The sequence below is a fragment of the Dendrobates tinctorius genome, unplaced genomic scaffold (assembly GCF_039654945.1).
Source record: "Dendrobates tinctorius isolate UK_male_01 unplaced genomic scaffold, ASM3965494v1 ptg000455l, whole genome shotgun sequence".
Classification (NCBI taxonomy): Eukaryota; Metazoa; Chordata; class Amphibia; order Anura; family Dendrobatidae; genus Dendrobates; species Dendrobates tinctorius.
The window spans coordinates 1,184,939-1,317,349 of record NW_027362117.1 but is presented as its reverse complement, the minus strand read 5'-3'; the positions used below and the strand labels follow the sequence as shown (position 1 = coordinate 1,317,349).

The 132,411-nt window shown below is 46.4% G+C and overlaps 2 protein-coding genes and 1 long non-coding RNA gene across 5 annotated transcripts; 1 reads left to right on the top strand and 2 right to left on the bottom strand.

Annotated features, from left to right (window-relative positions):
* Nucleotides 1–19,222: 19,222 nt before the first annotated feature.
* Nucleotides 19,223–47,886, bottom strand: LOC141077513 (uncharacterized). Its single transcript, XR_012227581.1, has 2 exons — nucleotides 47,531–47,886; nucleotides 19,223–20,065 (listed from the first exon to the last, which is right to left on the bottom strand). It is a non-coding gene; the product is annotated as an uncharacterized lncRNA (long non-coding RNA).
* On the top strand, nucleotides 36,848–68,453 carry LOC141077512 (uncharacterized). 2 transcript variants are annotated; one of them, XM_073564498.1, is made up of 7 exons: nucleotides 36,848–37,001; nucleotides 37,607–37,754; nucleotides 37,867–38,046; nucleotides 39,663–39,786; nucleotides 40,660–40,920; nucleotides 42,716–43,780; nucleotides 68,002–68,453. In XM_073564498.1, exons 2-6 carry the CDS (start codon nucleotides 37,677–37,679, stop codon nucleotides 43,396–43,398), a joined length of 1,326 nt encoding a protein of 441 aa, XP_073420599.1. In that variant the 5' UTR covers nucleotides 36,848–37,001; nucleotides 37,607–37,676; the 3' UTR covers nucleotides 43,399–43,780; nucleotides 68,002–68,453. The 2 variants fall into 2 exon arrangements, with proteins under 2 accessions (XP_073420599.1, XP_073420598.1); XM_073564497.1 differs by having other exon boundaries at nucleotides 36,849–37,001; nucleotides 42,659–43,780.
* Nucleotides 68,454–100,696: 32,243 nt separating this feature from the next.
* Nucleotides 100,697–131,048, bottom strand: LOC141077497 (uncharacterized). 2 transcript variants are annotated; one of them, XM_073564474.1, is made up of 26 exons: nucleotides 130,930–131,048; nucleotides 129,402–129,431; nucleotides 129,190–129,231; nucleotides 129,042–129,083; nucleotides 128,910–128,951; nucleotides 127,889–128,177; nucleotides 127,184–127,338; nucleotides 127,064–127,102; nucleotides 122,884–123,169; nucleotides 122,501–122,676; nucleotides 122,000–122,020; nucleotides 119,096–119,131; nucleotides 112,090–112,131; nucleotides 111,950–111,982; nucleotides 111,503–111,788; nucleotides 111,266–111,423; nucleotides 110,857–110,898; nucleotides 110,743–110,784; nucleotides 110,407–110,665; nucleotides 109,712–109,866; nucleotides 109,413–109,460; nucleotides 107,739–108,024; nucleotides 105,881–106,041; nucleotides 103,084–103,122; nucleotides 101,796–101,834; nucleotides 100,697–101,391 (listed from the first exon to the last, which is right to left on the bottom strand). In XM_073564474.1, exons 1-26 carry the CDS (start codon nucleotides 130,997–130,999, stop codon nucleotides 100,793–100,795), a joined length of 3,417 nt encoding a protein of 1,138 aa, XP_073420575.1. In that variant the 5' UTR covers nucleotides 131,000–131,048; the 3' UTR covers nucleotides 100,697–100,792. The 2 variants fall into 2 exon arrangements, with proteins under 2 accessions (XP_073420575.1, XP_073420576.1); XM_073564475.1 differs by lacking the exon at nucleotides 122,000–122,020.
* Nucleotides 131,049–132,411: the final 1,363 nt, after the last annotated feature.

The window sequence follows — 132,411 nt, the reverse complement described above, 5'->3', positions numbered from 1 at the left end:
AAAACATTACTCCACCTCCTCCTTGTTGGTGCCTTAGCCGTGTTTTCATGGGGTGTCCATCAACCAGCCATCCTCCACTCCATCCATCTGGACCATCGAGCGTTGCACGGCACTCATCAGTCTTCATGTCTCGTTTGGCCCACTGGAGCCGTTTCTGCTTGTGTGCAGTGGATAGAGGTGGTCGACAGGACGGCTTACGCACAGCTGCAAACCTCTGAAGGACCCTGCATCTTGTTGTTCGGGGGACGTTGGAGGCACCAGCAGCTTCAAAAACTTGTCTGCTGCTATGACAAGGCATTTCTGCAGCTGCTCTTTTAACCTGACGTAATTGCCTGTTGGAAAGAGTCCTCAATGTTTCCTTATCAGCACGCACACATGTGTGCTGGGAATCAGCGACATACTTCTTGATTGTGCGATGATCACGATGAAGTGTCTTGGCAATGTTGGTTGTAGTCATGCCTTGACCTAAATACTCCACAATTTGTTGCTTCTCAGCAGCCGACACATCCTTTTTCTTTCCCATTTTGGCAAAAAATGTCGGCTGCTTAATAATGTGGAACAGCCTTCTTAAGTAGTCTTGCCTTTATTTGGACACACCGGCCAAACTAATCTGCACAGGTATCTGCAATTGCTTTCAGTGATAAAAAGAGCCCTGACACCCATCACCAGCAATGAGTTTAAATGCAAACAAAAAAATTCTAACCTTATCACTCCGAAACTCTTTTTGCATAATTATTTGGAACACAGTTTAATCAGCTTTAAGGCTATGTGCACACGGTGTGGATCCTCCCGTGGATTTTTCCGCGCGGATTTTACTAAATCCGCAGGTCAAATGACCTGCATTTTTCCTGCGGATTTCTTCCTTTTTTTTGCGGTTTTACTGCCGCTTTTGTGTGGTTTTCCACTGCGGTTTTCCACCTGCGGATTTGTAGAATGGAGCAAGTGGAAAACTGCAGCAAAACCGCACAAAAGAAGTCACACGCTGCTTTTTTTTTTCCGCGGAAAAATCCGCAGCATGTGCACAGCGGTTTTTTTTTTTCCATAGGCTATAATGGTACTGTACATCACCTGCAGTTCTGCTGCAGATCCGGAGCGGCAAATCCACTGCGGATCCGTAGTAGAAACCGCACCGTGTGCACAGAGCCTAAGGATACAAAGGCCAGATTAATCTTTTAAAAAAAAACATCTAAAGAAGCCATTTAGTTCTGAAAAAGCAAAACTAAAATCAGCCTGTACCAGAAAGGTGGGAAGAAGAAAGTCTGGAGAAGGCTTGGAGCGGCTCCCGATCCTCGGCACAGCACATCGTCTGACACATCGTGGAGGTAGTGTGATGGCGCAGGCACGCATATGTTTTAATGGAGCTGGGTCATTAGTGTTTATTGATGATGTGACTAAAGGCAGAGGTAGCCGAAAGAATTCTGTGTGTACAGGGTGATACTTTCTGCTCAGATTCAAACAAATGCAGCAGGGTTGATTGGACAGAGCTTCACAGTACAGAAAGACAATGACCCAAAACATCCTGGAAAAGCAAAGTGGGATAATCTGCAATGCCCGAGTCATTGCAAGATCTAAGCTCCATCAAGCCGCATTTCACAGGCTCAAGACAAAACTTAAGGCACAAAGATCCACAAACAAGCAACAACTGAAGTCACTGCAGTAAAGGAGCCAAAGACACACAGAGGGATCCCAGCATTTATTGATGTCCAATGGCTTCAAGACTTCATTGCCAGCAAAGGATTCTCTACAAAGGGTTAAACATGGACATTATAATTATGGTAAAGTTAATTTGTTCAATTACTTTTGAGCCACTGAAATGAGGAAGATTTGTAGAAAAATGTTTGCAATTCCTAAATGCTTCAGTCAGCTTCAAACGCTCAAACCCTTTAATTAAATCAAAAAGTCTCCACTTCAATTGTATCTCAATTGTTTCATTACACATCCAAAATAGTGACTGTAGAGCTGAAATCATGAAGATTCGCTCACTGGCCAAATATTTCTGGACCTAACTGTATATACACCCTCATGTATACATACAGATAGGATAAAGCTGGGTCTGCAGGAAGAGCTGGCAGCATTCACAGAAACAGAGTGTGCTCTGCTGAATACAGCCACTCCCAACATTGCAGCAAGTCACGCCCAACATTGCAGCAAGCCACGCCCAACATTGCAGCAAGCCACGCCCACCCATCAGTTTCTAGAGTGGGGACATGAGGGAAAATCTGAGGTGACTTCACAGAGAGCTGCAGATTTTCAGCCACGGATCATATGACTAGGAGAGCAGCTTAGGATACGTCAGGATGTGAAAAAGCGAGGGATTTAGTGAAATGCTTATCTATGGGAGTTAGTTCACATGAAAGTGACATGTAAAGTAGTGACAAATCCTTTAATGGTTAACTGAGCCCAAGTCCCCCACTGTAGCAGATAGAAGCTCCATCATTTGTGTTCTGCAGATTTGTCCTATGTTCCTTTTTAAACCAGATACAGAAGCTCTTGCACTGCAGGAATCTACTAGAGGATGTTCACACGTGGAAATTTAGTTAGGTTATATTTTCAGGTGAGACCACCATATGCCTACCTTCTATTCCCAGCAATATTCAATGGGATCTACACCTTCGTTAGGATGGGATCCTTGTCCCAGCCCAAAGAGAAGCAAAAAATTGTGACGGAGTCCCTTTTTTAATTTAAAAAAAAAGGCAAAATGGTTGCAGGCGTTAGGTTATAAACGACGGCCATTTGGCACATGCTTGCCCTTCAACGAGTTGACCTTTATGTAGTTTTTGCAGAGAAATGCATTTTTGACTACATGACAAAGTCAATAAGGTTAACTTAACCAACATGGGACACCTGCAGATTTTCCAGCTAGATTTCCAAGAGAAACCTCCAAGTCCTCACCAAACTGAAGGAGCAGCAATTAGAGCAGAACCTGACACATGGTACGGGAGGCTTTTCTATCCAACAACATATCACTTTCTGTTGGGGGTTGATTGCATATTTTTCACACCGAGTTCTATGGAGAGGTCAAAATCTGCAGCAAATTCCATGTAGGGAAAATTTGAATAAAAGAAAACAAACACTTTTTGTCAGGTGTACTTTTTTATATTTTGGCCTTGTTGCTGCAGTAAATCCATAACATCAAAATCTGCTGCAAACGTCCCGTCCTTTTCTGGTGAAATAGTTGCAGAAAATTTCTGCCCCTTGAAAACATCCCCCTAATTTTTTAGGAGACAAATAAGATCAAACCTTATATTCATTTAGATAACAGGTACAGGATGCACCAAAATACATAAAACAAACACAAAAAAAAATGCGGGGCCGAAAAATAAATGTTATCATCCTCATTTTTTCATACAAAAAAAATAAACCCATGAAAAGATGAATAACAGCTGCTTATGAGTGAAAAATAAATAACTGGTATCATTTACACTGGCATTATCAGCATGCATGCCTATATAATCGCACACTGGATCATGGGTACGAATGTCATGACCAACAATATGCCGGACTAAGCTGGCAGGGCCAAAAAAGTTTATGTTTTTTGCAAATTGATGAATGTTTAGCTGTATCTGACCAATCATACCATACAGCAAAAAAATAAAAAAGGCAACCAGCTCAACTCCTACATATAGAAGCCATGACCCTTGGTGCACAGACTACATCTTGACAAGACATTCAACACGGTAATGTTAATCCATAAAGATTGTTCCAGAGGAATTAAATAATGCTTTTTATTTATATAATTAAAACTTCATAACCAAAGTGAAAAAATAATAATAAACTAGTTTTGGATTAAAGAAAACATTCTTAATTGTGGCAATCATATACCATCCATACTTGGCTTCAGACGACGTTGGTTCAATAAAGCATGAGACAATTTCTGTTGCAAATTGACAATTAGAATCTCACCCCAAATAATTAAACATAATATAAAGCAATAGGTGAAAAAATAAAACATAACCTTTAATCCGTCAATTAAGAAACTACTAACATATATCACCCAAATGTGAAATCAAACGCATACAAAATGCCAATCTGATGGGTGGGCCCTAAAATTAAGGGAGAAAAACCACACCTAGATGCATTGAGGATGTAGATTGTCACCTAAAAATCAATTAAATAGACAAAAATCTAGAAGGTAAAGCAGTAGAAACATATTCCACTCATAAATGCTATAACCTAATTGTACATATATATATACATACACATCATTCAGAAATTGCCAAAAGGGTCTTTCAGGACCGGATAAAACAGACAATCAAGTGAGATTGTAATGTAAAAGGAACAATCTCACCAGGTAAAATGATGGGTCGGGAGTCTCGAAGGATCCGCTGTTCAGTCCAAACGGAGGATAGATAGGGGAAGACAATACTCTGTCACATCCCTACGGGGCTAACAATCAGCTAATGCCCAAACTCCCGCCCTAACAAGGGCAGTCCAAAGCTAGCCCTAAACTGCACATGCCCTGCACTTGGTCTGTTTTATGCGGTCCTGAAAGACCCTTTTGGCAATTTCTGCATGATGTGTATGTATATATGTGCAATTAGGTTATAGCATTTATGAGTGGAATATGTTTCTACTGCTGCACCTTCTAGATTTTTGTCTGCCTATTTAATTGATTTTTAGGTGACAATCTACATCCTCAATGCATCTAAGTGTGGTTTTTCTCCCTTATTTTTAGGGCCCAACCATCAGATTGGCATTTTGTATGCGTTTGATTTCACATTTGGGTGATGAATGTTAGTAGTTTCTTAATTGACGGATTAAAGGTTATGTTTTATTTTTTCACCTATTACTTTATATTATGTTTAGACGACGTTGGGAAAAACTATAAAATTAATACATCTAATGTAACAAGATATACAAGATGTTTGTCCCATGACTAATATCAAATATTGATAAGAATAAAGAGTAGGAGAGCATGGCTGCAGTAAGAGAAAGGAGCCGTGCTGGACACAGCGTATTGTTATGTTACCACCAGATCGGTTCTCACAATACAATTTAGTGAAAACGGCACAAACTGTATGAAATTTATGACAGTCCTTCTGACACTTCCAGAAACCAACTCTTTGCTTTAGAACATGTTCACCAGTAAATGCATGAAAAATAGGTAAGTCTCATAAGTAAAGTACAGTCGTGGCCAAAAGTTTTCAGACTGACCAACAATTTGGTTTCCACATTTTGCCTCTTCGGTGTTTTTTCTCTTTCGGTCGAGGTTTCTATGGTTACTGACAGACAATTATAAACATTCCGAACCTTGTTACATTTTATTGATAAATCTATGAAGCTCCTGTAATGCCTCAAAATTCCCAGCGCTGCCCCTTATTCTCCACGCTCCTGTCCCTTATTCCCCACACTCCGGCCCCTTAGGCTATGTGCACACGCTGCGGATTCGCCTGCGGTTTATCACCTCTACAATGGAGGAGATGGTAAACCGCAGCAGAATCCGCAGAAAAGAAGTGGCATGTCATTTCTTTCTGTGGATAAACCGCAGCTTTTCTGCAGTTAAAAATCTGCAGCATGTGCACAGCAGATAGTGTAAATCTATGTGATTTACACTGTCTGCAGAACTGCTGCAGCCAAAACCGCAGCAGATCCGCAGCAAAAACCGCAGCGTGTGCACATAGCCTTATCCTCCACACTCCGGCCCCTTATCCCCCACACTCCGGCCCCTTAGGCTATGTGCACACGCTGCGGATTGGTCTGCGGATTTGTATCTGCGTAACCGCAGGTAAAATGACCTGCGGTTTTACCTGCGGATTTCCCCTGTGGTTTATCACCTCTACAATGGAGGAGATGGTAAATCGCAGCAGAATCCGCAGAAAAGAAGTGACATGTCATTTCTTTCTGTGGATTCAAAACCGCAGCTTTTCCGCAGTTAAAAATCCGCAGCATGTGCACAGCAGATTGTAAATCACATAGATTTACATGCTACTGCACACTGTCTGCAGAATTCCTGCACCTCCCCTGCGGCCAAAACCGCAGCGGATCCGCAGCAAAAACCATAGCGTGTGCATATAGCCTTATCCTCCACACTCCTGCCCCTTATCCTCCACACTCCTGCCCCTTATCCTCCACACTCCTGCCCCCTCTTCTGCCCCTCCCCCGGAAGCTGAATATCGGCTTCTGGGCAGATCCTGACTAATGGCCGCCCGTTCTTGTCTCAGTCTTATCACAATTTCAATGTCAATAGGATGAGATCTGGGGAATATCTGGCCGTGGACACAAAATGGCAATATTTTGTTCCCTCACCACTTAGTTCTCATTTTTCTTTGTGACCTGGTCATCATGGGGGAAAAGCATCATCCCCACATTTTTCTGGATGATGAGAGAAGTTGTTCTTGGAGGAGGTTTAAATCATGTTCTCTATTCACAGCAATGTTCTTAGGTATAACAGTTAGTGACCTCCTTCATGAAGGAGAAGCCCCCACACATTGTGAGTGATCCCCTCCATGGATGAGAACCCCGGACACATTGTGAATGAGCACTTCCATTGATGAGAAGCCCCCACACATTGTGAGTGATCCCCTCCATGGAAGAGAAGCCCCCACACATTGTGAGTGATCCCCTCCATGGATGAGAACCCCGGACACATTGTGAGTGAGCCCCCTCCATGGAAGAGAAGCCCCCACACATTGTGAGTGATCCCCTCCATGGATGAGAACCCCGGACACATTGTGAGTGAGCCCCCTCCATGGATGAGAAGCCTCGGCACATTGTGAGTGACCCCTCCATGGATGAGAAGCCTCGGCACATTGTGAGTGAGCCCCCTCCATGGATGAGAAGCCCCCACACATTGTGAGTGAGCCCCCTCCATGGATGAGAAGCCTCCGCACATTGTGAATGATCCCCTCCATGGATGACAAGCCTACACACATTGTGAGTGAGACCCTCCATGGATGAGAAGCCCCCACACATTGTGAGTGAGCCCCCTCCATGAAGGAGAAGCCCCCACACATTGTGAGTGACCCCCTCCATGGATGAGAAGCCCCCACACATTGTGAGTGACCCCCTCCATGGATGAGAAGCCTATACACATTGTGAGTGAGACCCTCCATGGATGAGAAGCCCCCACACATTGTGAGTGATCTCCTCCATGGATGAGAAGCCTACGCACATTGTGAGTGATGAGAAGCTGTTTAAACTGTACACGTCACTTTCAATTTGTATTTTAATTTTTAATGTTTCACCCTACAAATCAATTATAAGAAAACACAAAGGAAATAATGAAGGAGCCACAGTTCTACTGGGTGAAACCGTGTTACCTATACAGTGACATGTAAAAGTTTGGGCACCCTTGGTTAAAATTACGGTTATTCAGAGCATTTAAGCAAGTTGAAGATGAAATGATCTCTAAAAGGCCTAAAGTTAAAGATGACACATTTCCTTTGCATTTTAGGCAAAAAAATATATACCGTATTTTTCGGACTATAGGACACACTTTTTTCCTCCAAAAATGTGGAGGAAAATGAGGGGGCCTCCTATAGTCCGGATGTACCAGCTCTGGCAGTGGTGGGGAGGTGGGGGAGCGGTATCGGCGGAACAGCGGGTCACAGAGGCAGGAGCCGGCTGCTGCGGCTAACTCCTGTGCCCGCTGCTAAAGAGAAATGAATACTCATTACATTCCACGCCATGCAATATTCATTTCTCTTTAATAGTATCTTGCTATGTATAGCCCCCAACGCCGGTTCTGGTATAAATGGCTCCATCAGAAAACATTAAAAATACAAAAAATTACACTTACCTTCCCGGCAATCCCTCGCAGCATCTTGTTCTGATGCCAGCAGCTGCTTTATGCATGTAAGCAGCGCATGGCAGGGACATCACGAGCTGCTTGCAAGCCGAAGGGCAGCTGCCGGAATACTCACTGCTCTGCACGCCGGGACTGTGTGCGCAGAGAGCAGTGAGTATTTATTGCTCTTCAGTAGCGCGCACAGTGTCAGCCAGAGCCTTCCTGCAGCTGCCGGGCAGTCACGTGTGCTGCTCATTAAGAGAAATAAATATTCACATCTTTCCACGCCCAGATAGGTGAATATTCATTTCTCTTAAATAGCAGCACACGTGACAGCTACTTTTTTCTCATATCTTTGCAAAATCCCTGCAAAGTCAAACCTTCGTCCTTCAACATCATAACATCCTGAGGACATCATTCTTGGTGCTGTTGTTGCTCGTGCTGGAAAAATTAATGAACCGGCACTTGTCATCACCTATCCCACACCACCTCCTCATCCCACCCTCTCTCTGTTGGAGTCCCCCAAGGCTCTGTTTTAGGACCCCTACTCTTCTCAATCTATACACTTGGTCTGGGGCAACTCAAAGTCCCACGGATTCCACTACCACCTTTATGCTGATGACACTCAGATCTACCTCTCTGGCCCAGACGTCACCTCTCTGCTGTCCAGAATCCCAGAGTGTCTATCAGCCATATCCTCCTTCGTCTCCTCTCGCTTCCTCAAACTCAATGTAGACAAATCTGAACTCATCATCTTTCCACCATCTCACAGATCTTCTTTACCTGACCTAGCTATAACAATTAATGACATCACACTTTCCCCAGTGCCAAAAGTCCACTGCCTCGGAGTAACCTTTGACTCTGCCCTGTCCTTCAAACCACACATCCAAGCTCTTTCAACCTCCTGTCGCCTCCAGCTCAAAAATATTTCCAGAATCCGTCCTTTCCTCAACCCTCAATCTACTAAAATGCTTGTGCATGCCCTCATCATCTCCCGCCTCGACTACTGCAACATCCTTTTCTGTGGTCTCCCTGCTAACACCCTCGCACCTCTCCAGTCCATCCTTAACTCTGCCGCCTGACTAATTCATCTCTCTCCTCACTACTCCTCCGCTTCTCCCCTCTGCAAATCTCTTCACTGGCTCCCATTCCCTCAGCACATCCAGTTCAAATTACTAATTCTGACCTACAAGGCCATCTATAACCTGTCTCCCCCATGTTTCTGAAGTAATCTCCCGATACCTTCCCTCAAGAAATCTCCGGTCCTCCCAAGACCTCCTTCTCTCCTCCACACTTATTCACTCCTCACCCAATCGCCTCCAAGACTTCTCCCGAATAGCCCCTATTCTCTGGAATTCCTTGCCCCAACAAGTCCGACTATCAACCACATTTGGATCCTTCAGACGGAACCTGAAAACCCACCTCTTCAAGAAAGCCTACAGCCTGCAATGACCCCGCTACCTCCTTCTCTCTCACCACTACCGGTGATATCACCTGAACCAACACCGGAACTGCTGCAACCCACCAACCTACTGTCTCCTTCCCCACCATCCTGTAGCATGTAAGCCCGAAAGGGCAGGGTCCTCTCTCCACTCTGTATCAGTCTGTCGTTGTTAGTTTGTTTACTGTAAGTGATATCTGTAATTTGAATGTTTGAATGTAACCCCTTCTCATGTACAGCACCATGGAATCAATGGTGCTATATTAATAATAATAATAATAATAATAATAATAATAATAATAATAATAATAATGTGATATTTTATGGGATACCTATATCGGTCTTTTTGGTTCTGGGCTGTAAGATTTCTGGTGAATGTTATTGTAAAACAACAAAAAGCAGAGGAGACAGACTGCAGACAATACTCTATATGCTCCCATGCGGTGGTTCCTAATTTTATCAGCCAATATGCTTGCTCTGTGACATTTTTTTTACGAAAGGAAAAAGAATAATTTGTTGGGACAATAACTCAGGTAAGTCTGATTAAGTCCTTAAATCAATGAATAGAATTAGATGTAAATGAGAAGTGTCTGTCTACAGCCACCACTAGGGGGAGCTCACTTTATACAGAGATATATGATAAGATTCTGTCTGCAGCCACTACTAGGGGGAGCTCCCTGTATACAGAGATACATGATAAGATCCTGTCTGCAGCCACCACTAGGGGGAGCTCCCTGTACACAGAGATACATGATAAGATCCTGTCTACAGCTACCACTAGGGGGAGCTCCCTGTATACAGAGATACATGATAAGATCCTGTCTGCAGCCACCACTAGGGGGAGCTCCCTGTATACAGAGATACATGATAAGATCCTGTGGAGGAAAGACGGGTTCCTCCTACGTCACCAATGTGACGTAACTACACAGGCACAGCTCTCCGGAGCCCCCTTTGTCTCTCAGGTCAGTAAGGGAACTGCACCTAGAGCAAATGGCCGCTGGGGAGGATGTCCTGTTACCCGCTGGGTATTCTAAGATTCGTAATCAGAGTAAAAGCATCAGCCCAAGATTAATTTTATGGTTTAATTGCCTTAAGGGCGCACTAGATAATTACAGAAATATACAGTAAGCTATACAATGGAATTACAGTGGATTTGCAGTCACAGTAAAATATAACAGTAAGGGTACAAAACTTAGAGATATTAAGCTGGAGGTCAATTTACGAGGTTGTAGGTTGCATGTGGATGCCGGGGGCTCTGCAGTCCACAGGTATAAGAATCTTAGTTGCCGGACAGACCCCAAAGCGTGGGCCACTGCTCCCCTTGGCAGATCTGTCCCCAGTTCCTTCTTAGATCATCATCGTCTGGTTCTTCTGTGAGAGTGTGTGTCTCTGCCCTGTGCCCCCAGTTCTTAAGCATGCTGGGTTCCTCCCCTGTTATGATTGAGTCACCGTAGGAGGCAAAAATAGAAATGCTAGCTAAGTCCAGAAAACCAGAGAAGTTGGCAGCTATCGGATTGCAGACCCCTGAACCTATCAACACAACTAGCAGTAGCCGTGGGGGGCTCCTACAATGCCCTAGGCCCCTCGATCACAGCCGGAGGACTACATAGCCTAAAGACAGAAAGGGAAATCTAAACTGCCCCAGAGCAGACCCCAAAGCAAAAGGCAGCCCCCCACAAATAATGAAGGTGAAGCAAGAAGAAAGAACAAAACACAGACAGAAAGATAGACTGAGCAAAGATGGGGCCCACGCTAGCTTCGATAGGAAAGGACAGGAAGGCTGCTGTCTGCAATCCGTGAAAAACCCTATGAAAATAAGAGCCAACAAACTGACAGTAAAAAAGGCCCTGAAGACGCTAGGCTTCAAAAAAGCTATGTCAGTACTCAGGAATATTCTGAAGACAGAGCAACAGGCAAAAGGAGATTCAGCTCACCCCAGCAGGGAATGGCAGAATCCAGAAAAGCAAGGAAAACAAAACACTAATGCAAAAAGGCAAAGCACAAATCTTAGCTTTAGATGAGCAGGAATCAGACTGGTTTCCTAGAAGTCCACAGAGAAATCACCCGCAGGCCAGAAGGGCGTCGGCAGCCTTATATCCAGTCATTAACTCCACTCAGCCAGTCATCATCATCAGCCCCAGGTGTTTGACAATCAGGCTCACTACCTTTCTTCACCAGAAGAGGGAGTTCCTCGGGCCTCAGTAGTGAAGGGGAAAATGAACTCACAACACTCCCCCGTGTGTCAGAGGGTGGGCTAATAATCTCCACCCTTTAGCTCTCTGCAGAACTTATTCCCAATATCTAAGAAAGGGGGTAACTTTCTACAGCATGATCGGATCAGGACACGAGAAGTACCAGTGAATGCGGTTTGTTTTGCCTGTTGTGTGGAGAGCAAACATGGCCCCATGGGTCGCTGTGGAGGGCCAATCTCTATATCTCAGGTCCCAGAGCCCTCACCGACTCAGGAGTCGCACTGCCAGATGCGCGATTTCCTCAGGGTCACACGGATATTTTATATGAGTCTAACTCGAAAGGTGTGTTTATAATCCATGATCCTAGGATGGAGTCGAAGAGGCTGGGAGAGACAATGGATGAGTATTTCTGTGTCCAGCTGACAGGTATATTCTAATCGAAGCCCCCAGGCACCTTCCTGCCCCATGCTGGCATGGCTCCTACTCCAGCTTTGAAGTTCTGCTTTGGCTTTATCTCATTACCATATTAAAAGACCTTGCTATTCAACATTGGAGCACTAAATCCTGTTTTCTTCGTTATGCTTACAGGCCCTGGGGGGGGGGGGGGTAGGAGCAGTTACCTGCCTGTAATTCTTGTGAACTCAGACCAAAATGGACAGGCTAAGCTCAGACATGAGGCGAGCATTAGGCCCCATATCCAAGATGGCGGCTGCTCCTTCATCACAGATCCTGTCTGCAGTCACCACGAGGGGGAGCACCATGTGTACAGAGATATATGATAAGATACTGTCTGAAGCCACCACTAGGGGGAGCTCCCTGTATACAGAGATACATGATCTTGTCTACAGCGAACATGACATGGTGGTAAATGGTCAAAATTCAATTTAAAGGATCCTGGTTAATTATTATGCATTGCTCATTACCCCTTTTTATGGATATTTACGTGGCTGCATTTCCTTTCTACAGATGTGTGGGATTGGTCTCATTTCATTGATGATTCTGCTGTCTTTCTGCCTGGAAGACTGTTGTTGCAGCATCTCAACTTTTTTACTTTTGTAAGAAATATTAGGCAAAAATTCTGGAAGATGTTGAGGGAGCGTTAATATCCAAAGCACAAACAAAGCAGAAAATTATTGTACAAGACTGTGCAAATGATCACAGATGATCAATTCATTCCAGAACAAGTAACATGGTTCGAAAAGATGAAAAATATTATACAGGAAACCAGATACAGTAAAAATTCAAATACAATTTAATAATCACAGAGGCAGAAGGGAAGAAGGCCGGGGTCACACTGCGTTTTAGGCAGTCCGTTGACTGACTGTGTTACACCGCGATATAACGCGGTGTAACGCAGTCCGTTAACGCTGCCATTGACCCCCTTTGTGTGGCGCATTGCGACGCATGCCATAAAGCGTCACGCGGTCGCGATGTGCCGTCATTCACTGACGGAGCCTGGGACGCGGGCTGCAGCGTCTGAGGATCCGTCACCGCTAATGCAGATGAATGATCAGCTCTAGCGGTATAGCATAACACGTATTGCGTTATGCTATGCATTGAACGGGCTGTGTTAACGCTATGTGAACCTGGCCGAAGAACAAGCAAAAGAGCAAGCAAAGGGACATGGATAAGAAGGATTTAATATTACACCAGAGGTGGTGGAAAATATCAGCAACAGAGTGCAAACAAAACTACAGATCATTAGACGATTCCAAATCCCATAATGTAGCAGATAGAAGCCTCGTCATTTTTGCTCTGCAGGTTTAACCGAGTTCAACAAGTGTCAATTTCTTGTCCTGACGGACTCTATGATAGCGCGTTCACAGACGGTAAATACATTGGGGTTATTGATGCTGCAGAGATGACGAATTGACAGATTTCTGAAATACAGATGAACAGGTCAATTGCAGGAATTTCTACAACAAACTTGGCATGTGTAAATTCACGCTAAGGCTACGTGCACATGATGGTTTTTTTCCGGGTGGAACCTGCCTGAAAAAGCATTGCAAAATTGCTCAATAACATTAACATAAGGCATGTCATTGTCAAGTCAACATTACTGTGCACACGTTTCATCTTATGTCGCTTCAGGGTTTAGAAATTGTGAATTCATTGAAAGAAGTGACGTGCCCATTGTTCTCCTAATGGAAGCCGCCCGCTCTCTCTATATTTACAGGATAGAGTAAAAGACGCTGGAGGCAGAGCAGCCACAAGAATGGCGGAAAAAAGAACCACCAGTGATTCCTGAAGCAGCTTTGCCTTGGAAAAACTCAGCAGCTGCAATGCTAAAAGACACCATGTGCACACATCGTAAGGGTATGCTTGCAGAGTTTATTTGAGGAGGAAAAATCAGAGGAGTTTTTACAGAGCATTCAACTTCAGGAAACAATGCTTCTTTTTTGTTGTTGTTTTAGGAGGCTTTCTTTTAAGATGCTTTTGAGGAGTTTTTTTTTTTCCACATGATGTTTAAAGCCTTTTGGTTATGTTCCTGCGATGAGCTTTTGGCGAATTGCTGTGGCAAAAACGCAGTGTTGTTACAGTTTCATCAAAGTTAATGGGATTTATTTAAATCCCATGCACTCTCCCAGCGTAAAGTAATCTGCAGTGCTTGTTTCAAATCTGCAACATGTCAATTTTTCTTGTGGAGTTTTCTGTACAAATTTTTCCCATAGACTTCCATTAGATGCGGAAAATGCACAGGTAAAAGATGCACATGCATGTTTAGTGTGTTTTTTGGCTGCGGAAAACGCAGCAAAAACGCATGTAATCTGCATTGAAGTATGTCAATAAAGTTTTGACAAAGCCAAATATGAGAAAGTGTCAGAAACAAAACAGCTTTATTTAAAGCTGTTATACCATGTATAAGTATATAAGGGGACAATACAAATATCTCTCTGAGGATCTGTTTATACCAAGGAAGGTGACGGTCACAAGGGGGCATTCTCTGCGTCTGGAGGAGAGAAGGTTTCTCCACCAACATAGAAGAGGATTCTTTACTGTTAGGGCAGTGAGAATCTGGAATTCCCTGCCTGAGGAGGTGGTGATAGCGAACTCAGTCGAGGGGTTCAACAGAGGCCTGCATGTCTTCCTGGAGCGTAACAATATTGTATCTTACAGTTATTACCGTATATACTCGTGCATAAGCCGACCCGTGTATAAGCCGACCCCCCTAATTTTGTCACAAAAAACTGGGAAAACTTATTGACTCACGTATAAGCCGAGGGTGCACAGCGAGTGGCCCCAGATAATGCTGCACAGCGAGTGGCCCCAGATAATGCTGCACAGCGAGTGGCCCCAGATAATGCTGCACAGCGAATGGCCCCAGATAATGCTGCACAGCGAGTGGCCCCAGATAATGCTGCACAGCGAGTGGCCCCAGATAATGCTGCACAGCGAGTGGCCCCAGATAATGCTGCACAGCGAAGTGGCCCCAGATAATGCTGCACAGCGAGTGGCCCCACATAATGCTGCACAGTGTGTGGCCCCAGATAATGCTGCACAGTGAGTGGCCCCAGTTATGCTGCACAGTGAGTGGCCCCAGTTATGCTACACAGTGAGTGGCTCCAGATAATGAGGACAGTGAGTGGCCCCAGTTATCTGCACAGTGAGTGGCCCCAGTTATCTGCACAGTGAGTGGCCCCAGTTATCTGCACAGTGAGTGGCCCCATCATATTGCTGCTGCCTCCGTTACAAAAAAAAACACTGTATACTCACCTCCGTCGCTGCCCCCTGCTCATCAGCGTTGCGGACTCTGCAGTGACTGTGCAGGCAGAGGGCACGATCGCACCCTCTGACCTGAATGTCACTGCAGAGGACGCAAGACAGCAGAGCGCAGGGACAGGTGAATATGCCTCCCCCCAGTCATACTCACCCGATCCTGGCGCTTGTCTCTGCAGCTCCCCTACTTGTTCCATGTTGTCGGCGCTGCTCTCTTCCTGCTTCAGCGGTCACGTGGTACCGCTCATTAAATATGCGCATATTTAATGAGCGGGTACCATTTGACCGCTGAAGCAGGAAGAGAGCAGCGCCGACAACATGGAACAAGCAGGGGAGCTGCAGAGAAGGGCGAGTATGATCTGACACCCCCCGCTCCCCCTGCCCCGCCGATTCGCCCCGGTATATTACTCATGTATAAGCAGAGAGGGGGACTTTCAGCCCAAAAAATGGGCTAAAAATCTCGGCTTATACACAAGTATATACGGTAGGTTCTTTAGAAGGATGTACAGTTAGGTCCATATATATTTTGGACAGAGACAACATTTTTCTAATTTTGGTTCTAGACATTACCACAATGAAATTTAAACAAAACAATTCAGATGCAGTTGAAGTTCAGACTTTCAGCTTTCATTTGAGGGTATCCACATTAAAATTGGATGAAGGGTTTAGGAGTTTCGGCTCCTTAACATGTGCCACCCTGTTTTTAAAGGGACCAAAAGTAATTGGACAGGTTAAATAATTGCAAATAAAATGTTCATTTCTAGTACTTGGTTGAAAACCCTTTGTTGGCAATGACTGCCTGAAGTCTTGAACTCATGGACATCACCAGACACTGTGTTTCCTCCTTTTTGATGCTCTGCCAGGCCTTCACTGAGGTGGTTTTCAGTTGCTGTTTGTTTGTGGGCCTTTCTGTCTGAAGTTTAGTCTTTAACAAGTGAAATGCATGCTCAATTGGGTTGAGATCAGGTGACTGACTTGGCCATTCAAGAATATTCCACTTCTTTGCTTTAATAAACCCCTGGGTTCCTTTGGCTTTATGTTTTGGGTCATTGTCCATCTGTAGTATGAAACGACGACCAATCACTTTGGCCGCATTTGGCTGGATCTGAGCACCCAGTATGGCTCTGAATACCTCAGAATTCAGTCGGCTGCTTCTGTCCTGTGTCATCAATAAACACTAGTGACCCAGTGCCACTGGCAGCCATGCATGCCCAAGCCATCACACTGCCTCCGCCGTGTCTTACAGATGATGTGGTATGCTTTGGATCATGAGTTGTACCACGCCTTCGCCATATTTTTCTCTTTCCATCATTCTGGTAGAGGTTGATCTTGGGTTCATCTGTCCAAAGAATGTTCTTCCAGAACTGTGCTGGCTTTTTTGGATGTTTTTTTAGCAGAGTCCAGTCTAGCCTTTAGATTCTTGATGCTTATCAGTGGCTTGCACCGTGCAGTGAACCCTCTGTATTCACTTTCATGCAGTCTTCTCTTTAAGGTAGATTTGGATATTGATACGCCGACCTCCTGGAGAGTGTTGGTCACTTGGTTTGCTGTTGTAAAGGGGTTTCTCTTCACCATGGAGATTATTCTGCGATCATCCACCACTGTTGTCTTCCGTGGGCGCCCAGGTCTTTTTGCATTGATGAGTTCACCAGTGCTTGCTTTCTTTCTCAGGATGTACCAAACTGTAGATTTTGCCACTCCTAATGTTGTAGCAATTTCTCGGATGGGTTTTTTCTGTTTTTGCAGCTTAAGGTTGGCTTGTTTCCCCTGCATGGAGAGCTCCTTTGACCGAATGTTTCCTTCACAGCAAAACCTTCCAAATGCAGCACCACACCTCAAATCAACTCCAGGCCTTTTATCTGCTTAATTGAGAATGACATAACGAAGGGATTGCCCACACCTGTCCATGAAATAGCCTTGGAGTCAATTGTCCAATTACTTTTGGTCCTTTTAAAAACAGGGTGGCCCATGTTAAGGAGATGAAACTCTTAAACCCTTCATCCAATTTTAATGTGGATACTCTCAAATAAAAGCTGAAAGTCTGAACTTGAACTGCATCTGAACTGTTTTGTTTAAAATTCATTGTGGTAATGTCTAGAACCAAAATTAGAAAAAAGTTGTCTCTGTCCAAATATATATGGACCTAACTGTAGATCTGGGAATTTATACAGACGGAATATAGGCTGAACTGTATGGACAATGGCTTTTTTCGGCCTTGCTAACTATGTTATTATGTTAAGCATGAAATACCAAAAAAACTAAAATGCAACACCAAAAACGCAATAAAAACACACTAAAAAAAATGCAAGTAGCATAATTTACAAAATAGGTGCAGTAATGGTGCATCATCAAAAAAAATCAACTGAATCTCATAGTGGGAATGTAGCTTACGGCTATGTGCACACGATGCAGATTTCCTGCGTTTTCCGCGCAGAAACGCTGCAGAGCCGCACTGTGATTTACAGTACAATGTAAATCAATGAAAAAAAAAAAAAACGCTGTGCACACGCTGCGTTTTTTTCCGCGCGGTTTTTGTGCGGTCCAAAAAAAGCAACATGTCACTTCGTTTGTGCGGTTTTCCACCTGCTCCATTCTCCAAATCTGCAGAGGGAAAACAGCACAAAAACCGCTGGAAAATCGCAATAAAAAAAGAAGAAATCCGCAGGAAAAATGCAGGTCATTTGACCTGCGGATTTCTTAAAATTTGCGCGGAAAAATCCGCAGGACGAAAATCTACGTGTGCACATAGCCTTAGACTTAACAGTGTGACTTATTACGCAACTTCAAGTTCTGCAACATCTGAGTTACATTTCAAGGTGTTTTATGCCAGAATTCTGGAGCAAACACGTTGTTGAATTGGGCCCTCAGGGCTCGATCACATGTCTGATTTTCTATCTATTTTTTCACAAATACCAATTGTACCTATGATATCTTAAGTGACTGTTCACACATACCAAATTTTCCGTGATCCACAGAAAATATTGGACACATGTCCAATTTTGATCCGGCAATTCAAGTGGGTCCATGAAAAAATTGGACCGCACTCAGATGACATCCGGTTTTGAACTGAATTTTACAGATTGTCATAAAGGAGAAGGTGGAGAAACTATTTTTTTCTCTCCACAAACAAGAAAAATTGATGACACTCTGACCACACTCTGCTCATAGACTGTTCAGAATAATCGGTCGGATTTCTCGTGGAAAATATTGATGACTGAATGAGCCCTCAATGTCTGTGGCCTGACTAACCCCAAAAAAGGAAATTGGAAACACTGGTAAATGTATCATAATGCTAAGAGTTTTGCAAACTTTGGAAACAAAGAAATATCCAGAGTACTTTACATCTTGGTCTTCTCCATGTTTTGGGTGTTGGGGCTTTATAAAAAGGGTACAACTTAGTTTTGATTAGTGTAAGACCACACAGTGCAGATTCAGTGCAGTTTTCTTGCATTTGTGTGTTTAGTATTGCATAGGCGAGCATGGTTTTAACAATGTGTTATTTTATTGCATGCTGTTTAGCAGAGTTAAGGTACCGTTACACAAAGCGATGCACCAGCGATCCTGACGATATAACCTGGTCAGGATCGCTAGTGCGTCGCTACATGGTCGCTACATGGCCGACAAACAGCCAGATTTACCCAACGACGCAGCAACAATCCAGCGATCCGTATAACGACCTCGGCGGTTGTTGGGACCTTGTCACACAGCAGCGATTCTGACGACTCCCGCCTGCGTCCATGATTTCTGGAGTCGCTAACGAGGTCGCTCGTCGGTGTCATACACAGGGATGCGCGCTGGCCAGAGGAACACCAGCGATCAAAAAATGGCCCAGGACATTCCAGCACGATCAGCGACATCGCAGCGGGGGCCTGGTCGCCGCTACGTGTCACACGTAGCGAGATCGATGTTGCGTCACAAAATCGGTGACAATTCAGCGATCTCACTGTGAGACGGGGTCTTTATTACTGCAAGTGTGCAAAGAAAATTTCATTGGCCTATTAAGTAAACGAAGAGAACAAAGCACACACATTGTGCCATACATGATTGTCATATGAAAAAAACACACATGCTCGATCGACCTTTCGTTCGTTGCACAAAAGTCATTCACTTGCCGCCTTGAAAAAAAAACAAATGACAAACGATCAATGTGGTTGAAATTGTCTATTTTGTACAACTTTGGTCTATAGTGTATGGGGGCCTTAAGGCAGGGGTATTGTAATGCTTATATTTTACTGTAAAGCAATTTCTGCAAATTAACCCAATAGCTGCTGGAAAATATTGTTTTCCGACGATACAGGTTCCCTTTAACATGTGTACAAGTGATAGATCTACACGTATCGTGTAATAAGTAAAATCAAGGTCAGAACAGAGAACAAAATGCATAATGAAGTGACAGAGCAGGTTATAATCACTGTCAATTCCAAAGTTTATACGATATAAAATCATCATATTATAATAATTAAGCCGATAATGACCAACGCAGAAACTCTTTGAAGAGCATTATAATATTGCATGATCCTGGACTGACCCACATTCCCAGAGTCAGATCTAGAGTAACATGTCTATGGCCAATTTTTGCTAATTTTCACTACTTTGCATTGTGTAAAATATTGTTATCCAATTCTTAAGAAATGTTATAAAGGCGTTAGGTACAGTCCTGGGAGATCTTGGGGTCACTCACATTATTTCAGGGAAGTTAGACTTTGAATGACTTTTGAATCTTTGTAAATCTTATTTCCTGGTCAAATTCAGTGAAGCAGAAAAATTTATCATGGCGAGATAGAAACACTACCTGAGTAGAGAAGAACATGACTATGATGGTGACATTTCCCTGTGACACTTTCCTCGGTCTCTCCTGCACATAGAATGTTCCTCGCAGCTTTCAAAGTTTTTTTTTCTGTCAAAATTGGACATTTATTTGGAGCCTTGCACTTTGTGAAAGTCTCAGAGGTCCGTTCAGTGAACTGTTCGTAACCGGTACCGATAATTCTGCAAAAGAGACACGAAAATTCATAAGAACTAAAGTTTTTGATCATATAAAACAAAGGATTAGTCAAATAGTATTTGACAAGATTTAGCCATTTTGTTCACCAACAATGGAACCAAAATTGTTCTCTCATAATGACGAATCTCATTGTGAAACAATGTCACCGGCTGCTAATGAACGTGACAACAGAAGTTCTTGCAACGGGAAAACAAAGGAATGCTCTCGCCATTGGTGGCTGCAGACAATTCACCTCTACTTATCCTTCTGACTATTCTCTAGTTTTGCTCTGGAGTTTGTCAGTACCGGTAGCATGAAGCGGTACCTGCAGACTTCTCTGGTGGCAAAGATAATCAAGCTCCTCTAATATGGCACATTCATATTTTCTGTCACAAGAACATTTACTGCATCTCCTAGTAGTCTCCAGAGCATGGCGCAGATACTAGACCACAGGCTGTTACACGAGAAGAGCTGGGCAAGGCTGTCCAAAGGCATCAAACCAGCAGCAAGACCAGTATCTGTTCCTCTGAGCAAGGTTGAACAGAAGGCGCACTGCCAGAGCCATACCAAATCACCTCTAGTGAATACTGGGGTGCAAGGATTTGATCAAATTTTTGGAATCATACGTCATGAGGGCTGAATGTCCTATTGTGTGACCGGTGCTCACAGCCAGCAATTGTCAGCGAACAACAGAGCTGGAAAGGCTGCTATTGGCGCCCCATTCTTTTCCCAGAAGACAGCAGAATCACACCGAGAATGTGACAGATGTGGAAAAGATTGGAGATGCTGTGGTGAAAATGATGCTGCCTTAAATACTGATGGTCCAGCATGCCCAGGGTGGTGGTAGTCAGTGGCAGTCTGGGAAGGTATATCCTTGAATGGTCACACATACAGTGAAGAAAATAAGTATTTGATCCCTTGCTGATTTTGTAAGTTTGCCCACTGACATAGACATGAACAGTCTATAATTTTAAGGAAAGGTAAATTTTAATATTGAGAGATAAAATATCAAAAATAAAATCCAGAGAATCACATTGTATAAATTATATAAAATTTGCATTTGCATGTCTCCACCGAGCACATCGGGGACGTCATTGGTCTGTGATTACACAGGAGCTGTCGGCAGCGGATCCTGATGATTTTTACATTCAGTAGCATTACCTTCCTCAGACGACCATTAATAACCTCAGTGACAATGAGGTGCTAGGATTTCGGCATGTGACGCTCATCCACCAGACTGAATACCGTATTTTTCGGATTATAAGATGCTCCAGATTATAAGTCGCACCCCAAACTTTGAGGAGAAAAATAGGAAAAAAATTTTTTTTTAATAAAATAGTGGTGCTTCTTAGGCTAAGTGCACACGTAGCAGAAAAATTCTGCTCAAAAACCTGACTCCCTTCCCAGAAACCGCGCCTTTTTTGTCTGTGCGTTTTCGTTGCGGTTTTGCGTTCACATACAGCGTTTTTTTAGCGGTATTTTTAGCGGTTTTGCCAATAAAACCGCTAAAAATAAGCTTCCCATTAATTTCTATGCATTTTGCACTTTTTGTGCATATTGATGCGCTTTTTACCGCGAAAAAACGCAGCATGCTCATTAATTTCGCGGATTTTTCCGCGTTTCTGGCTAGTGCTATGCGTTTTGAAAATGCGCTGGAAAAAAACGCATCAAAACCGCGACGAAAACGCGCGGAAAACGCACAGACAAAAAAGGCGCGGTTTCTGGGAAGGGAGTCAGGTTTTTGTTAATTCCTCTGCTGGTTTTTTTTTAAAGTTGATTTCTATGCTTGGTTATTTTTTTTTTTTGGAACTGTATTGAAATAATTTTATTTGGGTTTTTTTTGTTTTTTTTATGTTTTTTGGTAATTTTTTATTAGTATTTTTTGGTAATTTTCCTGCTGTTATTTTTTGGTTCTTTTTTTGGTACAGTTTTTTTATTTTTATGTTAATTTCTATGCTGGTTTATTTTCTCTGTTTTTTGGCAATCATTTCTTAATGTATTTTTTTTAAAATTTTCATGCTGGGTTTTTTTCTGTGTTTTTTATTCATGCTTATATTTTCATTCTAAAAAAATTTTTTTCATGGCTGGTTTATTTTCTAGATTTTTCATTTTAAAATTGTCTTTCTTTTCTAGGCTCCACAACGGGAGGAGGACCTCGCCCTGGACAATGACGAGCTCATCCGTCTAGTCCAGGAGCGAGTCCCACTGTGGGACACCCGTCACCAACTGCACTCGGACAACGTGGTGATCCGGCGGCTCTGGAACGAGGTGGCCGCATCGCTGATGGATGGCTGGGACAACGCCTCTCCCCGGGTCCACAAGGATTTTCGTAAGTATATAAATGCAGTGTTATGCAGCAGTGATCTTGGCCGGGATCACCCAACTGTGTGTGATGCTAGTAACTCCATGGAGTTTCTTATTTTTTTTTTTGTTTTTACCCACAGTGAACAAAGTCAGAACCCGTTGGCGCTCGATGAAGGACCGCTTCAACAGGGATATCCGTCAGGAGAAGCAGGTTCACAGTGGTGCTGCGGCAAGGACCGGCACGAAATACAGATATCATCGTGCCTTGGCATTTTTAAGACCGGTCCTTGCCTCCCGAACGTAAGTATTTTCTAGTTGTATTGTGTTTTATTCTGTGCTTTTCTATTCCACAGGAGTTGGCGATTGATAATTTATGGCAGTAATTTCTTTTTCTTTTCACAGCACCTGGAGCAGCACCCTGCAACCTGGGCCCGAAGCGGTCCTTCATCAAGCTGCATCGGAACCCGTCCCAGCCATCCATCAGCGAGGAAGCACCTTGCAGGTCTGCACCACAGTCATCTGGAGACCAGGAAGCTGGTCGCTCAGGTGTTCCCCTGTCCCAGGTCTCTGCCACTGGTTTTGCGGGCACTTCCCGCCAGCAGCGGCAGAGGACCTCGGACAGGCCTGTCATGCCCGAGTTCGTTGAATTGAGCTCGGTCTTTCAGAGTAGCCTCAAGGCACTCTCCGATAGACTTGAGAGTGGTTTCCTCCTTTTGGACCAACGCTACAAGTCTATCGAGGGTCGCCTTGAGCGCCTGGAAGTCGACCTCGCCAGACCAGCGCATCATTTCTATACACAAATAGCTCGGGACACGGCGGAAAACCTTACCCCTGAACTCCAGTTGACTGTCATGCAGGCCTGCAACAATGCTTTTATGCAGGCTATGCAGCAGAGTAGGTATATGCAGCAGTCAGCGGTGGCATTTCCACCGGGGCCACCGCTGACTCGATTCACAGCATTACCTACTTCTGCTGCATATCACTGCACGGACACCACACTTCCAAGCCACGCCGGACACCAATATACCGCCCCAAGTCCGAGTGCAGCTGGAGACTACCATGCCAAGCGCTGCGCTGCTCCTGCCTGGCCCACCACTGCTGCCACCACCACCACCACCACTGGATGGCACATTGTCACCACCCCTGCCTGGAGCGCCACACCACCCGGAGCACCACCCCCGCCACCACCATCACCACCACCGGGAGGACCACCCCGGTATGGACCGCCAACACGCCTGCATAGACCGCCACCACCACCACCACCTCTGAGCAGCATCAGCTGGGGGACCCGCATTCACTATTTACGGCCCCTGCCAGGACATCCACCACCACAACCAGCATGCCACAGCAGCTACAGGATCCTGGCAGCCGGTCCACAAGCTCCAGGCGGTCCCCCAGCTCCAGCCGGTCCACAGGCTCAAGGCGGTCCCCGGGGTCGAGCCAGTCCTCAGGCTCCAGGCGCTCCAGGCAGGACAGCAGCACGCCGACGGGACACCATCATAAAAAAAAAAAAAAAAAAAAAAAAAAAAAGAGGACTAACCCTCCCTACTCCCTCACCTCCCACTTCCCAACTTTCCTTGCCTCCGCTGCCTTCCCCCACAACCCCTTTCTCCACCCTAAGCCGTTCCTCATCCCTCCACACCCCCCAGTTTCCACCAACTGACCTCAAGTAAAAAAAATTTTTTTTAAATCTTAAATTATTTTATTTGAACGTTTGATTTGAAAATAATGTTTGGCTATTGTGTCTTTTGCCACCTGCACACACTGCGCCGTACACTTTGTGTTTTTGACACCTCATAGCTCCAGTACTGACACATGTTTCTTGTGTCAGTCTTGGAGCTATGTGATGTCAAAAACACAAATATATGACTTGTATTTTCATCCACCAGGCTCTTCAGTCTGCTAATATTGGTCAGACTGATGGTGGAGGGTGCAAGGCATATCTATTCTCACCTTGCCAGGTGTCATAAAGAGTGAATTGAGGATGGTGTTTTGCCCATCCTCATTTCACTCTTTGTGACACAAGGCCAGGGGATTCTAGATACCTTGTCATGAACCACATCATCTATACAGTCTGTGGCAAATAGACTGAATAGATGATGGAGAAATTACAGGCCATATCTACAAATACCCTGGCCTGGTGTCATAACTATTTAGCACACCTGGCCAGGTGAGTATACCTATGAGTTGTAATCTGCAGCGTCGCTTCAGTCTTCATTATCTATTGCACACAGACTGTAGAGATGCTGGAGGTTAACTCCTATGTGTATTCACCTGGCCAGGTGTCCAAAATTTCTGAAGTCAGGATGCGTTTTTTGGGGGCATCATCAATTCATCATGACACCAGGCCAGGGGATTGTAAAAGTTGTATAAACCTTTATCATCTCTCCAGTCTGCGTTCGACAGTGGAGATACTAAAACTAATATTTTTAATCACATGGTCAGTTATCAGACAGAGTGAAGGATGTTACTGCATCCCAAAATCAATATACTTAGGCCAGGTGATATAAATATTAGTTGTATTATCTACACCTTCTCGACAATATGCCTTATGAACACGGACTGGAGAAATGAGGAAGGTCATACAACTTTTATATGTAGGGTCACCTGGTCAGGAGTCCTAGTAAAGTCAGGAAGCACAGCATCCTGATTTCACTGGACACCTGGGCAGGCGAGTAGTGGAGTGTATTAAGACACAGTACACTGGGTACAGGTATTAAAAAAAGGTATTTTATTATTAACAAACAACAAAGCTATTACACCAGTTGATCCTGCCATGCTACACGACCCACATCGGATAAGAAGTCCGCAAATTGGTCCCTCATTTGGGCAACTTCGACTGATGACCGACGAGGATGCTGAGTAAAATCTGGCAAAGGGTTGGCAGCAGGTTCATCCATGTCAAAATTCGGCCGCTCCTTTGCCATAACAAAATTGTGCAGAACCACGCACGCCTTCACCACCTCATCCACTGTTTCAAGTTTGAGATTGATGGCGGTGCTGAGAATTCGCCATCTGGACACTAGAATGCCAAAGGCGCACTCTACAGTCCTGCGTGCCCTCGTAAGCCTGTAGTTGAATACTTTCTTGGAGTGGTCCAAGTCACGGCTGGAGTACGGCTTGAGCAGGTTTTGGCACATCTGAAATGCCTCATCCCCAACCACTACAAACGGCAGTGGTGGAGCTTGGGTTTGGGGAAGAGGCCGTGCCAGTGGAAAATTGAACTGGTTGCCGTACAACCTCCGGCCCATGAGTTTTTAAAAGTCTGGGAATCGTTGCCCCGTCCGAATGCCCCTATGTCCACCGCCACAAACCGTCAGTCTGCATCCGCAATGGCCATGAGTACTGTAGAAAAGTACTTCTTGTAGTTGTAGCACTCAGAGCCACTTCTTGCGGGTTTTGTGATGCGGATGTGCTTCCCGTCCACCGCTCCTAGGCAGTTCGGGAAATTGCAGACTGCCCAGAATTTGTCCGCTATTTGAAGCCACTTTCGGCAGTGGGCAAGGGCAGAAACTCCGGACACAGAACATCCCACAGAGCCCTGCAGGTGTCGGCAACAATCCCGGATAAAGTGGAGATTCCCAGCCGGTACTGGAAATGCAGGGATGAAAGACTCTCTCCAGTTGCCAGGAACCTGCAAAACTTAAAAAGAAAAACAATTTATATTTCTGTCTAGGGTATTAATAAAAACACTGAAAATAAAAAGTACATGGCATAACTTTTTTGCATGGTTTTTTAATACAACATAGCAGAAAAACATTTTATAAAGGCTTGTGGTTAGTACATGACAGAAGAAAAACCATTATGCAAAAAAGCAATTTCCCAAAAATAATGTTAAAATTCATTACCAAAAAACACAGAATTTTTTAGCCAAAAAAAAAAAAAAAAAAAATTATGCAAACATAAAAACATTACATACCGTAAGGTGACGAGGAGCCTTTCTTCGGGAGGAATGGCACGCCGGAGCTGAGTGTCCCGTCTGCGGATGATTCCTTCAACCATACTTAGCAAGTCCAGGAAGCTTTGCTAGGACATCCGGGTATAGTCTGCAAATTTCTCCTGGTTTTCCTGGAGCTCGCTGTACAGCGTGTGATACGCTCCACGGCTTTCCCGGAGTTCGATTATTGGATGCCTCCAAAACCGACGCCGCTGCCGTCTATGCTGTCTCTCCCTTTGTTGCTGGCAAGAAAAGGCATACGCCTGAGACAGCGCAATGTCAAGATCCAACTTGAATCGGAAATTATCCAGACGCAGGTCCATCTTGACACCGGAAACAGCAGCAAAATCTGAGGAATTCATATAACAGGGTCTATATAAAACATTCCAATAACAAACGACCACTGGTGTCCCATTGGTGTACTCTATTTCTATTGTTTTTAAAGGAATGTGAACTGTCACACCTAGAAATGCATGCGCAAAAAAAACGCAAACGCATGCAAAAACGCATGTAAAATGCAAGAAACGCTGCTTTTTTTGACGCATCAGCGAACGCATGACAATTAAAAAACGCGCGTTTGTATTGTGTTTGCATGCGTTTTTCATTGCGTTTTTTATGTGCACGATGCGCTGCACAAAAAACCGCTAATGTGAAACTAGCCTTATTGCTCACCGGGGGTGGTGGCTGCGGTGAAGCGGGGTCCCAGGGTCGCTGCTGGAGGAGGCAGGAGTAGAGCATTGCTGCCTGCAGGCTAAGATGAAAGGGTGTGCGGGTGTCCTGTGCTGTGGAGGGATCCTGTGCTGCGGAGGGGCTCTGCCGACATTTGGCAAAAGGTCAGAGCCCCCGCAGTTCCGTGGTTTTCCGTGGCGGCTATTCTCCCGGAGTCCACAGCACAGGAAACCACGGAACTGCGGAGGCTCTGGCCTTTCACAAAATGTCGGCAGAGCCCCTCGCAGCACCGGAGCCCCCCTCGACGCCAGAGACGCCAGCAGCACCACCCGACACCCACTTATCGCAGCCTGCGGCCTACAGCAATGGTACCAGTAATGTATATCCGCATTATAAGTCGCACCCCCAATTTCAGGGGGAAAAAAAGTACGTCTTATAATCCGAAAAATACGGTAAATCAAGATAGTTGGAAAATTGTTTCCATTTTTTCATCATTTGCAGATCAGTAATATTTATATTCATCCTGTGATCTATACGACTTTTCCTTGGTGCAGTTCTTTAAATGTTCTATTTATATTTGCTATGGTCATAATCATACTGAGATAAAGAATCATGTTGCTGGGCCATTTTTACCATATAATGAATGCTGTTAAAAAAAATAAAAAAAAAGTAGAATTCTGATTTTTTTTTTATTCACTATTCCACCTCTTGGAATTTCTTTTGCATCTTTCAATACACTGGTAAAGTGTACAGTGCCATTCAAAACTACCACTTCTTCCACAAAAAAACAACCCTGATATAGCAAAGTTGATGGAAAAATAAAAAAGCTATGTCTCTCGGAAGAAAGTGAGGATGATCACTATGTGGCCATGTCATGATTTGTAGTTTTGCCCTGTCCTGTATTTTGTATATGTCATTTAACTTTACCTGGTTGTATTTGCTGTAAATTAACCATGTCTCCTTCCCCCAATACTTTGCAATGTCTTGTGATGTACCTGGACCATAATCTAATTTAGGCTTGTGTCAACAGCTAGTAGAACTTTGGCTATTGTTTTCCTAAGCAGAAGATAACCTACAAATACACATCCTGTAGACTCAGTGGAGCCCTTACATTTCTAGAATCTTCTGATGGACCAAACCATTGAATAGTAGGTGTGACCCCTACCCCCCTTCAGATGGGCTGATCCCAGGAGCCCTGACAATACATTCTTGTTTTAAGATCAGTTGTGATTTTGAGTGGAGACGTGAAGGAGTCACGAACTGAGCTGAGGCCAGCTCGTGACGTCCGTGGGATTGTGTGGAATCCTGTGGATTATTGCAAGGATTATTGTTATCGCATCTGGCACAAGGACTATCGTGAGGTGCCCGGATTTGTTTCCATTGTGTGGACTTATTGTGGACTTCTCATGTACTCCAAGGACATTATGGATATTTGATGTTGTATGCTCCCTGCCTTAATAAATCTCGTTGGATCGTCCCTCGGCCTGTTGTCCCTTCTTGCTCTGTCGTATACCCCGTCACAGGCCATATTTGTGCATCTGCTCTATAGGATCATCATAAACCAGCGCACTTGTATCGGCTTATTCTCTGTCCCTTGGCTTGTGGGACTTTCGAATGCGCTGTTTCATGCTGTATTAATCCCAAACTTATCCTTCTATTCCTAAAAGAATAATAATTTCAATTGTGACCTGAAGACCATGATATCACTCTCCAGGGATGACATCACCAGAATTGAAATATTAGTGCTTGTCCAGTGTCTAATTATGGAGCTATGCCTTTCATTATGACATTATTGTCATATCTTTATAATTACTTCCATTACAGTGATCCATACCTCGGCCAAAAGAGTCAACGTGTTCTCCAGCTCTGCTTCCCGTATCACTATAGTGACATATTTTTGTAGTGTGTCAATCCTTTCCTACATGATCTCAGAGTCTCTGCATTCTCAGGAACAAGATGAGGCCATGTCTCTTAGGCTAGGTTCACATTGCGTTTTGCAGCCCGTTCAACGCATAGTGTTGACGGGCTGCGTTAACGGTATAGCATAACGCGATCGCGTTATGCTATACCCGCTAGCTCATCTGTGCTAGCATAGATGATTCACCTGCGCTAGCGGTGACGGAGTCTCAGACGCTGCAGCCCACGTCCGAGGCTCCGTCAGTGAATGATGGCATATCTCGAACGCACGACACTTTACAGCATGCGCCACGATGCGCCTGACAATGGGGCTGAATGGCAGTGTTAACGGACTGCGCTACACATTATACCGCGGTGTAACGCAGTCCGTTTAACAGACTGCCTAACGTAATGTGAACCCAGCATTTACACGTGTCACAACGCCTCTGCATACTCACCCGGCCTCCGCTCCCACGCCGCAGCCCCCCGCCATCCGGCAGCCACGGCGGTCCCTTCTGACAGGCTCGCGGCCGACGGGGTCTCTGCATGCAATGCGCATGCGCCATAGGCCGCGGCCACGCCTCCCTCCTGTTACTTGTGCTCCGGCAATGCCCTGACCCGGAAGCACCTAAAGACCAATGGCAGACCAGACAGGGCCATATCAGGCCGTCCCCCCTTGAGGGATGCGCCTGATCGTTGTGTTTGCTAGCACACTGGGCCCTGCTTCCTCGTGTGCTCTCTGCTGTCTCGCAGTCCTGTCTTCCGTGATTCCTGCAACAGTCCTACTCCAGTCCTGCCTCCTGTGTTCTGCTCCGTCCTGCTATCTACGCTCCAGTCCTACTCCAGTCCTGCCTCCTGTGTTCCTGCTCCATCCTGCTGTCCACGCTCCAGTCCTACAGTCCTACTCCAGTCCTGCCTCCCGTGTTCCTGCTCCATCCTGCTGTTTACGCTCCAGTCCCGCAGTCCTACTCTGGTCCTGCCTCCAGTGATCCTGCTCTGTCCTGTTGTCTATGCTCCAGTCCTGTAGTCCAACTCCGGTCCAGTCTCCTGTGATCCTGCTCTGTCCTGTTTATGCTCCAGTCCTGCAGTCCTACTCCGGTCAAGTCTCCAGTGATCCTGCTCTGTCCTGTTGTCTACGCTTCAGTCCCGCACTCCTACTCCAGTCCGTTCTGAGCCGCCCCTCTCGGTACCGGCTATCGTGGTACCCGAACCCCTGGGCCTGCTCCTAACGATCCCTGTCTAGGGGTCGGCTCCACCTGGCAACTCGCCCAGGGCCCCTTGGGGTCACGGTCCAGAGGGTCCACTCCTGGAGATTTGCCTCCTGACCAGCCGTGGTAACACCACCACTGTGGTCTAGGAGCTATGGACACTACAGTAAAGTAGTAGATAAAATGTGACAGTGGGTTGATGGAATAAAAAATACATCCAAATGTGAACGGATATTTTATTATATGATTGGAATTACAATCTGTAGAGATTAGCGAGAAAATAGGAGAAACAAGTTGGCTAACCCATATATGGAAGATCCGTGCAACAGAAACCTGCGGTGCCACAGGAAAAAGTAGAGAGAAAATTTCCAGCATCCGGATACCGGACTTGTCACCCTTTCATATTTATTCAGTAAAGAGTGTTTTTACAAAGACTTGGATGATGGAAGTTTTCTCCCAATCTTTAGGGATGGAATAGAAAACCTTGACACTTGCTTGTGCTAAATGACCAGAGTATTTTAATACTTTTCACAAACACCCCTTGAATTTAGTTGAGTTACGTCCTTGCACAACAGCAAGAGATTATTTAAAAGCAATGAGATTTGCAGATCGCAACTATAACTCTGAGAATGTAAAACCCAGTGGCTGATCAGACTAAAGGAGTCGAGACAATTACTGAGGATCAGGACACATCATGTCAAAGTACCACTGGAGAGCCAAGTTACTGAACTGCACCATGTATGACATAAGGTAGTGTTCATTAAGGACATTATTCTCACTCAGTATCATGTGATCTTTGCCCTCACTTAAGGGGGTTTTACACTAAGCGATATCGCTAGCAATATCGCTAAAACGTCACTGGTTTTGTGACGTTATAGCGATATTGCTGCTAGCGATATCGCTATGTGTGATACTTACCAGCGACCGGCTCCCCCGCTGTCCATCGCTGATCGCGCGAGAATGTCCAGCTCCATTTCTCGTCGGGCGCTTCCTGCTGAGACTTCCTGCTGTGACGACGAGCGACGCGTGGAGGCGGGCGGGAGGACGTCAGGATCGCTGTGTGTGAATGGTAAGTATCGTGCGCTGCGTCGCTGCTGCATCGCTGTGAGGTCTTTCTGTATGAAAGCTCACTAGCGATCATTTAGCGATGCACCAGCGATCCTGACCGGGTCGGATCGCTGGTGCATCGCTAAATGTAAAAGGGCCTTTACTCTTATGAGATGAAGTCATGTACAGGAAAGTAAAAGTACAAATGCTAACCAGATAATACAGAGTAATCCCGTGTATACTCTGCGGGCCCAGGAGAGGTCAACTTCTGTGGCCACTGCTTTAGAACTATAGGCATATGATATTTGAAAACGGTCACGTCTTCTGAAAAACTAATCTGTCATGGTGGTAATGCCTAAAACTTGGCGAGTATTGTATGATCAGTCAATTTCAACAGATCAATCACATATTTGGACAAGGTCACTTTGTTTTATACATATTTGTTGGTGCAACTCATGCAAACAACCCGATTTTCAAATGATGTATAAATTAAACATATTTTGATAATAGAGTTGTGAAGTACAATTGTGCAAAACTTTTATGAAAAAAATGGCGAATGACGAATTAGTCTAAAACATCTGGATAATAAAAAACATGAACATTGTAAAAAAATAACAAAAAATATCGAACATTCAAAACACAGCAAATTTAAAAAAGGGGGAAGTTGAATAATGAATAAGTCATTGAGTGCTCAGAAATCATTGGTCTGCACTTGTATGACATCGAGCATTTCTGACACAATGGAGAAAAAGTTAGGCTAAGTGCACACGGACTTTTTGGCCCTGTGGATTTTACCGCGCAGGATTGAAGAAAACCGTAGGTCAAATGACCTGCATTTTTCCTGCGGATTTCTTCCATTTTTAGCGCGGTTTTCTTGCGGTTTTTGTGCGGTTTTCCACTGCGGTTTTCCCCCTGCGGTTTTGGAGACAAGGGAGGTGGAAAACCACACAAAAGTAGTAACATGCTGCAGATTTTGTACCGCAGGAAAACCACGCGGAAAAATCCGCAGCGTCTGCACAGTGGGGTTTTTTTTTCATTGATTTTAATGCTACTGTACATCACAATGCGGATATGCAGCGTTTCTGTGCTGTAAAATCCGCTGCGGATCCGCTAGATATCCGCATCGTGTGCACACAGCCTTAGGCTCTGTGCACATGGTGCGGTTTCTACTGCGGATCTGCAGCAGAACTGCAGGTGATGTACAGTACCATTGTAGCCTATGAAAAAAAAAAACGCTGTGCACACGCTGCGGATTTTTCCGCACGGTTTTTGTGCGGTAAAAAAAAAAAGCACCATGTCACTTCTTTTGTGCGGTTTTGCTACAGTTTTCCACCTGCTCCATTCTACAAATCCGCAGGTGGAAAACCGCCCAAAAACAGCAGTAAAACCGCAAAAAAAAAAGGAAGAAATCCGCAGGAAAAATGCAGGTCATTTGACCTGCGGATTTCGTAAAATCCGCGGGAGGATCCGCACCGTGTGCACATAGCCTAAAACACTAGTCTGAAAGTAGCCAAAGAAGTACATAACCTTAAAAAATTATTTTATTTTTGTAACACGTTAAAAAATACAAAAATTGAAATAGGAACAAAGAAACTACTGGATAGTCAATAGTGGGGACGCTATAGGAACAGGTAAGGCATGTTTAGAAAGCTTGTCATATCTTATAAATCAACATAGGCAACGGTACTAGGTGGGGGACATCCCCAGCAGTTCAAGCCAAATAGATTAAAGCATGAAAGCAATACTTACATAAATATTCTACTTGTTAAAGCGTCCCCACCTCCCAAAGTTTCACCTCTTGTACCGTTGCCTAGCAGGGGACAGTGATGTGAGCTGTCTTCAGCTCCCGGCATCGGGGAACAGCACGAACAGTAACACTGATTCCCAGGCCCACTTATGTGTCATACCGATGCGGCACAAGGTGGCCACACGTATGCCACAAGTATGACATACACATACACTGATATCTCTGGTAGGCCGGGGTCACACTAACCGACGCAAAATACGGTCAGTATTTTACATGCGTAATACGGATGAATGGCCCCTAAACAGTGCTCCGTATGTCATCCGTAATCAAGGTGTGGTCGCGTATTTTGCGCATGTCAGCATCCGTATGTAATCCGTATGGCATCCGTATAGCGAGATTTTCTCGCAGGCTGGCAAAATGGACATATAATGGAGCCCTGTGACAGGGTTTCTAACAGAAACCAAAGAATAGATATAGACACATAGAATGCATATATATATATATATATATATATATATATATATATATATATATATATATATATATATATATATATATGTATTCTATGTGTCTATCTATTCTTTCTTTCTTTATTAAACCTGTCAGTGTGAATTTACTGTATAGCGCACTGAATTGCCGGCTTTGCTAAAAGACACCGGGTGCGTATTTCTCGCAAGTCACATGTGTGGTCCGTGTGTAATCCATATTTTTTGCGCACCCATAGACTTGCATTGGCGTACTACGGCCGTAGTACGCTGACAATCGCAGCATGCTGCGATTGGCACGGAGCGTAGAATACGGATGAGAAATATACGCCTGGTGCGAGGGACCCCATAGAGAATCATTTGTCCGTGTCTAATGCGTGCTTTTAGCGCCTCTCACTCGGCCGTATTCCTCGCCAGTGTGACCCCGGCCGTACTGTTTTTTCCAGTTCACTGAAGAGGTAAGTTCAATGGATGCAAGAATTGATGCAAGGTGATAATCAAAGAAGGGTTCCTATGTTAGCATGTAACTTGGCCTGTTAGGATGTTTTGGAGTTAAATAGCTTTTTTGTTCAGCGAATGTGACCTCCTAATGCTGCAAATTCCACAAATGAGCATTTTCAGTTCTTTAAAACATATCAAATGTTTAGAAATTCTACTGTGCCTAATAATTTGGAACAGTGCATTTTGAGTTTTTATTCATTTTGGAGATTATACTGTTATCATTGGGAGGTTTCTTCAATAATATTCGATGTATACTCTAACGGGTGATGACTTTTATTAGACTGACCATTTAGGAAAATCAGAGAAAACTATAATTTGCATAATAATTTGGAACATGGTGTAGAATATAGAGTTTCACTTTTTGTATTGAAGAACTGAAATTAATTAACCTTTTGATGATATTCTAATTTTGTGAGATGCACTGTATATATGTGCAGTGAAGATAATGCAGTGCTGTGCTTTATTTGGTGATGTCTGGATACCTGCTGGGCAGTAATTACCGGAGGTGGTTGAGAAATTGTTCGTACTTATCGTACTTTATAAGCACACCATCAGTTTCTCACACTATAACATTTAGGCTGGAGTCACACACAACAAATAAAAAAATCGGTCCCATTTTAACAGTCCAAAATCGCACAAAAGTATCTTAACCAGTGATCCGTTTTTGATGCGATTTTTCTTCATTGATGCGATTTTAATCGCATGTAAGGATCCGTTTGACATCCGTCTGGCGAGATTTTCTCGCAGGATAGCTAAATGGACATATAATGGAGCCCAATGACAGGTTTCCCCACACAAAGAATGAATAGATATAGACACATTAAATACATATATATTAATTTATATATATATATATATATATATATATATATATATATATATATATATATATATATATATATTTTATACATGTCATAGAGACACATTTATACATATATTTCAAATTCATACAGTTCTTCATAGCAGAATAGCCGCAGAAACATTTGCCGGCTTTTGTATAATCATTCTCCTGCCCACATGGAATGACACATGGTTTACATATAGTTAACCATTTCATTTCATGCTTTTTTTATGTCTATCACTATTAATTAGATGAGGGTTTGTGGGTAAAATTATGGACTTGTAGGGGTTAATTTAAGGGGTTAATTCGCTGTATTAAATTGCAGGGACTCCTGCTGAAGTCATTAAGGCTGCAGGGAGTCCCCGTAATTTAATACAACGAATTAACCCCTTAAATTAACCCCTACAACTCCAAAATTTTAACCACAAACCCTCATCTAATTAATAGTGATAGACATAAAAAAAAACATGAAATGAAATGGTTAACTATATGCAAACCATGTGTCATTTCATGTCGGGCAGGAGAATGATTATACAAAAGCCGGCAAATGTTTCTGCGGCTATTCTGCTATGATGAACTGTATGAATTTGAAATATATGTATAAATGTGTCTCTATGACATGTATAAAATATATATGTGTGTGTCTAGATCTAATCATTCATTCTTTATTTAACCGGTCTCTGTGATTTTACTGTATTGGAAGAATTGCCGGCTTTTGCTAAAGGACACCGGGTGCGATTTTATCGCAACTCACACATCTAGTCCGTTTTTAGTCCCATTTTTTCTCGCCCCCATAGACTTGCATTGTCGAATCCGATCCGAAAATCGGTGACAATCGCAGCATGCTGCGATTGTCTCGATCCGAGGATCGGATCCGATCAAAAATCGCATGATGGGAGCTGCCCCATAGAATAACATTGGGACGAATGCAATGCGATTTCTTATCGCTTTGCATTCGTCCGATTTAATCGCTAGTGTGACCCCGGCCTTATCTTGGTTTCGTTTCTGAAATTCCTGCCTCTTCACCACTAATTCTCCATATAATTGTATTGGGGATATTTCGTAGAGATTGCTCTAATGAAATTGTCCCCAATCTCTAGTGTGAAATAATTGCAGATTAATCACGTGTATCTGTCTCTTTTTTTTTTTTTTTTTTGGTCTTTTATTCATAAATCTGCATTTTTCTTTTTGAAATAAAAAAAAAAATTCTGAGATTTTTCTTTCCTCCCGTTTGTATGATACATCAAGTGAAAAGCAGTTCAGGTAACGATGGACAAGGCCCTGTGCACACGGTGCGGATTCTGCTGCGGATCACCGCTGCGGATCTGCAGGTGATGTACTGTACCATTAAAGACTATGAAAAAAAAACCCCGCTGTGCACATGCTGCGGTTTTTTCCCAAAAATCACAAGATAACCGCAAAAAAACAGGAAGAAATCCGCAGGAAAAATGCAGGTCATTTGACCTGCGGATTTCGTGAATTCTGCACAGAAAATGCAAGCACAGAATACGCACCATGTGTACATAGCCTTATGGGCGAGTTATTAGATCTGCTTTCATCCGCACACAGAGATGAACTCGTGGACCACAGACGTAAGATTCGGACAAAGTGCAGATAGAGTGAGGTAACCTGAGGCGAAGCCATTAGGCTGCATTACAAGCCGCAGTGACACAACACATGCTGAGATTTATGGTTCCACAACAGTCTGGTAAAATGACTGCACAAATTACATGACTTAAGGAATGAAAGAGCAGAAAAAGTCGCTATAATCTCTGCTGGCTGTCCAGTCATGAGACCACAGAAGAGGCCAATCCATCATTTGTAGTTCTTTCCTCTCACTTCACCTATACAATAAAATAATAATAATAATCTTTATTTTTATATAGCGCTAACATATTCCGCAGCGCTTCACAGTTTGCACACATTATCATCACTGTCCCCGATGAGGCTCACAATCTAAATTCCCTATCAGTATGTCTTTAAAGTGTGGGAGGAAACCGGAGTACCCGGAGGAAACCCACGCAAACACGGGGAGAACATACAAACTCCTTGCAGATGTTGTCCTTGGTGGGATTCGAACCCAGGCTAACCACTGAGCCACCGTGCGGACTACAGCTCCCATGATCCTTCATAACTCAACGCCCCCTACACGTCATGTCCTGTTACTCATTGTTTAAGAAGCCCCTGACTGCATCTGCTGTGTGCAGTCCTGCAGTAAGTAATGTGAGCAATTCCTTTATTACATGGCAATGTGCAGGAGGAGCAGAACTATACAGTCTACAGAGTGAGAGTAATGAGGAAACGAGGTAAGAGTGATAGCCACTGTTCCCTTGGATTTCAGTGCAGTTCACCATAGGGTAAGTTCACACAGGACTTTTTTGCTGTTTTTTTTTCTGCAATAAAACCTGATCTTCTTGGCAGGAAAGAAGCTGCGGAAAAAAGGCAGGTGTAGGTGGTTTTTTTAATGTGTTTTTGTTGCAGTTTTTTTTTATTCGTTTTTTTTTTTTTTGTCTCTTTGTCCATGCTAATGTCCATGACTTTTCTACAGCAAAAACGCTGTAAATGACACCTGCATTTTTAGTGCTTTATTGCAGCGTTTTTTCCAACACCCATTGAAGTCAATGGGTGAATGCTCTATGTCCAAAAAACACAGCAAAGCACAAAATCCTGATCACACAAAAAAACCAATGCGTGTGCATGAGATCTCTGAAATTTCATAGGCTTTGCTTGTAATGGAAAAAGCAGCTGAAAATTAGCATTAAAAAAAGAAAAAAAACGCAGCAAAAAAGTCCTGTGTGAACTTTCCCTTAAATGGCCATATTCTAATTTTATAGCAAAATCTTTATCTTATACACAGGCTCCAAGAGTTTATTTTTCGATTATTTTTTTTTTTTTTTTAATCTATTTCTAGGTTGAATTGTGAGGACTTGTGACGTTGAAATTGCCCTACAGGGGAGAGCCCATCACCTGAGCTACACACAATGGACATGTACAGGAGTGGGGTGACACAGAGGGTGCTCAGCCTCACCCTAGAGATCATCTGTCTGCTGACTGGAGAGGTGAGGCATTCCAGGAAATATATCATAGGACCTCTCCACTACTAGGGGAATTGCTCTGGGGTGAACTATTCCAGCACTGAATACTAATATATTAGGGTCTCTCCCCAAACAGGATTACACAATAGTAAAAAAGACATCTGGGAAGTGGAGTGGCCCTCATATGTCAGACGCATGGAGCAGGACCCCCATCTGCGTACAAGACCCTACATATCACTCACTGATACTGGAGGCAAGCACAGAACAGAAAATCCTAGAATACACCAGCAAGATCATCGAGCTGCTGACAGGAGAGGTGAGCACTGATGGGAATGTTGTGATATACAGGAGCACTCGGGGGGGGGGGGGGGTCTCTGGATCATTTGACCCTTTCGTGCCTTTGACTGCAAAAACTCTTCCTGTTGCTCTTATTCATTCTTGTCTGGACTATTGCAACTCCTACTGATCAGTCTCCCTCTTACTAAATTCTCCCCTTTCCAATCCGTCTGTCACGACACAGCTGATGAGTGACCAGTGACCAGGGGCTCCTTTTCTTGCCCTATCACTAGGGGGCGCCCTAGCTCGCCCTGTTCCCCAAGATACTTCAGATGACGAAGACGCCAGGGCCTCCGCCCTTGCCTTATCTCCTAAGTTAGCCCTCCGTCTGCTCTCTTCCACCACCCAGGGAAAAGGGGGCGCTACTGTGCACCGCAGTACACCAACCAGACAAACAGGGCATCAAAGACAAGGGAAAACTGAAAACTCCAAGCACAAAAATTAAAACAGAGGAATCCTCCGGGGTGTGTAGAAAAAGGGAAGAAACCAAAACGGGGAAGGATAAGGAATAACCAAGCGTACAGAACAAACAGTCGCTTATAATTCCTCCAGCACTCTCTCATACCAACTTCTCTCCCTCCTTTAACCATGCAGCAAAAAGCTAACTCTGCCGAGGATTAGTAATATAGCCCAGATTATATAGAGAAAAGGAGTGGCTAACCGAGCATAACTGAGAACAGAGATTTCCAACAAGGCCGATTAACCCCGTTCTGCTGGAAGAATTTTTTAATAAGACGGAGTAATGCTTCTCCTCAGCGACGGAGAAGGAGCAAACAGACGCTGCGGTCTTCTGGCTCCGCTCCATCACGGTAACCCCATGACACCATCTAGAACACAGCAGCCAGGATCATATTGCTTTCCAACCACTACACCGATGCCTCAACCCTGTGCCCGTCGTTGCACTGGTTGCCCATCTGATAAAGCGTTCAATACAAACTTATCACTCTCACCCACAAAGCTCTCAATGGTTCAGCACCACCCCACATCTCTTCCCACCCTACTGGTGTCCTCCGTTCTGCTAATGACCTACGACTATAATCCTCACTAATCCGAACCTCACGCTCCTGTCTCCCAAGACGTCTTGCGTGCTGCACCAATTCTCCAAAATGTACTACTCAGGACAATTCGATTAATTCCTAATACCCACAGTAAGTGCCCTAAAATGCACTTCCTTAGACTGTCCTATCACTTCACTAATGTAACTATTCCCATTGTACCCTTGCGTTTCTTCAGATGTAGCATCTGTTCTCGCCCTCCATGCACTTAATAGCCCTCTTTGTCTGCACTGTACACATACTGGCTGGTGACTGGTTCATGTAGCGTTATGTGAATACCTGATGTCTTATATGGATGGATCGCACAATACAAGCATTTTTACCATTCTCCTTTCATGTCTCCCTTATTTCCTCATAGATTGTAGCTTCCGAGCTGCAGGGCCCTCACTCCTCCTCATAGATTGTAAGCTCTTGTGATTGGGACCTCATTCCTCCTGTAACTGGTGAATGTCTTTATTGACTGTACAAGTCCCCTCTGAAATGTAAAGTGCTGTGGTATATGTTGGAGTATAGAAATAAAAATTATTATTATGTGTGTCAGATTCCTGTAAGATACGAGGACATCACTGTCAGCTTCACTATGGACGAGTGGGAGTATGTGAAGAGTCACAAGGATCTGTACAAGGAGATTATGATGGAGAATCACCAGCCTCCCACATCAACGGGTAAAGCCACAATGCTTAATTTCTTCTTTTTAACATAAAAACACTTGTATCAAAGTTTATCCTTATTATAAAACTTCATTATCCATCATTCTAGTAAAGGTTTTACAAACAGATCTTATTACATGTTTTGTGTCCCTGATTAGTACTCTGAGTGCACAAGGGTGTATCACTCTGTATGGAATGTACCAACACTTGCCAGTCCAGCAATTTTGCTATCCCACAAGGTGAAGAAGCATAGACGCTAGTGTCACCTATGCTAGTAGTGATCACTCTACAGAGCAGATGGTGCCCGAGCTGGAAATAGTCCAATCCAGTATAGACATCACAGGTGGGAGCAGCTCCACTTATATCCAAATTAATACCAGCTTAGCCTGGTAATTATGGTAATTTTTATCTAATCCACTTGCATACTGCTGAATGACAATGTACATCAGAACAACCATATGTAAATACATTATTTGTGTGCCTGAGCAGATCCCTCTGAATATGGCTGTATTATACAGCTCGACCACAGGGTATACCCCGCAGGACAGTATTGCTCTGAACCATACCTAGATCCCGCAGTGAAAAGAAACCGTGGCATCTAGGTGGTGACTGAGGAAGGGACCATGTCACCCCGCAAGCAAACCCATGACATGATTGCGTTGTGCTTATGGGTTTCAATAGCAGACAGTTCCTAATAAAAAAAATAAAAAATACTGTTTGGCCTGCAATGTCCTTGGGGCCATATGATAACGGTAGCGTGTTATTCATGTCCTATGGTGAACAATCTAAATTTACACTGCAAAAGGAAAAAAATGTTTTGTTTCTCATGTGCCCCTAAAATGATGCAGTCAAAAATACGATTCTTCATGCTGCAAAAAATTCCTACAGGTGTATCCAGTAATAAGGAGGAGGAAGAGGCACATGTTAGGTGTGATCAGAAGTGCAAGGAGGAGGGAAACCAGGTGCATACGAGATGTGATGTGATCTTCAAGGAGGAGGAAGAAGAGGTGCACATGTGGAGTCATCAGCCGTGCAAAGAGGAAGAGGTGCAAGCGAGAGGTGATAAGACTTTCAAGGAGGAGAAAAAAGTGTTAATAAGATGTGATCTGAAATGCAAGGAGGAGGAAAACTACGCAAATATCTGCCCAGGTTGGTAACAACAAGTTACTTCAGGTGACGTCCCAAATTCTGATCGCTTTGTCATTACAAAAATCTTTAGGCAAAAACTTTTGGTTTTTCCGACTATATTTCACTCATTTTGAAAGGATCCACTGACAATTTAACCCTACCGCTTGATATTTCAATGTTGCAGGTAAAACAAAGGTTTGGGTTTTTAATCTGTGGTTTCTGCAAGATGAAGTTCGTCAGATATGTTCCAGACTACATATACTTGCCCACTACAATCGGGTCAATTTATGGTGGATGTAACGTTAGGTACACATTGCGTTTATGCACATAGCCTAGAATACATCTGGAGATCTTCCCAGCGCATACTGTAATATCGCCATAGGCTTCCATTCACTGGAAGGAGGCTGAAAGTGTGCGACTGCATACAGCTTGTTTAAGCACCAACAGGAAAAGCAGTCACAAATCCATAAATACATAACTTTTATTGAAAATTCATATAAAATGTGGACATTACATAGCATGGATTGGGGGGATATATAAAATTTATATAGACATACTCAGTAGTACAATGGACAAAACACACCGTATTCACAGCGCCAGGAAAACAATCATTAAGTGTACTAGATAATGGCTGCTTTGTTCTGAGCACTGTGTCTGGGAAATATGGCAATCAAGTTATAGATAGTAATAGTTGTTGAGCTATAAGCCTATGTATATATGCATCTTTAACAGGTTGTATTAACCTTTGGTTGGGGTATGCAGCCATTATCTAGTACACTTAATGATTGTTTTCCTGGCGCTGTGAATACGGTGTGTTTGGTCCTTTGTACTACTGAGTATGTCTATATAAATTTTATATATTCCCCCCCCCCCAATCCATGCTATGTAATGTCCACATTTTATATGAATTTTCAATAAAAGTTATGTATTTATGGATTCGTGACTGCTTTTCCTGTTGGTGCTTTTTCAGTAATTCTGCAGTTATCCTGCTTAGTCCTTTATCTCTATCTATATATATATATATATAATGTGGGAATATATTTGATTAATTTTAATCTATTTGGCCAGTTATATTTAGGCCTCCACATATATTATGTCTGTTAACTGCTTACTATACAGCTTGTTTAGCTGTGTAGGAAGCGCAGCAGATTCCACTTTCCTAGATAGAGGGCCACTGCAAAGAAATGTATACCATGCGGTATATGTTCATGTACATTGGGTCCCTATGGTTGACAGATGCCTCAGCAACCATCCTGACCGTGCACACTGTCAGGTTTAGGGTATGTGCACACGCTGCGGATTCTGCTGCGGATCCGCTGCGGATTTGGCCTCTGCGGATCCGCAGCAGTTCCGCAGACAGTGTACAGTACCATGTAAGTCTATGTGATTTACATTCTGCTGTTCACATGCTGTGGTTTTTTCACTGGGGAAAAGCTGCGATTTTAAATCCGCAGAATGAATTGACATGTCAATTCTTTCGGCGGATTCCGCTGCGGTTTGCCACCTATTCCATTGTCCAGATGTCAAACCGCAGGGAAAAAAACGCAGGCCAATCCGCAGGTCAATTTACCTGCGGTTTTACCTGAGGATCCGCACGGAAAAATCCGCTGGTGAATCCGCAGCGTGTGCACATAGCCTAATACTTACAGAGGGTATGAGCCCAACAGTGTAAAACAAACTTAAAGCTGAGAAAAAATGTCATAGGATAAAGCAAAATTTCTTAGAATATGTCTAACACTTTTTTCTTCTATTTTTTAAGCTCTATCAGATCAAGTCACAAACCCAGAAAGTAAAAAAGTTTTTCTCTCCTCCAAAGTTTCTCCTAAAGAAACGGCCTGCACACCAGAAACAACCCCATTGTTCCTCCGTCTCTGTTGTGAAGCCTCTAATCCACAGGAACTTTCTCTTGATGCTTCGTCCACATGGGATCCAGGGGCTGAATATGAGAAGACATCAATGAATGTCACGGGGCAACAGAGAATTCACACATCGGATAAGCTGTTTTTATGCACAGACTGCGGGAAATCTTTTGCACTGAAAGCAGATCTTATCCAGCATTGGAGAATTCACATGAAAGACAAACCATTTCAGTGTTATGAGTGCGGAGAGTGTTTCACGTCAAAGATGAACTGCACCAAACATTTCAGAATTCACAGGGGCAAGACGCCATTTCAATGTTCCGAGTGTGGGAAATGTTTCATCAAAAAGTCGACGTATTGCAACCACCAGAGAGTCCACACGGGCGGCCCGCAGTACCCATGTACTAAGTGTTCAAAAAGTTTTGCACATAAGTGTTCACTGGTGAAACACAAGAGAACTCACGCGGGAGAAAGAGCATTTTCCTGTTCCGAATGTGGGAAAAGCTTTTCAGAGAAATGTGACTTTGTGAGACACTTGCGAATTCACACGGGGGAGAAGCCATATTCATGTACGGAGTGCGGGAAAGGTTTCACACAAAAATCAAATCTGGTTCGACATCAGAAGACTCATGTGATATAAGTAGGTAGAAAATGTTATCAGGACAGAAGTAAATATATATATTTCTTTACAGATTGGTTCTATATTTATCGCCTCCTAGTCTGACTTTACATTATAACGTTGACCTACACAGGAAGCTTTTTTCCTTTTTTTTGTCACTTTAATATTAAACTCATTGTCCACTAACTAAATATTGATTACTTCTGCTTGGGAGAGGCCAGAAATATCAGATTGGTTGGAGTTTCACTCCCTCACTGATCAGCTGTTGTCAGTTTCTTCTGACGTTGGATATACACAGTGTGCAGGACGTAGCAGCCCAGCTTCATACTGTGACGCTAGTCACTTCTCACAGCCATGCCGTGAGTTAGAGTGGTCAAGGAGTCCAAGGTCAGAAGCTAAGAGGGTAAGTCATAAACAGAAGGAAGAGACAAAAGCATAGTCAGGTAACGTTCCGAGGTCCGAGTACCAGGAGGATAACGGATCAGAGCTAAAGGGGTTAAACGGGCGGATGGTCAGAACGAAGTCCAAGGTCAGGCAACAGATCAAGCATACAGAACTCAAGACACAGGAGAGCACAAACCGCACAAGATGAATGTACGTCTGGGAGAAGCTGCTCAGTTAAGGAGGCGTGGCATTTACCCAGGATAGTGAACACCTGAGACAGCCGACGCCTCCCAGTCACAGACTGGCTGGTCGAGCTGTCAATAAACACACTGGCAGCACAGCACGCCCCTGAACCAGACTGGATGGCCATGCGGTCAATCAAAGTACTGACAGCTTCAGCACACACCTGTACCCGACTGGATGGCTGAGCTGTCAGTATCTGCATCCCAGACACCCTGAGGGGTGGTACCGTGACACATACACTGTGTGGTGGTCGTTCTCAGTGCTGCAGCTTAGATCACATTCACTTCAATAGGAGCTGAGCAGCAAAACCCAAGAACAGCCCCAACAGTGCACAGACCTTAGACACTGCAGCTAGGTGTGTTGTTGCCCTTCTCGGGTACTGCAGCTCAGCTCATTGAAGTGTATGGGAGCTGAGCTGCAATACCTGAGCACGGCCACTATGTTCAGTTCCTGTCCAGATACTGTGTACATCCAGCTGCCAGAGCTAGTAACCAGTTATTGATGTGGCACTGGACCCCTACTGATCCGATATTGATAACCTATATCAAAAATACAGACTAGGTCACGAGAAGCCATTATTGCCCTCTTACTCCTCTTTGGTCAGACCTCATCTGGAATACTGTGTCCAGTTTTGGGCACCACATTTTAAAAAAAGACCTCAACAAATTGGAGCAAGTTCAGAGAAGAGCGACCAGAATGGTGACCGGTCTGCAAACCCTGTCTTATGAGGAAAGGTTACAGGATTTGGGAATGTTTAGCTTGCAAAAAAGGAAGACAGAGGAGACTAAATAGCTGTCTACAAATATCTCAAGGGCTGTCACATTGTAGAAGGATCATCTTTATTCTCATTTGCACAAATAGACTAGAAGCAATGGGATGAAACTGAATGGGAGGAGACAGATTAGATATTAGAAAAAACTTTTTAACAGTGAGGGTGATCAATGAGTGGAACAGGCTGCCACGAGAGATGGTGAGTTCTCCTTCAATGGAAGTCTTCACACAGAGGCTGGACAGACATCTGTCTGGGATGATAGATCTATGATTTAGTGAATCCTGCTTTGAACAGAGGGTTGGACCAGATGACCCAGAAGGTCCCTTACAACTCTACTATTCTATGACGCAATAAGTAATGGAAAAACCCCTATACTTATTACTGGCATGATTGCTTTTTTACAAAGTTTCATTATGGCCAATGCAAAGGCTACAGCAGGCTCATTAATGAGTACAATACACACCGCCAGATACATGATCAAAATGCTGGGCTCAGAGGGCAGTATTTTCAGTCCGTGTTTTAAAAAAGCATAACACGCAGACCAGTTTAAATTATCGGGCTAAGACAAGCGTTTATCATATGGAGTGAATGTCTGTGTATGAGACAGTGCGGAATATACCAGCCTATTCCATTTTTTGGATGAGATCTTCCCAACTCAATGGTCATGTAAAAGAAGAAATACTTTGGGCCCAATTATTCACGTCAGTCTTAATGAGATGGGCTGATGACAGACACTCCTGATTCATGAAGAGGCGTACACATTTCATGCACCTTGCCTGAAATCCTACTCCAGCCCCTCCAACCATTTTGTTGGACCTGAGTAACAATGGCGTGAGAACGATAAGTCGCACAATTTTAGCGCAGGCGCTGGTTGTGTTCAAATTTTGCGATTTTCAAAGCTTTTTACTCATAAAAGCTTTGATGAATGGGGCCAAAAGTCTGTGCAGCCAAGATCCGTACATCTGTTTTGAACTGATTCCTTGCAATAACCCAACTGTGCTTGACATCGGATCATGTTTTTAAAGGATTTGTTCATTGCTGCACCACTCCTTTTAACTGATTAAATGTCTCATATAGGAAAAAATAATACATACTAATTATTGTATTAGTCACGTGATGTTACACCATGTTACAGCTGCAATTAATCGTTGGCAGAAAAGCTACTGTATGTCGGTCGGAAGTAGAAAGGCTGCAGTGGTCATGTGATATAACAATGTCACATGACCACTGGGAATGGCAGCACTGACATCGCAGGAGCAGTGCCGGGCGGTGAGTATATGTCTGATTTATGCTATGTGGAGCACTTAAACAGTTTAGGTGGGGGTTATCTAATAGTGGACAAGTCCTTCAATTGTTGTATAAAAACAGATGACGGCTGCATTCAAAGAGTTAAACGGAGTTAGAAAAACATGGCTGTCTGTCCCTGGATTGTGACTGACACTGGAGCATGGGTCATCCCTATCAGAGCGTTGGTGACCTAACACTCCCACCGATCAGCCGATACCCGCGGCTGCTGCAGATGGCGCACCTCCGCGCCATACACTGTGTAGTGGTCGTTCTTGGTACTGCCGCGTACACTGCTGGACTTTCTGCCGAGTCCTGGACAACCCCTTATAAATCTGGCACAAAGATGAAGCAAAGGCGACGACAGCAGATGAATGCCTGTCTCCTGGTCACAGCTTGTGGGGTGAATCTCATCCTCATTGCCGGTGCCAGACATCAGAGATTGAGGGCCCACACCCTGCGCAGAACAATAGGACATGCGAACACCATACGCCCAAGTATCCCCCGCCGCCTGCTGACAGCGTAGAGGGGGTATCCGGCCACACACCTGCGGCAGGTGCGGTGGGTGTGATGGACAGGTGCCGTGGGCGTGATGGACAGGTGCCGTGGGCGTGATGGACAGGTGCCGTGGGCATGATGGACAGGTACGGTGGCCGTGATGGACAGGTACGGTGGGCGTGATGGACAGGTGCGGTGGGCGTGATGGACAGGTGCGGTGGGCGTGATGGACAGGTGCGGTGGGCGTGATGGACAGGTGCGGTGGGCGTGATGGACAGGTGCGGTGGGCGTGATGGACAGGTACAGTGGGCGTGATGGACAGGTACGGTGGGCGTGATGGACAGGTGCGGTGGGCGTGATGGACAGGTGCGGTGGGCGTGATTGCCAGGTGCGGTGGGCGTGATTGCCAGGTGCGGTGGCAGTGATGGACAGGTGCGGTGGCAGTGATGGACAGGTGCGGTGGGTGTGATTGCCAGGTGCGGTGGGCGTGATAGACAGGTGTGCCACGGCCTCACGACTCATTTCGGGGCTTTCTTTGCTCAGCTTTCTATTCTTCGCCATGGGTCATGGGCCGTCAGATCCTCGGGGCCCAAGGGGTCAGGGGCCACTATCTCCTCCAAATCCACTAGCAGGTCCTGTCACAGCCAGAGGGGCGCACATACCGCTCTCACACAGGGGCCTCCTCCGCCTGAGACCCCCAGTGTCACCGTCGGCTGTCACCGTACTCGCTCCTCTGCATTTATTCCCTCACATAACGCACCATCACATCCCTGGCGCCTCCACAGACCAGAGGTTACGATGGCTGCGGTGTTCGCACGGCCGTGGCTTTGTCAGGACACCACATAACGTTCATATTCCGGTAGTGTCAAACATCACTGGTACGTGGGACGTTTCACTGAACGATTCCACGCTGTTTCCACCCTGCACTTCACAACTTACACTACGTCTCACCGCGGCTCCACCGTCATTTACCTCACGTCTCCTCAATCTCCTCACAAAACTGCCGAAGGACGCCGACAGCGCGGCAATAATTGTCATTGGTTGTCCAGCGTCATGTGACACGAATTCCTGCCAATCAGTGAGCTGTAGTTCTAGTCTCTCGCTTCTCCCTTACAATGGGCAGCTCCGCGGACTGCAGCTCCCATGAGCGCTCGAGGGCGTGGCTTCCTGCTGCTGGTGGTCGCTGTGGAGGGGAGTACCTGCGCCAGTCCGCTCCAGTCTACCCAGTAAAGCCTGCTGCTGTGCTTGTGTTGTAGGCAGACGCGTATATAATGGGGTCCTCAGCCTTGGCACTGGGGTCAGATGATTGGCTGCCTGGATCATGTGACCTCTAGGTATGATGTCACTGCTGTAGATGATGATGATGATCTCTAAATGGTTATGACATCACATCACCCCAAGAGTCAATAAGATCCCAGGTCTGTGGATACAAAGTCACAGGGTCAGGAGATGATTGGTTCCCCGGATGATATGACCTCTCGGTGGTGATGTCACGACATGGTGATGCAATGTCAGAATGCCAGGAAATGATTGGCTGCTCGGCTCGGTGGACTATGACATCACTGATCCAGACTGTCGCGTGATTGGCTGCCTGGATCATGTGGCCTCTCGGTGGCGCTGACATCTGGCGGTGGAGGAAGCTGCGCTCGTCTATTTTTTCTGCGCAGGTTTTCTCGTCAGCTGCCTCTACCGTACATGGTTTCCCGAAATATTCTGGAATGTCGGACACTCCTGTAAATGCCATCGTCCAGTCTTCCATGAGAGCCTCCTGCAGCTGTTTCTTCTCCACACTTGGCGCTGGCGTGACCGGGACGCCGCTCTGCGGGCGCTGAGCATTGATCGGCTGTTTATTAGGGCTCTGACATGATGTGCGGGTGTCGTCCAGGAGAGGACAACCCTTCTAAGGCCACCATATAAAATACACTGGGAAGTATGAGAGCGACGACGGGCGCTGCACAACCTGCGCCGGTCACAGGGACATTGCCCAAACCTCAACACTAAGATGTGACACGAAGGACGAGAGGATGCGGAAACAACAGCGGACACCAACGAGAAGAGACCAAGAGCAATGCCGCCGCTGGAGAAGTCCTGACCGACACGCCATCACTACAGTCTACATGACAAGGCAGGTGTGGAGTCCAGGACCGTGGCCTCTGTAATTGGGGTCATCTCAAGTGACAAATTGCAAGGGGCGAGGCTCCATACTAATAAGGCTGAGCAGGTTGTCCTTGAGCCTTTAATTGAGGGTTGGCAAGAAGAGGGGAGACTGACGGACTCGGTGCCGTCCATCCTATGGTGCCACCATAAAGACAGTCACAATCTTGTGCTCTCTGGCACCCCCTCTGCTCCGCTTGCCTAGACCACCCCTTATTTAGCAATGTCCTTTCTGTGACTCCTCTGACCCTTCTCTATGTTGTATTCGCTCAATATTGAACCTGAACTCCTTATAGTAATAATAATCTTTATATAGCGCCAACATATTCCGCAGCGCTTTACAGTTTAACAGTTTCAAAACACAAGTCATAAGTAACAACATTAACAATACAATAATTACAGCACAATCAGCCGCCCCTGCTGGTGAGAGCTTACACTCTACAGTGAGGTGGGGGAGATACAGAGTACAGGTGTGTATATACAGTGGTGTATCTACAATGAAGGTCCAGCCATCCTGAGGGAGTGAGGGATGGATGGAGATAGTGAATGGGCTACACACGCACACTTACACACAGAATGACTGTGATTAGTGAATGTGATAGGCCGCTCTGAACAGATGTGTTTTGAGGGAGCGCCTAAAACTATGCAAACTGTGGATAGTCCTGATTTCTTGGGGTAGCGCATTCCAGAGGATAGGAGCAGCGCGGGAGAAGTCTTGGAGTCGGGAGTGGGAGGTACGGATTAGGGCAGAGGTTAGTCGAAAGTCATTTGCAGAGCGCAGCGATCGGTTAGGCAAATAGACAGAAATGAGGGAGGAGATGTAGGGGGGTGCTGCACCGTGGAGAGCTTTGTGGGTGAGAACAAGTACTTTGAATTGGATCCTATAATGAATGGGCAGCCAATGTAAGGACTGGCGAAGAGCGGACGTGTCCGAGTACCGATTAGCCAGATGGACGATCCTGGCCGCTGCATTAAGTATGGACTCCTTAAAGCAGTTGCTCTACTAGACCATTTTCAGGCCCCCCAATTTCTTACCTGTTTACTCTTGAAGCACACAGCAGCTGCAGCCAATCTTTGGCCACATCCCTGACCGCTGCAGGCACACACACTCAATGCAGGAGGATCCAGAGCACCATGATGGGCCCAGATGGGAGCTGGACATCATAGAGGTGCTGCTCATCTCGGAGGACCTGACGCATCTTGTGTTAATTAGCCCATTATTTCATAGAGTATCATGTAATTCCTTATTTCTCCAGAGGTGGCGCCACATGGAATTTGAACATTTTTTTTGCCCCGTTCCCCAACAAGTTATTGCTGATCACTGGAGATTCCAGAATATGACGCCTTACGTTTGGATGGGACCTTCAACAAATAAGTGGAGAACTTTTTACTAGACTTAGGCTATGTGCACACGATGTGGATTTGCTGCGTTTCCTCAGCTTTTTTTCCACGCAGAAATGCTCCAAAATGCAAAGGATTATTAAATATATCACAAATGTCATGTCACTATCAGCTGACCCAATAACCAAGAGTGTCACTCATTTCATAAAACGGACATTTTATTCAACATTAATAGACATACAACCATAAAACAATTGCCTCAAACCAACACATATAGGTAGGAGATGCAACGAAAGGATACAATTCTTGTGTATATAATGTATCAAGAATTAAAAAAAAAAAATTTTACTACAGTATCCAAAATAATATAATATGCCCAACAGTATGCTTAGTATTTTTTGTTGACTACAAAAAGGGCTGAATGGCTATAGGAAAATACTTGCAAAAACTGCAACGATGTAAATAAAATTAACTGTCTTAATTTAAATATATAAGATCTTGCACATAATTCCCACCATTGAAGTTTAATGACTATTTCACCAGTTGTAAATCAAATAGCATGCAGCTATTGGTGCTGCTGCTACACCACCATAGCCTACATATACATGGAATCAAATCACCCACAGCATACGATATATGGCGCCGTTGCTACCACAGCCTCTCATATATGCAGGTTATAATAACCCAAAACATATATATAAATGTAAATGAATGAACCGCCAAATACGTATTACCTGAGCCCTGTGCACCGTAAAGTTAGGCATGAAAGACACGCTGCTTCCCTGTCCCCAGGAAGAAGCACGGGCGAAACGCGCGTTGGGGTGCGGGGAAGCAGCTTGTCTTTCATGCCTAACTTTGCATATATGAGAGGCTGTGGTAGCGCTGTAGCAGCTACGGCGGCATATATCGTATGCTGTGGGTGATTTGAATCCATGTATATGTAGGCTATGGTGGTGTAGCAGCAGCAATAGCTGCATGCTATTTGATTTACAACTGGTGAAATAGTCATTAAACTTCAATAGTGGGAATTATGTGCAAGATCTTATTTATTTAAATTAAGACAGTTAATTTTATTTACATCGTTGCAGTTTTTGCAAGTATTTTCCTATAGCCATTCAGCCCTTTTTGTAGTCAACAAAAAATACTAAGCATACTGTTGGGCATATTATATTATTTTGGATACTGTAGTAAAAAATTTTTTTTCAAATTCTTGATACATTATATACACAAGAATTGTATCCTTTCGTTGCATCTCCTACCTATATGTGTTGGTTTGAGGCAATGGTTTTATGGTTGTATGTCTATTAATGTAGAATAAAATGTCCGTTTTATGAAATGAGTGACACTCTTGGTTATTGGGTCAGCTGATAGTGACATGACCTTTGTGATATTTTATGTATTTTCAGAGTGTAGCCCCCTCCTTTAAAGGGTAATGGGCTTGGGTATTGTGCTTACCAAAGGATTATTAAAGCAAGGTAAATCAATGATAATCCTGAAGTGCTGTGCACATGATCAGGAAATTTCCGTTCTTATTCGCAGCGCTTTATTTTCCGCAGCATCTCAATTCTTTTTGCTTTTCTGCAGCGTTTTTCACCCATTGACTTCCATTGAGTCACTCAAATCTGCAGCAAAAACGCAGATGTAAAAAGGTTTGTGGATTTACTACAGATTTACTGCCAAAAACGCTGCAGAATTGTCGAAGGAAATGATGTCAGAAGGAGGAAGAGTGTGAGGGCGAAGAATATAGAATAGAGTCCATCTTAGTAGAAGCACATCAACAATGGAGTCCTATCCTATGGAGGTTGGTCAAGGAAATGACATCACATTTTTTCTCTTTTTTTAAATAATATATCTTTATTTAGGTAACAAATCCGCATCAAAATGCTCAAAATCCTCACAAAAAATGCACAGGATTTACACTGCGTTTTTCTGCTGAGAGATGCAGAAACCATGCAGAAATTTCCGCAAGCAAATCCGCAACGTGCGCACATAACCTTAGAGTGTTAGCGTGAGCTGGTAGTTCCCATGTTATTATGGGATAGGAATTGCCCTGCAATCGCTTAGATGCTGTGGTCAGTACTTGCTATGGCACCAAAGTGGTTTCACAGAGGGATGGCGCTCACATAAGGGACACATTGATGCAGCCGTAATGGCCAAGAAGATGGGTGGCCGAATGACCATAGTGGTAGCGTCAACTATCTTTTGCAGGACATGTCCTCTCTTAGGCCACTGCCTAATCTGCCGTGTTCCTCTAAGTATGAAGCAGCACATCCCAGCCGCCATACCCCGGGCTCCCTGACCAGGCACCAGCCCACCCAAAGAAGCTGCAGCAGCGACTCTGCACTGTGTGCCCACCGGCATAGGGAGGGTACAGTCCTACTCTGACTGTGGTAGGCACAGGCCATCTGTGCAAGGCCAGCACCCACATTATTTGTCAGATAAGGGGTTAAATTTAAAAAAATGTACTTATTGGGCAAAATATGGCAGGCGTGTCCCGCGGTGCAGGCAGTGCACTGCAGATTTTGACTCTGCTTTTAGACGTTTGGGAGGTATTTAAGGTGTTAACGTCCAGATAGGAAGTAATAGCAGAAAGCAGATTGCATAAAGGAAGTGGTGAGAGGGGAAATCACCGTGTGTGGCAGCTTGTTGTCATTTCACCTGATGGCTCCGGAGAAGCGGCTCGTCCTCCTACAGCGGCTGCGCACCCCTGCCCTGGTGGTCCTGCTGCTCTTCATGGACACTCTTCTCGGCTCCCGGTTTCAGTGTCCTGAGAAGAGAAGCTTCAGGATTGTCTACTCCCTCATGTACTTACTGTTGCCGGCCTTTTTCTTAGTCTTTTCTAATTTGCTGCTGAGGTCGAGGCCGGCGTCCCACGCGTTTCCGTCTTTGCCGCCGCCGCCATCCTCCCATATTATATTTCTCATAATACAGCTCGGGAAAGCGCCTCTGATCTGGGTCTTCATCGTGATGCTCAATAGGACGTTTCTCAGCTGCCTCCTTCTAGACGTGGACTACAACGTCAATCTTACTCTCTTCCCTTCCTTACAGGTGAGACAATTTATGGGGATGATTGTACTGTCCATACTGCCATGTACTGTAAGCATCCATATTTGGATCTGTGTCAGAGTCTGGATTCTCTTTTATAAACCTTTTTCCTTTCAGTCCCTCAGGGGTTAATATGGGTTTTTGCTCCCGTTGGCCGCTGGTGTTACTACAAGTTTAGTGAGTCTGCTTCTGGGGTTTTCCCCCCCGGTGGCCGCCGGTGTTACTACAAGTTTAGTCAGCCTGCTGCTGGGTTCCCCCCTGGTGGCCACTGGTGTTGCTACATATTTAATTAGTCAGCAGGTGGTGACCAGGCCCGGATTGATAATCTGTCCAACCGGGCATTTTCCCGCTGGGCCGGGATGTGTGCGACTTTGTGGGCCGCTGGAGTGGCGGCACCCGCTCATCTGGCCGCCGCCGATGCGGTCACCGGCCCGTTTTAAATTTTTGCCGCTGACCCTTTAAATCTGTGGCACGGCGGTTTTACACAGGCTGGCGCTGGCAGCAGAAGCTGCATCATCACTCACCACAAGTCAGTAGCACAGGAAGGGGTTAAGAACGTCTGACGTTGCAGTCAGGACGTTCTTTGTGGGAGGAGAGAGCCGCTCTGCTCTCCTGACTTGCAAAACAGAAGCCGCGGAGACACCATCACGTGTTTCTCAACGCAAGCAATGACCAGCCAGGTCTTTGTCCGGGAAGGAACAACCACGGGAAGGGTAGTCTCCAATGAAGGAAACCACCTATGCCAAAACATGGTATCCATCCACATACAGCTGTTTCGGGGTATTGCCCCTCATCAGTGTGGAGTAGGAAACTGGCTGGTAGGAGCAATGCCTAGTAAAAAGACTATGAAGAGGAGGATGAATGAACTCATGGAGATCAACATCCGACACTGCGGAGACACCATCACGTGTTTCTCAACGCAGTGATTCTAGAGCACTGCCCCCATCCCTTATGGGAAATATGCAAAACATGCAAAACAGAAGCCGCGGAGACACCATCACGTGTTTCTCAACGCAAGCAATGACCAGCCAGGTCTTTGTCCGGGAAGGAACAACCACGGGAAGGGCAGTCTCCAATGAAGGAAACCACCTATGCCAAAACATGGTATCCATCCACATACAGCTGTTTCGGGGTATTGCCCCTCATCAGTGTGGAGTAGGAAACTGGCTGGTCATTGCTTGCGTTGAGAAACACGTGATGGTGTCTCCGCGGCTTCTGTTTTGCATGTTTTGCATATTTCCCATAAGGGATGGGGGCAGTGCTCTAGAATCACTGCGTTGAGAAACACGTGATGGTGTCTCCGCAGTGTCGGATGTTGATCTCCATGAGTTCATTCATCCTCCTCTTCATAGTCTTTTTACTAGGCATTGCTCCTACCAGCCAGTTTCCTACTCCACACTGATGAGGGGCAATACCCCGAAACAGCTGTATGTGGATGGATACCATGTTTTGGCATAGGTGGTTTCCTTCATTGGAGACTGCCCTTCCCGTGGTTGTTCCTTCCCGGACAAAGACCTGGCTGGTCATTGCTTGCGTTGAGAAACACGTGATGGTGTCTCCGCGGCTTCTGTTTTGCATGTTTTGCATATTTCCCATAAGGGATGGGGGCAGTGCTCTAGAATCACTGCGTTGAGAAACACGTGATGGTGTCTCCGCAGTGTCGGATGTTGATCTCCATGAGTTCATTCATCCTCCTCTTCATAGTCTTTTTACTAGGCATTGCTCCTACCAGCCAGTTTCCTACTCCACACTGATGAGGGGCAATACCCCGAAACAGCTGTATGTGGATGGATACCATGTTTTGGCATAGGTGGTTTCCTTCATTGGAGACTGCCCTTCCCGTGGTTGTTCCTTCCCGGACAAAGACCTGGCTGGTCATTGCTTGCGTTGAGAAACACGTGATGGTGTCTCCGCGGCTTCTGTTTTGCATGTTTTGCATATTTCCCATAAGGGATGGGGGCAGTGCTCTAGAATCACTGCGTTGAGAAACACGTGATGGTGTCTCCGCAGTGTCGGATGTTGATCTCCATGAGTTCATTCATCCTCCTCTTCATACTGCTCTCCTGACTGACGTATCAGAAGAGACTCAGGACATCCGTCCTACCTTCGCGCGCCTGCAATAATCACTGGATGCTGCCAGGATTAGAGTGACGGATGGGTCTGGGACCTGGTGAGTGAGTGAATAAAGGTTCTGCTGGGCTGCAGTGGGGTGGCTGGCTGGCATATACAGTGCTGCTGGGCTGCAGTGAGGTGGCTGGCTGGCATATACAGTGCTGCTGGGCTGCAGTGGGGTGGCTGGCTGGTATATATAGTGCTGCTGGGCTGCAGTGGGGTGACTGGCTGGTATATATAGTGCTGCTGGGCTGCAGTGGGGTGGCTGGCTGGTATATATACAGTGTTGCTGGACCGCAGTGGGGTGGCTGGCTGGCATATACATTGCTGCAGGGCCGCAGTGGGCTGGCTGGTATATACAGTGCTGCTGGGCTGCAGTGGGATGGCTGGCTGGCATATACAGTGCTGCTGGGCTGCAGTGGGGTGGCTGGCTGGTATATATACAGTGCTGCTGGGCTGCAGTGGGGTGGCTGGCTGGTATATATAGTGCTGCTGGGCTGCAGTGGGGTGGCTGGCTGGTATATATAGTGCTGCAGGGCCGCAGTGGGCTGGCTGGTATATACAGTGCTGCTGGGCTGCAGTGGGGTGGCTGGCTGGCATATACAGTGCTGCTGGGCTGCAGTGGGGTGGCTGGCTGGTATATATACAGTGCTGCTGGGCTGCAGTGGGGTGCCTGGCTGGTATATATACAGTGCTGCTGGGCTGCAGTGGGGTGGCTGGCTGGTATATATAGTGCTGATGGGCTGCAGTGGGGTGGCTGGCTGGTATATATACAGTGTTGCTGGACCGCAGTGGGGTGGCTGGCTGGCATATACATTGCTGCTGGGCCGCAGTGGGGTGGCTGGCTGGCATATACAGTGCTGCAGGGACGCAGTGGGCTGGCTGGTATATACAGTGCTGCTGAGCTGCAGTGGGGTGGCTGGCTGGTATATATACAGTGCTGCTGGGCCGCAGTGGGCTGGATGGTATATACATTGCTGCTGGGCTGCAGTGGGGTGGCTGACTGGCATATACAGTGCTGCTGAGCCGCAGTGGGGTGACTGGATGGTATATATACAGTGCTGCTGGGCTGCAGCGGGGTGGCTGTTTGGCATATACAGTGCTGCTGGGCCGCAGTGGGCTGGATGGTATATACAGGAAAGCTGGGCTGCAGTGGGGTGGCTGGCTGGTATATACAATGCTGCAGGGCCGCAGTGGGGTGGCTGGCATATACAGTGCTGCTGAGCTGCAGTGGGGTGGCTGGTATATATACAGTGCTGCTGGGCTGCAGTGAGGTGGCTGGCTGGCATATACAGTGCAGCTGGGCTGCAGTGGGGTGGCTGGCTGGTATGTATACAGTGCTGCTGGGCTGCAGTGAGGTAGCTGGCTGGTATAAACAGTGCTGCTGGGCCGCAGTGGGCTGGATGGTATATACAGGAAAGCTGGGCTGCAGTGGGGTGGCTGGCTGGTATATACAGTGCTGCTGGGCCACAGTGGGGTGGCTGGCATATACAGTGCTGCTGGGCTGCAGTGGGGTGGCTGGCTGGCTTATACAGTGCTGCTGGGCCGCAGTGGGATGGATGGTATATACAGGAAAGCTGGGCTGCAGTGGGGTGGCTGGCTGGTATATACAGTGCTGCTGGGCCGCAGTGGGGTGGCTGGCATATACAGTGCTGCTGCGCTGCAGTGGGGTGGCTGGTATATATACAGTGCTGCTGGGCTGCAGTGGGGTGGCTGGCTGGCATATACAGTGCTGCTGGGCTGCAGTGGGGTGGCTGGCTGATATATATACAGTGCTGCTGGGCTGCAGTGAGGTGGCTGGCTGGTATATACAGTGCTGCTGGGCCGCAGTGGGGTGGCTGGCTGGCTTATACAGTGCTGCAGTGGGGTGGCTGGCTGGCTTATACAGTGCTGCAGTGGGGTGGCTGGCTGGTATATATACAGTGCTGCTGGGCTGCAGTGGGGTGGCTGACTGGCAAATACAGTGCTGCTGGGCTGCAGTGGGGTGGCTAGCTGGTGTATACAGGTGATGCTGGGCTTCAGTGGGGTGGCTGGCTGGTGTATAATGTACAGGTGCTGCTGGGCTGCAGTGGGCAGCAAGGCAGATGGTGATGATGTATATACAGCTGGTGCTGGGCTCAGTGGGCTGGTGCTGGACCTGGTGATGATATATATACAGGCAGTGCTGGGCTCAGTCTGCTGGGGCTTTACCTGGTGATGATGTGTATATACAGGTGGTGGTGCTGGGCTCAGTGTGCTGGGGCTTTAACTGGTGATGTATATACAGGAGGTGCTGGGCTAAGTGGGCTGATGCTGGACCTGGTGATGATATATATACAGGCGGTGCTGCTGGGCTCAGTGGGCTGGTGCTGGACCTGGTGATGATATATATACAGGAAGTGCTGGGCTCAGTGAGCTGGTGCTGGTGATGATATATATACAGGCGGTGCTGCTTGGCTCAGTGAGCTGGTGCTGGACCTGGTGATGAGATATATACAGGAAGTGCTGGGCTCAGTGAGCTGGTGCTGGTGATGATATATATACAGGCGGTGCTGCTGGGCTCAGTGGGCTGGGGCTTTACCTGGTGATGTATATACAGGAGGTGCTGGTCTCAGTGGGCTTGTGGTGGACCTGGTTAAGATATATATACAGGTTTTGAGGCTGATGTATATATACCAACCCCCAGCACCTGTGTATATCAGCCACAGCACCTGTGTATACACCAGTACCTCCATATACTTATAAAATAAAAATCATTTATTATAAATAAAACAAAACACAGTTTTAATTTTTTATTTAAAAATAATAAACACGGTTATACTCGCCTAACGCCTAATTCCACCAAAGCCCCTGTTCTTCTGTAATAAAACAAAAAACAATATACCATACCTGTCCATCATTGTGTCACACGCCGTAATCCATGTCGGTGAGAAAGGCCTAGTAGACATCTCAATTGGGGTTTCCTCTTACAAAACTAAAAAATGTCAGTGGGGTCACACTGCAGTCACAGAAGTCTGTATCTCCCAGATCTTAAAGGCAGGGAGAGGGACATGTATTGTAGCACTTACAAAGTCATTTTCCCCTATTAAACCCCCTTAGTGTTATCACCCATTACGATAATCCATTAATTGCCACCATAAAGCATGATACCAACACATTTTTCCCACAAACGCATTATTATTATTTACTGTATATACTTGAGTATAAGCCGACCCCCCTAATTCTGCCACAAAAAAATGGGAAAACTTATTGACTCGAGTATAAGCCTAGGGTGGAAAATGCAGCAGCTACTGGTGATTTTAAATAATAAAAATATATACCAATAAAAGTAAAATTAATTGAGACATCAGTAGGTTAAATGTTTTTGAATATCCATTTTGAATCAGGAGCCCCACATAATGTTCCATACAGTTCATGATGGCCCCATAAGATGCTCCATATAAAATACACCCCATATAATGCTGCACAAAGGTTAATAATGGCCCCATTAGATGCTCCATAGAATAATATGCCCCATATGCTCCTCCATAAAGGTTATAGCCCCATAAGATGCTCCATAGATTATGCCCCCATATGCTGCCCCCATAAGATGCTCCATAGATTATGCCCCTATATGCTGCCCCATAAGATGCTTCATAGATTATGCCCCCATATGCTGCCCCCATAAGATGCTCCATAGATTATTCCCCCATATGCTGCCCCCATAAGATGCTCCATAGATTATGTCCCTATATGCTGCCCCCATAAGATGCTTCATAGATTATGCCCCCATATGCTGCCCCCATAAGGCTACTTTCACACTTGCGTCGGTACGGGCCCGTTGCAATGTGTCGGGCCGACGTACCGACGCACGTTGTGAAAGATTTGCACAACGGGGGCAGCGGATGCAGTTTTTCAACGCATCCGCTGCCCCATTGTAATGTCCAGGGAGGAGGGGGCGGAGTTTCGGCCGCGCATGCGCGGTCGAAAATGGCGGACACGACGCTCAAAAAACAATTACATGTAACGGTTTTTTTGTGCGTCGCGGCCGCCAAAACACGACGCATCCGTCGCACGATGGATGCGACGTGTGGCCATATGTCGCAATGCGTCGCTAATGCAAGTCTATGGAGAAAAAACGCATCCTGCGGGCAACTTTTTAGGATGCGTTTTTGTCTCCAAAATGGCGCATTGCGGCGTACGTCACACGACGCTAGTGTGAAAGTAGCCTAAGATGCTCCATAGATTATGGCCCCATATGCTGCCGCTGCTGCTGCATTTAAAAATAAAAAAAAAATGACATACTCACCTCTCCGTCGCTGGGGCCAGGTGCCGGTGTCACTGCTGGCACCTGAGATATTCACCTGTCTCGCGTGCATGGCTGCTTGCTGCTGTCCGGCACGTTATCTGTCAGTGATGTTCAGACTGCAGGGGGCGCGGCGCACACTACGTCACCGTGCCCTCTGCTGTCTGAACGTCACTGACAGATGACGTGCCGGACAGCAGCAAGCAGCCATGGACGCATGACAGGTGAGTATCGCTATACTTACACGTCCTGGCGCTGTCTCTTCAGCCCGCAGCTTCTCCGCGATCTCCCTTCCTGCCTTCAGCTGTCACGTGGTACCGCTCATTAAAACTCATGAATATGCACATATTCATGAGTTTAATGAGCGGTACCATGTGACCGCTGAAGGAAGGAAGGGAGATCGCGGAGAAGCTGGGGGCTGAAGAGACAGCGCAAGAACGTGTAAGTATGACCTGACACCTCCGACCCCCTGGTGTATATGACTCGAATATAAGCCGATAGGGGGACTTTCACTGCCAAAAAATGGGCTGAAAATCTCGGCTTATATTCGAGTATATACGGTATATAGCGCCATTGGTTCCATGCTGCTGTACATGAGAAGGGGTTACATACAATTAACAGATATCACTTACAGTAAACTAACAATCACAGACTGATATAGAGGAGAGAGGACCCTGCCCTTTCGGGTTTACATGCTACAAGATGGTGGGGAAGGAGACAGTAGGTTGGTGGGTTGCAGCAGTTCTGGTGTTGGTTGAGGTGATATATCTGGTAGTAGTGAGGAGGTAGCGGGGTCACGTGACACCCTCACAGTTAATGCCTCAAAACTTGTTTTTCCACAATGCTAATATAATTACAAATGGTAGCTATGTATTCTGGTTTATTCAAGTTAGAGCAATCCACCTTGATAGTACTGTAACATGAAGCAGAATTACCGCACGTAAACCTGCAACCAAAAATGTGTTGTGAATTTATCCTGTAGGACCATACTTTAAAGACGTCTGTTTTATGGAAAATGTGTTTCTGTGGATCTGTAGAATTTCCCAGTTATTTCTGATTAATCAAACTGTAGAGAAGAGGTTGTATTGAAAAAGACATCCTCACAATTCATTTTTTATTTATTTTTTAAATGTATGTGGGCTGCTTTGGTTGGTGTGCCAGGGCTGATTTTCAGTCCCAGTCCGGCCCTGGTGGTGACCACCCCCCTCCTTCCTATAAAAGGTCATCAGGTGCTGTAGCTCACTGTTGGTAATACTGGTCATTTGGAAGCCAACCGTTCTGAAGAGAAAAGCTATCTTGAGCAGTGGTGTTTGCAGCTGATCTGAAGCAGTGGTTATTCTGCTGGAAGCTGTGTTTGGGTACCTTACTCTGTGGTCCGGTGCATGACTCCAGAGCAAGCTAAGTGTTTGTTTTTCCCTGTCTGTTATTTTCCTTGGTGTCTTATTAGTACAGCAGTGGGACCAGTTTCCGCACTTGCCAGTTCCCTAGTAAGGGATAAGTGCAGGGCAAGTGAAGGACCTAGGTATCCTGGTCAGCGACAGGTTGAAAGAACCTGTATAGGGAATGTCAGGAGAGTTCAGGGTTCTTCCTTAGGAGAGTGCAGGAGGTGTCCTCTTCCCCGTTCCCTATTGTAGGGCCCACCATTGTAATTGTTTCCCCCGGTGTCCCTTTGTTTGTCTTTGTTGGTTTTGTGACCGATCGTTGGGTCAGGTCACACTGGGCAAGTCACCCCGTGACACACTCGTGAGCGCTGTTCACTCGTCTGATCAGCCGTGAGAATACAAAGACTGATGTTAATATACGTGAGCCTCTACTGTCTGGGGGTCATCAGGAACAGACACCACGAAGGCGTCATCAGACGACATGACGGGGGCATCAGGCAAAACGACGGGGGGCATCAGGTAACATGATGGGGGCATCAGACGACACGACAGCGGCATCAGAGGGCGCGACACAGCGGCATCAGGGTACAACGAGGGCATCTGACGACACGACGGGCATCAGACAAAACACGACGAGGCATCGGATGACACGACGGGGGCATCAGTCGACACAACGGGGGGCATCAGGCGACACGACGGTGGTATCAGACAACATGGCAGTGGCATCAGAGGATACGACGACGGCATCAGAGGGCACGACGACGGCATCAGACAACACAACGGCGGCATCAGATGACACGACAGCGGAATCAGACAGCACGACTGCAGCATAAGACGACACTTTATTTGTAGTCTGGAACCATGGAGACACATAGCTCACCATAGTAACTGTATGCACAGAAGGAGGGTTTTTCTTTTTAAAGGGAAGCTGTCAGCAGGATTGTGCTCAGTGACTACAGACAGTGTCAGGTCGGTGCTGTTATACTGATTACACTGACACCTGCTGATGAAATCCGTCTTGTGGTTGTTGTGAAATCTGGATTTACAACTAATGAGATTCTGGGGCGGCCTGTGGTGCAGGGTCTTCATGTGGTGCCCTGATTAGGTATGCATTTGTATGGTTTCTGACCGGTCACTGATCCCTCACTGACCTGCCCCCTAGTTTACACAATGAATATTATAGATATATATATATATATATATATATATTGTAAGGATTCGGACTCGCTTAGGTGCGGCGGGAGTCAAACATGAGGCACGTTCCTTTAAAATTTCACATGGTTTATTACTCCATAAACCAGAGACAGCACATAAACAGTCCTTAGCTGGGCTGTGTTCCCTCAGGTCCTGTGCACACAGGTCAGGGCAATGTCCAGAGCAGCGCTCTATCTGCAGCCGCAGACACAGGAAGGCTTCTCCTTCCTTGGAACACAGACCACTCTCTGTAGTGTCGCACCTGGACACATGGAAGTCTGTCCACACTCTGCCAGACTTCCTCACAGTCTCTCTCACATGTGCCAAACACCTTAATTACATAGCCCTGTAACCACACCCATAGGTGAGGTATGGATCACATGAGCTGGTCACATGGTCAGGACTTCACCACATGTCCTGAACATACACATATCTTCAGGCAAAACGGAGTACATTCCGCACCCAGTGCACTAAATGACATCTTTAGTGCTCATGTACACTATAGGCAAAATACTCCGGGTTGCATCGCAGGGAGCATCCCTCCATGTGACATATCTCCCATTAACCACGCGATCACCTGTCACACCACACGCTTTCCATGGACCCGACAACGAGGAATGGAACCATCCCATCTTCACCCTTGTCCTGGGTTTCGTCATTAGCCGGAATCCTCACTCTCATCACGCCAGACCTGTTCACCATGTCCTGCATCACTTTCCCAAACCTTCCGATGACTTTCCTCACCAGACCTCCGGGCACTTGAATGATGTCTTCTGCAATGCCCTGCTGACTTTGAACTTTCCTCGCACACTCTAGACATCGAGCGGCTTCTTTTTTTCCCAACAGGATCATCTGCCTTGTGCGGAGGCATTGTAGATGCATATCCCTCAGGATAGTAACCCGCTTCCTTGTGACTTCCTTAGATGACAGTATGACCAGCTGCTTCGTCTCTGGTGCCCAGATCACACTACATGCTTCTATAGCCTTCCTAAAGGCCTCATGCACACCTTCCTCAGCACAGGCTTCCTGCATGTCTTCTGGTACATCAATTACAACCTTGAAGGTCGTGGACTTGCTCTCACCCTGAACAGATGGCTCTGGGTTCCCTACGGACACTTCCCTCAAGATATCTGTCACGATTGGATGACTGTCTTGTGCAGCCCTTGGCTCACCATCTTCCTGAGATTTACAGTCTTCAGGACCCTTTTCCAAGATGGGCTTTGGCAGTTCTGCCTTGCTATCAGGCGGGCACGGCTGCTGTACGTCTTCGCCCATCCACTTCTCCCGTAGAAGACCTTTTCCTACTCCACTGAGTTCTTGCAGAACTTTATCTCGCTCCTCTGCCAGGTAGCGACGCTCATCCTCTCTCCTGAGAATCTCCTGTTGATACTTCTCTTGGGCCTCTCTGAGCACCTCCATATCTTCCAACAGGGTCTTGTTCATGGTTTTACACGCTGACAGGTGACCTCTGAGCTCAGAGACTTCCTTCTCCAGCTCATCCACTCTGTGCTCAGTCACTTGTCTCAGTGCTTTGCCTGCCAAGAGCTCGGACTCTAGGTGGTGCAACCGCTCCACCTGCGCGGAGTTGGCGACTTCCAGACTCGCCACCTTCAGACACTCCCTCGCCAGCTGCTGACACATCTCTTCGCGCCCTTGCTCCAAGTCTCGTAGGTGCGCTTCTACCTGGTGCAAACTGTCATTACACTGGATTCGTGCTTCTGTCTGACAAACACTGTCTTCAGCCCTAGTGGTTGCTACTGGCAATAACATATTACAGTCACGCCTGGTACCTGTGTCACACCCCACCGCATGGGAAATGTTCATGTTGCTCTCTGTTCGGGTGTCAGGTCCACTCTTTTTAATTACCACACCACTATCAGTCTCTCTCTGGTACCCGTCAGGTGACATCATGTCCGTAAGTGGGGCCGACGCACTGTTCTCTCTGGTCATGTTTAACTTAGGCCTGTCAACTTTAGGAGGCGGACTTTTCACACCATTACCTCCCATACACATTATATCAACAGACACTTCTCCTTTTGTCCACCAGTCCCACAGGGCTTCTAAGTCCCGCCCTATTACCATAGTATACTGTAAGTCTGGGTCTACTGTCACTACATGGTACGTGGAACTCTCAGTCGTGTCAATGTAGAGGTATGCTGTCAAAAGTTCTTTATCGTCCCCACCAAAGCCATTCACTCTCGTCACCATCCCAGGCGACACAGAACGTCCAGGAGTGGTTTTTAGCACAGATACCGGACTCCCAGGGTCTAACAATCCCATCACCCGTTCTCCATCCAGCCAGAAGGGGCACTGTAGTGTTGGTTCACTGACCGAGCTACTCACAGTCGTCTCATCTCCCAGCCCACCATCCGTCATGTCACGAGACGTCAGGTCCGTAAGTTGGGCAGATGTCCTTCTCCTTCCGGTCAGTTCTACCTCTGACCTGTCTACGTCAGGAGCCGTCACTATCTTAGTGTCCGCTGGCCCCACAGTCGAAGCATCTCCATCGTCCGACCAAACGTCATCAAACAAAACAAAGTCCCGGCCCCTCTCCCAGGCATAGACTAAGTCCCGTGGTATCCCTCCCCCTTGGCACTCACCACCTTTGGTCCCCTCAAACACTACTCTGTCTACTGCATAGTTCACCGTGACCCCGTGTTTACAGCGAACCCTGACGTTTTTCTCGGACAGAGAGAAAGTGAGAGGAGTTCCTGTCAGAGTCACCTGATTCTCTGATTCCAGCCGACCAAAGGCTCCTTCCCGGTGCAGCATCACTGTACACATCTGTGGCCCGTCATTACTACCTGGAAAGGATATTCCACATTCTGGAAAAGACCTGCACATACACTGCGGTACTCCAGACGTACCTACTGAGTCACCCAGTGCTGTCACTTCTTCAAACTTGGCCCCTTTCTGGACCACCACCCCGCTTTGGGTTGCCGCCCCCTCCCGGGACTCCACCCCATTTTGGGTTACCACCCCAATTTGGGCCACCGCCCCCTTTGGGGACTCCACCCCTTTACGGGCTACCACCCCGATTTGGGCCACCGCCCCCTTTTGGGACTCCACCCCTTTACGGGCTACCTCCCCGATTTGGGCCAACGCCCCCTTTTGGGACTCCACCCCTTTACGGGATTTCCCCATGTCTGTCCTGCAGAACCTCTTAGGCCACAGTTCACACAGTACAGTTTATGCCTTTTTCTGGTACTGGCCCTTTAAGCACGACACCACACCAATTCCTTCTGGCACTGCCCCAGCTCCTGCCGTCGCTCACAAGCAGCTGCTGGTGTCTCTGCAGCTCCTGCTGCGTCGTCTTCGTGGACCCGCCGATCCACCGGAAGCCACTTGTCACCCTCAAAGATAAAAAAACCACAAAAGCGCGCCCATAGGGCCTTACCAGTGCAGGTATAATGGGTATAAGGACATAATACAGGGTACTCACCCTTAATAGTTGTGTAAAGCCAGAACTACTGTATCCGCTTAGTCATATGCCATAAAGCTGCAGCAGGATGGTGTAGACAGACAGCGTCTGCTACCAATGCTCAAATAGGAGATCCCAAAAAGAAAAAACATCAGGTCCCCGCGCTGCGAGACCTTCGTGAGCGTACTGAGCCACAGCAAGCACTTTCAGGATTTTTTTTTTTTTTTTTTTGCAGAGAAGCGAAGAAAAGGGAAAAAAAAAAACACAAGCACAGTCTCTCACTGACTCTGGTCAGTGCAACACGGATTCCTGTCCGTTACCTGCTGGTGTCAGCCACACAGGTTCTCGGGTACCTCTTCTCCTCATAGGCATCCCACAAATCTCCATACAGTCATTTCCTCTGACCTCGGTCAGTATTACGCACGATTTTCCATACCGTCTGTGCTCCTGGGAATCGCTGCCCGCAGTCTGTCACCAATTGTAAGGATTCGGACTCGCTTAGGTGCGGCGGGAGTCAAACATGAGGCACGTTCCTTTAAAATTTCACCGGGTTTATTACTCCATAAACCAGAGACAGCACATAAACAGTCCTTAGCTGGGCTGTGTTCCCTCAGGCCCTGTGCACACAGGTCAGGGCAATGTCCAGAGCAGCGCTCTATCTGCAGACACAGGAAGGCTTCTCCTTCCTTGGAACACAGACCACTCTCTGTAGTGTCGCACCTGGACACAGGGAAGTCTGTCCACACTCTGCCAGACTTCCTCACAGTCTCCCTCACATGTGCCAAACACCTTAATTACATAGCCCTGTAACCACACCCATAGGTGAGGTATGGATCACATGAGCTGGTCACATGGTCAGGACTTCACCACATGTCCTGAACATACACATATCTTCAGGCAAAACGGAGTACATTCCGCACCCAGTGCACTAAATGACATCTTTAGTGCTCATGTACACTATAGGCAAAATACTCCGGGTTGCATCGCAGGGAGCATCCCTCCATGTGACATATCTCCCATTAACCACGCGATCACCTGTCACACCACAATATATATAAATATATATATATATTGAAAAAAAAATCCCCTTCTGCAGGCAGGTGCCTGCGCTGCAGTATGATCGCATATATAATGTGTATTTAATTATTTTATTTGATGGTATCCATAAATTCATAATAAAAAAATTTGAAAATGGCGCCTGCGGAGTAGTGATAGCTGCTAATACGCAGATGCTGGCGGCGCCATCCTGCTAGAGAAAAAAAATTGCCTCCTCCAAGATGGTGGCGCCTGCTCATTAGCATCTGTCAGATCGCAGAAATAAACGCTGCGCGGATTCCGAGTGTTGGGCGTCCTTAGATATCAAAGGATCTGTCAAGTCACCGCTGTAACACGTGTTCTGCCAAAGTTTGCAAACAGTGAATAGTAATCTGTGTGTCACATAGTCCGGCTCCCTAATCTTCCCTATCAGCCTTGCTTAACACCACCTGGCCGCTCTCCGTCACTGCCAGCCTTCTCCAAATCTTGTGCGTGGTCATTGCCTTCTAAAGCGCATGTGCAGTGCAGCGAGGTGTGCTGTGCCCGACCTTCGTGCTGTGCCGCGTGTGCCACAAATCTCTCAGCCATTCTGACCTGGCGCTTGCGCAGCACCGCAATGAAGATGGCACAGTGCACAACGCTGGTGATGATGCCGGGCGCCTGACATGGTGTCACCAGAAGCTTGATTAAGTGGTCCCTTCATCTAGTAAATCTACAGGGAATCGGCTTCAGGAAACGCTCCCTTCTATAATGAGTTTTAGGAAAAGTTTTTATTTTGCTGAAAAGTTTTTGAAGTGGTTTGAAGAAGTTTATTTTTTCAGCCTTCTGTTTGGAAAGTGCCAAGTTTGAGGCGTTTTCCATCAGGAGATGCTACAAAGATGAAATATTCACTTTTTCTTTTCACATCAGATGTTTTTCAAAATCTGAAGCTTAAAATATGTTCAGAAAAGTCAATTTTTCAAGTGTTTTTCCAAGCAGATTAATGCAAAAAAAAAACTGTGCACAAAGCCTCACATGCAAATTTTGCTATCATGGATTTCATTCCTGCTACACTGCTTTTCCAAAATGTTATTCTTTTTCAAAACAAAACAAGACAATAACATCGAGTCATTAATTGACGCAACAGACGCTAGATCATACAAAATCAAGTGCAAGAGCAAACGTAGCGATCGAAGTAATGGATAAAGTACAATAAAATTCCTGCTACACTGCAAACCCGCAACAGAATGAACCCACAGTGGATCCAAAGTTTGCTCGTATTTCTATGCAGAAAATGTCCACAGCATGTGGGGGAGATTAGTAATCCACTGCACTGCACTGCAAGTATTCACTTTTATAAACCGGACTGCGTCCACCCTTGCTTCTGCTTGTAGGTGGATGAATGTATGGATATAAGTCTATTATTGAACCCACCTGGGATGAGGTGAAGTCCCCCTTTAATTTTGCTTCCAATGTTTGTTTTCTCTAAATCTTCTCTTCTATCTTGTTTTTGCAGATAAGTGGCCTCATTCTCCTGCTTCTGTGCCTGGTATTGGAGTATTTTTCACCGCACTTCTCCTTCCTCCAGGAGCATCTGCAGTACCTTAATAATAAGCGGTACGAGGAGCTCCTCCTGCGGGAGACTGAAGTCGTCATACAGGAGGCGGCTGAAGAGAAAATGAAATTGTTTATTCAGTCTATGATCAGCGCAGATGTGGATAAATTAAACCCTGGAGATTCGGAGATGCAGGATGTGACGTTACGCCTCATACAGAAGCATCAGGAGAGGGTGCAGAAGGGATTTATAGCAGGAGCGGAGGGCAGAGGGCCGGTGACTATGGTGCATGAGGTGGAAAGTGAGAGTCCATCACGGATCACAATATAACTGCTGTTACCATGTGTCAGTTGGCATACAGTCAGGGGATTCTAATGATTATATCAAATAAAGCTTAATTTTTTAATTATCTACTTCATGGTTCAAAGCTTCATCATTTTCAAGATCTCTGCTTGCTGTCAGGGAATAGATATATTCTTGTTAGATAAAAGCTTTCACCCCATACAACACTGAAACTCATCCCAGCTAAGGGTTTTTTACAATTGTAGCTAGCAGTGCCAGCTCCTGGATGTCTTTTCAATGACTACCTCTTTAAACCACCAATCATGCACTGTATTCTGTGCTGTGTGAGTAAGAATACCATCAGCATGTAAGACCAGCACTGGAACCGCAATGGGGGTGAGCACAATGCCAAGATGAAATATCACATGCAGCGTTGCCACATATTTACTATTCATTCACATTTTTTATATCTTCCACACTTGTCAACATTTATAAGTCCAAAATCATTCCCGTCCCCAAAACATGCAGAAACTCAGACAAGTACAATGCGATTTTTATCACTGTGCATCAATATGACATCCATATGCAATGCATTTTTACATCATATTTTACATACTGTAATTTAAAGCTAATTTGTGAAACAAACTTATATACAGATATAGATAGATGATAGAAAGATATTAGATATAACAGAGAGATATAATAGATATCATACATAGGTGTCCTGTAGTCATACAGTACCTTTTAGTGGTTCAGTGGTTAGCACTGTTGCTTTGCAGCGCTGAGGTCCCTTCCCAGCCTAAAAATACCAGCCGGCAGTTGCCCCAGAAATAGAGTTTCGCATTAGATGTGCCTATTCTGGTGCTTTGCCTGGCTCTTCCTGGTTGACCTGGCATAGTGGCAGTCGGGCTAATGGGACTTGGGGATGATGGCAGCTGTGACTTATCTAAAATCACAGCTGCCATCAAACTCTGGGGTTAGTAATGGATAGATGTCTATTACACACCCCCATTACTAACCCAGTGATAAAAAATAAAAATCTCACAGAAAAAATTGCTTTATTTGAATTAAGACTCCCCGCACTATCCCTCGTTCACCAATTTATTGAAAATTAAAAAATTCCCATGCAGGTCCGCCGTAATCCACCAAATCTGATGTAGTCAAGAAATGCATACCAGAAAAACATAAAAAGACAAAAACAAAAAAAGAGACTATTCTTTCAGCAATTTATTTAAAAAAATTGTTCTCATGGATCTCCAATGTAGTCCACATATACCGATGTCTCAGGCAACTGTGACTAGCAACAAGTAGCCAAACTATTGTAAAAAGTTGGCCCTACGAAGAGATCCATAGATAAAACATAATATTTTATTGAGTATTGCATAAAAAATAGAAAATATTAAAAAAAACACAGATCAGTCATACACAAAATGCCCAGTAGGGGGATGTCCAGCACTATCCAACCAATGAAGTAATAAACATAATTGAAAACTACACACAAAAGGCCCTTAAATGAAGTGGATGTCCTGAATTACACAACGAGAATTGTTGTGAATTCCCTTGCTCAGACTTCTGAGCCGAAGCTCCCTCTGCTCCCTCTGGTGGTTACTGGAAGTAGTGGAGCTCGCCAGGTTGATGGAAGTTTCCCACCTGACGTCGATAATTGGGAACCTGGGATTACTGGCTGGGAGCATATAACTGAGCTGGCTGCTCTTGGTAGTTGCTGGTGATTTCCTCCTTGTGCATTTGGAGTTCTTTTGTCTCCTGCCTGATCTGTATGGTTCAGTTAAGTGATTCTTTTGCTAATCCTTTGCATCTAATCTGGTTGTGCCTTTTTTTTGCTTTCTGCTTTGTTGCGAGGATTCAGCGTACTCCCTGCTGGGGCAGCGCTGGGCCCCACTCCATATGTTACAGCTTGTGTCAGTTTATTCAGTCCCCTGTTATGTTAGTATCTTTTGCTTTGCTTCCAGTCCATACCAGAGTGCTGATCTAGCGGGGCCTCAGGTTTTTTTGTATATCAGATGTGCTGTATTTTTTTAGGTTTTTGTTTTGCAGACAGTATCTTTTCTGTCCTGTCCTGTCTAGACAGCTTGAGCCCCACCGTTTGCTTAGTCTGTTCTCTGCCTGTATTTGTGTCTCATCTTTCTCACCGACAATATATGTTTGGGGGCTGTCTATTCCTTTGGGGATCTGCTCCAGGGCAGTTTAGATTTCACCTTTCTGGCTTTATGCTTAGTTAGTTCTCCGGCTGTGCCGAGGCGTCTAGGGCATCGTAGGCACGCTCCACGGCTACTGCTAGTTGTGTTGATAGGATCAGGGGTCTACAATCCGCTCAGTTACCAACCTCTCTGGTTTTCTGGTGGCTTAGCCTGTTCCTGCCATCCTCCTCAGTGACCCAATTCATAACAGAGAATAGTAGTAAGTACAGGTATCAAAGTAAAACATAGTGAAAAAAGTTGTGCTGGGACAAGGGCACTGCAAAATAATGTGTGAAACAAAAGTGTGGCCCAGAGAACAAAATAAAAAGGGTAAATAAAGTGAATGAGTGCCTTTAGCATCCCTTAACAAATCTTTCCTTTATAGATACAAAGAGATGGGGTACCACAGGGCTCTGTCCTGGGCCCTGTATTGTTCAACATCTTTATCAACGATTTAGATGAAGGAATTGAGGGTAAACTGATTAACTTTGCTGATGACACAAAGCTAGGAGGGATAGCTAATACTAGAGAAGAGAGAGAGAGGATTCAAAAAGATTTAAATAAACTGGAGAAGTGGGCAGCAACTAACAGAATGGTTTTTAACAGGGAGAAATGCAAAGTACTACATGTGGGCAATAAAAATGAAAAAAGCATATATAGAATGGGAGGAATAGGGCTAAGTGACAGCACATGTGAAAAAGACTTGGGTATACTAATAGATCACAGACTGAATATGAGTCAACAGTGTGATGCAGCAGCAAAAAAGGCAAATGCAATTCTAGGATGTATTAACAGAAGCATACAGTCTAGATCACGTGAAGTCATTATTTCCCTCTACTCCTCTTTGGTCAGACCTCATCTGGAATATTGTGTCCAGTTTTGGGCACCACATTTTAAAAAAGACATCAACAAACTGGAGCAAGTTCAGAAAAGAGCGACCAGAATGGTGACCGGTCTGCAAACCCTGTCTTATGAGGAAAGGTTGCAGGATTTGGGAATGTTTAGTTTGCAAAAGAGAAGACTGAGAGGAGACTTAATAGCTGTCTACAAATATCTAAAGGGCTGTCACATTGTAGAAGGATCAACTTTATTCTCATTTGCACAAGGAAAGACTAGAAGCAATGGGATGAAACTGAATGGGAGGAGACACAGATTAGATATTAGAAAAAACTTTTTGACAGTTAGAGTGATCAATGAGTGGAACAGGCTGCCACGAGAAGTTGTGAGTTCTCCTTCAATGGAAGTCTTCAAACAGGCTGCACAGACATCTGACTGGGATGATTTAGCGAATCCTGCTTTGAGCAGGGGGTTGGACCAGATGGCCCAGGAGGTCCCTTCCAACTCTACGATTCTATGATTCTATGATTATGATTCTCATGTAAGCCCCGCCGACAGCATAAATATAGTGCAGTTTGAACAATAAAAGGTTACAATACCTTGTCTCTAGGACCACAAAGGTAGTGATGGTTGGTAGCCCGGATAAACCCCCTCACCCCGATGTGCGTTTTGCCCTAAGCTTCTTTCGGGGGTGTGGGGTAGTGATTACTCATCAGGACCGCCTCACTGTCTCACTGCGCTCAGCACTACAGGGTGCAAGTTTAGTTTATGTAGTTTGCGTGTGACATTAAATAGCTGCAGGACATCTATCTATTGTATGTATTGTAAGGCAGCGGCTTTCATGTCAGTGCGGTAATGAGGCAGTGACCCGTGATAGTTCAACTTAAATTTCATTATTTTGCCAACTTTTGAAAGTAAAGTAAAAACTTTATCATCCAGTTCTCAGCCGTATCGTTCATATCAGTCTGTTGACGTTGGTGACTGCACCACTGTATAACTCGCAGGAGTGGTAATGGCTTGGCTCTAGTCTTTGGTGTGTATTCAGTCTCACACAGACAGGCACACACAGAGCCTCCTGCTCTGCTGCTTGCAAACCAGCATTGACACACCCAAGAATTAGATGAAAGTTTAAATGGGAATCATGGTCATGGGCCGCTTTAAAGACCCAGACTGGAGGGAGAGATCCGTACCACTACCTTCCTACAGATCTCTCCAATAATAAAAGCCCATGTCAGGTTTTCCTAAATCTGACTTGATCAAATAGTTTGACCCAGTCCACACTATCTTTTATTTTGCGTTGTAACCACGGCTGTGACTGTAATCACAATGCTCTGCAGCAGATTCAGTGTTTCCATGCGCATCCTGGGGGTACACAATATGGCCCTCATATCTATTGTATTCCGACAATTCCGGCTGTGAATTTGCTGTATTTAGCTGATGAAATTTCAGGTTTCCTTTGAGATGTGTAATAAGTCGGGCAGCACTCACATGGTCCGTGTGCTGTCAGAATTTTTTTTCTCGCACCCATAAACTGCATTGGCGAGTCTCTTCTGATATACGTGGCCACTCGCAGCGTGATGCTGCAATTTTTTCATGAGTCCAATTTTTTCGTATTGCTCTCGTCCGATTTATATGTAAGTGGGAGTGAGAAGAGAAGAGATCTCTGTATAACAGGGCGTATCGGCTTCATATAAAGCTCAGTGGCCACAGTGAAAGCTGGAAGATTTCAGGAATAATTTTTACGGTAAATGTGTTTAGAGACGACCCGTCGCTTGCCCAAAGACGATGAGATAAATATTGATTTCTGTCTTGTGCAGAATCACTCCACTGCGGAGATATTCACATTTGTTTCTTCTGGAGCGCACTATGTGAAATCTCTGCTTGTTGTCCAAATGAGCAATTCGTCGACGTCTTCTCTCCCCCAAGCAGATGATCTATGGGGCTCAAAAGCTGCTCAGCTGTGATTGGCAGCATCTGGAAGGGATCGGTGAAAGCGCACCCCCCAGGGAAGACTCTGGAGAAACTCTCAGTTGTACTAAGGCTGTCTGCACACGTTGAGTAAATGGATGCAGAAATTTCAGCACCATGTCTGCATGTCTTGGCATGAAAAAACACAGCTGCAAAAATGCACATTTTTGTTCTGCGTTTTTTATTGATTTGGGTGAAGTCAATGGTGATAAACGCAGCTGCAAAAACGCACAGAGAAAAATGCACAGAAATTCGACGCTGCAAATTATTTTCTGCCCCAAATCTGCAAGTAACAAATAAGCGACGTGTGCACAAGACTTCAGGCTTCTCATTCATTTTGCTGGTACCAGGATCGCTTCAGGTTTTGCTATCAAATTTGCAGGGAAAAAAACGCACCAACTCTGCAACATGTGCACAAGCCCTAAAGATGAAACAAAACTCTCAATCTGAATAATTCTGCAATGGAAAACGGCGGCAGAGGCCAAGGGGGGGGGGGGGTCAGGAAATGTTAAAAGGTGCTTAATACAATTTGATTGAACAAGTGACAACTTATCTTTAATCGAAATGTGACAGCCAATAAATGCTGCCCGAACCATCTGTGTTGTCAATTCAACCATGTACGTTTTACCCTGCAGAGTAAAATCAGGCAACGAGACAGAGAGGCCCCGACGGCTTCCTCCTGTCCTGCTCTCCCTCCGTGACAGGTCCTTCTTTGTGTGTGTAGGGAGAGTGTAGTGTGAACATAAAAATGGATATTTTGAGTCCATATTGAAATATACAAGAAGTATTGTTTCTCCTTGCAGAGAATGACATGCTAAGCATGCCGAGATGAGGAGACTTAAAGCCGCAATGCTCCTCTGGGAAATATGCACATTGTCTCTTCAGAGAGGAAGAGGACTAGAACTCTAGTGCCACCTATTGGAAGTAGCAATCCTAAAAGTCAATGTCGACCCTTTAACGAGCCTTGTTACGTGACTTAGGATAAAAGCCAAAACTAGAATCTCAATTTGCAGACACGGTGTTTCGGGGTACTGCCCCTCGTCAGTGCAAAGTGTGAGATCTGGTTTGGCTGTATGAGAGGTGTCTGACCGATATCCAAGACGTATTATTTCTCCTTGCAGAGAATGACATGCTAAGCATGCCGAGATGAGGAGACTTAAAGCCGCAATGCTCCTCTGGGAAATATGCAAATTGTCTCTTCAGAGAGGAAGAGGACTAGAACTCTAGTGCCACCTATTGGAGGTAGCAATCCTAAAAGTCAATGTCGACCCTTTAACGAGCCTTGTTACGTGACTTAGGATAAAAGCCAAAACTAGAATCTCAATTTGCAGACACGGTGTTTCGGGGTACTGCCCCTCGTCAGTGCAAAGTGTGAGATCTGGTTTGGCTGTATGAGAGGTGTCTGACCGATATCCAAGACGTATTATTTCTCCTTGCAGAGAATGACATGCTAAGCATGCCGAGATGAGGAGACTTAAAGCCGCAATGCTCCTCTGGGAAATATGCAAATTGTCTCTTCAGAGAGGAAGAGGACGAGAACTCTAGCGCCACCTATTGGAAGTAGCAATCCTAAAAGTCAATGTCGACCCTATTGAAATATACAGAATACATACAAACCATGACAGGGCAGCATTGCTAGTCATACATTTACAGGCCATGTTCAGATAATGTTTTACTCCCATTGTCTGTTTTTTTTCCTCACAAAAAGTTCTATGTTTGTTTGTTATTGTACAACATGAAGATTTATTTCACCTCTCTGTCCGCTGTGGATTTATGTGATCCTTGGGAGCTTTTGAATTGTTTGGGTTTATTGCCCCATTGTCTTATGTTTGCCTTGTGTCTCTGATTCATCTTATACCAAAAGCTGAACCAGATTTACCCATAGTGTAAATCACTATATAAGGCCAGAGAAACATGACTAGGATAGAAGCAGAAAGTTGTGCACCTGTACAGAGTAGAGTGTTTGTGATACCTGCATAAGTGGGGACGCCCGCGCAGTGTTGTGAATTTCCCAGGGGTTCTCTGTCTTGGCGTTGCTTCTCTGATATTCCACAAGGATGATGTTTAAAAGCTCCTTGGTGATGATGTGAGTATATATACTTAATTTTAATATGTATTTACTCTTTAGATGTACTCAACCTATGTATGTTAGAATATACCAAAGTGTACGCAATCATACTATTCCTTTAATTTTGTATTTTGAAATAAAATTGCGTTATATTGCAAATAGGGATGAGCGATATTGCCCGATATCGTATCGGAGTTCCGATTTCCGATATTGAAAAAATATCGGATGTCTTAATTTCCGATTTGCGATATCAATGCAAGTCAATGGGAGAAAAAAATCATAATTACAAAATGACCACTACAGTGTTATATAATGGATAAAATGGAGGGGAAACACCTCAGGATAATGGGGAAGGAGTTTGCAGAGGCAGAGGAGCAAAAAAATCGCTAGAAAAATGCACAGAGCGAAAGCTGTAGCAGGAAAACATAAACAGCGGTGTTTTTTCTTTGGGTTAGGATTAGTTGGGGTAGGGTTAGGGGTTATGGTTAGTAGGGTAAGGGTTAGAGGTTAGGGATAGTTAGGGTTAGTGATTTTACATTATTAAATTAAAACTGCCGGTGGTGGTGTCAATATGCCCTTTGACTGACATGTGTCCGCGTTCAGCTCACCTTGCTTTGCAGGGAGTTTCCAGGAACACCACGTGGAGGAACGGATACACTCCCATGCTTAGTCTTCTTCTGCTGATTATATTACGGTTATTCAGTAATTCTGCATATTGATATTCTGCTTTTGGTTCATGTACATCTGCTCCTACTGCTTCCGAAACCTCTGTCTATGGTTATCCTGCTATTGGCTGGTCGCAGAATGTCCCAAACCCAGAGGAAATACGCAGAAGTAACAGTAGGCACAGGAACTTGAGAGAACCATCTGGTGACTCTTGAACCCGTACAGGCAGCAGAAATCAGCATAAGAGCCAATGGAACTAACGGGCACCAGCTGACGTTACCGGAGGCCGATACCTAAGCAGGAGGTAACCTGTGCCAGAATGCACTACCAAGGACCAGCAGACGTTACTGGAACTCGGATACCACAAAGGAGGGACCTAAGCCATTGACTCTACTGAGAACCAGCTGACGTTACTGGAACCCAGATAAGCAGCAAAAGGTAAAAGTGCCAGTGGCTGTACTGGGCAACAGCTGACATTACTGTAGCCCGGATACCACAATGTAGTAGTGACATAAGCCAAAAGCACTGCCGAGAAGCCCAAAAACCCCCCACAAAGACGCAAGGTCAAGAGCAAAAAGACAGGAGTCCGGGGACATCTCCATCTGTCTTCCTGTCTTGGGTCTTCTGCATCTGTCTTCCTGTCTTGGGTCTTCTGCATCTGTCTTCCTGTCTTGGGTCTTCTGCATCTGTCTTCCTGTCTTGGGTCTTCTGCATCTGTCTTCCTGTCTTGGGTCTTCTACCGGAGTAATGTCTTCTCGGCAGAAGGTACAAGAGCCACATTTGCCCCCGCAACCCGGACACAGTCTTCTTTACTCCGCAGTCGCAGCAGGGGAGGAGGAGGGCCTACTGGCACTGTCGAGACCAGCCTTGAGTGCCAGGTCCCGGAGTCCACGTAGGGGGCTCCTACATTGCCGACACCATGGATAACAGCAACTGAGTCGGAATGATGTACATGTAACGGCGAGCGTTGTCGAAACACGGTTTGGAGCAGGAGGTACCCGTGCCCATGGGCACTCCCGAGAAACAGCTGGTGATGCTGGAACTCGGTTTACCCCCTCGGGGGAGGCACCTGTGTCCGCACTTCACTGCCAGGAAACAGCCGGCGTGGCTGGATCCGGCCTCTTGTGCTTCTGCCTATAGGTGTTTGGCATCTGTTGTCCTTTTGTTCCGCTTTGGTCTAACGAGGTACAGCTGGCGTTACTGTTGCCCAGAAACACAGCATGCTGTGAAAGTGGCAGTCACGGAAATGGGCACTAGCTGGCGGTACTAGAGCCCAGAAACACGGCATGCTGTGAAATCAGCAGTCACGGAAATGGGCACTAGCTGGCGGTACTAGAGCCCATGGAAAACAGTATGAGGTGAAAGAGTCAGTCACAGAACCAGGTGCTAGATGTTGGTAGTAGAGGCCAGAGCACTGGCATAACAGATGACGCTGTGTGCAACATAGGCACATGACAGAGCATGCATACTGCTACCCACCATGATGGTAACCTGTCTACTCTGGCCCAGGGCAGCAAAAGTCACCAGAAATCCAGGCCTGGTGCATTTTTAGGAATGTAAGCCGGTCCACATTTGCAGCGGATAGTCTGGTACGTTGGTCTGTTAGTACATTGCCAGCTGCACTAAAGACATGTTCAGAAATCACACTGGCATCAGGACAAGCCAGGACCTCCAAGGCATACTGGCTAAGCTCGGGCCATGTATCCAACTTGGAGACCCAAAACTTGAAGGGGGCAGAGCCATCCTGAAGCACACTGACAGGGGTGGAGAGGTATTGTGCCACCATGTTACGGTAACGTTGCCTCTTAGTGCGATGCACTGTCTGTGCTGAAGGTGCCCGAACTGTTTGCGGGTTCAGAAACCGTTGGAAAAGGTTGGGTATACTGAACCTGTCAGTAACAGATGTACTGCTTCTGCTACCGGCTTCTGAATGGATTCCGCTTGGCCCAGGACGCACTGAGGTGCCTGCTAGTGCACGCGCACCACTGCTATGCGGTGGAAAAGAGTACATGAGTGTATTAACCAGTGCGTCTTGGTACTCCTGCATTTTACGCGCCCGATTCAACGGTGTAATTAGGCTTTGAAGGCTGTCCCGGTAACGTGGATCTAAGAGGGTGGCCACCCAGTAGTCATTTGTGTGGAGAATACGAGCCACGCGTGGGTCGTTTCTCAGACACTGCAGCATGAAGTCACTCATGTGCTGAAGGCTGCCAACTGGCCAGGCATCGCTGTCACCAGCTGGAGGAATGTGCTCTGGCTGCTCTGCATCACCCCATCCACGCGCTATCTGGTGACTACTAGTAGAGCGCTGTGTACTTTCCTCCTCTGGGTCATCCTCATAGTCCTCCTCATCCTCCTCGCTTGCTGTGTCCTGCCTGGACCTTTGTGAGGCACCCACAGAACTTTGTACCAACCGGGCCGATGAAGATTGCTTGGTTGGTGCAAGTGTCTCATCATACTCATCCTCCTCCTCCAGAGAAACCTCATCCCTTAGTCCTTTAAGTAATGATTCTATAAGGCATATAAGGGGAATAGTCAGGCTGAGTAGGGCAGCATCCGCGCTCACCATCAGAGTGGAGTCCTCGAAGCACTTCAAAATGGTGCATATGTCCTTCATGGATGCCCACTCTGTGGTTGTAAAGTGGGAGGGCTGAGATGTGTGTTGCCTACTTTGCGCCTGCTGCAGCTGCAACTCCATAATTGCAGGTTGCTGCTCACACAACCTCCGCAGCATATGCAAAGTCGAATTCCACCTGGTGGGGAGGTCAACAATGATGCGGTGCTCGGGCAGGCCCAATCTGCGCTGCATGGCTGAAAGGCGCGATGCAGCCATGCTTGAACGCCGCAAATGAGAGCACTCGTATCTGACTTTGTGCAGCAGCTCCTCAAGGTCAGGATAGTTCCTAAGGAAACTCTGCACCACCAAGTTTAGGACATGGGCAAGGCATGGAATGTGAGTCAGACCACCTAGGCCCAGAGCCGCGACCAGGTTTCGGCCGTTGTCACACACCACCATACCTGACACACTGCAAAGGGAACCTAACCAAAGCAACAGCACCAACGTTTCGGCATAGAGCCTTTCTCAAGGTTGTTGCCTGAAAAGGTGTGAAAATAACAATAGTGAGTGCGATATGTACAAGTGATACATAGAATATTTACATACATATTTACATACACAATAACACAAATAAACATAAGAAGTATAATGCAAATGGAACATACATCACTGGTCAAGCCGCTAATGATGAACAAGCCGCTAGTATCCTGTCCAAGGTGACCACAAGGACGCAGTTCCTCACTGTTCCTTCAGACGAGATCCGTACCCGTGACTATTTGAGGGAAATTAAGAGGAACACAGCCCTTGAATTACACGCAGCTACTTTGGCTGAATATCACAAAACCCAGAGAATACCGAGGGGACTTAGAGTCTCTCTGCAGCCCACGCTATTCTCAGATAATTCTGAGTATTGTAAGTCTTTTGAGAGCATTCTCAACAAATGTTCCTTCGATATTGAAGACTTAGGTAAGAAAGTGAAAGAACTGGGAGCGCAGGTGGTCTTCTCTTCCATCCTCCCAGTGGATGGCCATGGAACAAGGAGGTGGAATAAGATTCTGCAGGTGAACAACTGGCTACGTCGATGGTGCCGTCAGCAACGATTTGGATTTCTGGATCACGGAGTGAACTACTTATACGATGGACTACTTGCTAGAGATGGGGTGCACCTTACGAAGACTGGTAAGCATGTATTTGGAAGTCGCCTTGCTACACTTGTAAGGAGAGCTTTAAACTAGAACAACATGGGAAGGGAAGCAAAAGACCAGAAAAAGCCATACACCTGACAAATGCTATTGAGAACTCTGCTATTAGAAGTGGAAAGGAAGAACAAAGACGAAAGAATCTAATTAATAAAAATATTGGAGAAAGAGAAACCAATCACAAACTAAAATGTTTCTATACTAATGCACAAAGCATGGGCAACAAACAAGGAGAATTGGAACTACTAACACAGGAAAAGAAATATGATGTCATTGGAATCACTGAAACTTGGTGGGACAATACACATGATTGGAATACAAGACTAGAAGGATACAATTTATTTGCAAGAAACAGACTTGATAAACGAGGAGGAGGTGTCGCATTGTATGTTAGAAACGCGTATATCTGCACAGAGATTGAAGCTTCAGAGACTGGGAGTTCTGTGGAAACTGTTTGGGTAAGAATACAAGGACAGAACAATGGAAAGGACACCATTGTAGGCATTTACTACAGGCCGCCTGTGCAAGCTGAAGCTATGGATGAACTCTTTATGCATCAAATGGCCAAGTTCTCCAAAAAATATGACATAGTTGTCATGGGAGATTTCAACTATCCAGACATTTGTTGGGAATCTCTCTCAGGCAAAACTAACAGGTCAAGGAAATTCTTATCCTCTCTTGCTGACAACTTTATCTTCCAAAAGGTAAGGGAGAAAACAAGGGGAACTGCTACCTTGGATCTAATCCTTATAAACAGGGAGGAAATGGTTGAGGAGGTAAAAGTGGCTGGGACCCTAGGAGGTAGCGACCATGCTATTTTAGAATTTTGGATAACTAGAGGCGGAAGACCTGTGAAGACTCAGACGTCAAGGTTAGATTTCAGAAAGGCAGATTTTAAGGGATTCAGAAAGAGAATTGGAGGGATCCAATGGCTGGATATCCTTAAAGACAAAAATGTCCAGGAAGGATGGGAAATCTTGAAAAATGAAATTCTCAAAGCACAGTTGTTAACAATTCCGAAAAGAGGGAAGAATAGGAAGCAGTTAAGGAAACCAGGATGGATGAACACAGAACTTAAGCACATGCTAAAAAGGAAGAAAAAAATGTTTATAAAATGGAAAGAGGGAGGCATATCTAAAGAAGAATATAATGCTGTCTGCAGAACCTGCAGGGCACAAATCAGATTATCTAAAGCTGAAAATGAATTGAGGCTTGCAAGAGATGTCAAAAGCAATAATAAAGGATTTTGGGGATATGTCAAAAGTAAAAGAAAAGTCAAAGATGCTATAGGATTTTTACAGGATGAAAATGATGAAATGGTAAGACAGGATGTTGAGAAGGCTGAACTTTTAAATTCCTATTTTGCATCTGTTTTCTCTCAGAAAGGAAATGTAACATCAACTGTTATTCACTGTCCTATTAAGGGAATAGAAGAATCCAGGATATCTATAAACAGAAAGATAGTGAGGAAACACTTAGCTAGCCTAAATGAATTCAAGTCTCCAGGTCCAGATGAATTACACCCCAGAGTACTGAAGGAGATAGCAGAAGAAATTTTTGAACCCCTCTCTATAATCTTTGAAAATTCTTGGAGAACAGGAGAAGTGCCAGAAGACTGGAGAAGAGCAAATGTTGTTCCTATCTTCAAAAAGGGGAAGAAGGTGGACCGAGGTAACTATAGGCCGGTGAGTCTGACTTCTATACCAGGAAAGATCTTTGAACAAATTATTAAACAACATGTATGTCAATACCTGGATAAGAATGAAGTGATTAAACAGAGTCAGCATGGGTTTGTAACTAATAAGTCATGTCAGACTAACTTAATTTCCTTCTATGATGGTATCACTGATTGGGTGGATCAAGGAAATGCTGTAGATATAGTATATCTTGACTTCAGCAAAGCATTTGACAAAGTCTCTCATACAATCCTTATTGAAAAAATGATTAAGTATGGAATGGACAAGGCAACTGTTAGGTGGATTCATAACTGGCTTAGTGATCGGACCCAAAGAGTGGTCGTAAATGGCTGCACATCCAGTTGGAAGAATGTCTCAAGTGGGGTACCACAGGGCTCTGTCCTGGGCCCTGTATTGTTCAACATCTTTATCAACGATTTAGATGAAGGCATTGAGGGTAAACTGATTAAATTTGCTGATGACACAAAGCTAGGAGGGATAGCTAATACTAGAGAAGAGAGAGAGAGGATTCAAAAAGATTTAAATAAACTGGAGAAGTGGGCAGCAACAAACAGAATGGTTTTTAACAGGGAGAAATGCAAAGTACTACATCTGGGCAATAAAAATGGAAAAAGCATATATAGAATGGGAGGAATAGGGCTAAGTGACAGCACATGTGAAAAAGACTTGGGTATACTAATAGATCACAGACTGAATATGAGTCAACAGTGTGATGCAGCAGCAAAAAAGGCAAATGCAATTCTAGGATGTATTAACAGAAGCATACAGTCTAGATCACGTGAAGTCATTATTTCCCTCTACTCCTCTTTGGTCAGACCTCATCTGGAATATTGTGTCCAGTTTTGGGCACCACATTTTAAAAAAGACATCAACAAACTGGAGCAAGTTCAGAAAAGAGCGACCAGAATGGTGACCGGTCTGCAAACCCTGTCTTATGAGGAAAGGTTGCAGGATTTGGGAATGTTTAGTTTGCAAAAGAGAAGACTGAGAGGAGACTTAATAGCTGTCTACAAATATCTAAAGGGCTGTCACATTGCAGAAGGATCAACTTTATTCTCATTTGCACAAGGAAAGACTAGAAGCAATGGGATGAAACTGAATGGGAGGAGACACAGATTAGATATTAGAAAAAACTTTTTGACAGTTAGAGTGATCAATGAGTGGAACAGGCTGCCACGAGAAGTGGTGAGTTCTCCTTCAATGGAAGTCTTCAAACAGAGGCTGGACAGACATCTGACTGGGATGATTTAGCGAATCCTGCTTTGAGCAGGGGGTTGGACCAGATGGCCCAGGAGGTCCCTTCCAACTCTACGATTCTATGATTCTATGATTCTATGATTCTATTATTCTCCTTACAATTGACTACCTGCAAAGGGAGCTCATCAGCATTGACACGAATATCAAGAACATAGAGACACAACTTTCCCAGACGCTGAATGCCACGGCCTTTGAAGAGCTTAAGAACAAGTGCAATTCCACGCTTTCTGAATACAGGGACACGTTACAGATACGCAAACGCGACAAATTCTTGCTGGACCAAGAAGACTATCTGAAGAATCGTATCTATCGATGGCACTCGTCCGCTCCATCCCACAACTCTCGCTGTGGAGGCGGTTTCTCTTCTTGGTCCGACAGCGACCATTTCTCCACAGATTCCCAATCTTTTTTAGGCCCGAGACGCCCAGGAAAAAACAGACGAGGAGGGGTCGTAAGCACCAGGGGACGCTCAGACCGAGTTACCACCCGCTCCCAGGTAGGGACAACATTGTCTACAACATTTCCAGTCAGACCCACTCCCCCTTGAGACCCAGGTCTTACAGAAGGGTCTTTCCTTTTGCCCCACCCCCGCCTTCAGCACCTTTAATTTAGAACACGACCTTAACAGATTCTTCAGAAATCTCCGTCTGAAGGCACATTTTTACAACAAAACCTCTGATACCGACCGACCTTTAGTTGCTTCCATGACACCCTCATCCCCCATGGGGTTCACACTCGCGGGTCTCAACCTCAGGATTCCTAGTACCGGTAGCTATCAACCCCCTCGCTGTTACCACCCCGTTGAGACATACATCAGTCTAGTCTCTAGGGACGTCCACGCCATTACCACCGACATCGGTAAGGGCACTTTTCATTTAAAAAACAATATGACCCCTGATGAACGCAGAGCCTTGGCCTCACTCAAAAATTATAAGAACATCATTATCAAGCCAGCCGATAAAGGTGGGGCTATTGTGGTCCTTGACAGAACCTTCTATATTAAAGAGATCCGCCAGCAACTTGGTGACACCAATACCTATCGTCCACTATCCCGTGATCCCACATCTCACATTTCAACCCTCATACAGGAGAAAGTGACAATGTACAAGCAGAATGCCGTCATTGACGACAAACTCAGTGATTTTTTGATCAACAACCATCCCATCACTCCCGTCTTTTACACGTTACCTAAGATTCACAAAAATTTGACCTCCCCACCCGGTCGTCCCATAGTCGTGTCCACCGATTCTTTATTATCACCTATTTCAATTACCCTTGAGAAAATATTTACTCCACACATCTCCAAAATTCCCTCGTATCTGAAGGATACTAACCACTTTTTGTCTATAATTAGATCTATTCCGAGTGTCCCTGCCAACTGTCTGTTGGTAGCCCTAGATGTCTCGAGCCTATATACGAGCATCGACCACCATGAAGGCATTCACGCTGTCGACAGGTTCCTTGATACCCACGCCGATTTTTCTTCTACAAAAAAGGAGTTCTGTCTTGACATGCTCGAGGTGGTCCTTACCCAGAATTTCTTTCTCTTTGAGGACCAGATTTACCTGCAGTGTAGGGGGACTGCGATGGGATCCAACGTCGCGCCCCCCTATGCAAATATTTATATGGACCACTTTGAGCACAGTCATATCTATTCCCATCCCCTTTTTGGTAGTCAGGTGACACTATGGAAACGTTACATTGACGATATTTTCCTCATTTGGACAGGTGACGCCATATCATTGAACTCTTTTTTCTCCGATATCAATAACGCCACTAACAATATTTCATTCACCCTCCACTATAGTGACCATTCCATTAATTTTCTTGACACTTCAGTTATCATTAATCCTGATCATACCCTCTCGACAGACCTGTACACTAAGCCTACGGACAGAAATAGTCTTCTTCTACACTCGAGCTGCCATCCTCGGCACATCAAGAGGTCCTTACCCCACTCCCAACACTGCCGTGTCGACTGGATCGTATCAGATCCCTCTATTAGGGAGGCACGACATACCGACATGGACACTAAATTTTCAGCAAGGGGCTATCCGCCGTATGTTAGACCTTTGCCCCCTACTCCGGCTTCCAGCTCACGGAGCCGTAAGTGTATTCCCTTTGTGAGCACATACCACCCGTTCAGTCCTCTCATCAATGGTGTCATCTTCAAGCATTGGCCTTTACTCCATCAAGCCTATCCTTCTGTCCCAGAATTTGTCTCCCGGCCCCTGATTTGCCATAAACGCCCCCAGAACCTTAGGGACTCCCTAGTCAGAGCCGACATTGGCCCTTCTAAGCCAATTGCCGAACAGACTTTCTTTTCATGCCAACGCAAGGGTACTTTCCCCTGCTTGCACTGTCTTCAGTGCTCTCATATTACCAAAGGCGAATTTTTCACACATCCACGTACTGGGAAGAAGTTCCTGATCCCTGGATATTTTACTTGTGATTCAAATTATGTCATTTATCTGATTAAATGCCCCTGCGGTCTCGGGTATGTTGGTGAGACCACCCAGCATATCCGAGACCGCATTAACAAGCACAAATCCACTATTCGCTGTAAATTGACCACCTTACCCATCCCAGCTCATTTTAGTGCCGCTGGCCACACCATTCCGCAGCTCAGATTTCAAGTGATTGAGCATGTTGACCAACCCCGCCGTGGCGGAAATAGGATTAAAACACTCAGAGAACGCAAGGCATTCTGGATCCATACCCTCCAAACCTTAGAGCCATTAGGGCTCAATAGGGAATATGAGGCCCTCCGTTGATTTATCTATCCACTATGCTTAATCGATTTGCTTATTTACCTATTTGACCCTTACTGTACATTAATGTACGCTTGCATGCTCACCTTGAGTTATTTTGACTTATAGTATGTCATTGCATTCTCTGCTCTTATTGTCTTGCATATTTGCATATGTGCATATTTGTATCTGTATATACCCATGTATTCATTTTTTCTTATGTCTCCTTTTCCATCCACAGTACTAACCCCCTGTGTTTTTTTTTCCCTTTCAGATCTCACACAACTGATCCGCACTGTTTTCCCATACTCTCCTAGTGGCACACCCCGCACACGCGCCACAGCTAGTAACCCGGGATACAGCACTTCCCTGCTCTCACTGGCCGTCCCTGGTCATGTGACCATGCACGTCACAGACCTTGTGTTCCCGGAAGTGCCCTCCCCCCTGTACATGGCTGGCTTCCTTATAATGGCGCCGTTCGGCCCGTTACACCACGCCGCTGCAGCCGCTCCCCTCGCCACCCGCGCTTATCCTGGACCTCTACTGCAGGTAGCGCTGCTGCCCGGCTACTCTTGGCTTCTTCTTAGTCTATGTATTGGTCTGCTTCACCATGCTGCTTTTTCCTTCCAGGCGTCCATTCACTCTCCATAGTGACCTTATCATATCTCTCACCCATGGTATGTAGCTTCTCTGATGTTGTCAATTGTACTCCCTCGCTGTGTTCTTCTCCTCCCCCCTCCCCTCCTTTCTCTTCTGTTTCTTCTTTTTTTCCTTTTCTTCTCTGTTCTCTTTCTCTTCCTCTCTTCTCCTTACTTCTACCTTTTACTCTACCTCTTTCTCTCTGTTGCTCTATCTTTTCTCTTCTCTCCCTCTTTCCTGCCTTTTCTCTTTGTTTTTCGGTTTCATTCCTTTTTTTCTTTTCCTTTTTTTTCTCTCTCACTTCCCCGTGTCCTTCTCCCTCTCCCTTTCTTTCCCTCCCTCACTCTCTTTTTCTCTTCCTCTTCTTTTCCTTCCTTTCTCCCCCCTCTCCTTTTTTCTCTCCTTCTCTCTCTCTCTTTCTCTCCCTTTTCTTTCCCTTCTCTCTTTCTTTTTTCCCCCCTCCCTCTCTTTCCCTTCCTCTTTCTCCTTCTCGTTCCCTTCCCCTTGCTCCCTGCTTTTCCCTTTCCTCCCTCTCTCTCTTTTCTTTTTCTCTCTCTCTTCTTTCTCTCTCTCCTTTTTTTCTTTCTTTCCTTTTTGCTTCCCACCATCCTCTACTGATATGGATACTATCCTTGGCTGTTCCACTATTTGTGCCAGTTGATCCAACTTGTTTCCCTTGGTACGCTTCATGTTATTATATTCATATTTGTACTAACTATTCTCTTTTCATGTGATTAAAAGCACACTCTGCAAACCGTATAGAACCTCACCTCTCTTTGAATAATCCGGTAGTCCTTTGAGACCCATGTTTCCCTGCTCTGACCAGTGATGTATGTTCCATTTGCATTATACTTCTTATGTTTATTTGTGTTATTGTGTATGTAAATATGTATGTAAATATTCTATGTATCACTTGTACATATCGCACTCACTATTGTTATTTTCACACCTTTTCAGGCAACAACCTTGAGAAAGGCTCTATGCCGAAACGTTGGTGCTGTTGCTTTGGTTAGGTTCCCTTTGCAGTGTGTCAATTAATAAATTCACTTTTGCATATACATTCCTTCTTTTCCTCATTTGAGTGCCGGGGTTTACTTTATTGCCTACTTATGATTCTTTACCCCCAGAGCACCTTCAGTGTGTGGTAGAGCCTGGAATTTATATACTCTCACACCACCATACCTGGCTGGAGGTTGAGCGGCGCAAGCCACATGTCGCTCTGCTCCTTGAGCGTGTTCCACAGCTCGGTTGCGGTGTGGCATCACCCAGATAAACCAATATCAATACGGCCTGTTGATGTTTGGCCGATGCAGTGCTGAAATCGGTTGTTGTGTTACGTCTGGGTGCAGGCGTGTCTGACGAGGAGTATGAGGAGGACTCAGTTTGTACAGAGGAGAGGCCTGCAATCTGTGGAGTTGCCAAGACCCGCGCACTTGCACTGTCTTCTTCAGTTCCAGGCTTAACTACATTTACCCAATGGGCGGTGATGGAAATGTAGCATCCCTGGCCATGCTGACTGGTCCACGCGTCGGTGGTCAGGTGGACCTTGCTACTAACTGCATTTTGTCGCGCATGCTTAATTTTACGCTCCACGTGCTGTTGCAGGGCGGGGACGGCTTGCCTGCTGAAGTAGAAGCGGCTGGGAACGCTGTATTGTGGGATTGCAAACCCCAACATATCGATAAAGGCTGGCTTGCTCACCAGCCAGAATGGTAGCATTTCCACTGCAAGCAGTTTGGCAATGCGAGAATTCATGCCCTGTGCTCGTGGGTGGTTTACCGAGTACGGGCGCCTTTTCTCCCACACCTATGTGACAGATGGCTGCACACTGGATTGGGAGTGTGAGGATGCCAGTGATTGGGATGCTGATGCTGACGAAGTACAGACAGTGTGCCGCCGTACAACACTGCCTGCAGATGCACCCTGGCATTCTGGCGAGGAAGCGGGAGCAGCTGTTTGCGAGCTGGAGTAAGAGGTGGCTGCTGTGGCTGAAGAGGTGGAAGGTGGGGAACCAGCTGCAGGTGGCAAATCATCTTGGGTGTGATGCTGCCACTCCACAGGGTGCTTCTTCCTGACATGCGTCAACATATTGGTGGTATTAAGGTTGCTGACGTTCTTCCCTCTCCGCACAGTTTGTCGACAAAGCTTGCATCTGACTACTGTAACGTCATCTGCAACTTGGTCGAAAAAGGCCCATGCACCACAACTCTTGGGCGCACCCCTTGTGTTCTTTAAAAGAGCCCTGCTCCTAACGGGTGCTGAAGTTGAGGGAGCCGACAACCAATTTTTCCCTCTTCCTCTCCCACGTGGACGGCCACGCTGCACCACACCTGCAAGCTCTTCCTCTGAGCTATCCCCACTTGCTTGCTGCCCCTCAGCATGCCATGATGGGTCAAGGACCTCGTCATCCAATACACTTTCGTCAGCAGAAACTGGCAGCTGAGTTTCATCATCATCTGCTGCCTGGGGTCTGGTCACTGTGGGCACTGGCCCACCCTCCACTTTTTCCTCAGACGGACACAGTGGTTGCGCATCTGTGCACACTACCTCTTCTTCAGCTGCAGGAATGCTGTCTGGATGGCACACAGATTCCAAGCCAACAGATTCTGAGAAGAGGATTAAGGTTGGCTCCTGGCCCTCTGAATATCTGGGCAATTTAGTGGGCGGTGAAGAAGCAGATGGGTGCTGCTCTTCAGTGGCCTGACCCGATGTGGTGGAGAGGTGCTGGGAGGATGCTGCGCTCATTGAGGTGGATTCCTCAGCTGCCATCCAACCAACAACGGTTTCTACTTGATCCTCTCTTATCAGCCTATGGCCCTGCGCTCCTAACAAGCTGCGCATAAATGACTGCTGCCGGGTGAAAGTAGGTGCTGAGTGACTTGGGCCTGCTGCTTGCTCTGGATGTGCACCATGTCTAGCTGCTGATGCACCTCTTCCGCGGCCGCCGCGGGGACGTCCCTTACTCCCTGCCTTCTTCATCTCTATCGATGGATTCAGAACGGCAAGAAAGTAATTATTAGGGATTAGTGTGCTTATTCCTGTAGGGCTACAAACAGGTAAAAGTAACACTAATGGCACTGTATGATGATGGTGTGTCTGCTACTTTATTTGAATCTAGTGTGGCCTACACAAAGAGTAACGTGTGTTGGTGTACACGTTACGGTCGGATGTCACAGCGCAGTAAATGACACTGCTGTGATACCAAAAAAAAAGAATTCTCCGGGACTGGGCCAGGTGCTGTGTGGCACCAGCCACAGAGGTTGTTTGGGCCTTCACAGCACAATCCCTATATAGTGTTTAACTTTTAGGAAAAAATAGGGGAAGGGGATTTAAGAAATGAAAAGAAAAGGCAGTGAGACACACACCACACAGTGCTGCAGCAAGAGGAGCTGCAGCAGCTGCAGTGAATGTGCTCTGCACTGTCTCACTAAGCACCTCACTGAGAGCCTGCACAGCACAAAAAATGAAACTAAGCGGGGTCAGTGAGGAAAAAGACTGCTTCTGTAACACACAGGGGCTGCTACAGTCGCTGAAAAACAATTTCTATCGCTATTAGATCCGAGATCTCTCCCTATCTCCAACAGCAACCTATCCCTATCTGCTTTCACAGTAGAGTGAAGCCAAAATGGCAGGCACAGCCTTTTATACTGCCTGATCACACCATCCAGCCAGCCAATCACAGTGCAGCCCCTAGCTAGCACGTTTGGACGCCTCCTACCAAGCTTAGGGGAGTTACACAATGTTGTCAGCAATTCTTCAGCTCCTGATTGGCTCCACGGAGCGCTCAGAGGCTGAAGGATTATGGGATTTCCGATTTCCGATGTGAAAAAAATATCCGAAACGGAAATCGGAATTCCGATATCGCAAATATCGGGCCAATTTCCGATATTTCAATATCAGAAAACTCATCCCTAATCCAAATAGTAGCCTTCTTTAAAGCCGAACCTTAGTGTTAAAACTTGGCAATACATATTTTGGTGTAGTCGGCAGAAGGCTCAGAAGTTTTTTTTAAATTAAAATTAACAGGACTCTGTATTATGAACTGGTCACCGAGGAGGATGGCAGGAATAGGCTAGGCCACCAGGAAACCAGAAAGGTTGGTAACTTTGCAGATTGCAGACCCCTGATCCTAACAACACAACTAGCAGTAGCCGTGGAGCATACCTACGATGCCCTAGACGCCTCAGCACAGCCGGAGAACTAACTAAGCCTAAAGCAAGAAAGGGGAAATCTAAACTGCCCCAGAGCAGACCCCAAAGGAATAGATAGCCCCCCCAAACATATATTGTCGGTGAGACAAGATGAGGCACAAACACAGGCAGAAAATAGACTGAGCAAATGATGGGGCCCAAACTGTCTAGACAGGACAGGACAGGAAAGACACTGTCTGCAATCACGCAAAAACCATAAAAAATCCAACACGACTGATGTACAAAAAACACTGAGGTCTCACGACCTCCCCCCACTAGATCAGCATTCTGGTGTGAACTGGCAGCAAAGCAAAAGGGACTAATATAACAGGGGACTGAACAAACTGACACAAGCCGTAACATATGGAGCGGGGTCCAGCACTGCATCAGCAGGGAGCATGCTGAACCATCATAGCAAAGCAGAAAAAGGCACAACCAGATCAGATGCAAAGGATTAGCAAAAGAACCACTTAACTGAAAAATGCATGATCAGGCAGGAGACAACAGGAAGAAACAAAGCACCAGCAGCAACTGAGGGAAGCCTGCTCACTTAAATACTCCCAGTCAGTAACCCCTGATTTCCAATCATCATTGTCAGGTGGCAGACTTCTGTCACTCCGGCCAGCTCCACTACCCGCAGTAACCACCAGAGGGAGCCCCGACTCAGAAGTAAGAGAATTCACAACAACTCTGTGTGATAGTGTGATATTGTCACGGGTGTGTGAGAAAGTCATCCTGGATCCTGCTGTAGAAGGTCTTTGCTTTAAGCTCAGGAACCTTCCTGATTATTGCATCTCTGTTATGGAGTGATATCCTTCTCCCTCTAGGACCCAACAGTTACCTCCACCTTCTGCTGCTATCACACACTTGTGCTGAAGGTTTCAATACATTCAATTGTTGCAGCATGGTACTGGTGTAAGCTCTTACTTGCCTCAGTCTTGTTGGAAGCTCTAGCAGTCGGTTAGTGTCTTCCCTGAGGACCCTTGAAGGATTGCTGGTGTGACATCTCGGTAGTCTTTTCAAGCTAAGTGTTTCCCTCCATCCGACTACCCTCTCTGTTTTCAGTTTTAGTGGGGACTGACTAGTGCACACCCCATCCCCTCCCTATGTAGGGCCTATCGCTAGGGTCAGGCAGGGATTAGGTTCCTGCTCAGCGATAGGTGCAGAATCTATATAGGGATGTATAGGACAGACAGGGTGATTTTAGATCTGTCTAGGGGTCTCCACTTCCCTCTTCCATAGTGTTTAGGCTCTTCCTTGCATCTTCCCATTGTTTGCACTTACTTATCCTTCATCCAGCGTGACAGCCATGGAGTGAGACCATGTACGTGGCTTTTCTTTCCCTTGAGGTCTCACCTGGGCTTTTTGGGATCTCTCCATGGGAAGTTGCCTTAATGTCACTTGTTACTTCATCCAATGACACTAAATTAAGATGAAGTGAGATTCGGAGAAATTCCCTCATCCTCATCCATGCTTTATCTTTCAGGTGTGCGGTCATATATTTGCTGAGCCCAAGGACACTTGTCTGTTCAATGATAAAGCAATGGAGGTGTGGCGCCCCCGGGAGTATGGTCGCCACAGTGGCCTTGCCTTCCTCCAGGGAGGGTAATGCCAGGCTTGGAAGCAGTGAAGGGTCTCTCTCGCAGTTAACCTATACATGCAACACAGTTCCACTCCAGGCCAGCAGGGGGGACTCTGAACCGGAATTGAAGGGAGGAGTTCTCTCTGAGGGCCAAGAGGAAGGAGTGGTCAGTGAGTGTGAGGAGGTCCACGTCGTGTGCAGATGTGTGGAGAGAAGCTGGAGGTTTAGCTGAGGAAGGAGAGCTCCCTCACAGTGAGAGCGCATGAACTGGAGCCTGGTCTCCACGGTTGTACGGTTACTAATGGTCCTGCAACAGACACCAGAGGAGTAGGAGGCTGTAAATGCCCTACCCCCACCTAAGACTCGGAGGCACAACAGCACGGAGTGAGCCAAGAGAGGAATAGCGGCTACAGCTGTCTGCCATACGAGGAGTGCTAGTAGAAGAGAATTAGGAGGAACTTCAGTGTAACTCAGTACTAGGAGTACTTCACTCAAATAAGCGCTAAGAAGGAGACTGCACAGCCCATCTGCTGAGAGAGAATCCCTGAGCTGCTTCCAGGCTAGCCTGCTCCAGTACCATCTGAAATCAGGACCCTGGACTGCAGTTACCAAGTAAAGGTACAGAAATTGCACCCTGCTGTGTCTTTGTCTGCTTCCTACCCTTCCGGCACTGCTACATCCCCGTGCCAACCACATCTACACTGCCCTGGGACTACAGCTTCACCTGTGGGGAGCTTTTACATCTTTGCTGCACCATACCATCAGTCCCAGAGGATCTGCATGCAGCGTCGGCTTAACATCTCACTTGCCGAACACCACAGGTGGCGTCACGAACTATTCCATTAACTACATTCCACCATTCAATCTCCCCTAATACTTGGGCGCCCAGGACCACGGACCGGGTCACCGCTGCTGTGACACATCCCGCTGACACCGGCCCGGTACCGAGTACCCCACAGTCCTGGGAGGGCGACTCAGAGGGGTGATACGTGACGGTGCTGCTACGAGATAGAATAGACAGACTTTCCTTCTGTGAAGTCCAAGTATTTGGCCTCCCGACATCCCCAGTTGGTAAGAATTAGAGACTCCATGTTGAGATGGTGGTATTGGTAAGGATCTGTAGATGTATAAATCCCCTTTATTTAAAGGGAGCAGTGCTAGGTTGGGGTGCCACCCCTCTGCCGGTGACGGGCACTGACAAACACGTTTCCATCCCTGGTGTCAGACGCTTGACCGTCCTCTAGATCTGATTAAGGTTTTGTTTTCTGGACTCTTCTATCTGAGAGGTCATGTTACTAGAGTCCAGCTACATATACATGGGGGCAAATTCTTCTCTGTCCACATCCTCCAGTTAGCGGAAGTTATGGAACGTTTGTGGATAGGATATAGAACAATCTAGAATAAATGTGATGTTTCTACCAATACACTGAATTCTCTTTAAAAAATGTTCCTTCAGGAAAGATTCCAAGTGGCACTGAAGGAAAAGGTAAGAAGCTTTTATTTAAAATGTTTACAATGTTTTCATGCCATAAATCCCGCTCCTTCATGACAATGGACGTGATTCTGCTTAGTGTGAAACTGTTCGTCTCCGTTAGCAAACAACTGAGTTTTACACTTTGGTGTTTCTGGTATATGTCCAGGTGTTTTGGGAAGTTTTCAGTATACAGCAGGTCTTGCGGGGTGTTCCCGATATATGGGGGGTCTTATGGGAAGTTTCTGCCATACTGAAGGTCTTCTAAGTTGTTTGAGGTTTATGGCAGGACTTTTGGGGTGTTCCCAGTATATGACAGGTCTTGAGGGGTGCTCCTGGTACACAGCGGATCTTGTGAGGTGTCCTGGTATAAGGAAAGACTTGTGGGGTTTTCCCTGTATACAGCAGGTCTTGTGGGGTGTCCCGGCATACAGGAGGTCGTGTAGGGTGATCACAGTATACAGCAGGTCTTGTGGAGTGTTCCTGGTATATGGCAGGTCTTGTGGAGTGGTCCCGGTATGTGGCAGGTCTTTTGGGGGTATTCCCGGTATACTGCAGGTCTGGTGGGGTGTTCCCGGTAAACAGCAGGTCTTGTGGGGTGTTCCGGTATATGGGAGGTCGTGTGGGGTGATCACGGTATACAGCAGGTCTTGTGGGGTGTTCCTGGTATACGGTAGGTCTTTTGGGGTTTTCCCGATATATGGCAGGTCTGGTGGGGTGTTCTCGGTATACGGCAGGTCTTGTGGGGTGCTCCTGGTGTATGGCAAGTCTTGTGGCATGTTCTCAGTATAAGGCAGGTCTTGTGGAGTGCTCCTGGTATACGGCAGTTCTTGTGGGTTGTTCCCGGTATACAGAAGGTCTTGTGGGGTGATAATGATACGCAACAGATCTTGTGGGGGTGTTTCCGGTATGCGGCAGGTCTTGTGGGGTGTTCCTGATACACGGCAAGTATTGTGGGGCGTTCCCGGTATATGGCAGGTCCTGTGGGGTGCTTCTCATATACAGCAGGGCTTGTGGGTTTTTCCGGTATACGGAGGGTGTTGTGGGGTGTTCCCGGTATACGACGGGTCTTGTTAAGCGTATCTGGTTTATGGCGGTTCTTGTGCACTGTTACCAAGATATGGTGGGTCTTATGAAGTGTCCCCGGTATACGGAAAGTCTTGTGGCGTGTTACCAGTATGTTGCAGATTTTCTAGGGTGTTCCCAATATATTTCAGGTTTTTTGGGGTGTCCACGGTATATGGCAGGTCTTGTGGCTTGTTCTTGGAATACAGTGTGAATGGTTTTCCAGTTGGGCATTTCATCCAGATCTCCCGCATCATCACCACAGAAGATCAATATTGAGTTTACTCTTGTAACCATCATCTTGCTCGAGAGTCACTATCTGTTGTTCCATTTCTCTTTGTAGGTCTTGATAGAGGAACATTGTTGTTCCCAGAGGAAGGAAACTGGAATTACATCGTTCTACAGCCACAAGAGCCAATAGACCTGATGGAATGCACCCTTTGCCTGTGTGTGTCCACTGCTCTCTTTGGACGCCGTGAAGTCTTATTATTCTCCTATTGCAATGACGGCAAATATGAACTGAATATTTTTTAGGGAGCTCAACGGCCGTCTCTCCTTGTAGCTCTGCAGCAACATTGACACCGTCTTTTCTGTACCTGATCTCAGCACATTTGGGACTCATGTCTGCGTGACCTGATCTTCTTCTTCTTGAATAACCAGGTTTTGGGTTGATAGTAAAAGGTCTACAAGTCAGGTCTACAGAAAGGGGCACAGTGTGTCTTCAGGGGGCACAGTGATCTTAGGGCAGGACCAGGAAACCTGTGGGGGGAGCTATGATGCAAAGCAAAGTTTTATAGGTGAAATCTCGGACGTCCATCTGTGGGATTATGTCCTAACATTCAGCGCCATCAAAGATGTCTACGAAAATAAGAAGACTGCTTAAGGGAACATCATAGACTGGAGCTCCGTAAACTACAGCCTGTATGGAAACGTGGTGGTTCAGTAAATGGGAACCAGATAATAATCCGGCATCCGATAGTTTGGAGTCACTGGAGATTCATGGCCACCATGATTGTTTTCTGTTTAGTCATCTTCTTTTCGAGGCCGTGGTGAAGTGTAATTATCATGTGTTCGCCTGATAAATATTGTGATTTACTACTAAATAAATGCTGTATCTGATTATACCAGCTCAGTTCTTTATTTTATTCTTCATCCCGTTGTTTTATTACTATTTCATGTTATTCTGAATTCTTACAACTTTTTGTGGGTAATAAGAGATGATTCTGCCCCATTGTCCTTCTTCCATCAGTGACACCGGCCTGCATATTCCATCAGTGACACCGGCCTCCATCTTCCATCAGTGACACCGGCCTTCATCTTCCATCAGTGACACCAGCCTCCATCTTCCATCAGTGACACCGGCCTCCATCTTCCATCAGTGACACCGGCCTTCATCTTCCATCAGTGACTCCAGCCTCCATCAGTGACACCGGCCTTCATCTTCCATCAGTGACACCAGCCTCCATCTTCCATCAGTGACACCGACCTTCATCTTCCATCAATGACACCGGCCTCCATCTTCCGTCAGTAACACCGGCCTCCGTCTTCCATCAGTGATGTTGTGATGCTATAGGCCATGTGGTACATGTATACCTTCCAACTTTCCTGGATCCAGCGGGACTGTCCTGAATTTGAGGAGATGTTCTGCGTGGTGAGGGCTATGACTCAACTTCAGCCCTGCAATGTACCCTCCATTCTGGTTCAGACAAGACTGTGATGTTCATTTTCTCCTCAGTCTTTTGGGGGAGGGACAGAACATGACTGTGTGTTCTTCACATAGATTAACTCTTTGCTTTTCCTGAAGTCTGGTTCTTCCCAGAATTCCAACTCACACCCTCTAGCATGGTAGGCAGCATCCTTATCTGTGAGGCACGGGCTGAACTGTTGAGAAAAGCATTTTCTCTGGTTATATTTCTACATGATGTTCTCCTTCTACATACCAGTACAACCTCATACACTAAATAAAGTTAATATGTATGTATAAAATTATATTATTATATTTTTCTTTTGTATATATGTTTATTTAGTACACTAAGGTGTTTGTAGCAGTATACAGAGCTGTATCTCAATGTACCAGTACAATGTGCCTATAAAGAAGGAGAACATCATATAGAGGTGTAGCCAAAGAAGACCGCTCCTATTCTGAACAGTACAGTGTGTGGCTCATAGCCAAAGCTGCTGCCTGACATGCAAGAGGTTGTAAGTTGGAATCCTGGGGGAGAACTAATATACTGTTTAATATATCCCAGGGATAGATTGATGGCTATGAAGTAAAAAAAAAAGAAGAATTTCTGATATGACCCTTTGCCAGACTCTCTGGACCACAGATTTTATTTAGTCTACTTTTTCTCAGCTTGGCCCCAGGAATAAGATTAACGGCCCAATCATAAGGACGATGGGGAGGAAGTTCTTGACACCCCTGAAGTCAAACAGGTATTCAGGTAGAGTTTGGATACCCACCCTGGCTAGCCGGGTGCCCAAGCAGTGTCCTTGGCAATGCTCACTCCATTTTACCACCTCCCAAGTCTGCCAATCTACCACAGGGTTGTGCAGAGTGAGCCAAGGAAGTCCAAGAACCACAGGAGAAGGCAGACCCTCTAACACATAACAGTCGATAAATTCGGAGTGCATGGCCCCTACCTGTAGATGTAACACCCAGACGACTTGAGTAAAGCACCCCTGGCTCAAGGGCGCAAATTCAATGGCGATTATGGGTATAACTCTAGACAGTTTACGCAATTTGAGGCCCTGGACGAACCTAACATCGATCAGATTAAACCCTGCCCCTCTGTCCAGAAAGGCAGAAATAACCACTTTAATTTTGCCAAGATTGATTTTCACCGGTAGAAAAAATTGTGACTTACCCACAGAGTAAATATGTACACCCAGGTTGCTAACCTCCCCACAACCCGAGCTCCTTAGTTTTCTTGCAGCTGTTTACAGCAGGATATGGAAACACAAACACCCACAAAATGACTCTTTCCACCACAGAAGAAACATATTCCCCCTTTACACCAAAGTACAGTTGGACCAACAGAACGAGTCGCCCACCTAACTGCATGGGTTCCTCAGTTGACTCAGACCTAGGTTCCCTTGACCGCAAACTGGAGTGTCTCTTTATGACTATGGCGAAGATGGCGATCCATACGGATTGCCAGAGGCATGGCCGCCTCAAGGGAAACTGGAGTCTCATACAGGGCAAAGGCATCTTTCACCTCACAGCAAGTCCTTTACTGAACTGGCTACGGAGCGCGGGGTCATTCCACTTATTGTCAGTAGACCATCTCCGAAACTCGGAGCAATACTCCTCTGCCGGACGGTCTTCCTGCTGAAGCGTATCCTTGGCCAGGGAGACGCGGTCGGGGTCGTCGTATATATGACCCAGTGCCAGAAAAAAATACTCCAACTATCCGAAGCGACTGAGAGTCTGCTGGGAGTGAAAATGCCTAGACTTGAGGGTCACCCTGAAGGAGTGAGATTATTATCCCCACCCATTGGTCCTTGGTTCCCAAGGACTGGGGCCGCAATTTAAAGTAAAGCTTACAGGCCTCGCTGAAAACAACAAACTTGTCATGCCCCCCAGAGAACCTGTCAGAAAAAGCAACCTTGGGCTCCATCAGGGACGGTCTAAGAGTCGCGGACCCTAAACTAGATGAGTTATGGTGCTGTGAAACAACAGAGCGAAGATCTCCCACCTCCAGGCTGAGTTGCTGCAGGTTGCCCAGTTACAGCAATAGGATCCATGATGGATAAAAAAAATGGTACGGCCAGCATGAACGTCCTGTGACTGTAGTTTGATAGAGAAAGAGGCTCATTCCCTGTCCCTAGGGCTAGCTATCCCTGCACCCCGGATTACTTCTGATGGTGATGATGCCGGGGCCAAGTACCTTGCTGAGCTCCTGAATGAGCCCTTATCTGTCCACTCTCCCACCCAGGGAAATGGCGAATTGTTGTTTAAAAGAACACACAAACCAGACTAATAATTGAGGATGGACAGGGTTAAATGAAAATACCAATCATACAAATATGCACTCACAGACAACAGAGTGGAACACTGGGAAACCAGGGGAGGAAAAACATATTAGAAGAGCATGAGGATATACATGGAGACAAATCAGCAAGCAATAGACTTTAGAAGAATACTCCAAAAAACCTCCAACTCCACACCAGGCAGTATAAAACACTGGCATCCCTGATTGCCAGAGGTGAGTATATAAGGAGAGGGGAGTGGTCAACACTGAACAGCAGGAAAGCTTCAGAGACTTTAAGCTGAACAGATTAACCTCTGCAATGCTAGCAGAAACCTGCACCATTTAATATGAAGGCGACGTGCTTCTACTTAGTGCAGGAGTATGTGGAATCAGACACCTCGGTCTTCTGGCTCCTCTGTTGCTGTAAACCTGTGACATAGGAGACACGATTAAAAGGAGATCTCAGGCACAATCCCTTCATCCTCCGAAGCTGCCGTCTCCTGGATCTGCCACTGTAGTGAGGTCAGTCCTGGGCCCAGCAGTGTTTCCAGGCTTGTCCCTTGTGTTACCGGGGTCTTGCTTTTTGTGCTGACTAGAATGATTGGAAAGACACTGCAGGAAGTCAGTGGAGGAGAAATCTACACATCTGAGTAATGTACAGGATAGGCGGGGGCACATACTTTCTTCCATATCAGGTCTGTGCGGTATACTATGTGTATACAGTGAGGAGTGTGAATAAATCTGTGCAGCACAGTATACTACGTGTTAGGTGCCGAGGTTCTCCCACTGCACAGGGAGAATCTCAAGCCATGTCCTCTGCGGTCTCCCATTCCTCTGCGGCTGCAGAGGTTCCTGTGCAGCAGAGACGTTGGTCCTAGCGTCTTGCCCAGGCTAGTTTTAGGCATCTGGTTGCTACTCCAGGCTCAGCTATTGTACCATGTATGAGTCAGCGACGAGCAGACGCTCCTGGGACTAAGTCCTGCTTTTCTCCTACTGAGCATGCCCATGGGACGACCTCTCATTGGAGGTCGGAGGTCACATGCTCAGGTCCTATTGCAGCTCGGATTGGGCCATCAGGAAGGTCTTGGAAGCCTGCGTCTATAAAAGGATCGTACGGCCGTGCGCTAATATAGACAAAGATTAGACCATGTGGAGTGAGTGTTGCATGCATGTATGAATGTCTCTGGTGAATGACTCATTTATGAAACCCCTACCCTTGGTATGCATGTGTTGTACAGCCTAGCGTGCTAGCGCCCAGGCTGACGTCCAGGTAGAGGCAGAGTCAGAGACTGGCATCAGCATCCACCGGTGGCTTTGTCTGTACGCCACGGTGCACAGAGTCTGCACTCCTCGGTGGTCAGTGTTTTTTAGGGGCGTCCGCAGGTGCAACGATGCACGCTCAGTAGATCTAGAGGGACTCAGACCCCGTGTCCTTGGGGCTGAGTTCTGTGACCACATACTGAGCGCTCTCTTGCTGAGCTCTGTGAGTTTAACAGGCTCCGGCATTTATGGTCCGCGGTACTGCGGCTCTGTGACACAACAGAGTCCGCTTCTGTTCACACTGGATGACGTTAACCCACGTGTGACCTCTTGTATACCTCTTTATACTTCCGCCATCACTAAGCAGCAGTTTACCACCCGTGCACGGTGGACCCCGGGCTGTGAACGCACCTTACTATTATTTTATTATTTGGTGCGTTCCGCCAGCCCTAACACTACGTAGCACTGATCCCTATGCTACTAAGTTCCTAGAAGCTTCTTCCCTGCCTTAAGTGGTAATCGACGAGATCACATCCACATGCCGATCCCTTATCAGGTCTGCGGCTTTTATTATTCAGTTTCCAGGGCGTCCTGTAACCCGGTGTCCAGACCTGACCTGCACATCTCAGATTATGTTTCTTTCCCACGAGTCCTTGCACTTGTTAGTACACGACAATATCCTGCTGGCTCTACATGCAGCTGACTGACACTGTGCTGTTATCCCTCTTTGCAAATGACTCTATTTTATTCCCGCAGGACACATGGTGCCCGCAGATTAGTAGATGCTTTTATAACCTGGCAATAAGTCAAGTTCATGTATTATTGGTTCTCTGATCCCACTGTAGTTCGTGGACCATACCCGATGACCCCATATATGTGCTTCAGCCCATGCAGGTTCTTTATGACCCTGTAATGCATTTGGTAAAGTTTATATTTGCAGTCTGGACTTTTTGGTTCCTGATGACATCACAGACTCTGCATCGATGACATCATACCGAATTACACACAAGATTTTATTGTCGGACACGCAAACACCACCAGAATAATAAAGCTGCCCTCCACTACTCATCACCCTCATTTCTGAACGACGATCTGTTACACCAGTTGCACATCTCCCTTCAGGTCATAGGACAAGTTACCCCAATCAAAGATGGTGCCTTTTCGCGTTTCTTCGCCTTTAAACACCGATCGCAGGACTTTTAGAGACAGAACCTTCTTCCACATGTTCACATCTTTGATCCTTCCCACGTAGCTCTGGGCCGTGTCAAAACCTTCTCCAAATTGGTCTTGATCTTGCCCCAGAATCACCATGCCGTCCGGCCGCACGGTGTGACCCTTACGGTAAACCTTGTTTCCGATTCTTTTGCCATTGGCCCACAGTTCGCAGCGGCCATTTTTGGATTCCCAAGTCAGACAAATGTGGTTCCATTCTTTGCTCTTATCGAATTTCGGGAACATTAATCCCTCCCCGCTCATGTAAAATCCTAAGTCCCCGTTCATTTCCAGCCAGAGGTTCAGCTCATCGAAGTAGGTTGTGCGGTAAGAGAACAAGATGGTCTCCCGGTTGTCCGAGACATTCAGCGACACGTTCATGCAGAGCGTGAAGGCCGTGAGTCTCATGGTCTCAGCCGGAGTCAGGACAACATAGTCCGTGTTACTCTCTCTGGGGAAACGGAAATATCTCGAGCGAAGATCTAAAGAAAATCCAAAAATACAATAAATCATTCCTAAAGTTCAGCGCAGTGCGGACTCTTAGGCTATGTGCACACGTTGCGGGTTCTGCTTCAGATCCACAGCGGATTTGGCTCTGCGGATCCGCAGCAGTTCTGCTGACATGGCACAGTACCATGTCAGCCTATGGATATTAAACTCCGTTGTGCCCACACTGCGGTTTTTTCCGAGGATTACAATCCGCAGCATGTCAATTGTTTGTGCGGAATCCACAGCGGTTTCACACCTTTAACATTGTAGAGGTGTGAAACCGCAGGCTATTTTGCCAAATCTGCACGGAAAAATCCGCAGCCCAAACCGCAACGTGTGCACATAGCCTAAGTGAGACCTTCTTATTTCCGTGCGACCTCAGACTCGTGGCACGTACCTGTCGCCGCAGGAGGAACACCAGGCGAATCTTCTTTACCTGTGAAAATGAGGAGAAAAAGGATTATACCAGGAGGCCGAGCTCCATACTACGGCGAGAACATGGCACATTGTGGGGTATTTTCACTAGGCCAAAGGAGACATTTGCCCCTCAAGTGGATGAGTCATCATCAGGCGGATGAGAAGGAACTAAGCGGCGCAGACCGTCCTGCTGCACGTCCGCGTGCACGCCTCGAGGTGGATCGCTGTCCCAGCGGACCCTCCAGAGCCGTGCTGCCTTTGTCCTGTCCGCTTATCGCTGGCTGCTTACTATGAGGGGCAGGAAGCCGCCATCACTTTTCATTTTCATATCAGAACGGATGACTCACGGGAGGTAAAAGCGAACACAAGGGCAAAACACAAGTGAAAATCAGACCCAGCGAAACTGATGAAAATCGGGCGATTTTTGGGGGGGCTTATGGGAAAAAGACTAACGAGTAAATTCAGCCTGAGCCACAAGTGAACTTGAACCTGACATCCTCTGTGCTGCTGTATCGGACTGTTGAAGCCCACCCTGGCCCCCAACACCAGTGAAACAAATGCGCCACTAGTTAATGTGCGGCGTCTCAGACTCGTGGTAGTTACTTATGGTTGTGGGAGGAATTCCAGTCCAAACGTCTGGAACTGTAAAAAGTAGGAAAGAAAAGATTATAGATGTAAGTCTGACATCACAGAACCTGACATCCTCTGTGCTGCAGTTGTGGTGTGCGGATGGGAGGCTCAGGGTGAAGAGGTGGGGATATCGGAGACACCATGAAGAACCCAAATCCATGATGGTGATGGAGGATCATTCGCTCACAATGCTGCCTGGCAGCGCTGTTCCCTGCGTGACAATAGGTGGCGCACCGCAGATGTGATAACACACAACCTCTTTTTAGGGCACCAGACTGTAGAGATCCTTCCTCTTCTCCTGCACCGTCCCCAGTCTATGAGCTCCGCTGTCACACAGCAACCTGTCCTCTACCATTCTCACAAGACATTCACTTCTCTCCTGAAATACTCTGTGCTGCTGGAGAACCTGCCCCGTCCACCGACATGTCTCCACGTCTATACACAGACTTGTAGCTGGCCCCTGCTCCATTACTAGCTCAGGCTATGTGGTAGGATGGAGTGAAGGAACCGGGCCCGGCACCCCGAACCCTAAAAACAAATGCATCCCTACTTAATGTGACGTGCCGCAGAAATCGGGGGAGGGGGACTTATTTTATGACACCTTGGTATAACTGCGATCTCAGAGTTTTCTTACTTACCCATCACAGTGGGAGGAATTTCAGTCAATTCTTCTTTAACTATAAGAATTAAGAAAGAAAGAAAATATAATAGATGTAACCTGTGCTGGAGTGGTGGAGCCCCCGAGGCACCCAAAAAGTGACTGAATAACTACTTATGTGAGACAGAATTTGGGAATAACTTATTTTTTATCCAGATATAACTTAATGACCCTTCTTGTTTCTGTGCAGTCTCACTTTTGTAGACCACCATGACAGCCAGACTCTGAGGTCCATGCCCCGGCACACAGCCCCCGAGGCACATGCCTCAATACACAGCCCACGAGCCACATGCCCCAACACCTAGCGTCCGATACAGATGCCCCAGTACACAGCCCCTGAGGCACATGCCTCAATACACAGCCCACGAGCCATATGCCCCAATACCTAGCGCCCGATACAGATGCCCCAGTACACAGCCCCTGAGGAACATGCCTCAATACACAGCCCACGAGCCACATGCCCCAATACCTAGCGTCCGATACAGATGCCCCAGTACACAGCCCCTGAGGCACATGCCTCAATACACAGCCCACGAGCCATATGCCCCAATACCTAGCGCCCGATACAGATGCCCCAGTACACAGCCCCTGAGGAACATGCCTCAATACACAGCCCACGAGCCACATGCCCCAACACCTAGCGTCCGATACAGATGCCCCAGTACACAGCCCCTGAGGCACATGCCTCAATACACAGCCCACGAGCCACATGCCCCAATACCTAGCGCCCGATACAGATGCCCCAGTACACAGCCCCTGAGGAACATGCCTCAGCACACAGCTCCTGAGGCACATGCCCCAGTACACAACCCCTGAGGCACATGCCCCAGTACACAGCACCCGAGGCACATGCCCCAGTATACAGCCCATGAGCCACATGCACCAGTACACAGCCCCTGAGGCACATGCCCCAGTACACAGCCCCCGAGGCACATGCCTCAGTACACAGACCCGGAGGCACATGCCTCAGTACACAGCCCCCGAGGCACATGCCTCAGTACACAGCCCCCGAGGCACATGCCCCAGTACACAGCCCCTGAGGCACATGCCCCAGTACACAGCCCCTGAGGCACATGCCCCAAAACACAGGCCCAGAGGCACATGCCCCAGTACACAGCCCCTGAGGCACATGCCACAGTACACAGCCCCTGAGGCACATGCCACAGTACACAGCCCCTGAGGCACATGTCCCAGTACACAGCCCCTGAGGCACATGCCCCAAAACACAGTCCCAGAGGCACATGCCCCAGTACACAGCCCCAGAGGCACGTGCTTCAGTACATTTAGCCCCCGAGGCATATGCCACAGTACACAGCCCCGAGGCACATTCCCCAGTACACGGCCCGTGAGCCACAAGCCCCAATACCTAGCGCCCGATACAGATGCCCCAGTACACAGCCCCTGAGGAACATGCCTCAGCACACAGCTCCTGAGGCACATGCCCCAGTACACAGCCCATGAGGCACATGCCCCAGTACACAACCCCTGGGGCACATGCCCCAGTACACAGCACCCGAGGCACATGCTCCAGTATACAGCCTATGAGGCACATGCCCCTGTACACAGCCCGTGAGCCACATGCACCAGTACACAGCCCCTGAGGCACATGCCCCAGTACACAGCCCCCGAGGCACATGCCTCAGTACACAGACCCGGAGGCACATGCCTCAGTACACAGCCCCCGAGGCACATGCCTCAGTACACAGCCCCCGAGGCACATGCCCCAGTACACAGCCCCTGAGGCACATGCCCCAGTACACAGTCCCTGAGGCACATGCCCCAGTACACAGTCCCTGAGGCACATACCCCAAAACACAGGCCCAGAGGCACATGCCCCAGTACACAGCCCCTGAGGCACATGCCACAGTACACAGCCCTGAGGCACATGCCCCAGTACACGGCCCCCGAGGCCCATGCCCCAGCACACAGCCCCCGAGGCACATGCCTCAGTACACAGACCCCGAGGCACATGCCTCAGTACACAGCCCCCGAGGCACATGCCTCAGTACACAGACCCCGAGGCACATGCCTCAGTACACAGCCCCCGAGGCACATGCCTCAGTACACAGCCCCCCGAGGCACATGCCACAGTACAAAGCCCCTGAGGCACATTCCCCAAAACACAGTCCCAGAGGCACATAGCCCAGTACACAGCCCCGAGGCACATGCCTCAGTACACAGCCCCGAGGCACATGCCCCAGTACACAGCCCCCGAGGCCCATGCCCCAGTACACAGCCCCCGAGGCCCATGCCTCAGTACACAGACCCCGAGGCACATGCCTCAGTACACAGCCCCCGAGGCCCATGCCTCAGTACACAGCCCCCGAGGCACATGCCTCAGTACACAGACCCCGAGGCACATGCCTCAGTACACAGCCCCCGAGGCACATGCCTCAGTACACAGCCCCCCGAGGCACATGCCACAGTACAAAGCCCCTGAGGCACATTCCCCAAAACACAGTCCCAGAGGCACATAGCCCAGTACACAGACCCGGAGGCACATGCCTCAGTACACAGCCCCAAGGCACATGCCCCAGTACACAGCCCCAGAGGCACATGCCCCAGTACACAGCCCCCGAGGCCCATGCCCCAGTACACAGCCCCCGAGGCCCATGCCCCAGTACACAGCCCCCCGAGGCCCATGCCCCAGTACACAGCCCCCGAGGCTCATGCCCCAGTACACAGCCCCCGAGGCCTATGCCCCAGTACACAGCCCCCCAAGGCACATGCCCCAGTACACAGCCCCCAAGGCACATGCCTCAGTACACTTTACTTACCTTTTGGAGATGTTTCAGAGAGTTCTCCAAACACTTGAACTTCACACAATGACAGGTACTGATTCTGGTCGGGTATCACTATCGTCACGTATCTTCCCTCCATTCCTTTGCAGTTGAAGGACAATGTCTCCCCATAATTCATTCGGAAGATGACTCCGCACCTGAAAGAAATGACATTGTCCTTAGCTGCGTACATCTTTTCTATGGAGCCTGTAAGATGGCACGGTCCGAGATTTCATTTGATGTTATATAGTCAATTAAAGCTTTATGTATTAGAGGGACATATTACGCCCTTCAGGGAAGGGCAAAATATTTCACAAATGGGAAAAACATATACATGATGAAGAACTTGAGCATAAGATTCTGCGGGGCTGGGAATTGGTAAGAAAGCATATCATCAATGAACAATGGAGAGATAGTCATAGAATCATAGAATCATAGAATCGTAGAGTTGGAAGGGACCTCCTGGGCCATCTGGTCCAACCCCCTGCTCAAAGCAGGATTCACTAAATCATCCCAGTCAGATGTCTGTGCAGCCTCTGTTTGAAGACTTCCATTGAAGGAGAACTCACCACCTCTCGTGGCAGCCTGTTACACTCATTGATCACTCCGTCAAAAAGTTTTTTCTAATATCTAATCTGTGTCTCCTCCCATTCAGTTTCATCCCATTGCTTCTAGTCTTTCCTTGTGCAAATGAGAATAAAGTTGATCCTTCTACAATGTGACAGCCCTTTAGATATTTGTAGACAGTTCAGAGTAATGCATAAAACAATGTGTGGCTTCAATATACCTCCGACTCCGCAGAATCCTGATAGGTAGACAAGTTGCCCAAAATGTACAATGCCCAAAACAGACACAGAACATGGACTGTGGTCATGTCCCAGGACACAAGAACTCTGGTTAAAAGTCCAGGATATGTATCTGAAGATCTGTGGGATATGGGTAGAAGTAGATCCATTGTGTACGACAGGTAAAACAAGAGGGGGACGGCTACATGACTTGTTTCACACCATTGCAATGGTGACAAAACGTCTAGTTCTGCAACACTGGCTAGCTAAAACACTCCCAGGTGTAAAAGAGATCAAGGAAGGGTTAACATCAGTCTTATTTTTGGAAAAAAGAGAAACAGAAAGAAATAAAGATAAAATGACGAAATTTTTTTTTTTAAAAAATGGAGAAAATAGAAACGTCACTGACCACCAGAGAAACTCAAGACTTAAGGAGCGCCTTTGTGGATTCGGATTGGTGTCTATTAGAGGATTTGAGTGGTAATCTGGGTAAACTGAAATGTGTTGGAGATAAGGTGTCTGCATTCAATGTAATCTATGAAAATGTGGACGTAAGGGGTTTTGATAATTTTATATTTGTTAAGTTTATTTTTGCTTCTAGGCTTAGGTGATAAGCACATGTTTAAATATGTTCTTTGTAACAATTCAATGCAACGTTTATAACTTGTAATATGCAACTTCATTACAAAATCAATAAAAATGATGTTTCAAAAAAAAAAAGAAAAAAGATGGCACGTGCCCCTGTGGGGCCAGAAAGTGCTGACAGTGACCACAGGATTCTGTCATGTCATCATGTTTTACCATGACACATAGCATAGATAAAGATCTGGTTGGTGTGGACTGGACAATTGGGGTGTTTGGTCCCTATTCACGATGAGAATGGCCACTCCTGGAGTAGAAGGTGGGAAATTTGTGTGGAGGCTCGGGACTGGGCTCACTGGATGGCGTAACCTACTGTATGTCCACGATGACTTTATTCTTCTCTACTGGACTTTCCCTTTTTTTAGGGTCAGTATCCATCCCCGAGTCTCACTGACCAGACATTTGACCAATAAGACATAAAGACTTACCGGGGGTTTCTAATGCCGCCATCTTCAGCCGAGTTCCCAATGTGAATCTCAGCACCATTAATCCTCTCTCGGCAGCAGTCACCTCGATTGGTGATGGCAACAGATGAGATTCGATAAGGGGTGTTCAGGTCTAAATTCCACCAAGGACCCATCTCCTTCCTCGTGTGTGTGCATTCACCAGCCAAGTAATTGTTGGACAGAGAGCCATCGATGACTCTTAGCACTTCAGATCTGCTGCCGTAATAGGATGATTGGGCGGGAATGCCTTGAGGAGCCACGTTTTTTACTTGAAATGCAAACATAGAATCACAAGACGAACATATAATCCTAAACATGTCTCCCAATGACTAAACATATGAAGATAGGCCCCCTCCTCTTCTCCTTGTACACTGCCCCTATTGGTCAAACAATCAGTAGATTTGGTTTCCAGTACCATCTCTATGCTGACGACACCCAATTATACGCTTCTTCTCCTGACATCACGCCAGCCTTTCTAGAAAACACCGGCGATTGTCTAAACGCTGTGTCTAACATCATGTCCTCACTATATCTGAAACTGAACCTGTCAAAGACTGAACTCCTGGTGTTTCCTCACGCTACTAATGTACCTATACCCGACATTGCCATTTCCGTGTGTGGTTCCACTATTACTCCCCAGCAACATGCCCGCTGTCTTGGGGTCATACTTGATTCCGAGCTTTCCTTTGCCCCCCACATTCGATCACTGGCTCGCTCTTGTTATCTGCATCTCAAAAACATTTCTAGAATTCGACCTTTTCTTACCTTTGACTCTGCAAAAATTCTTACTGTTTCTCTTATTCATTCTCGTCTGGACTACTGTAACTCTCTTCTAATCGGTCTCCCTCTTACCAAATCTGTCTTGAATGCTGCAGCCAGGATCATATTCCTCGCCAATCGTTACACCGATGCCTCTACCTTGTGCCAGTCATTACACTGGCTACCCATCCACTCCAGAATCCAGTACAAACTTATTGCCCTTATTGCCCTCACCCACAAAGCACTCCATGGCTCAGCACCACCCTACATCTCCTCCCTTGTTTCAGTATACCACCCTACCCGCGCCCTCCGTTCTGCTGATGACCTGAGGTTAGCATCCTCGATAATCAGAACCTCCCACTTCCGTCTCCAAGACTTTACACGTGCTGCGCCAATTCTTTGGAATGCACTTCCCAGGTCAATACGATTAGTCCCCAATCCCCACAATTTTAAGCGTGCTCTGAAAACTCATTTATTCAGACTGGCCTATTGCCTCAACACATTAGCCTAATCTATCCCTGTGTGGCACAGCCAAAAGTTTTACCATAACCAGGTTCCCCGCATCATGTTCCCACATGCTTTATGCATCCATTAGCCCTCTGTGTCCGTACTGTTACACACTTAACATTATGGCTGGTCCCAACAATCAGGGCAACTGTTACCACCCACCTTTCGTGTCCCCCTCTTTCCTCATAGACTGTAAGCTTGCGAGCAGGGCCCTCACTCCTCTTGGTATCTGTTATGATCTATGTGATTATTGTTATGCTGTAATGTCTATTGTCTGTACAAATCCCCTCTGAAATGTAAAGTGCTGCGGAATATGTCGGCGCTATAGAAATAACATTTATTATTATTATTATTATTATTATTATTATTATTAAGATATTTGACTTTTACCTCCATGATGATTCTTCTGAACCTCAAAATCTCCATTCCAGTCTCCAGCTGAAATAGAAAAGTGATGTTCAGATTATTCCTACAAATGACCGTCCTAATGGGGCATTTTCTTCTACTAATGTGATGATGAGCAGAAGAATCAGGCAGAGCGCACAACCCTGGTACAGACGCCGTGAACACCTGCAGGCCATAGACTCATGCTGTTAGATGTGGACACGAAACATGAAGGACATCAGTGATGGGTCTGATCTGGTAGGACTGATCTCAATAGATGTCTTGAGGTGAAAAAGACAACTTACTTGGAGTATCCACCGACAGGGCGAACACCTGAACTTCACACAAGCTGAGAGTAGAAGCCTTGTGTGGGATCACGATGGTCACAAACCGGCCCTCTAACCCATTGCAGTTGAAAGAAAACGTCTCTTCGGGCTGAATAGAGGAGATGGTGCCACATCTATGAAATAAAGAAATCACAGGGCGTTACGTGAGAAGATTCCCTGCTCTCATGTCTGCACCATAGGACACGTGCAAAATCCAGGATCCTACAAATTGAGTGAATCTAGGAATAGGAAATTATGATTTTTATCTCCCCGACAATTAGAAATGGTGGTCCTCTCTAAGCTTTGTCACTTGTTTCCTAATCCCGTGTACTCACTGACTAATTAGTCTTTTGCATGAGATTTTCCACAACTTGTGAACCTCAAGGTTTTTTGTCCCTATTGGTTCAGTGATGGGAATCGGAGCATCATCCCTGGACTCGTCTTTAATGCTCCCTTATAAGTTGCCCCCCAATGAGTCGGGTAACGCAGCATTGGATGGGGCTGTGACGTTCATTGAAACCTAAGATATTTTGTAATTGGTGGAGTTCAGCATTGGAACATTGGGAAGGAAGAGATTTACAGAGATGTAGTAAGACTCCAGCTATGGCGTCCAATCTATTGACTAGATGCAAAAGGGAAGATCGAAGACAGTAACAGAAGAGGCATGAATATACATTGGGTTCTTCTTCCAACCAGTTGCAGAAAATCCCACGTGAATCTCAGCTCCTTGAAGATCCTGAGCACTGGAGTTGCTCCCGCTCGTCACCGCAATGGAGAAGACTTTGTGGTCTGAACCCAGATCTAAGGTCCACCATGGATGGTCCTCAGCTGACGTCTTGGAGCATTTCTCCAGGTCACCATCAATAGCGTTACTTGCAACCTCCCCATCTGTGGTCGACTGTGTTGCAGTTGCAGTCATCGCCACATTAGGAGCTAAGGAACAGAGGAGATATAATATTGGGAGAAGGAGAAAACCACAAGGTGAACTATCAGACGAGGAGGATCCTTACCAGCATTCGAGTGCTTCAGGACATTTCTCAGCTCAGTAGCATCTGTGGAGAACAAAGAATATAGATGTGCACATGTCCATTACTTGTCAGCTAACACAAAGTTACCAGACGTACGGTCATGTTCTTCACTGTTGAACTCCGTCTTAACCTCAGGGGCTGAAATATACAGAATAGGCTTTTCATTAAGAATACATTGCTCATCGCCATCTACTCAAAAAAATCTGATTCTCAGAGCAAAATGTGGGCAGTGGATAGAAGCATCACGCCACAAGATTAGTGGAAACCTCCATGTGACTAAACGCTGCACTAACAAAAGGAGTTTTAGGGGTTTCTAAAATTGGATATGATGGTGTAAGGTCAACGCTCTGCACCCAAACCAATCAGCTCTATGAGTGGCTGCAGCGCTCAGGTGATCGTTGCAGCCTCTTCATCGTTCACATGGATTATGCACAGGTTCATACCCTTCACTTTGCACTTTTCATATTGGTGGTCTTTTCTACTGTTGCTTTGTCCATTCTCTTACCTGTGTAGCCTTCAGAAACATTGGTGCCGTAGACCTTCACCTCACATAGCGTCAGATACCCGGCTCTGCCTGGGATGGTGACGGTGATGTATTGACCGACCATTCCACAGACATATTCTTCCTCCTTTCCAAGACCCAGTGATTTGATTTTAGCACATCTGCGAGAAAGGCAGAGCTGACATAATCCAATATCCGGACTCCCTCTACTTTACACACTAAAGCAACAACTTCATTTACCTGGGATTACGATTTCCACCTTTTTCTCGAGAATTTCCAATTCTAATTTCTGCTCCGTTGATCCTTTCCTGGCAGCAATCACCTCGATTTTTAATTTTGACTTTGGTGATGTTGTAGGTGCTCAGGAGGTCCACCCTCCACCAGGGCTCTACGTCCATGTCGGTATGAGAGCAATGTCCGGACATGTACACGACGCTGGTGGAGCCGTCTATGGCATTTTCAGAAGCTCCAAATTTATCATAAGTGCTGGACTGAGACGTGATTCCTCTGAAAGCCAAGTTTTCTCCTGCGATGAAACACAGCGTACCTTAAACAGTTTCCACCAAAATGACACCATTCACTGACTATGACGACACCTGAGAAGATTGGGGGAGGTGATGGTGTAATATGACCTACACAATTCCACCAGGCTCAGAAGTTAGGTCAGATGATCCCTTATTTACTCACCTTCAGGTTCTGGAACCACAATTTCCTGAGAATCTAGAAGACAGAAAAATCAAATCTAATGTAAGGCATCCATAATTAGCAGAGGCAACAGTAAAGGCAAGTTCTAGAGAGTGCTGCACGGCGGGGGATGGAATACTTACCATCATCGAATAAATCAAGCAATAAACTCCAGATATCCTGATCTACGAGGAACGAAAGAGCAAAGAATCAGCCAAGGAGCGGGGAAGTAACCGAAAGTGCGAAAACCAACTTCATGGAGGAAGGAACCGGTTGAGCCACTGTGCAGCCATGTGTCAGAGGGACCAAACATAGTCACCGCGTCACATCCCCCGCGTCACATCTCACCTCATCACATCTCACCTCATCACATCTCACCACGTCACATCTCACCACGTCACATCCCCCGCATCACATCTCACCTCATCACATCTCACCTCATCACATCTCACCACGTCACATCTCACCACGTCACATCTCACCACGTCACATCTCACCTCATCACATCTCACCACGTCATATCTCACCACGTCACATCTCACCACATCACATCTCACCACATCACATCTCACCACATCACATGTCAGCACATCACATCTCAGCACATCACATCTCACCACGTCACATCTAACCTCATCATATCTCACCGTGTCACATCTCACCTCATCATATCTCACCACATCACATCTCACCACGTCACATCTCACCACATCACATCTCACCACGTCACATCTCACCGCGTCACATCTCACCTCGTCATATCTCACCGTGTCACATCTCACCACGTCACATCTCACCACATCACATGTCAGCACATCACATCTCACCTCATCATATCTCACCACGTCACATCTCACCACATCACATCTCACCACATCACATCTCACCACGTCACATCTCACTACATCACATCTCACCACATCACATCTCACCACGTCACATCTCACCGCGTCACATCTCACCACGTCACATCTCACCACGTCACATCTCAGCGCGTCACATCTCACCTCATCATATCTCACCACGTCACATCTCACCACATCACATCTCACCACATCACATCTCACCACGTCACATCTCACTACATCACATCTCACCACATCACATCTCACCACGTCACATCTCACCGAGTCACATCTCACCTCGTCATATCTCACCGTGTCACATCTCACCACGTCACATCTCACCACGTCACATCTCAGCACATCACATCTCACCGCGTCACATCTCACCACGTCACATCTCACCGTGTCACATCTCACCACGTCACATCTCACCACGTCACATCTCAGCTCGTCACATCTCACCTCATCATATCTCACCACGTCACATCTCACCACATCACATCTCACCACATCACATCTCACCACGTCACATCTCACTACATCACATCTCACCACATCACATCTCACCATGTCACATCTCACCGCGTCACATCTCACCTCGTCATATCTCACCGTGTCACATCTCACCACGTCACATCTCAGCACATCACATCTCACCGCGTCACATCTCACCTCATCATATCTCACCACGTCACATCTCACCACATCACATCTCACCACGTCACATCTCACCACATCACATCTCACCACGTCACATCTCACCACATCACATCTCACCACGTCACATCTCACCGCGTCACATCTCACCTCGTCATATCTCAGCACATCACATCTCAACGCGTCACATCTCACCACATCACATCTCACCACGTCATATCTCACCGTGTCACATCTCACCTCATCACATCTCACCACATCACATCTCACCACGTCACATGTCACCACATCACATCTCACCACGTCACATCTCACCGCGTCACATCTCACCTCGTCATATCTCACCGTGTCACATCTCACCTCATCATATTGCACCACGTCACATCTCACCACGTCACATCTCACCACATCACATCTCACCACGTCCCATCTCACCACGTCACATCTCACCACATCACATCTCACCACATCACATCTCACCACGTCACATCTCAGCACGTCACATCTCACAGCATCACATCTCACCGCATCACATCTCACCACGTCACATCTCACCACATCACATGTCACAGCATCACATCTCACCGCGTCACATCTCACCACGTCACATCTCACCACGTCACATCTCACCACGTCACATCTCACCGCATCACATCTCACCACGTCACATCTCACCACGTCATATCTCACCACATCACATCTTACCACGTCACATCTCACCGCGTCACATCTCACCACGTCACATCTCACCACATCACATCTCAGCACATCACATCTCAGCACATCACATCTCACCACGTCACATCTCACCAAATCACATCTCACCACGTCACATCTCACCACATCACATCTCACCACATCACATCTCACCACGTCACATCTCACCACATCACATCTCACCACGTCACATCTCACCACGTCACATCTCACCACGTCACATCTCACCACATCACATCTCACCACGTCACATCTCACCACGTCACATCTCTCCGCATCACATCTCTCCGCATCACATCTCACCACGTCACATCTCACCACGTCACATCTCACCACATCACATCTCACTGCATCACATCTCACCACGTCACATCTCACCACGTCACATCTCACCACATCACATCTCTCCGCATCACATCTCTCCGCATCACATCTCTCCACGTCACATCTCACCACGTCACATCTCACCACATCACATCTCACCACGTCACATCTCAGCACATCACATCTCAGCACATCACATCTCACCACATCACATCTCACCACGTCACATCTCAGCACATCTCAGCACATCACATCTCACCACATCACATCTCACCACGTCACATCTCACCAAATCACATCTCACCACGTCACATCTCACCACATCACATCTCACCACATCACATCTCACCACGTCACATCTCACCACATCACATCTCACCACGTCACATCTCACCACGTCACATCTCACCACATCACATCTCACCACATCACATCTCACCACGTCACATCTCACCACGTCACATCTCACCACATCACATCTCACCACGTCACATCTCACCACGTCACATCTCACCACGTCACATCTCACCACGTCACATCTCACCACATCACATCTCACCGCATCACATCTCACCACGTCACATCTCACCACGTCACATCTCACCACGTCACATCTCACCACATCACATCTCTCCGCATCACATCTCTCCGCATCACATCTCACCACGTCACATCTCACCACGTCACATCTCACCACATCACATCTCACCGCATCACATCTCACCACGTCACATCTCACCACGTCACATCTCACCACATCACATCTCTCCGCATCACATCTCTCCGCATCACATCTCTCCACGTCACATCTCACCACGTCACATCTCAGCACATCACATCTCACCACGTCACATCTCAGCACATCACATCTCACCACATCACATCTCACCACATCACATCTCACCAAGTCACATCTCAGCACGTCACATCTCACCACGTCACATCTCACCACATCACATCTCACCACGTCACATCTCACCACGTCACATCTCTCCGCATCACATCTCTCCGCATCACATCTCACCACGTCACATCTCACCACGTCACATCTCACCACATCACATCTCACCGCATCACATCTCACCACGTCACATCTCACCACGTCACATCTCACCACATCACATCTCTCCGCATCACATCTCTCCGCATCACATCTCTCCACGTCACATCTCACCACGTCACATCTCAGCACATCACATCTCACCACGTCACATCTCAGCACATCACATCTCAGCACATCACATCTCACCACATCACATCTCACCAAGTCACATCTCACCACATCACATCTCAGCACGTCACATCTCACCATGTCACATCTCAGCACATCACATCTCACCACATCACATCTCAGCACATCACATCTCACCACGTCACACCTCACCACATCACATCTCACCACATCACATCTCAGCACATCACATCTCACCACGTCACACCTCACCACATCACATCTCACCACGTCACATCTCACCATGTCACATCTCAGCACATCACATCTCACCACATCACATCTCACCACATCACATCTCACCACGTCAGATCTCACCATGTCACATCTCAGCACATCACATCTCACCACATCACATCTCAGCACATCACATCTCACCACATCACATCTCACCACGTCACATCTCACCACGTCACATCTCACTGCATCACATCTCAGCACGTCACATCTCACCACACCACATCTCACCACGTCACATCTCACCACGTCACATCTCACCACGTCACATCTCAGCACGTCACATCTCACCACATCACATCTCACCACGTCACATCTCACCACGTCACATCTCACCACGTCACATCTCAGCACGTCACATCTCACCACGTCACATCTCACCACGTCACATCTCACCGCGTCACATCTCACCACGTCACATCTCAGCACATCACATCTCAGCACGTCACATCTCACCACGTCACATCTCACCACGTCACATCTCACCACATCACATCTCAGCACGTCACATATCACCACATCACATCTCACCACGTCCCATCTCACCACGTCACATCTCAGCACGTCACATCTCAGCACATCAGATCTCTCCACATCACATCTCACCACGTCACATCTCAGCACATCACATCTCACCACGTCACATCTCATCACGTCACATCTCACCACGTCACATCTCACCACGTCACATCTCAGCACATCACATCTCACCACGTCACATCTCACCACGTCACATCTCAGCACGTCACATCTCAGCACGTCACATCTCAGCACGTCACATCTCACCACGTCACATCTCACCACATCACATCTCACCACGTCACATCTCAGCACATCACATCTCACCACGTCACATCTCACCACGTCACATCTCACCACGTCACATCTCACCACATCACATCTCAGCACGTCACATATCACCACATCACATCTCACCACGTCCCATCTCACCATGTCACATCTCACCACGTCACATCTCACCACATCACATCTCACCACGTCACATCTCAGCACATCACATCTCACCACGTCACATCTCAGCACATCACATCTCACCACGTCACATCTCACCACATCACATCTCAGCACGTCACATATCACCACATCACATCTCACCACGTCACATCTCACCACGTCACATCTCAGCACATCACATCTCACCACGTCACATCTCAGCACATCACATCTCACCACATCACATCTCAGCACATCACATCTCAGCACATCACATCTCACCACGTCACATCTCAGCACATCACATCTCACCACATCACATCTCACCACGTCACATCTCAGCACATCACATCTCACCACGTCACATCTCACCACGTCACATCTCAGCACATCACATCTCACCACGTCACATCTCAGCACATCACATCTCAGCACATCACATCTCACCACGTCACATCTCAGCACATCACATCTCACCACGTCACATCTCACCACATCACATCTCAGCACGTCACATCTCAGCACATCACATCTCACCACGTCACATCTCACCACATCACATCTCAGCACGTCACATATCACCACATCACATCTCACCACGTCCCATCTCACCACATCACATCTCACCACGTCACATCTCACCACATCACATCTCACCACGTCACATCTCACCACATCACATCTCAGCACGTCACATCTCAGCACATCACATCTCACCACATCACATCTCACCACGTCACATCTCAGCACATCACATCTCACCACATCACATCTCACCACGTCACATCTCAGCACATCACATCTCACCACGTCACATCTCAGCACATCACATCTCAGCACATCACATCTCACCACATCACATCTCAGCACGTCACATATCACCACATCACATCTCACCACGTCACATCTCAGCACATCACATCTCAGCACATCACATCTCAGCACGTCACATCTCAGCACATCACATCTCACCACATCACATCTCACCACGTCACATCTCAGCACATCACATCTCACCACATCACATCTCACCACGTCACATCTCAGCACATCACATCTCACCACGTCACATCTCAGCACATCACATCTCAGCACATCACATCTCACCACGTCACATCTCAGCACATCACATCTCACCACGTCACATCTCACCACATCACATCTCAGCACGTCACATCTCAGCACATCACATCTCACCACGTCACATCTCACCACATCACATCTCAGCACGTCACATATCACCACATCACATCTCACCACGTCCCATCTCACCACATCACATCTCACCACGTCACATCTCACCACATCACATCTCACCACGTCACATCTCACCACATCACATCTCAGCACGTCACATCTCAGCACATCACATCTCACCACGTCACATCTCACCACATCACATCTCAGCACGTCACATATCACCACATCACATCTCACCACGTCCCATCTCACCACATCACATCTCACCACGTCACATCTCAGCACATCACATCTCACCACGTCACATCTCACCACATCACATCTCAGCACGTCACATATCACCACATCACATCTCACCACGTCCCATCTCACCACGTCACATCTCACCACGTCACATCTCACCACGTCACATCTCAGCACATCACATCTCACCACGTCACATCTCAGCACATCACATCTCACCACGTCACATCTCACCACATCACATCTCACCATGTCACATCTCACCACGTCACATCTCACCACATCACATCTCACCACGTCACATCTCAGCACATCACATCTCACCACGTCACATCTCAGCACATCACATCTCACCACGTCACATCTCACCACATCACATCTCAGCACGTCACATATCACCACATCACATCTCACCACGTCCCATCTCACCACGTCACATCTCACCACGTCACATCTCACCACGTCACATCTCAGCACATCACATCTCACCACATCACATCTCACCACATCACATCTCACCACATGACATCTCATCATATCTCAGCACATCACATCTCACCACGTCACATCTCAGCACGTCACATCTCAGCACATCACATCTCACCACGTCACATCTCAGCACATCACATCTCACCACATCACATCTCATCATATCTCAGCACATCACATCTCACCACGTCACATATCATCACATCGACACAGACTGAATCATATCATGAAGATATTTCACATACAACTTACATTTATCATCAACAGTCGAAAATTCGTCAGCGACATCTGAGAGAAAGGAAAGAGCAGAAACTATCACTGCACCGAAAGAGTTAAATCCAAAAATAGAAAGGAAACAAAATCTTCGAATTACCAAAATTAGGAAGACAACAAAAAGTAACCAGATACGAGGCAAAACCTCACACATAGTCACCGACTAATCAGTAGGCAAAATGTGTGACATTACTGAAGATACAAAGTAACAAATCAGTATAAAAGAGGAAGGAATCTACTGCTGTCAAAACACAACTATGCGCATTACAGAGCTGAAATATCCCAGCATTCTCTTTGTTGTCTATACAGAGTTTATAATTCTAGAAAAAAATGAAGCTCTGGAGTATAGTACAGGAGGTAACTCAGGATCAGTAATGCAATGTATGTACACAGTGACTGCACCAGCAGAATAGTGAGTGCAGCTCTGGGGTATAATACAGGATGTAACTCAGGATCAGTAATGCAATGTATGTACACAGTGACTGCACCAGCAGAATAGTGAGTGCAGCTCTGGGGTATAATACAGGATGTAACTCAGGATCAGTAATGTAATGTATGTACACAGTGAATGCACCAGCAGAATAGTGAGTGCAGCTCTGGGGTATAATACAGGAGGTAACTCAGGATTAGTAATGTAATGTATGTACACAGTGACTGCACCAGCAGAATAGTGAGTGCAGCTCTGGGGTATAATACAGGATGTAACTCAGGATCAGTAATGTAATGTAGGTACACAGTGACTGCACCAGCAGAATAGTGAGTGCAGCTCTGGGGTATAGTACAGGAGGTAACTCAGGATCAGTAATGTAATGTATGTACACAGTGACTGCACCAGCAGAATAGTCAGTGCAGCTTTGGGGTACAATACAGGAGGTAACTCAGGATCAGTAATGTAATGTATGTACACAGTGACTGCACCAGCAGAATAGTGAGTGCAGCTCTGGGGTATAATACAGGATGTAACTCAGGATCAGTAATGTAATGTATGTACACAGTGAATGCACCAGCAGAATAGTGAGTGCAGCTCTGGGGTATAATACAGGAGGTAACTCAGGATTAGTAATGCAATGTATGTACACAGTGACTGCACCAGCAGAATAGTGAGTGCAGCTCTGGATTATAATACAGGATGTAACTCAGGATCGGTAATGTAATGTATGTACACAGTGACTGCACCAGCAGAATAGTGAGTGCAGCTCTGGGGTATAATACAGGATGTAACTCAGGATCAGTAATGTAATGTATGTACACAGTGAATGCACCAGCAGAATAGTGAGTGCAGCTCTGGGGTATAATACAGGATGTAACTCAGGATCAGTAATGTAATGTATGTACACAGTGAATGCACCAGCAGAATAGTGAGTGCAGCTCTGGGGTATAATACAGGAGGTAACTCAGGATTAGTAATGTAATGTATGTACACAGTGACTGCACCAGCAGAATAGTGAGTGCAGCTCTGGGGTATAATACAGGATGTAACTCAGGATCAGTAATGTAATGTAGGTACACAGTGACTGCACCAGCAGAATAGTGAGTGCAGCTCTGGGGTATAGTACAGGAGGTAACTCAGGATCAGTAATGTAATGTATGTACACAGTGACTGCACCAGCAGAATAGTCAGTGCAGCTTTGGGGTACAATACAGGAGGTAACTCAGGATCAGTAATGTAATGTATGTACACAGTGACTGCACCAGCAGAATAGTGAGTGCAGCTCTGGGGTATAATACAGGATGTAACTCAGGATCAGTAATGTAATGTATGTACACAGTGAATGCACCAGCAGAATAGTGAGTGCAGCTCTGGGGTATAATACAGGAGGTAACTCAGGATTAGTAATGCAATGTATGTACACAGTGACTGCACCAGCAGAATAGTGAGTGCAGCTTTGGGGTATAATACAGGAGGTAACTCAGGATCAGTAATGTAATGTATGTACACAGTGACTGCACCAGCAGAATAGTGAGTGCAGCTCTGGGGTATAATACAGGATGTAACTCAGGATCAGTAATGTAATGTAGGTACACAGTGACTGCACCAGCAGAATAGTGAGTGCAGCTCTGGGGTATAGTACAGGAGGTAACTCAGGATCAGTAATGTAATGTATGTACACAGTGACTGCACCAGCAGAATAGTGAGTGCAGCTCTGGGGTATAATACAGGATGTAACTCAGGATCAGTAATGTAATGTATGTACACAGTGACTGCACCAGCAGAATAGTGAGTGCAGCTCTGGGGTACAATACAGGAGGTAACTCAGGATCAGTAATGTAATGTATGTACACAGTGACTGCACCAGCAGAATAGTGAGTGCAGCTCTGGGGTATAATACAGGATGTAACTCAGGATCAGTAATGTAATGTATGTACACAGTGACTGCACCAGCAGAATAGTGAGTGCAGCTCTGGGGTATAATACAGGAGGTAACTCAGGATCAGTAATGTAATGTATGTACACAGTGAATGCACCAGCAGAATAGTGAGTGCAGCTCTGGGGTATAATACAGGAGGTAACTCAGGATCAGTAATGTAATGTATGTACACAGTGACTGCACCAGCAGAATAGTGAGTGCAGCTCTGGGGTATAATACAGGATGTAACTCAGGATCAGTAATGTAATGTATGTACACAGTGACTGCACCAGCAGAATAGTGAGTGCAGCTCTGGGGTATAATACAGGAGGTAACTCAGGATCAGTAATGTAATGTATGTACACAGTGACTGCACCAGCAGAATAGTGAGTGCAGCTCTGGGGTATAATACAGGAGGTAACTCAGGATCAGTAATGTAATGTATGTACACAGTGACTGCACCAGCAGAATAGTGAGTTCAGTTCTGCAGTTATGCTCCTGTATATCAGTATAACATAATGGATTAATTACTTACCTTCTTCTGAAACAACGACAACTAAGATTAACAAAAGAAAAAAGAGATTTACTGCACTTTCTTTAGTATTTTCCAGGCGTCCTGTCCTCATCCTGACATATTATACATATAATCGGCTCTGCTACTCTGGGTCCATGGAGAGATTGGATCTCAGCTGTGACCCAGAGGCCGGGTGACCCCACCATAATGTGATCTATAAGTGGTGAGGGGCAGCCGGTTTCCACTCTCCTATCAGTAAGGGAGAAGGAGGTGGTACAAGTTCTGGGCCTGTTTGTCCCATCATGGTCCTTCTGGTAAAGTTAAAGGGGTTGGACACTTTCTAACATGCAATGGACTGATGTGTGCCGGCAGCGGAAACACTAAAATGCTTCACTCCTTACGGCAGAATCCCTAGTGGGAGCCCCCTGGGCAGTCGTGGGCACGGTGTACAAATGCTGGATGTGGCTGTCAGCGCGTCCAGAACTCGTAAGATGGCGGCGTTCAAGCGAAGTAGATCATTACCTGCCTCCGCTACTTGGATGTCTGTGTCCTCACTTGGAAGTCCGAAGACCTGAACTTCACATATGGTGACGGACCTTTCAGCTCCAGGGATGAAGACGGTCACATACTGACCCACCATGCCGTCACATTCAAAGGCCAGTGTCTGTCCGTAGCCCATAGAAGAAATGACGCCACATCTGTGGAGAGAACCAAAGCAGAATGAGAACCCCCCAAAGACAAGAGTACAGGGACTGACGGCGGCTGTTGCTGGATCCTGACATTGATGGACTTAGTAGACAGGTATCAGCGTCCTGCCTCAGTTTTGGAGTTCCCCTCGCACTGGAGGACCTCTCGCCTCTACTAGGAGTCTCCTACAGCAGGTCAAGCTGAATAAAATGATTTACATGGGATTTTGGGTGCCTCCGTTTTCTGCCGAGTTTCCAATCCTGATCTCTGCTCCTTTTATCCTCTCGGAGCAGCAGTCTCCTCTGTTAGTGACAGCGACAGTGAAGACCTTGAATGTTGACTTCAGATCCACCATCCACCAAGGGTCTTCCTGCTCGAAGGTGCCGGCGCACTGGATGTACAGGTAGTTACTGTCTAAGGATCCGTCAATGGCATGTTTGGCTTCTCCGTACATGTTATACAGGCTGGATTGCTGAGCGATGCCTTTAAGAGCCACATTAGGAGCTGTTTATGGAGAGAAGTCAGATGAAGAAGAAATCAGATAAGAGTCGGCACCGTGCTCCACAACCAGTAAACCCAAGATCCGAGCCAGGATGGACACCAGAAAGGTCTCATCAGCAGAAACTTAGAGGATTTATTTATTTATCTCATTTATATAGCGCCATTAATTCCACAGCGCTTTACACACATTATCATCACTGTCCCCGATGGGGCTCACAATCTACATTCCTAATCAGTATGTCTTTGGAATGTGGGAGGAAACCGGAGAACCCGGAGGAAACCCACGCACACACCCCGATTCCTGTACTGTAATGTGCAGAGTACCCGCACAATCAGGTCATGATCGGGACACATTAATATCCTCTGGAAGTCAATCCAGAAGAATGACAAAAAGCAGAGATCTCAAAAACTCAGCATGAATCAGAGAATCACAGAACAGTGATCAGACTAGAAGGGATACCAGTGGGGGCCAACCTGGAGGCACCGGCAGAGCCCCTGGTGTGAATGTGACTGTGTCTGGTACCGTAGGTGAAGCAGACAGCTGATAGGACAAGGGTTTAATAAGGGGCAGGGCGTAGATTATCTCTTACTGCAGGTGGAGGAGGGCTACTGCAACGGGCAGGGGAGGGATACTGCAACAGGCAGGGGAGGGATACTGCAACAGGCAGGGGGTACTACAAAAGGCAGGAGTGGGGTACTGCAAAAGGCAGGGGAGGGATACTGCAACAGGCAGAGGGTACTGCAAAAGGCAGGAGAGGGGTACTGCAACAGGCAGGGGAGGGGTACTGCAACAGGCAGGAGAGGGGTACTGCAACAGGCAGAGGGTACTGCAAAAGGCAGGAGAGGGGTACTGCAACAGGCAGGGGAGGGGTACTGCAACAGGCAGGAGAGGGGTACTGCAAAAAGCAGGATAGGGATACTGCAACAGGCAGGGGAGGGGTACTGCAACAGGCAGGAGAGGGGTACTGCAACAGGCAGGGGAGGGGTACTGCAACAGGCAGGAGAGGGCTACTGCAACGGGCAAGGGAGGGATACTGCAAAAGGCAGGAGAGGGGTACTGCAACAGGCAGGAGAGGGATACTGCAACAGGCAGGAAAGGGGTACTGCAACAGGCAGGGGGTACTGCAACAGGCAGGAGGGTTACTGCAACAGGCAGGAGAGGGGTACTGCAACAGGCAGGGGGTACTACAAAAGGCAGGAGAGGGGTACTGCAACATGCAAGAGAGGGATACTGCAACAGGCAGGAGAGGGATACTGCAACAGGCAGGAGAGGGATACTGCAACAGGCAGGGGAGGGGTACTGCAACAGGCAGGAGAGGGATACTGCAACAGGCAGGAGAGGGATACTGCAACAGGCAGGAAAGGGGTACTGCAACAGGCAGGAGAGGGGTACTGCAACAGGCAGGAGAGGGATACTGCAACAGGCAGGAGAGGGATACTGCAACAGGCAGGAAAGGGGTACTGCAACAGGCAGGTGAGGGATACTGCAACAGGCAGGGGAGGGATACTGCAACAGGCAGGGGAGGGATACTGCAACAGGCAGGGGAGGGATACTGCAACAGGCAGGGGAGGGATACTGCAACAGGCAGAGGGTACTGCAAAAGGCAGGAGAGGGGTACTGCAACAGGCAGGAGAGGGGTACTGCAACAGGCAGGAGAGGGGTACTGCAACAGGCAGAGGGTACTGCAAAAGGCAGGAGAGGGGTACTGCAACAGGCAGGGGAGGGGTACTGCAACAGGCAGGAGAGGGGTACTGCAAAAGGCAGGATAGGGATGCTGCAACAGGCAGGGGAGGGGTACTGCAACAGGCAGGAGAGGGGTACTGCAACAGGCAGGGGAGGGGTACTGCAACAGGCAGGAGAGGGCTACTGCAACGGGCAAGGGAGGGATACTGCAAAAGGCAGGAGAGGGGTACTGCAACAGGCAGGAGAGGGATACTGCAACAGGCAGGAAAGGGGTACTGCAACAGGCAGGAGAGGGGTACTGCAACAGGCAGGGGGTACTACAAAAGGCAGGAGAGGGGTACTGCAACATGCAAGAGAGGGATACTGCAACAGGCAGGAGAGGGATACTGCAACAGGCAGGAGAGGGATACTGCAACAGGCAGGAGAGGGGTACTGCAACAGGCAGGAGAGGGATACTGCAACAGGCAGGAGAGGGATACTGCAACAGGCAGGAGAGGGATACTGCAACAGGCAGGAAAGGGGTACTGCAACAGGCAGGAGAGGGGTACTGCAACAGGCAGGAGAGGGATACTGCAACAGGCAGGAGAGGGATACTGCAACAGGCAGGAGAGGGGTACTGCAACAGGCAGGGGAGGGATAATGCAACAGGCAGGAGAGGGATATTGCAACAGGCAGGGGAGGGATACTGCAACAGGCAGGAGAGGGGTACTGCAACAGGCAGGAGAGGGATACTGCAACAGGCAGGAGAGGGGTACTGCAACAGGCAGGAGAGGGGTACTGCAACAGGCAGGAGAGGGATACTGCAACAGGCAGGAGAGGGGTACTGCAACAGGCAGGGAGAGGGCTTGTACTGTAGGTGTCAGGGCTACTGTAGCAGGCGGATGCTTTACACTACAGGCATAGCCAGTTACTATCTGAAGCTTGTAAAAAGACAAGATGGGCACGGCGGATGATTTCCTGATCAATTTCGTACAGTTCTAACTGTAATATTAATATGAGATGGGATGGAAGAGCGGAGGAAATAATGATGGAAGCCGGGGCGGGGGGGATATTATTTTATACTTTGCCTGGTCAGATAACGAGGCTTTATTATTATTATAGATAGAGGCTGATTTACCGAGTGCTATCACTGTATTGAGCTGTGCGACACTGCCGGCATCGACAGTGACTGATGCGACCGGAGCCAGCGCTCCCCAACCTCATGAATGCTTCTGTCAAGTGCGACAGCGGCGCAGAATTGGATTCAACATGTGAACGTCACTTCGGACAGTCTTTGGTACCCCGCGTGACATGATAGTGGGGTGCCAATCAGTTGTCATGTGAAATCTCCTATGAAGCCCAATCTGTGACTGGATGTCAAGGGAGGTCGTCGATTTCACAATAGCTTGTAATACTGCAGTATCTCAATGTATTTTACAGGCGATCACGTGATACCAACTACCCACCGCCAGCCGCCCACTGCCCACCACCTGATGCTGACTGCCCACCGCCTGCTGCCGACTGCTCACCGGCTGCCACCCTCCACCCGCTGCCCATCGCCTGCCACCCACCGCCTGCTGCCAACTACCCACCGCCAGCCGCTCACTGCCCACCACCTGATGCTGACTGCCCACCGCCTGCCGCCCTCCGCCTGCTGCGCACCACCTGCCGCCCTCCGCCCGCTGCTGACTGCCGTCCACTGCCTGCTGCCCACCGCGCTGCACTGATGGAAATGTAAAACAGTTACTGGTCCAGGAAAATGGCCACACAAAGAAATTACTTTTTTAACTACTAAAATATATTTTAAACACCTGTAAAAGTTCATTATTGCTATAATCATCATATCGGGGTAATTCTGTCCGGACAATGAACAACATCAAAACAAAAGCCAAAAAGATGAAGGCAGAAATTAGTTGTTCTTTTCACCATTTCACCGCATCTGGAATATTTTCCCTTTTTTAAGTGCATTATAAGATGAAATAAATGAAGTCATTCTGAACTGCAGAAGCAAATCCTTGTACGGCTATGTATATGGAGAAATATAAAGTAATGGCTCCTGGGAGCAGAGGAGGAAAAGCAGAAACAAAAATTAAAAATCACCCAGACCACAAGGGGTTAAGAAGGGACACAATTTCGGGGCAAAGGGTCCATAATGGGGGGATGATGTCCCACAGGATACATCTTATCTACTTGTAGTAAATGCTGGTACTCCCCCCCCCCCCGACCTCCATTACCTCCGTTCGGGGTCTTCAGATCCTTGGGTGTCGCACGCTCTGGAATTGAAGACATTGAGGATGTTACTATCTGGACATTCCGATGTTTCCGACCCTCCGGTCCTATAATGTAGAACTCACCGGAACCATCAGCGGGAAGTCCATAGACTTGGACCTCGCACAGAACTAAATTCTCCTCCCGCCCTGGAATCGTCACCGTCACATATTGGCCGACCATTCCTTGGCATGAGAATGACAGAGTTTCTCCAGATTCGATGGATGAGATGACGCCGCACCTGGAAGAAAGTAGCATTAATGGTGGAATATAGCGATGAGCGAACCTCTTGAAAATCGAATTCACCAGTAAGATGTGTATGTGTGACTGAATCGCAGCAGCGTGATAATCACTCTAATCCAGCAGCTGCCATGTGTCCTCCCTGCCCGGCCTCACAGACACACTCACTCCCCTGCCTCTCTCTCTATCACTTAATTCTCTTTTCCTCACACCCTCATCTTCTTCGCTGCTGTGCTGTCACTCACTATCTGTACAGTTTGTTCAGTCTTTTATGGCTTTCTCTCCACATCCCTATTGCTGACCTGTGACGTCCTCTCACTATCCAGATACACCGCACAATGGATGCTGCATTCCCTGCCTCAGCTTTTATACGGGCTCTCATAATTCCTTCTGATTGGCTGCATTATAGCGTGTGATGTGATAGCTGCAAAGTATTATGGGAAGAATTCTACATTAAGCTACATAAACCTGCACCTACTTTGAGGACCCCATCTGTTGCAGGAGCAATATCCCGGCCTCCACCCACAATAATACCCTGCAGGATATCACACCTGGGGTTCTGCTTTCCTCCATTAGTTAGGTTATTTCCTATTCTGATCTCAGCACCAAAAATCCGCTCTCTGCAGCATTCCAGGACCCGGTTAGTGACAGCCACAGACATGATTTTGTAAGGAGCTTTTAGATCCACCATCCACCAGGGATCAAGTTCGCTCTTTGTATAAGAACATTGTGACCGTAAATAATTGGCGGCCAAAGATCCATCATTGGCGTTCTGAGCGTATCCAAAATATGAATTTGTGCTGGACTGGGTGGCGATCCCCTGCAAGGCGACATTGGGAGCTGCGAAATAAAAATCCAAAATCTAAATAATGTACATGAAGAAGAAAGGAAAAGGTAAATGCATAATGACGAAGAAGAGAAACGTGTATGGATGAAGAAGGAAAATCAACAGAAATATGAAGAAGAAGAAAAAGAAACAATGTAAGTAGGAGAAAAAGAAGCAATGTAAGTAGGAGAAAAAGAAGCAATGTAAGTAGGAGAAAAAGAAACAATGTAAGTAGGAGAAAAAGAAACAATGTAAGTAGGAGAAAAAGAAACAATGTAAGTAGGAGAAAAAGAAACAACGTAAGTAGGAGAAAAAGAAACAATGTAAGTAGGAGAAAAAGAAACAATGTAAGTAGGAGAAAAAGTAGAAGAATAAGTAGATAAAAGAGAAGAGGAAACGTAAGTGAATGATGATGAAAAAGAAAAAGCATAAGTAGATGAAAAAGGATGAATGAACAAGAAAAGAGAGAAATGTAAGTAGATGAAGAAGAGTAAATGTAAGTGAATGACAATGAAGAAGAAAAAAACATTAGTATGAAGGCTCAAAAAGGAATGAGGTAAGTAGAGGAAAAAGAAAAAACAAATAGCTGAAGAAGAAATGAAAGTAAATGAAGAAAATTAAGAAGATGAAGACGAAATGGAAGAAACAAAAAAGTAGAAGAAGAAGAAACATAAGTAAATGAAGAAGAAGAGGCATGATGTAAGATGAAGAGAGGACGAGGATTGACATGAACATCTTCTCCTTACCTGGTTGGGCGTAATCCTGCATTCCTGGAACACTTATCGCAACTATCGAGAAATGACAATCAGTAAATATAATTACAAGTCTATGTATCTATCTACCTCTGGACACAGATGGATATCACATCGTCTCCTCACCGGCTCGGACACTACCTCCACTTCTCCGTGGGTTCCATCTAACTATCATGAAGAAAAAAATGTAAAAATAAAGTAAATATGATTATAAGGCTATAACTGACTATTATCTATCTTCGGGCAAAGATGGACATAAAGATTTTATACTTACGTGGTCGAGCGTAATTCTTATTTTTTAAAGGACCTCTCCCACCTATGAAGAAAAGACGTTCAGTAGAGGATTACATTACCAATTCACTAACGGAGTCTCTTGATAAACCCAGCTCTCTGCTACGTCGCTGAGCTCTGCTACATCACCACGAGTTAGTTTCCTGACATATTGAACTTTCTGTTTCTGGACAATTGCGGTTACAGTCTCCTCACCTGGTCGACCGTCACCTTTATGTGAAGCACCTGATAAGAAAAAAATGTTTAGTTAAGATAATATAGAGAGGAGCGAGATGTCACACGGACAATAAATCATGGATGGTCCGTAAGAACAGACACTGCCGGGGGGCCGGCATGTAAATGGTTATTAAAGGGGATGTCAGGAAGAGAAAATTATCTTTAAATAAGTGAATATTAGTAAATATTAGTAATATATTTCAGTTATCAGACGTGGCTCGATTTCCGGATATCAGCACTGATATCGGTCTCCGGCGGCTCGTCTTTAGGATCAACGTCGTATCCGTGTCATCATGTGACCACCGCTGTGTGGAGGGGGCTGGCTCCGCAGCTGTAATAGTACAAGGATTGCGCCTCTCCTATATCTGTACCTGGGACAGGTAAATCAGTATATACGGTATATATATATATATATACTCCTAGCGCACACTTCTGTCCTGTGGACCTCTAGGTGCCGCTCACTCTGCAGTCTCCCTCTAGTGTTTGCATTCTGCGCTCTCATTAACACCTCGTGTTCTGGTCTATGAGAGGTGAGGACATCACAGGACAGGAGCACCGCGCACATTACCACACGTGCAGGAGGGATTGTTCATAGGCCATCAGTCACACTGTGCGACCCTGCTTTATTCTGCACGGATAAAACACCTGGAGGGGCAGAACTGGAACGTCGCCCCTGATGGTCGTCACTTCTTTATGTTTAGAGTAATGAGAATTTGGTGTCTCTACTCACTCAGTGCTGCTATCTATTATCCATCCATCTATTATCTATTATCTATCTAGTATCCATCCATCTATTATATATCTGTTATCTATCTATTTATTCATCATCTATTTAATATCTATCTTTCATTTATCTATCTATAATCAATCTATCTAATATCCAATATCTATCTATCTAGTATTCATCCATCATCTATCTATCTTTCTATCTATTATCTATCATCTATTTATCTATGTATCTATCTATCTATTCTCTATCTGACAAAAAAGACAAAATGGAGCAGCACAAATCCAGGATAAAGTGTGACTTGTGAGGGCAAATCTACAGGTCCACAGACCCCCGGACCACCAACAAAATCAGACAGAACTACAAGGCAATGATGATGGAGCGAGGTGCCAATATTTCCCATACTGAAGGTAGACGATGAAAGAAACCATCTGTTTCACCATCTATTCTCTATGTATTTCTCCATTTATTCATCTCTGTTGTATTTCTACAATTCTGTTTCATCATTTTGTCCACTTTTTCTCGTGCTTTTCTTGCTGCGATATTCCATATCTCATCTCCAGGTCATCATTAAAGTGTTTCCCGGGCAGCAGATATGGACGTTACAACAATCACTACTGAGACATAAAGATAATAATTACGCAGCGGTCCTGATCCGCGCCCAGAGCCTCGTCCGCCGGCCCTTCCTCACATATCCATCTTGTATCTGGGTGTTGCATGGATTTTGTGTCTTTGTATCTCTATATTGATCTTTCTTCCTTTCCTATCCTCTGTACTCACCACTTTCAGGACACAGTCCCCAGACGCAGAGCAGCACCAGGACTGCACAGACCGGCAGCGCTCTGGCCATGGTGGACGCTGCTGCTGCTGCTGCACCAGACTCTCACTATCTGGGCTGCCCTTTGGGCTTTATATGTTGGGAGGACCTGGGGACGATCCAGGATTGTGACCTGAGGGCGGGGGTGGGATGGGAAGAAAACCTGAGGGAAATCTGTCAGCTACGATTCAGTAAAAACTTGAATTAACCTTGAAAGAAAAAACTATTCTGGAGCATTTCACTTCTTAAAAAAGGATCCTTCACCAAATGTTTCCTGCTGAATTGGACACAGGAAGTAATAGCGTCCAAATACTTTTTTTTTTTAATTTTGCCTTTCCATTGAGATTTTTTTTTTTCCTTGTCAACGGCTTATGGCTCGATCTCGAACTGTGGCGACTTGATGGATGAACGATCTGTAGGAAGATGGATCTTGTCCCAGCCTAGAAAGGTCACCAGGGTGTTCAGCATTATTTTGATTGCATCAAGCCCTCGGGTTGTCCTTCTCCAGCGATCGCTCTCTTTGTGTGATGTGTCCAAATTCGGCGATCCGAGTAGACTGAAGTCTTTGACACCTTCCATCTTAAATATGTCCCGGTCGGACCTGGCAGTAGTCAACATCTTTGTCTTCTTTGTGTTCAGTTTGAGTCCCATGTTCGAGCTTTCCATCTTGACACAAATAAGTCCTTCATTCCATTTAGGCTTCTTGCATCGTTTATGTATATAAGGTGTCGATGATTTGTCCAGCAATTTTTGTGTAAATCAAGTTTATTGAGATAGTTATACAATAGAGAATCCAGGCTTATTGTAAGGTGTATAAGAAAGCATTTCATCCACATCAGCAGGAGATCTAAATGATAGCTGTACCATTTCTATTGCAATAAAACTTCCTAAACTGACAGCAATCAATATATTGATGGGTCTATTGAGCAGTCAATAAAAGGATAGTGACATGTTTAGAATGTTTGTTATTTATACAACCTTAACAAGAAAATGAAGAGGGAAAGAAGAAAAGAGAGGGCAGGGGATTAAATGATCGTAAGAAATAGGAACTACAAATTAGAAATGGGATTGAGGCATTCCCTAGACCCGGAAGGCCATAGATCCTCCGATCACTCCGATGGGAGTCAAGATCCAGGAAGACCATCCAGGAACCCAGGGTGCCCCGAATACCATCCAGTCAAATCAAAGGGGTGTTCATGTATGAATGATCAGTGTCCCGATACCCATAACTCCAACCCAGGGGTCTCTCTAAAAACAAGCCAGGGAGCCCAGGTGTTGTAGACTCTGTCTGTGTCGCCAACTGTTTGGCCTATCATTTGCTCCATTCTATAGATATCGTTAAGCTCAACGACAAACTCAGAACGAGAAGGTGACGTTACCTGTTTCCAATATCTGGGGATCAAGTTTCTGACAGCTGTAAGGAAATGTCTAAGAAGACCCTTTTT

What these genes read in the sequence shown, in the direction of transcription:
- LOC141077512 (XM_073564497.1), top strand. Translation starts at nt 37,677, where the DNA reads ATGGACATGTACAGGAGTGGGGTGACACAGAGGGTGCTCAGCCTCACC. An exon ending in TCTGTCTGCTGACTGGAGAG is followed by an intron (nt 37,755 to 37,866) that starts GTGAGGCATTCC and finishes CTCCCCAAACAG; the next exon opens with GATTACACAATAGTAAAAAA. An exon ending in CCAGCCTCCCACATCAACGG is followed by an intron (nt 39,787 to 40,659) that starts GTAAAGCCACAA and finishes AAATTCCTACAG; the next exon opens with GTGTATCCAGTAATAAGGAG.
- LOC141077497 (XM_073564474.1), bottom strand. Translation starts at nt 130,999, where the DNA reads ATGGCCAGAGCGCTGCCGGTCTGTGCAGTCCTGGTGCTGCTCTGCGTC. An exon ending in GGGACTGTGTCCTGAAAGTG is followed by an intron (nt 129,432 to 130,929) that starts GTGAGTACAGAG and finishes TTTTCTTATCAG; the next exon opens with GTGCTTCACATAAAGGTGAC. An exon ending in TGTTTCTGAAGGCTACACAG is followed by an intron (nt 110,899 to 111,265) that starts GTAAGAGAATGG and finishes TGTATATTTCAG; the next exon opens with CCCCTGAGGTTAAGACGGAG.